The 137,650-nt window shown below is 52.4% G+C and overlaps 3 protein-coding genes across 6 annotated transcripts; all 3 read left to right on the top strand.

Annotated features, from left to right (window-relative positions):
- The first annotated feature begins 20,698 nt into the window (after window positions 1-20,698).
- On the top strand, window positions 20,699-44,650 carry MTMR11 (myotubularin related protein 11). Of its 4 annotated transcripts, none has more exons than XM_043502184.1 (17): window positions 20,699-21,023; window positions 25,715-25,781; window positions 28,075-28,211; window positions 28,639-28,711; window positions 29,261-29,403; window positions 30,611-30,695; window positions 30,832-30,979; window positions 32,382-32,469; window positions 32,966-33,054; window positions 33,901-34,025; window positions 34,899-34,965; window positions 35,216-35,286; window positions 36,095-36,267; window positions 37,615-37,785; window positions 38,347-38,586; window positions 39,037-39,315; window positions 40,854-44,650. In XM_043502184.1, the coding sequence occupies exons 1-17, from the start codon at window positions 20,967-20,969 to the stop codon at window positions 40,926-40,928; spliced, it is 2,088 nt and encodes a 695-aa protein (XP_043358119.1). In that variant the 5' UTR covers window positions 20,699-20,966; the 3' UTR covers window positions 40,929-44,650. The 4 variants fall into 4 exon arrangements, with proteins under 4 accessions (XP_043358119.1, XP_043358118.1, XP_043358120.1 ...); XM_043502183.1 differs by having other exon boundaries at window positions 20,704-21,023; window positions 28,075-28,217; XM_043502185.1 differs by lacking the exon at window positions 20,699-21,023 and adding an exon at window positions 21,536-21,638 and having other exon boundaries at window positions 28,075-28,217.
- A 1,269-nt stretch (window positions 44,651-45,919) lies between these two features.
- SF3B4 (splicing factor 3b subunit 4) lies at window positions 45,920-58,122 on the top strand. Its single transcript, XM_038383380.2, has 6 exons — window positions 45,920-46,076; window positions 48,614-48,742; window positions 50,053-50,595; window positions 52,165-52,359; window positions 56,526-56,699; window positions 57,630-58,122. Exons 1-6 carry the CDS (start codon window positions 46,043-46,045, stop codon window positions 57,809-57,811), a joined length of 1,257 nt encoding a protein of 418 aa, XP_038239308.1. The 5' UTR covers window positions 45,920-46,042; the 3' UTR covers window positions 57,812-58,122.
- A 19,430-nt stretch (window positions 58,123-77,552) lies between these two features.
- SV2A (synaptic vesicle glycoprotein 2A) lies at window positions 77,553-133,152 on the top strand. Its single transcript, XM_038382955.2, has 13 exons — window positions 77,553-77,748; window positions 91,138-92,042; window positions 107,112-107,292; window positions 108,917-109,068; window positions 111,422-111,555; window positions 112,937-113,026; window positions 114,543-114,653; window positions 115,833-115,921; window positions 121,419-121,583; window positions 122,286-122,419; window positions 124,347-124,550; window positions 125,648-125,807; window positions 130,960-133,152. Exons 2-13 carry the CDS (start codon window positions 91,454-91,456, stop codon window positions 131,141-131,143), a joined length of 2,193 nt encoding a protein of 730 aa, XP_038238883.2. The 5' UTR covers window positions 77,553-77,748; window positions 91,138-91,453; the 3' UTR covers window positions 131,144-133,152.
- The last annotated feature ends 4,498 nt before the right edge of the window (window positions 133,153-137,650 follow it).

Below are 137,650 nucleotides of genomic sequence, written 5' to 3'. Positions count from 1 at the left end.
AGTATTCAAGGTGTGTGTACACCACAGAATTATGTAGTGGTATTATTTCCTGTCCGGTTATCTATCCCTTTCCTAATGGTTCCGAACATTCACTTTTTTGACTGTTGCTGCACATTGAGCAGATGGGTTCAGAGAACTATCCACAATGGTTCCAACCAAGATTTTTCATGCTGGAATTGTAGTGAATTCTCTTAAATAGATATTAGAATCAGAGAAATGAAGGCCAGGAAGGGACCTTGCAAGGTCGTCAAGTCCAGCCCCCCCTGCGGTGAGGCAGGAACAAGTAAACTTAGACCGTCCCTAACAGGTGTACGTCCAATTTGTTACAAATCTCCAATGATGTGGTTTTCTCAGTCTCCCTTGAAAGCCTATTTAGAGTTTAACTACCCTTAGAGTTAGAAAGTTTTTCCTAATATCTAACGTGAATCTCCCTTGCTACAGATTAAGCCCATTACTTCTTGTCCTGCCTTCAGTGGACATGAACAATTCATCACTGTCCTCTTCAAAACAGCCCTTAATGTATTTGAAGACTGTTTTTGGGTCTCCCCTTAGTTGTCTGTCTTCAAGACTAAACAGAGCCAGTTTTAAGACTTTTCTTCAGAGGTCACCTTTTCTAATCCTTTTGTCATCTTTCTTCTGCTTTAGACTCTCTCCAGTTTGTCCACATCTTTCCTAAAGTGTGGTGCCCAGAGTACAAATTTTGCCCAGGGCAATTTTCTCCCGAGTGTCCGTTCGTGGCACTAACTTCTGTGAACATGGATTTAGATGTGTATCAAGTCCTTGCACTTCCCTTTGGCACCTTTTTGAAACTTCCACCTTAACCAGTCTGTGCCACGCTGCTTTTGTACCCATTTTCTTCACTTCAGTTGTTGGCTCTTTGTAAGTATGTAATGTAGCCTCACATTTCGGACTAGCTGACAGTGCTACTATAGGATTGTGCTAAACTTCCGGTTTCCCTTTATTTGGGTAACAAATTTTGTGTTTTCTACTAAAAACAAGCCAGGGGGAAGGCTTCCAATTGCCACTCTATAAATACTTCTGTGCAGGTGTTTGAATTAAAAGGGGTTTTTGAATGTAAACTGTCCCCCGACATGTTAGAAGCTTAACCACAACAGCGCTGGCGCCAACACATAAGAAGGTGAAACGGACTTCTCCATCCAAACTGAGAGGAATGCAGAAAAATAAACCATGTAAATCTGGGAAAGGAGTCAATTTTTTTTAAAAATAGTGTCGAAGATCTAGGGATGGCTTTAATGATGAGATAAAGATTTAGGGCCCTGAGTAGTCCAAAAAAAAAAAAAAAAAAAAGCACTTAAATCTTAACTTTTAAATAATGTTTAAGTGCTGCTTTGACTTGGGCACAAAATTTAATTCCTTTGGCACTGTCCTGTGTGTTCCAAAGTCCGCTGAAATCAGTTGATTTCTGCTCAATGTAATGGGCTTTGAGCCAGGCCCGTAAGAAGTAACCAGGGGAAATGGCCTCAGGTTTACCATGAGTTTCTTTTGCAAATGCTTTCAGATGACTGTTTGGAAAATCCACACTTTATCCTATTTTAGTTTTTATTATTCTTTGTCGAGGATTGTCAACAATTGTGCTGGAATCTACCGAGTCGGAATCGTGCCCACTGTTAGCTGGGTTAAATTAGAAACAGAGCATGAATAATGGAAGGTCTTCATGGAATGCCAAGATTTCCTGCCCAAATTCTCCCACTTTTTCGGATGCTGATGTTGCCTGCATGGAGCATGCTTAGATGCATTTGCTTAGCAGCGCACCTCTTGTTATTTGCCAGTGTCTCCTAACTTCCTGTTTTGCCTCCATACCTGGTCATTGGTTTTACGTTATATGAATTAATAGTTTTAGTAAAAGAATAAAGTATGTTGGCTTTCTAGTTGGTATATCAAATGAGCCACCACTTTCCATTGTTCTCTTAAACACTCATCCTGGATTAGCACTTTGGGATTATCCCATGATGTTTATCCCTAGATTTATTTTTTTTTATGCTCACTGGTCACTTTCTCACCCATCTTTAAGACCGGAGAGGGATTGGCCTCGACCTGTTGCAGACACGAAAGCAAACTTCCTAAGCATCCCAGCGTACATCTATGCTGCAAAAAATCAAATCAAATCCTGTGGCAGCAAGTCTCAGAGCCTGGGTCAGCTGACTAAAAATAGCAGTGTAGATGTCCCACTCTTGCTGGAAACTGGGCTCTGAGACTCAGCGAGGGTGTGGAGGGGAGGGGGTCTCAGACAGTCGGTTCAAGCCCAAGTGGGAATGTCTACACTGCTTTTCAGTTGACCCAGGCTCTGAGAGACTCCGCCATGGGTCTCCCTCCCCCCGACCCCTTCAGACTCATTTATCTTAACAGAAACCTGCCATGTATCAAAGCTGCACCCTCTCGCTTTGTGGTGTCAGAGCTTCATGTTAACCGCTCTGTCCTTCTGGTTGGCTACTTCTTCCGAAGCCCTCATGCGCTCGTGTGGTAGTCACACAGGTGGCCAGAGAGGTCCTGGTTACCTGACCCAACCAGAGCACAGTGTGATGATCAAGAACTCCTTGCTATTATTGGCTTATTACTAAACTCCTAGAGGCCCACAAAGTTTTTTTTTTCCACCCAGCCCGTCTCCTTGACTGTTCTGTGCATCTCTAGCCACTCTCCCCTGTGCTGCTTAGAGTGAGTATTAATGACAGCATCATAGATGTTTCAGCTCAGTTTTACCATAACTAAACATCCTCAACTTCATGGTCTCTTCTCTCTCTGGATTCTACTTCTTCACCTCCAAAAGTGGGAAGTCCCCCAAATAGTGGATCTGGATTATTGCTGGGTGTCCTTGCTTCCCATAAAGAAAAGGAGTACTTGTGGCACCTTAGAGACTAACAAATTTATTAGAGCATAAGCTTTCGTGAGCTACAGCTCACTTCATCGAATGCATCTGATGAAGTGAGCTGTAGCTCACGAAAGCTTATGCTCTAATAAATTTGTTAGTCTCTAAGGTGCCACAAGTACTCCTTTTCTTTTTGTGAATACAGACTAACACGGCTGCTACTCTGAAACCTTGCTTCCCATAGTTACCCTCTATCTAGCTTGACTTGATGGGCAAAAGTCCCAGCACATGCTGTGTGTCATACTAAAACAGCTGTCAAACATTGGTGTGCACCCTCCCCAAACCACACTACTGATTCTCTCTGGGCAGGGGCGGAAAAGGACAGCATAGCTGCTATAGCGACTGAATGCCATGATTTTCCAAGCCTGAAATGGAGAGCTTGAAGCATACTTAGGAGTCTTGTGTGTGTGAATTCTCCCCCAGTAGGAACATGCTAAAGTGATATGGAAATCAAGTGTTTCAGCTGCTTCTAGTGGCCGCATGCAAATATTTGAGCACAGCTGAGAGGATTGCAAATGGCACAAACCATTTTTTTTAGCATCACTTCACTTCCTGTCTCCCCACCCTCCGGTGCAAAAATAATCTTCTGAAATAGTCCCTTTTTCTGAGGACTGGATGATATTAATTTTATAGAACGCAGCATGGTTTCTTTCCATAGCTGTGAACTGAGTAAGCCTAAAAAAACAACACCCCTGCACAATAATACCATTATAACTGTAGAAATTCAAGCCCTGTAAAAGAGATTCAGCATCTGTTGTTTGCTCATGTATAAATCTGTCTTGTTTGTTCATTACACTTTGCACTCTGCTGATCTGGGTTTAACACTTACTGTAAAATCCATTTGAACTTCAGCATCTGAATTTAGGATACAATAGTCCGAACAGTGACATTCCAGTTTTCTACTTAGTGCAATTCATTGGAACTGTGGAACTCCTTGCCACAAGATATCAGTGAAGCCAAGAGCTTCACCGGATTTAAAATAGGACTGGACATTTATATGGCTAACAAGAATATCCAGATTGACAACGGTAAATATACTGGTAGGGGTATATTTGGAAGGGATAATAAACCCTCATGTGTCAGAGCATATGCCAGTGGCTAACTATTGGGGGGCTAGGAAGAAGCTTTCCTTGTGGGTAAGTTATCCTATAATTGCCTTCTGCAGGTGTTTTACAGGTTCCTCTGAAGCAGCTGGTGTTGGCCACTCACACACTGGACTAGATGAGAGAGTGTGGGCTAGTGGTTAGAGCACTGGATTTGAGAAGCAGGACACTAGTTCTATTCCTGGTTCTGCCCCTCTCCAGTTGAGTGACCTTGGATGAGTCATCCCCCTTCTCTGCCTTTGTGTCCTCCCATCCTTTTCTGTATCCCACCCTTTAGCTATTTGTCTAGTTAAGTTCTTTGGGGGCAGAATCTGTGGCTCTGGGCAGCGCCTGGCACAATGGGGCCCTGATCTCAGTTGAGGCCTCTAGGTGCTACCATAATGGACTATTGCAGTGTGGCAGTGGCTTTCAACCTTTCCACACTACTGTCCCCCTTTCAGGAGTCTGATTTTCTTTTGTGTACCCCAAGTTTCACCTCACTTAAAAACAACGTGCTTACAAAATCGGACCTAAAAATACACAAGCATCACAGCACACCAGTACTGAAAAGTGCTGACCTTCTCATTTTTACCATACCATTATAAAATAAATAGATTTGCATATAAATACTGTACTTGCGTTTCAGGGGATACCCTATAGAGCAGCATAAACAAGTCTGTATGAAATTTTAGTTTGTACTGACTTTGTTCATCTTTTTTATGTAGCCTGTGTTAAAATCAGGCAAATATCTAGATGAGTTGTGTACCTGCCTCGTACCTGCAGGGTTGTGTGTCCCCAGGGCTGTGTCCACCCCTCCGTTGAGAACCATTGCAGTATGGCAATTCCATGCTCCTGTTGAAGCCAATGGGAGTCTCACCACTGACTCTAATAAGAGCAGAAACCGGCCTTTTGGTACATGCTCTTGGGTGCCCTGTACCTCTGTGCGCTCTCTGAATTGGTCCGAGAGTTATAGAATTTAAGGCCGGAATTGACCACCGGTCATCTAATCTGACCACCTGCCACTAACCCATGCTCCGTTACCCTGGCACAGAGACAGATAACTTGGCAGAGACTAAAATATTACAGCCCAATTAGTGGTGGTATGGGAATTTCTATTAGATTCCAGCCTGAAGTGCAGAATAAGCCCCCACGGTCTTCATATTGCACTTGTGGCATTGAACCCTTGTGAGAGAGAGGGCTGGGTTTCTCCAGCTTGTGTAGAAATGATTGAAAAGAATGCTTTGGTTTTATAACCCTGGAGGAAATTCCTCTTTCGCGAGGTGCCAGATTCTTAGCTAAGTTCAGACAGCATCCAAGTTCTCCCTCAACAAAAAGTGGAATGGCTGGAATTGACTGGAGATTTCATAGTTGGTATAAGTCATTAGACTGTCAATTTCCTTTTTGTTTCGTTTTTTTTTTTAAACCGGTCTTTGCTTCAGTCCCCTTCCCTGGCTTTAATGATCTCCTGCTGCTTGAATGCTTGAACAGAGTCAAAACTCATACCAAGGCACCTGGGAGCACAAGCCTAAATAAAAGGAATCTATGCAGTCGATACTGGTGGAAAAACCGTCACACCAAAAGCAAGCTAGGATAAGGGAGAAACTATCTTAAACCTTCCACCCGTTCCTTCATTGTCCTAGCTTGCATTCGGTCTTTGCCCCATCTGGCCACGGCTTCTCTACCAAAGCCAGAGATGACCAGATACAATTTCCCTTCTCTGTGTGCCTTGGCTGCCATTTTGCTACTCCAGTTTAGCACTCTGAATGCTGTTGACCGGCTTCTTCACGCTGTGATACATGCAATGACGTTTGTATGTTCTGATGGATCACCCTGGCTGTGGGTCTGGCTTGGCCAGCTGAAAAGTTGCAGTAATTTAGCATCAGATGTGTTGGTGCACTTACAAAATGTCCCTCTGCAAATCTCAGGGGTGGGGTGGTATGGGCTAGTGGCCAGAGCAGCATCTGGGACTCAAGGGAGCTGGCTCCCAGACCGCTGCTCTGTGCTCTTAAACCTACGGTTGCCTTGCTGGGCTTGAGGAGTAATTGTGCCTTGTCTGTACAATGGGGTTTGGAATCTCTCCTAATTTGACTGTCTAAATGCAAAGTGCAGCTTGCTGTTGCAAGCAAGAGGTCTTCTGTTCCAGCTGTTTGGCTCATAAAGAACAAGATCACTGAGATACTTCCATGTCCGCAGTCTACCAGCAGTAAGGTCTTGTCTAAACACTTACAGCGTCCCAGTGGTCTAGACTGGTACAGTTAAAGCAGCGCAACCACCTTCATTTGGATGCAGTCAGATAAGCATAAAGGGGTTTATACCAGTGGAGCTTTATTTCCATATGGGAAGGGAAATACTTATCTGGCTATAAGGCGCTTTTATACCAATATAACTGCATCCACACTTGAAGTTGTACCATTATAACTGTATCGGTGAAATTAATCCCCACCTAACCCACATAGTTATCCTGGGACAAAAACAGTGTCTACCAGGCCTTTCTGCTTCAATGGGCCTCAGTCTTGTGCTGGCAGACACGCTAGTGATGGTGAATAAAGCTGTTTGCGTTACCAGTCTGGGGTCCAATGCAGCCAATTTCTGCAAAGCTGTTGACCTGCTTGAGCTCTAAACTATGTTACCCGCCTTTGATTACAGGAAAGAACATTTTGTTGACTTAATGATACTAAATGCGCCTCCCTGTCCGAAGAACAAACATCTCCAGAAATTCCCCCCATGCTACTGATTTTTTTACAGGGGAAAATCTCTCCTAATTGTGCATCCCTTCTGGTAGCTGTTGGCCTAGACTTAAATCTACAGCTGGTCCATCAAACTTGAGTTCCAATTCAGGGCTGAGTTCACGCTCGATTGACTCTTTATCTATGGAAGTTTTACTGATCATGAAGTTTGAAGGATGAAGTTTAGCAGGGTCTTCGGGTAAACTTTCACAGCTAGTTTGCTGGCTGATCCCAGAGGGGCTGGTCTTCAACTTTTTGCCTTTGTTCCGATTTTTGTTGAAAACACGTAGCGGTAAAAAGCTGCACTTACTGGCCAGGGCTGGCAGAGGCTTGTGTCCAGATACATTAGAGTATTAGATGGCATTTCAGAAGTAAAGCTTGAATTTTGAACAGGGAATCCTATAGGCAGGACCCAAAACAAGTCAATAAGGCAGATTTCACAGTCGGAACTGTGGGGGGGACAGGTTTAAGTGCAAGAATCTTAACTTTTAAAAAACCTGCCCGTGATTGACCTAAAAGGGGAAGGGAAAAGAATAAACTAGGATAATTAAAACACTAATTCTAATGCTATTCTGGTAGCACCTGGCCCTCCCCATGGTGCTGGCTGATGTCCAGACGTACAGGGTACATCTTCCCCGCAGAGCTAGCCTGTGTGTGAGTAGCCGCACTGCACTACCCTGGCTGGTTCTCACTAGTGCTGCGTTTTCCCTGTGTGTCTCTTTAGTGCTTCTGGGGCACAACCCTTGGTTCGTAGCACTCAGTGCGACACTGAGTCTCTTCCAGTGAATTGTGGGAGAATTTCTCTCCTCTTGGGCCCATTGGGGAGGGATGGGACTGGCAAGGCATTGGGGGACTCACCTGTAGCCCCACCTGTGCCAGTTGGCCTGGGTTGAAAGCACAATCAAACTTAGGTGAGAGGGTTTAGTGTGTGGACAGGCATAGGGTTAGAAGTAACCCCTAGCTCTGCAGTGAAGTGAACCCCCTAGTGTGAGGCAGTCTCTGCACTGAAGAGTTCCCAATCTAAATAGACAAGCCAAAGGGGGAAGAGAAAGGAGGGGTTATACCCATATTATAGATGGGCAACTGAGGCATTGAGACTTGATGTGACCTGACCAAGGTTGTGGGAGAAAAGTGTGGTAGAGCCCACACTGAACCCAGATTTTTTTGAGAGCTAGTCCAGTGTCTTGTCATCCTTCCTGTCTGTCAGTACTTCAGTTCCCGGTTCGGGCCTGATGCCCCTCGTGTTCTGCCGGCATCCTGCAGCAGAACGTGTGTTGATGCCAAATGCAAGGTTAAAACAATTCAGTGGCATTAAACCTATCAAGTCAATGGGATTTCCCAAAAACTTTTAAAGGTGTTTTGCAAAGGAAGGATCCCCTGACGTTCCTGGAGTGGAAAGGGAGAGATTTCCCTCGTCACGGACCTAGAAGCAAATATCCTTTCTGCCCCTGCAAGTTGACAGGTACCAGCAGCCTATGGTCGCTTTTGCAGGACAGGGGGAGAGAAGAACCAGGAGCTCTGAACCTAGCAATCAGAGACCCTGAGGGAAAGGTCCTTGACTAAACCAGAATTTAGCTCTCGCTCTATGCCCCTGCAGACAGCTGGTGAAGGGGAGTATGACCAGAGCAACCCGTTTGCCTTTATCCTCCCGAGAGAGCTGCGGCCCAAGGGGTCAGCCTCTCTGCTAGCTGCTGTAGTGTCACCTCGACTCCCCAGGCCTGCTGCGTTTCGGCGCTGGGCCTTTGCTGTTGTGATCTGCGACTGCAATTCAGTGATGCTCTAAAAGGCTGCTTTGGTGGTGACTGATGCCTGATCTATGGTCCGGTGCTGGACCAGTGGGCCGTCTAGACTGTCCCTCCAGCAAGCCCCATCCGAGCAGGGCGGCAGAGAAATGCCTGCTGCATTCCTACCCTTCCCTCTGTGCTCAGGCTGCCTAGTGCCATAGGCCTGCAACTTGCATATGCCTCTAGCCCCCTTTTATTTTGCAAACTGGAAATACTTTCCTGGGAGTGCGGGCTAGTAGTTAGAGAAGTATACAGACCATCAGGACTCCTAGGTTCTCTTTCTGTCTTGGGGAGGCGAGTGGGTTGTGTAGTAGCTGGAGCAGGGCACAAGGCATCAGGAATCTGGGGTTCTATTCCTGAATTGGGGGGGAGTGTGTGGTCTAATGGTTAGAGCGGGGTGGCTTCTGGGTTCTATTCCTGATTCAGGGAAGGAAATGGGTAGACCTGGGGACGGGACTTGGGACTCCAGGGTTATGTTCCCAGGCAGTGGGACGAGTGTGTTGCTAAGTATTTTAGTCTTCAAATGGTTAATCCCTTTCGAGTTCTTTTCATCGCACAGTTGGTTTGGACGAATGTTTTCGACGCAACCTTTCTCCTTTGAACGCCCCAGCTCTTTTGATCCGCTGGCCATAATAGGCCCTGTTTTTAGCATTCAGCTCCATGGGGCACGCTGCAAAATTTTTCTAACCCTCTCTGCTTCCAGCTGAACGGTTTCCTCCTTTTATTCCATCTTCATTAGGATCCAGAGGCTGCTGTGATTCCCCAACGCCTTCCGGCAGTTGGAGGGGATGGGATCTCTCTCTCCCCTCCCCCCCCCCCCCCCCCGCAACCACACACACGCACTCCTGGGAGCAGTTCCCCATCAGCTGAGATGACTTTGCCTGCAGTCAGCTTTTTTCCACCCTGGCTATTGGCAGCCGGCTTCGCTGTGCTGGCTAGGAGCCATGCCTGAGAACTGGCTGTACCGAAGCTTCCTGCAATTTCCAACAGATGGTGTCTTGCAGAATAACCCCCTTCACTGAAGCCAGGCCTGGGATTTCCCTGGGCTAGTCTCTCTCCGAGGTGGCTGAAACGCACCTTTTTGATTCGGAAAAGAAGCTGAGGGGGAGAGGGGCAGTCCAGTACATGCGGGATCGGGGCCTGTGTTCCACTCGCCTCTCGCTTGAAGTAACCTCTTTATAGCTGTGCACACAATGGCATAGGGCTTGTCTACACTAGAGTGCAGCTGTGGCCCTATACACCCCCCCCCCCATAGTGTAGACATATCCTATAATGATGGATGGGTTTTTTGTTCCTCTAGGTACTCCCCATCACCCCCACCCCCAGGTGCCAGTAGCCAGGTTGCCGGAAGCTTTTTCCCATCAGCCTAGCTTGTTTATACTGGGTGTTATGTGGGCCGAGCCGTGGCCCAGAGCGGATTTTTATGACCTTGAGCTATGTTTTTAAGTGTAGACCAGGCTTTAGTTTTCATTGCTGCCATAACTGACCGGAGAACGCCTGAGCTGACCTCGCTTAACAGGAAAAAAAAATTTTGCTGCGTTCCAAAAACAAAATGATGGTTGAGGGCCAGCTGCTTTGAGATGATGGCGGCTCTTAGTTTGAGACCTAGTTCAGGGGATGGGAGTTCTAGTTCCCGCTCTGCCAGCGGCCTGCTGGTGACCATGGGCAAGTTTACTTCCTAGCTCCGTGCCCGTTTCCCCTCCCATCTTTTCCCTTGTCTGTTTAAACTGTAAGTCCTTCATCAATCATGTTGTCTGTACAGCCCCTAGTACCAGTCTCAGTTGGAGCCTCTAGGCGCTATGGTAATAAATTCCCCTAGGTCTTTAACTTCCAGAGTGCAGGTAGCATCTCTCTTAGCCCCCCAGCTCCCATCTCTTTCCCCTGAGCAGAACAACCACAAGAAAATTCCAGGGTCCTGTGTACTCTGAACCCTCGTGTTTGCCCATCTCCTCTGCACCTCCTTCCACGTCCCCTGTGCTTGTTTGTGGGTGCTTGAGATGTCTGATCAGCCAATAAAATGAAGCCAGGTGAAGGAAATTTGCCAGGCGTGACTCCTGCGGATGAATCTCCCTGGGTTGTTGGCGAAAGCCTCCGAGTCGCTTTGGGGAGGTTGAGGAAGCTAATACGTGTCGAACAGCTCAGGTTGCCAGCACTCATCCTACATACGACGTGGACCTGCAGTTTAAATGGTACAAGCTGTTCTTATGCTTACATCGAAGGTAACTTGCCATCGATTAGAGCAGTGCTGTAGGCAGGGGTGTTGGGATAGTGGGGCTGTTAACGATCCTTGTGCTTTGGGTAGTCATATTTATAGTGTGTGTTCCACCAGGGGCTCTTCTCCCGGTGCTTTCTCAGCATGACAGTGACTCTGTGTATCGGTGAGATACTCCAAGCCAGGCTCAATAGCCAGAAGTGGCTCTTTAATGCGGTTCTTTGTAGCGTGTGATATTAAAAATGGTGTGGTTTAATTATTAACTAATCAGGCTGTTTTTACTGTGTTAACTGCTTGTAGTTGAGAAAATACATGGTCAGTCCTCTTGCAGTGAGAATTTAGACACACACACACACCACACAGAGAGTTTCTCCTCATACTGTTTCAATATGAATGGATAGTACTATAGTAAATGAAACAATGAATTTGTACCCCTGTGGCTCTGTCATGTACTGTTGATCACTAATTTGGCTCCTGAACCACTGAGGCCGGAGTATCACTGCTGTGTATCAAAAAGATCAAGAGGTGACTTGATTAGTGTATAAGACTCATAGACTTTAAGGCCCGAAGGGACCATCGTGATAATTTAATCTGACCTCCTGCACATTGCAGGCCACAGATACTCACTCATCCACTCCTGTAATGGACCCTTAGCCTCTGGCTGCGTTACTGAAGTCCTCAAATCATGGTTTAAAGGCTTTTAAGTTTTAGAGAAGCCACCATTTACACTAGTTCAAACCTGCAAGTGCCCTGTGCCCCATGCTGCAGGGGAAAGCAGAAAAAAAAATCCCAGAGGCTCTGCCAATCTGACTTGGGGGGAAATTCCTTCCCAACCCCAAATCTGATGATCAGTTAGACCCTGAGCATGTGGGCAAGACCAATCAGCCAGACACCTGGGAAAGACTTCTCTGCAGTAACTCAGAACCCTCCCCAGCTAGCGTCCCATCACCACCCATTAGAGAGAGTTGCTGCTGGCAGTCGCAGATCGGCTACGTACCATTGTAGGCAGCCTCCTCCTACCATCCATGCCATAAACTTATCAAGCTCAGTTTTGAAACCAGTTATGTTTTTCCCCCTCCCCCCCTCCCCATGGAAGGCTGTTCCAGGACTTCATTCCTCTGATGGTTAGAAACCTTTGTCTAATTTCAAGCCTAAAATTGCTGACGGCCAGTTTTATATCCATTTGTTCCTGTGTCCACATTGGTGTTTAACTTAAATAACTCATCTCCCTCCCTGGTATTTATCCCTCTGATGTATTTATAGACAGTAATCAAATCTTCCCTCAGCCTTCTTTTGGTCAGGCTAAACAAGCCAAGCTCTTTGTCTCCTCTCATAAGGCAGGTTTTTCATTCCCCGGATCATCCTAGTTGCCCTTCTCTGCACCTGCTCCAGTAGGTTAGAATATACCAGGAACTAAAGGGCTCTTGAATCTATCAGAGAAAAGCAGAACAAGCACCACTGGCTGGAAGTTAAAGCCTGACAAATTCAAATAAGAGCCCAGGCACCTATGTCTACCAGTGAGGGCATTAACCAGTGGAACAAAGTGTCAACGGCAGATGGGGGATTCTCAAGCTCTTGATGGCTTCAGATCCAGACTGGCTCCCTCTCTGGAAGATGTTTGAGCCTTATATGAGATATTAAGTTCCATACAGGGATAATGGAGGGATTCTCTGGCCCGTGCTAGGCAGGAGGCCAGACTAGATGATCTAATGGTCCCTTGTGGGCCTAAAAATCTGTCTATACTTTGCCTTCATCATTGTTGTATCTGAGGCAAGGTCTATACTACAGAGACGCTAGTCGCAATAGCTACAGGACTACACAATGGTACTATGCCATAACCCCCTAGTGTAGATGCAGCGGCGGAAGGGGTTTCCCCAGAGTTGTGGGAATACCACCTTCTTGTGTGAGAGTAGAGAGGTTGATGGAAACATTCTGCCACCCACCCACCTGCATCTATGCCTAAAATTTAGGTCAGCCTAGGGACAGGGCTCGGGCGTGGATTTTTCACGCCCCCGTGCAGCATAGCCGGGCCGACCTCACTTTTAAGTGCAGACCAGCCCTCAGTAGCTCGGTGTCACTCATAATTGCCCTTGTCACCTCCCAAGCGCTTGGAGAGCCCCAGCTGTGCCACATTACAGAAGAGCAAAATATAATTAGAACTGGAGTTTTACTGTGACTTTTATAGCACAGCAGCACCTGCCTTTGGTACCTTGTTCATTGGGGAAACTCACCTGCTGACCACGCCCTTTGCTATTTATAGCTCTGTGTTTACTCTGTTGATATAACCTGCTACAACCCATCTAGAATGCTACATCGTCGCTGGGTTGGGCTGGCCTCTGGGGCAAGTGGCATTTGCAGCAACAGAGCAAAAATAAGGTTCCTAGCTGAGGCCTAGAAGTTCTTTCCTCTCGCTCACAGCCGGCAGCCCTGTAGACAGCACAGCTATGCTGCCAGCGTAGCTTAGGAACTCTGCCTTGAAGGATGGTCTCTTAGTTGGTGAACGTGCAGCGCCTAGCGCGGCGGGGCCCTGATCTCTGTTAGAGCCTCAAAGCACTACCATAATAAACAAGAGTGCCTGCCACTTGTGCATTAGGATATCTGGAGCTGTTTTTAACCCACAGGCTGCTCCACTGACCCTCCATGAACAGAGCTCTCATGGCCTGGAATGCATGTGGCCCAGTTGCTGAATCAACCCCTTCCTTTGTGTCTTAGGTCTTTTGTCTTATGTCCTACATCGTGTCTCTCTCCCCCTTAACCAGACTGCTCCCCCACACGCGCACACTGCGCGGCCTTTGAAGCGTAATCTCCTCTTAGCTCTCATCCATGGCACTGCAGCCATAATAATCTGTTTCAGACCATAATTGGGTAGCGTCTAAAATGTTCCCTGCTGGGGCCAGCATTGCAACAACAGGGGAACATAAAAGAACAGAAGCTCCTCGTGGGGTTTTTGTTTGGAGCTAAGTTTCTTTCAAGAGAATGCAGGCCCAGGCCTGGGGGAGTTTCTCTCTCTATAGGAACAAACCCCTCTGTGCCGTTAGAATTTACGGTCTAACGCTGATTTGCAGCAGATGTTGCATATGGCAAGCGACTGCCCAGCTTCTTCACAGGGGCTTGCCTGTCTAGAATTGGAGCAAACAATATTTGTGTAAGCTGGGAAAACAATGTGGATATTTTCCTTTCCAAAAGGCAGAGCTAAATAAACTTGAGTCTGAAACTTATTTTACCCTTTACTCTGCCCCACCCTAACCTCATCCTGAGAGACATTTTTGTGGCTGGAAATTTTCTTTAGTTTTTGTTTAAGCTTTGTATTTATTTTTTAAATATACAAGATGGAGCAAAGTGCATCTAGTAGGGAAATAATAAACAGATGGACTGGGATAGGCAGTAGCTTTGAAAGCCCTGGGAGCTCAGGTTGAGAGCCTGGCGGAGTTGGCTAAACCCTTCCTCCTGCTAACTTTAGTAGCTGCAGTTTGACATCCTCCTGCAATACTAGTGGAATGAAAGAGTGTTAGCAATATCATGTGATGTGACTGTCTTTTTTCCCCCAATACAGAACAGAAATATTTGCCTTTCCTGCATTATTACTGATAATCCTATCATTTCCATCTAGTAATGGACCGATACCATTGTCAGAATTATTTTTGTCCCTACTATACTTTTTAGAAACTACTGCTTGTTGTCCTTAACTCTGCTGGCCATAGATTTCTCCTTGTATCCCTTTGATAAAGGAAACAATCTTCTACACTTCCTAGCTTCTGATTTATATTCCGTACTATCGGCTTCCCCTTTCTTCCATTTGTTAGATATTATTTTTATAGCTGCCTTTACTTCCCCTCTAAATTGTTTATTTTTAACCAATACGGCCATTGTCCTCAATTGTGGCTTTTTGGGAATCTAAAAGTCGTCTTGAACAATTCCCAGGGATCAGTAACAGTTTTCTGATTAAATTCTTCCTCCTAGCAGATCTGGCTCATAATTCTTTTCAGCATTGTGAAATTGTCCCTTTTAAAGCACCAAGTGTATATATATTACTGCTCTGGACTTTATTCTGTTTGCACATTATAAGTGTGATCAAGTCATGACCACTTGTACTTAGGCTACCAGTAATTTTCAGCTTGGTGAGCAACTCCTTTTCATCCGTCAAGACAAGGGCTGATAAAGAATGCAGGAGGCTCTTTGGGAAGAAGAGTGAAATCCGTATAGGCACAGATGGCTGGAATTGTAACAACAGAGTGCTACATTCAAAAGAGGTCTCATCAGAGAATGGTCAGGGTCTGGGGCATGAGCTGCAGGGGTCGGTGTCAGGAACCATGGGGTCTAGTCTTGACTGTGCACTGCCTTGCTCTGTGGACATGGGCAAGTCGCTTCACCCCTCTAACTGGGTACAAATGCTCATTTCACAGAGCTTCATCGCAGTTAAGGCCAGCAGGGACCATGCAATCTCTCAGGCCAGAGAATTTCACTCATTTAGCTCTGTACTGAGCTCAATAACGTGTGATAGCTTCTGCTCTGTTCATTGCTAGCCAGGCCGTACTCCATGCATGAGTCTTAATGGAAAACAAGATCAAAATCTTTACCATTGTACTCTCTCCCCTTCTTGGCTAATGAACTAAGCTCCAGAACTTCTCTATTTACAGATATCATGGACCTAGCCTTGCGGGGGGGGGGGGGGGGGTTGAATTAGCATAGTCCACTGCTGTCCATGGGTCCGTATTGACTTACAATAGTCTTGGGAGTATCTCTCTGTGCAGTAACCAGCTAAATGATCCTGGTGGAAATGGATGCTGCATGTGCAGTGTGATAGAAAGGGCATGAGCCCAACTGGCCTAAAGACAGCCAGAAATGGGGTAACGAAATAGTCGGGGGAGCCCAGGGCAGTGCATCTACAGAGGGGCTTTGAACCACATCTGCTCCGTGGCACCAGAACCAAACACCCCAGCAGAGCTACATGCTTATTCATACCCTGGAGCCTGTGCAACTAAGCCGGGCTTATCTGTTCCCAGGGCTTTGCAGCATCACACTGCCAATGCTGCTTTGGTGCATGGTGTCTCCTCCGTTTGCAAATCTGGTGCGTAGCCTTCTAGTTTTCAGGCCAGTAGCTCCTGAAGTGAGCACAAGCAAACACTGGAAATGACCTCCATATGCGTTGGATTAGAGAATGAAATAGCTAATGTGAACATTAGAACCACTGCCAGGCTTCAAAGTCAATGTCGCATTCAGATAAAAGAGGATTGTTCACACCTGAGCTATTACTCCAAGATCTCTCCAGCTGCTGGTCTATGCATTATACTTTATCTACAGAGTTGCTGTGGGGCTGTAATGCTGTAGCCATCAGGAGTGGCGCTGGGGGCAGAGCAAGGGCAAAAGGCAGGCCCTGAGTACCTAGTGAATTGTCCAGGGGCAGTCGTGACCCGGTTTTATTGCACTTTTCCAGAGGAGCATCTGCCAGAGTTACCAGCTTAACAAGCTAGCATGCAAGCTCCTGTTTTACCCAGCCCTGGAATGCAGTCACCATGGGACCAGGCTGGGCTATCCATTATTAGTCATGTTCATTAAGGCAGCGCCTAGGCTGCAATCAAAAACACGGCCCCCTCGTGCTAGGCGCTGCATAATCACAGAGTAGGAGATAGCTCCTGCCCCAAAGAGACCAGACCACCAGGGTAGAGGAGAGAGATGGAACAGACAAGGAATGACAGGAACATATGAGATGAGCTGATTTGACATTTGGCCAGGACACCGGGGTTTGCATCCTTACTCTCGCCATTCGTCCCAGGGGATGTTAATTATTATGGGACGTCGGGCCCTTTGGCTTTGTCTCCTTCTGCCCGGTGGCTCTGTAGTACCATGATGGGCCTTTGGGTTTGGTACTGAGACGGGGAGATGCACGTGAGGCATGGAGCCTGCCTTTTGGTTTACAATGTAATTTCACGGTATGCTCTATTTCCTCTGGGATGGCACACTGGAGCCGGCTGATCTATATTGCATGAGCATGAACGAAAACCATCACGGCGTTATCTGATACAGCGACTTTGCTCCCGTGAGCTGCCAGCCTGTATTTCATCTTACCTGCCTCTCCTGCTCTCTCGCTTCTTGCTAGGCTGATCTCCTATGCAAGCCCTGCCCAGAGGGAGCGGCCAGTCAATTTGTTGAGTTCCTAAGCATCTGCTACTCCTGTAGGTTCAACCACTGGTTCTGCTTGTTGTATGGGTAGGCCCAGCTCCACACAGGACTGAGTTCTGCAGGGGGCAGCTGCTAGCCAGCTGGAAGTGCTTAGGAGTGAGCTGGATTTAGAGTTGTGGTGGCTGTGTGACCCAATGGGTAGGGAGTCCTGGGTTCTATCTTTACTCTGCCCCTGCCCTGAAGGAAAATTCATGATGAAAATGGCCAAAATCCTTCAACCATAGTTTAAAATAAGCCCAAGTGCCAGGCCATGGGTGAGCCCAATGTCTCCCTCCCATCCCAGGAACATGTGGGCCCTAAAGCTTGCACCGTGGTTTTCTTTCTCAAGGATTTAAGCCCCTGCTGTGACTCTCTGCTCCTTTGTGGTGCTGACCAGCTGCCCGGGGGTTCTCAGGGACGTTTGCCCAGCTATGTGGTAGCGTTTCAGAAAGGAGTGAGTGATGCTTTCTTCTGGGCAGGGGGATACAGGCTAGTCACCTGCGGGCCTTGAACCACAGCACCAGGGACCAGCTGTCAGGCAATAGACCAGAGACGAGACAGTGGCTGAGTTTGATTGTAGAGCGTAAACCCCTTGGGGCAGGGCCCGGCTTTCTGTTCTATGTTGGTACAGCGCCTAATGCCTACGGGTCCTGATCCATGCCTGGAGCACCTAGGTGATACTGCAGTATGGATAATAATGATACTAGGGATGTTATGCCTGATATTGTGTATTATACTGGCGCCTACACACCCAAGCTGAGCTCAGGACTTTGTTGGGCCTGGCACTGCGGGTCGCAGCCTGACAGACCATCCCTGCCCCAAAGAACGTCCAATCTAAATAGACCAGACAGACAACAATGTAGGAGGAGCAGCAAAGGTACAGAGAGAGGACCTGACTTGTCCAACGTCCCCCAGCGGGGCCATGGCAGAGAGCTCACGTCCGTCACCAGCCTCCCATTGCACCCCGGCATAGGTGCAGTTTACAGCACCGCTCCTCGCCCTGTTTGTGTCAGCCCAGCTGTCATCAGGGGCTGAGAACCTGGGTTCGAGCCCGACTCAGCCTCCCAATCAGCGCCTCCCTCTCCCAGCCGTAGACTACATCTGTCCAGTCTATAACCCCTGACCTCTGGGCTGAGTGAAAAACTCCACCTGGCCAGACGTGACTTCAGCATATTCAGGCTCCATGAAGTTTGAAAAGCCCTGGCCGTAGAAGGCTGGGCCTCAGGAGTCCTGGGTTCGAGGCCCAGTTCTGCCACTCACAGCTTGGTATGACCCTGGGCCAGTCACTTAGCACCTGATTTGCTGCCCATTGCCTTGATCTCTAGAGGCATTGGATCAAGTCATGAATATCTCTGTGTCTCAGTCCCTGACACTGGTTTCCTGGGGCTGGTTTGTTGCTTTAGACTGCCAGGTGTTTGGGGGAAGGGACTGTCTCATGCTCTGTGGCTGGGCAGCGCCCAGCGGGTGAAGTCATCATCTCAGCCGGTGCCGCATGGTGCTACAGTTTGAAGAGCAAACTGCTGCTTTCTGGGCTATCGTCCGTGGCACTACAACTATTTGCACAACAGGCGGAAGAACCCCCCCCCCCAGGGAACACACAGCCAGGTGCAGAGGCAGCTTTGCCCCCGCTAGCCGCACCCCTTCTGCAGGAGCCGCTCACATAGGGGGTGGAGAAGGGGCCGGAGGGGGTGTGGCTGGGGTGGTCCTTTGTGCTGGCTGCTTTGAGGCTGCTAGGAGGCATGGCGACTGGGAGGCAAGTCAGGACAAGGGGCAAACCAGCCTCAGGATAGGGCAGAGGCCAGCTGCCGTCTCCCACTCCAGGCTCTGCGCTGTCACAGGGATGAATCTAGCCGTAGTCGACTTCGGTGTGGGCTCAACCCTGGTGGTCCCATAGCCAGGGCCCAGCTACCATCCTTGTCTGCCAAGAGAGCGGGTTCCAGGCACTGCCGGGGCCCAACGCAGCCTGGCTTCTGGTTTCTGTGACCTTTCCTGCCTGGTTTAGGGGGCAGGTGCTGGGTTCCAGGTCCTGCTGAGCCGGGCACCTCGTTGATGGCTCAGCTTGGTTCCATCCTGGTCCTCCGGGGACCTGCTCACCTGTGAGTTCAGAACTCCGCTCCCCCAGAGGGGAAGCGCTGGAGCCGGACGGCTTGGGAGCCATGCAGCCGAAGAGGGTTCATCTTCATTGCACCCGTGAGTGCCACGCCAGCTAGCTGCAGCCCTAGCTTAGAGCCCCACTTAACTCGAGCTAGAGATTTGTGCGTGTGGGGACAGGAGGCAGGTTAGGGCAACGTAGGCATTATACCATGAGCTTATAGCCCAGTGAAAACCAGCCCCGGGTACTTCTCCAGTCCTGGGCGCTGCAGTGTCTCAGCACCTTGCAGTCGCAAATCAATTTTCATCCTGGGGCTGATAGCGACACAATAGGGAGGAACTGAGATGCGAGAAGGGGCTTGCCCCAGGGAGTCTGCGGCTGAGCTGGGAATTCATCTCAGGTCACTTGGGCAGGGTCCTAACCACGGGACCATCCTTCCCCTCTATGAGCCATTTGTGGTTCAAGAACCAGCATTACCTCAACAGAAGCAGCACTTCTCTAGCAGCAGGGACCTACCAGCAAAGGGTTTGGTTTATTCACATTCTGCTACAGCCCTCGAGTTAGCTGGGCCCTACAATATTTCCAGGGTGCTGATCTGCAGAGCCCCCAAAGCCAGCATCTTCCTCTTCACTTCCTATCCCCCTCTTGGCTTGGTCTTTCCCCCAGCCTGCTTCCAACCTTACCCCAACAGCTGCTGTGGTTCAAAGGTGGGATACAATGTGGGGACAAAGGGTCCAAGGGGTGGGAGATGAGGAAACCAGTGTAGGGAGCTCTGAGTGATGTAGGAAGCATTTGGTATAGTTAACGCCCTCCAGATAACTGCACTTTGCCCTCCTTGAGCACTTTTCAGCTACGGTTATTAGAGAGCTTGGTAAACATTCACTGCTGCGGAGGCTGAAAAACAAAGTGTTTCCAACACTCTCTGTATTTGGTGTTTTCATTAAAGCCCTAGCTCCCGGAGTCATGTGATTATGTGAGAACCTCAGCTTTCTAGCTGTTGTGGTCTATACAGAAAAGCTTGAAACTGTGACCTGACTGTGAGCCTGAATGCTCCAAGCCCAGAAGACAAATGCAAATAATGTTATTTAAAAAACCCGCATAATTTTTAAGGCAGTCTCACAATTGTTTGAGGCCTGATAATTTTTTTAAGTGCTTTGGCCTGGCAATATGGGGAGGTTAATGACTTGCCCAAGCTCACAGAGGGAGTCAGCAGTCAAGCTGCAAATAGAACCCAGGAGTCCTGACCCCCTAGTCCCTGACTCTAACCAGTAGCCCACACTCCCTTCCAGGAGCCCTGATTCCCAGCTCTCCTATTTAATGGCTAGATCAGGCTCCCTCCCCTGAGCTGGGAATAGACTGGGGACTCCTGACCCCCTCTCCAGCTCTCACCACTAGACCATCATCCCTCCCCAGAGCTGGGGATAGAACCCAGGAGTCCTGGCTCCCAGGCCCCTGCTCCGCTCCTTGCCTCGCGGCCTGGCCCGATCCGCGGCCAATGCGATGACATTAAAACGTGGCGGGGTGGGGGGGCAGCGCCCAGAAACGGGCCCGGGCTCCTTTAAGACTGCGGCAGGTTTCAGCCTCTTCCCGGGACCCAGCGGGTCAGTTTCCCCAGGCGGGGGGGGGGAGACCCACGGTTGAGCGGTGCTGCCCCTCCCCCTCAAGGAACCGGGTCCCCCCCCCCGAAGGGGCCATGAGCGAGCCCCGCCCCGCCCCGCCCCGCCCCTGCATCCTCCCACCTGGGGCTGCCTCCGGCCGCGCCTGGGGGGCGAGTTTCTTCCATGCCGGCTCGCCAGGCAGGGCCCCCCCCCCCGCCACCGCTGGGCTGAGCAACGGCGGAGACCCTGGAACCCGGGGCTGCCCCAGCCGAGCACCTTCCCCACCATGGACTGAGCGCCCTGCCTGCTCCGCCCGGGGCTGGGACTCGCCCCTTGCTCCCCCTTCCCTGCTGGGGGGGGGTTCCTCTCCCCCCCCCCACCTCTCCTCCCCGCTGGGTTTGTGTTTATGGGGCACGAAGAGACTTGACAATGTTATCGGGCTCCAAAAACTCCTTTAAAATCCAGCCGCATGCGCAGGGCCCTGCGGTAAGTGGAAAACCGGGGGGGGTTTGAAATACTAGTGGGGGGTCCTGCAACAGTGTGCACCATGCGGGTGCTGAGCGCCACTGAACTAACCTGGAAACTCTCCAGGGTGGAAGGAAAAACCCCTTTGAGCTGAGGGGTGCTGGTGCATCCCCACTTCCAGCACCTATGGGGGGGGGAAATAAGTTTATAGGCTGAGTCTCCGGGGCTGGCTTCCTTACCCTGCCTGGGTTGTGGGGAGTGTGGATGTGTGTGTAGGGGGGGCGGTCTCCAGCCAGGGTGCTAGCTGTTGGAAGCAAAGTGATGTTGGGGGGGGGGGCATGGCATTGTTTAGTCGTCCCCCCCCCTTTTGTTGGGTAGCCTTGGTGTTAAAATTGCAGCGGGGGGCTGCAGGGTGCGCGGCTCCATCAAGCCCCCGGGGCTGCCGGGGGGGGGGGGGTCGTGCTCCTGGTCCACGGCAGCCCAGCTCCGGGTTTTGCAGCCAGCAGCCCCCGCTCCCCATGCGCCTGGCTGGCCGGGCTCGGGTGTCTCCGACGCCAAACGCCGCGTGTGGTTGCGCTTGTTGGCCAGCGAGCCCCAAGCTCGGCAGCGGTAATTTGGAGCAGGGCTGTTTGCACGGTACGTTCTGTCCTGGGCTTCGGAACCGGGGCCGCCGCCCCCCCCCCCGCCTGTTTTCTGGGACCGGTTTTTGCGCTGTCCACTGGGCTGGTAACCCGGCGACTGGAGCCTGTTGTCCAAGGGGGCTTTGTGCTTGCTCTTGCAAAGTGGGTGACAACCCCCCCCGCCCCCAAACCTGCAGCACGCCCGGAGTTTGCGCAGGGCTTCCCTGGGGCTGGAAGGGGTCAGCGGGCGGAGGGTTGCTTTGCAGGGAAAGCTGGCCTTGGCTGCGCGGCTCTCTGCATTCCTTGCAGAATGAGACGATTGTTTTCCACCGCCGAGCAGAAATATGCTACGCAGGGGCCAAGCGCGCCCTGGCAGCAGAGACAGCGAGTCTCTAAAGACTCAAACATTTCTTGTTACATGGAGCCTAGGAGGCCTGGCCCAGGACCCTCTTCCGTGCTAGGCGCTGGACATGCACAGCCCCTGCCCTGTCCTGCCCCAAAGAGGTGACAATCGAAGTAGAAGACAGGTGACCGGAGAGAGACGCATGGGGGAGCAGGGGGAAATAATGAGACCATAAGGAGGGGTGAGCATTGCTATGATTTCAAGGGCGGAGAAAATCACTTTATAAAGCGGGGCCCTGATCTTGGTTAGAACTTTTCTATGCAAACAGCTGGGTAAAATCACAGAGATTGAGAGAGGTTTCAGAGTAGCAGCCGTGTTGGTCTGTATTCGCAAAAAGAAAAGGAGGACTTGTGACACCTTAGAGACTAACAAATTTATTTGAGCATAAGCTTTTGTGAGCTACAGCTCACTTCATCGGATGCATTAGATTAGAGAGGCCAGTGTGGGGTCAGAGTGGCTTAGCAGGTAATGCTCTGGACTGAGCTAGGGAGTATGAACTCTGTACTGGTACCTGTCAATTAGGACAAGACAGTTCCCTGTCTCAATAAAGCTCTAGGATCTATCATCACGGTATCTGAGCACATCATGGTCTTTAGTGGATTTATCCTCACAGCCCCCTGTAAGGCAGGGCGGTTATCCCAATGGGGAAATTGGGGCACAGAGAGGCCAAGTGACTTGCCCAAGTCTGTGGCACCATAGGAAATTGAACCCTAGGAGCTAAACTTCCTAACCACTGGGCCCTGCTTCCTCCCACCTGTTGCTCAGTGCTTTAAATAAGTCTCTTGCCACTCCTCTTTGGATACTCTTCCATTAGCCCTCATGGTTAGGAAATTTAGCAATTTGCTGCCAGCTGTTCTCCCCACCCCAGGAAAAACCTCTCATGGAATGAATAGCTTGCTGACCCCTAACATTTTGGTCTGTGCTTGGGGGATGTCTTACCTTGCTGTCATGGCATAGCTGGGGGCTGGCAGGGCACTGAGCCTCCCATATGCTTTGTGGCGTCACTAACCATCTGCTCTTGCACACAGGTTTTTGTAGCACTTTACGTAAAATCTGCCATGCTGGATCACGCCAAGGGTCCATCTAGCCCAGTGTCTTCCCTCACCATCTTGGCTAATAGCTATTGATGGACCTATCCTCCATGAACTTATCTAATTCTTAACTTTAACTAGAGCTGTTTGCAATGGCTATAATTAATGCAGTGCAACCCCTAATAAGGACGCAGTTATTCTATAAAGATGTCTCTATAAATGTAGCCAAATAAGCTATGCTGGTATAAAACACCTTTACACCAGTATTACTTTACTATTGTAGTCTACATAATAACATGCAGGCTGTAGCATTGGAGAAATGCAGCCACGTCAGGGGTGGAGGTTGGTAGTCACCACACAACAGCGAAGTGGGAGGGAGGGATCTGGTCCAAGGACACTGAAATAATGTTGTTAAAAAGTAAGATTTAAAAACAAAAAAAATAAAAGCAGGAGAAAGCTTTAACTTTTGGGATCTCGGCCTCTGGTGTCATTAAACAATTATTGCCTGACCCTCCCCCCCATTGTCTGAGCCACGTAATTTCGCACACCTGTAAAAAATTATTTTAAAAAACTGAATTCTGCAAAGAGGTTCTGGGAACAAGCTGCATGCCCCCATTCTGTGTATGGGGCTGCCGGCATTAATGGAGCGGGATGCAGCAGCTCTGTATGCCTCAGGCTGATTCCTAGCAGCCAGGTGGCCAGGCCGTGAACATGCCAGTCGGCACTTACTGGCTCCTCTTTCTGGCAGCCTCAGAAGTGAGGTCAGACTAGATGATCACAATGGGCCCGTCTGGCTTTGCAAGCTACCAATGGGCCATGGAGACTAAAGTTCCCTCTCTGCCGTACCGGGGATCTCTCCAGGATAGGGCTGAGTTGGGTGGGAGCGTGTCCATGTGCCCACCAAACTTCATCTGAGATTGCCAAGGTCCCAGGGGCCGTCTGTCTTGTCCCTTTCACCAGCTCTAAGATCCCCAGGATTGAGAGTGGTAAACGTTTCTGGTTTATACATTTGCGGTGGCTTTGACTTGCACTGTTCTGGGCTCTTAAGGTTGTTTACAGCTGCAAGGAGATTTCCGGCTTGCTATCTGATCAGGCAGAGGAAGGTATGCTGCGGCAAATTCCACTCCACTTCGTTTGCTCTCTCTCTGCTTAACAAAAATGCCAGATAACCTTTGGTTGTGGTTTAGGTTTCAGGCAGTTATGTTCCGGCTAATCTTTCCTCTATGTAACTGTTCCCTGGTAGCGTGGCACTCAGATCTTACCCTGCGCCGTCAGCTGGCATTAGCCCCCTCCCCTTAGTTGACCCAAATAGTCAGGAGACTTTGGCTTGCCCAGGAGTTGGGGAGTAGCCAAGCCAGCATAGCAATGTGGCAAGCTGAGAATCATAGATTTCAGAAGGGACGGATCACTGTAACCATCTAGTCTGGCCTCCTGTAACACCGGCCAGAGAACTTGCCCAGAATAATTCCTCATCCAGATATTTTAGGGGAACCCCCCCCCCCCCGATTTTAAAATGGTCAGTGATGGTGCCAGGGCTCCTGGGTTCTATTCCCAGCTCTGGGAGAGAAGTGTGGTTTAATAGGGTCTGTGGATCTATTCCCAACTCTGCCACTAAATTGTTGTGTGACTTTGGGCAAAATCGTTTAAAACTCATTGTGTTTCCCCATTGGTAAACTGAACTGGAAAGGCAAAGTGATGTACCCAAGGCCCCAGAAGGGAGTCAGGGTTGGAGATGGGATTAGAACCCAGGAACACTGGGTCCTAGTCCTGTGCTCATGCCACCCCCCACCCAAAAGCATCAGATTTTCAAAATATTATTGCCTGGCCCCATCTAAACAACCACCACCATTAAACAGCCACTCATGGTCTGGGGCACAGGGAGGGGAAGTGACTTGCCCAAGGTCACCCAGCAGGCTAGTGGCCAAGTGGGAAATAGACCCCCAGTTCTCCTGGGCCCCAGTCCACTGCACTATCCACTAGACCACACTGTCTGTCATGCATGCCATCACCATCCTGCCGTATTATTGTAAATGGAAGGGGGCTGAGTTTCCAGGCAAGAGCCATTGCTGTAGACCCCAGTGTGGCTAATCCCAAGCATTCCCCAAAAAAAAAAACCCAAAACCCCCCCACAAGCTCTGTCCCAAAATAATCATGAGATTGGCTTAAAAATCAGAAGATTTTAAATGTTTGGTTCCTTGTTCTTTTCAAACTCTTTAGAGGTTGTGTTTTGTAGCTTTTTTTCCCTGCAACCACAAGGCCAGAAAATTTCCTTTAATTCAAGAAATAAAAGCTGAGATGCTCAAGACTCCAGGAGTTAGAGCTTTAAGAAATGTATCCCATAGAATCCCAGAGGCTGGCCACTCAGATCCTTGTGACTGGCTGAGCCTCCTGCGGTCGGAGGGGATGGGGTCAGAAGTCAGGACTGCAAACGGGAAGAAATAATTAACTGGGTTAATTATTAATTAGCGGATCGGGTTAAATATTACTTGCCTTGCAGCGCCCTAGTTAGGGCCCCATTATATGGACATAGGCTAAAGAGACAGCCCCTGACCTAGAGACCGTGAAAGTTGCCGTCTGGTTCTCCAATGTCTGTGCATTAGCCCACAGTGAGGAAAGGGTTAAATCCAGCTAACAGCGACTTGTTATCTTTCTTTACAGCTGAGAGGTGCCAAGTCCTCTGACATGAACGACCAGAGAAACTGCCAGGCTTTCCCGTGTATCCCAGGTATCCCCGCTGGCTATGGGGGAGTGGGTGGCTTGTGTTTTGACCCCCCCGGTTGGGTTTCCTTGGGGTTTTGCTATGGTTATAATAATAATCCTTAGCTCTAATCTAGCACTTTCCAGCTGCAGATCTTAAAGTGCATCACAAAAGAGCTCAGTATCACAATCCCCATTTGACAGGTGGGGAAACTGAGGCACAGAGCAGGGCAGCGACTTGCACCAGGTCACACAGCAGAGGTGGGTATAGAACCCAAGTGTCCTGAGTCGTATCTCAATGCAGTAGCCATTAGACCACACTGCCGCCGAGCACTGGACGGGACCGGCAGCACTGGTGTCTCTTCCCTGTTCCTTAGCTGCACGGAGGAGGACACAGCTGGGCTCCCCACTCGCCTGTGCATGTGACACGCTGGTGACCTGTGAGCGCCTGGGGTGCAGGGGGGACTGTGATGAGGTCTCTTCCCCCCCCCCCCCAAAGGCTCAGAATCTGTCCCTGGATGTCGTAGAATCACAGACAAGCCCCCTGCACTGTGGCAGGACCAAGTGAACCTAGACCAGAGTAGACGAGACCTGGAGTCCAGGCCCCCAGACTCTAGCCACACGCAGCTCACCTGTGCCTGGCAGGTGGAGGAGCCCTTCCTTTCCTGGCCACAGCCACTTCACATCTGCTGTCGGCCCAGGCTCCCCTGGGGGGGGAGGGGTGCCAGGACACTTGGGTTCCCTCCCTGGGTCTGAGAGGGAGGCAGGACTCCTGGAGTATAATGATTGGAGAGTTGAGAAGAAGGATGGTCCAGGGGCTTGGACCCAGACCGAGAACTGGGTTAAAATCACTTCTGTGCCACAGATGCCCTTTGTGACTTAGGGCAAGGCCTTTGGCCTCCCTGTGCCTCAGTTTCCCACCTGGACAATCGGGATAACAGCCCTGCCCTGCCTCCTGGGGGGTGTGCATGAGGGCTAATATATTGAAGGATGAGCGCTCGAATACTATGGAGCTTTGATACTTTTATAAAAATCATTAAGCTGGGCCCAATCCTGATCCCCTTCCTCCTTAAGAGCCTTTCACTTTTGCTCCGTATTAGAGGCATAAAGGGTTAAATCGGGGCTCTGGGCAGCAGCTGTCTGAAGGCATTTTCTGGCTAGGATAACACGCCGCAGGCAGTGGCCGGAGCAGATGCTTTGCTGAATTCGTGACTAGCAAAGAACAACAGCTCCAAAGGCACCTGTTACCCAGGCAATTCCCTTTCACGCCCAGCGTGAGCGGCAGGGCCCCCGTTCCGCGGGCCACGCTGCCTGGGCTGAGGGAACTCGAGCTGGAGCAGCTCCATTGTTTGGCTTTTCTTGCAAGGCTCTTTAGCAGGGGCTGGCTGCCCAGCTGCTCTGTGATGCTCGCACTTGTTGACATTGAGGGGGAGACGGTGCGGTCTGGTGGGTATAGCAGGGGACCGGGTGCTGGGACGCCCGAGTTCTGCTCTCAGCTCTGGGATGGGAGTGAGGTCTAGTGGTTAAAGCGGTTAAAATGGGAGTCAGGACTCCTGGGTTCTGTTTGTACTAGAGGGTCACACAGGTCACAGCTTCTGCAGGCGGAGCTCACTGTGCACCCCAGGGGCTGCTTGTGTCCCTTCGTTTCCCCTCTTTCCCGCCACGCTCCCGGTGTGGACCGTCCCATCCCCCTGCTATTTCAGGGACTCGCTGCAACCTCCTGCCAGGGGTTCTGTGCACCCTCCCCATTCCCTGCCCCATGCCAGGGGCTCTGTGTGCCCCCCATCCCCACATGCCAGGGGCTGTTGGACTATTCAAAAGGATCCTTGGTCAAGAGAAAACAGCCTCCCCTCCGTTGTGAAACCCCCTAGCCGAGGGCCTGCTGTTCTGAGCACGGCCTCCATTGTTCCCCGTGCAGGCGTTCTGTGGGGTAAACCCCCTTCCCCGCAGCTCTGCATGTCGTCGCCTGCGGGTACAATTTACTGCCTGATCGGGAGCCCCAGCCATTCCAGCTGCAGCCCCCTGAGGATCAGGCCTTCGGATCTAGATCCTGTTGGGGTAAATCCACCTGGTTCCATTGCAGTCCAGAGAGCTCCATCAGTTTACGCCAGGGAAGGATCTGGCCCCTCGGTGTGCTTTTCCCTCCTGTGGCATTGCACGCCCCTAGCCCAGTCTCTTGCCTGGCTCAGCGTCATTCCCCAGCCAGCCCTGGGCTCCTGTCTTTGCCCCCTCCTTTCCGACACCCTGGGGAGCCGGTTTCACGGGTCATTCCAAACCACAGCGTTCTCCCAGCTCGCCCTGACCCCTTCTCCACCCTGCAGGGGAACACGTCCTGGAAGAGGCAGCTCGCGTGAGGAAGATCGTCTGCTCCAGGGATGGCCAAGAATCCATTGTGGGCACGCTGTACTGCACCAACCTGAGAGTCGCCTTTGTGCCAGAGCCGGCCCCGGGTGACACGGTGGGGGTGAATTGGAGGAGGCCCGGGCGGGAGCCGGGACGGTGCTGGTGTTGGCCCGGGGCAATGGGGAGGCCCGGGCGGGAGCCGGGACGGTGCTGGTGGTGGCCCGGGGCAATGGGGAGGCCCGGGCGGGAGCCGGGACGGTGCTGGTGGTGGCCCGGGGCAATGGGGAGGCCCGGGCGGGAGCCAGGACGGTGCTGGTGGCGGCCCGGAGCGATGGGGGGGCTGGCGGGAGCCTTGTAGCCCTCAGCCACCTGAATTGCAGCCCTGATGCTCTCTGGTGGACACCATCCTCCTGGCCCGCGGAGCCCCCTGGCCGTGGTATCAGGGTGGGTCCCCTGTGCCAACCGTGGAGCCAGGTTCTGCGAGTGGGGTCAGGGAGTGGGGATGGGCCTGATCACTAAGGGCTGCTTCTTTTCCACCGTAGGCCCCTCGCTGTTCCACTTGCCTGCACAGTGAGCACGACGTGGCCCTGCCCTGCATCGGGAGGCTGGTGGCAGGTAAAGGGGGGCAGGAGGGGCCACCATTACATTGCACCCCATCAAGCTGCATCCCCTCCACCCGCTGTGATGAGTTTGGCGTGTCTCAGTCCTTGCGGCTCACTGCCTCCGTCCCAGCATCCATCCCTGTGGCTGCCGCTGTGATCCCCTCATGGTCTGTCCCAGTGGCAGAGAGGCCAAGGCCAGGGCCAGGCCATGGCGACCCAACTGCCCCCTTACCCACAGGCAGGGCTGGGGCCATGGCACCTTGGCGGGGGGGTGGCGCTGGAAGACTTGCCCTTGCCATAGTTGTCAGGGCCACACTCGGAGCGAGCCGTGGACCCTCCATGTGCTCTCCCCCTGGGCTTCCCGGTCACCAGGGCAATCCTGATCGGCCGCTGCCAGCTACCCCCCACACCAGGAATGATCTCCATGAAGCTGGCTTGGGGGCCGATCCTGCCCCAGTCACCCCCAAGCTGGAGGTTGAGCCTTCCTAGCTGCCTCAAGACTCTGGTTGCTGCCTGGCCTCCTGGGTCCAAGCCCCCCTCCTCTGCCTGGTTTCCTCTGCAGTGAACAGCTTCACCAAGGCCAAGGTGCTGACGGCCAGCTCCACCCTCAAGTTCATCCCGGAGGAGCTGGTGCTCTACTGCCGGGACTTCCGGGTGCTGCGTTTTGGCTTCCGCGACAGCGGCTTGGAGTACCAGGCCTTTCAGGTGAGCATCTGCCATTGCAGACGGGCACCCGCCTCTCCGGCCGGTGATTCCCAGGGCCCAGCGGCTCAGGGCTTCGGGACCCTTGGATACTGATGGGCACTTCCAGTGGACTGGCTCTGAGCTGGACCCACTTGGGATTCAGGGGCTTGTCACACTAGGGGTGGCTGCTCTGTGTGTCACCTGGGTGGGAGGATGGGACCCCCAAGGGGGTTGTTTTATCCCTCAGTGTGGGGTCTAGTGGATTAACACAGGGGACTAGGAGCCAGGAATCCTGGGTTCAATTCCTAGCTCCAGGAGGGGAGTGGGATGATGTGGTTTAGGGGGAGGCGAGGTCCTATTCCGGGCTCTGCTGCTGACTCCGGGTACGGATGTCCACGCTGCTCAGGGCAGGTAGGCCAGACTCATGCCAGCCCCGTTTGAGCTCGCATGTTAAAGGCAGCAGCGAGGGCGTTTGCGGCCGGAGGGCAGCTCAGAGCCGGGGGCTGAGCGGGCTTGGACTCGGGCGACTAGCCTGGGCCACAGCGTCCGCACTGCAGTTTTCAGCACGTTTACGAGTCAGTCTCCCCGGGCCGGGAGCAGCTCCGCCCAGCTGCAGGGCAGATCCAGCCTATGTGACCTGGAGCAAGATGGTTCAGTTTCTTCCCTCTTTCCCGAGGTCCCTTTCCTCAGGAATCTACCTCCCTCAGGGCTCAGAGCCGCAGAACCCTGGGCAAGGCAAACCCCACCCTTCCCTTCCCGACCCCTGTCTAGCGATCCTCTGATGCCCTGAAACACCCAGCGTCCTCACCTCTTGTCTCTGCCTTAGCTGGGACCCTCCAGCAGCGAAGAGCCTGCTCTTCAGAGGGGCTGAGCGCTTCCAGCTCCCATTGACTTCACTGAGGGTTGTCAGCTCGGCAGCTTCGTCGCGCCCTGCCCAGGAGAGAAGCCCCGAGCGGCACAGCTTGGGGGTGGGGGGGGGTTTCTGCTCCAGCGGGGTTGGCTGGGGTCCTGTCACGACCCTTCTGTTCAGCTGTCTGGCTCAGCGATGGGCCTGCAGCCGCAGGGACTTGCGCTGGCTATTTGTCCTGGCCTACAAATCTCCATGGTCAATGCTGCAAGCGCTGCCCTGCTGGGGGGCCTTCCTGGATCCCCAGCCTGGCAGCATACCCTCTGCCCTCCCATTGGCCCCCAAACCCTGCCCACAGCCCCAGATGCCACTGTTTTCCAGGTGACGCTGGCCATTGTGCAGGCTCAGGAGAGCTGCAACGGCAGTGCGGGGACGTGGTACGACAGCACCGCTATCAGAAACCTGGGTAAGTGGCATCTCTGCTTGGCGTGTAGCCCTACCCCCAGGCCCTGGCAGCTTGAGGGGCCCGTCCCTGGGGTGGCTGGACCCACGAGACGCTGCCCCGCTCGTCCCTGACAGCCATCCCTCCTGTGTGGCTTCAGAGAACGCCTGGCTGAGCACAGAGGAGTTGTCATCCCCCCCAACGCTGCTCTTCGAGAGTCCCTGCGACTGGGAGAAGGAGCTGAGGCGGCTTGGGGCTGCTGGCTGGCGGGTCAGCCCGGTCAATGAGCGCTTCGACATGGCCACCAGGTAAAGCGTGGCCCCGCTGCCGGTCCCCCCGCTCCGGCGTGGGGGGGGTTGGGGGATGAGTTAGATCCTCGCCCTAACCTCAGCCCACGGCATGGGAGCATGTTACAGCCAGGAGCGGCGGAAGGGTCCTAAAAGTGTGTGGGGGGGGGCCATGGGTGCCTTAAGTGTGCCCCCCACCCACGCTGTCCTGCCCATTTCCCACAAAGTCCCATCCTTATCCCGCCCCCTCCCTCAAGACCCCGCCCCACGCTCGCTCCTCTCCACCCCTCCCCTGTCACTCGCCCTTACAGCCAGTTAAAAAGTGGGAGGGCCCTGGCCCCTGGCCCCCGTTCTGGCTCCCCTCATCATAGCCCCTCCGGGTACCCTCCAGTAATTGGGACTCCCTAAGCTATGGGAATGCCATCTGCCGCAAATCTACCTCAGACCCCCTTTCTACAGTGAGTTCGGTACTCAGCCCTCCTCTATAGTCCCAGGTCCGTATCGATGGCCCCCTACCGGATTGAGCGTAACCTCCATGGGCATGTGGCTTCCTCGAGTGGTTAGGGAAGCACCGTGAAAATGTTCACTCTTTCGAACCACGTTTCGGTCCCGAAGTGGGTGGTGGTTGGGGGCAAGAAGTCAAAATCTCAAACGTTTCCTTGAACTGGAAAAACTTGCAGTTTCCTTCCAATTTCGACCCTTTTTACATTTTTGTTTTACTTTCATTTGCTCAAGTTTCTAAACCAAAAGGGGCTTTGACCCGGAAAACGGGAATTCCTCATCTCGCAAATATCAAAACGAAATGTTTTGATAGCTTTGGGATTTTTCCCTGAATGATTTTGATTCACAAAATGAGCCAAAACTAATCACCTTTTGCATAGAAACCTCCGAGTTTCGACAAACTGGTGCTTTCTGGGGAAAAATCCTTTGGCTGTCAAATTCCCGAGAGTTGTAGGTGGAAGGCCTGTCTGGGGAGAGCTGGCGGGAGCTCTCTTCTAGCACACGTGGGAGGGATGCTGTGGGCCAGCAGACCCTGAGTTCTCTTCTCTGTCTATGCATGTTAATGTGGGATGGATCTGGAGGAGTCTTGTGAGTTCTGGGGGTGGCAGGATTTGGGAATGGCCTTGTAACAGGGAGATCTGCCTCCTTTAAGAGCCAGGGGCCATCCAGCCCTGTCTGATTATCAGACCTGGTGCGGAATGGGCAGGTGTTTCCTATCAAGGTCTGAGAGTGCTCAAAGGGGGAGCTGTGGGAAGGAGGCAGGTGCCGGAGTAATGGAGCGGGAGAGGCCTCGAGGGTCCCCCATCCCACTTTGGTTGTAGGGTTTGTGTGCAGTGCCTGAACAGGCTTGGGGCGAGGCGGGCTGGCAGCCCTCTGCGCTTGCTCTGAGCTGGTTCCCCTCAGACTCCGCTTCCTCCCGCAGCCTCCCCAAGTACCTCTGGGTCCCCAGCAGGCTCCTGGACAATGAGCTCAAGAGGGCCTTTGGCCACTTCAACGCGAGGCGCATCCCGGTGAGTGTCTCCTGCCCCGGGAGCAGGCTGCAAGCTGCCGCCTTGGGGAGGGGAGGGCAGTTCCTAACGACCTCCTCTGCCTCACCAGGTTCTGGGGATGGGGCAACCACCGGGGGGGGGGTGCCGTGGGAGGGTGGGGTTCTTATTGAGGCAGGGGTGCATTGGGTCAACAGGGTGGAATAAGGTGTGAGGACCCCCCCCCCACCACACAGCAAGCTGTTTCCCCCTGCGGCCGGTGCCCTATGAAGCTGGCCTGCCATCAAATGGGGACTACACTGCTCCTAAACCAGCAGGGGAGGGAAGGCTGAGGAGGGAGGGTCTCCACTAGCTGGTGGGTTGTATCCCAGAGCCAGTTAGGGGGAGGCAGGTCCCTGGAGCTGGGGGGAGAGGAGGAAGGCGGGAGACAAGGCCCCAGAGCTCAGGGCCCCGGCGTGTGCAGTGGAGAGCCTGCAGCCAGTGGAGTTTCATTTCGTTCTGTTCCCCTGTGTCTCCCCAGAGGCTGTGCTGGCATCACCCAGGAGGCAGCGACCTGCTGAGAGCCGCTGGCTTTCACGCCGACTCAGACCCTGAGAAGGAAGACGTGAGGTACGAGCCTTGAGGACGTGGGAATAGGGCTGCGCTGCCCCAGCCTGGGAGCTTGGGGGAGCTAAATAGGGCCAGGCTGAGGTGGAAGACTCCCCAGGAAAACCCAGCTGCTCTAGGGAGTGGGGGGTGGGGTGTGGCTTATTAGGGGGCACTTTCCCCTTACAGTCAGTACTGGTCCCAGTGCAGCACTATGGGGCGCTGTCCTGCAGGAGCTGGGTGGGTGCTGTCCCCCCATAGCTGGTGCTGACCCCAATGCCCCAGTGTGGCACTAGGGGGCACAGTCCCTGCATAGCCCGTGCTGACCCCAATGCCGCAGTGCAGCACTAGGGGGTGCTGTCCTGCAGGGAGCTGGGTGGGTGCTGGCCCCTCATAGCTGGTGCCAACCCCAATGCCCCAGTGTGGCACTAGGGGGCACAGTCCCCGCATAGCCCATGCTGACCCCAATGCTGCAGTGCAGCACTAGGGGGTGCTGTCCTGCAGGGAGCTGGGTGGGTGCTGGCCCCTCATAGCTGGTGCCAACCCCAATGCCCCAGTGTGGCACTAGGGGGCACAGTCCCCGCATAGCCCATGCTGACCCCAATGCTGCAGTGCAGCACTAGGGGGTGCTGTCCTGCAGGGAGCTGGGTGGGTGCTGTCCCCTCATAGCTGGTGCCGACCCCAATGCCCCAGTGTGGCACTAGGGGGCACAGTCCCTGCATAGCCCGTGCTGACCCCAATGCCGCAGTGTAGCACTAGGGGGCGCTGTGCAATAGGGAGCTGGGTGGGTGCTGTCCCCTCATCGCTGGTGCTGACCCCAATACAGGGCCTCATAGCCCAGACCAAAGCAGGGGCTGCGTCTCTCTGCAGGTCCGTGGAAGCGCTGATGCTCGCCGGCCATGCCCAGTGCGTGATAGTGGAGACAGCCGCTGACCTGCCCAGCCCTGCAGAGATCCAGCTCTCTTACCTCAAGCTTCGGGCTCTCTGCCTTCCTGGTGAGACCCGGTCTCGGCTCCGGCGCCAAGATCACTTCCCAATGGGAGTCGCTCGCCTGAGCCGATGCCTGCGGAATCCCAGACAGTAACTAACCAGCTCTTCAGCGGGGAGAACCTGGGTTATTCTGGACTGGATCCCACTTGGGAATCAAGGGACCGTTATCACTAGTTTGTATTTGATGCACCTGTGCTGGATTTCCAGTTTCCCCTCTATTGCTCTTGGTGCTTTGTCTAGCCCCACCGTTGTCAGAGTGTCTCGATGCCATGGGTTGTATCCTCCCAATCCCCCGGCAGGTGGGGAGGTATTATCCCTGCCTGTTAGGGGAAAGTGAGGCCCAGGGAATTGCATGATTTGCCTGAGGGAGTCTGTCAGAGCCAAGATCTGAGGCCTAGGCTGATATTGTAACCCCAAGGCTGGCTCTCTCCTCCTGGAAGCAGCTGGCTGTTTGACACAAGGAAGCTAGGGCTCCATAAAACAGGCCTGGCTAAAGCCAGAGCGCAGTCCTGCACTGGCTGAGCGGCAGATGGGACTCGAGGGTCTCTTCCTTCCTTGCCTTCTCTCCGGGACAATTCCTGATCTGCCACAGAAAAGGCAGCCCAAAGGAAGGATGTTCAAGGCTCTAGGTTGGGACTGAGGAGAGTTGAATTCTGTTCCTATCTCCGCCACAGACTGTCTGATCTGGGTCAAGTCACTTTACCTCCTCTGTGCCTCATTTCCTCTGTCTGACCGGGGATAATCATTCGCTCCCTGCCAAGGGGGTGGTGAGGATTAAAACCCAGTAATGATAACATGGCGCTACGCGGCTGGAGGCTGGATAAACCTCTCCACAGCCAAAGTAGTAATTGAGGTTCTTCGGCGTGGCTTCCTTTCAGACTCCTCTGTGGCCGATGAGAAGTGGCTCTCTGCCCTGGAGGGGACACGCTGGCTGGACCACATCAGGTGAGAGCCGCCCCCCTCCCCCACATACGCTGACGCCTTAACTCCAGGTGCACAGGCCCTACAGAACATCTGGGTAACATCTGGGTAACCACCATCCCTCTGTTGGGAGCTGCCCCAGCGTGGGGAGTGGCTGGCAGGACCGTGCCTGGCTGGATGAATTTCAGATGGTGCTGGGGGGGGGCGAGGGGGTCTTTTGCTTCCCATTGGCTGCAGGGTCTTCGTTGTCAGTAATGACCCCCTCTCCTTGCAGGGCTTGCGTGAGGAAAGCGAGTGAGGTGGCCGCCCTGCTGGCGGAGAGGTCCCGCTCCATCATCCTGCAAGGTAGAGCACGTCGCTCCCTCCTCCGGCCCAAGGACAGGCTGGCTGCCCTGAGGCTGGGCCAGGTGTGGGGTGAGCCCAGCAGGGGAATAAGCCGTTGCAGTGAGCTCCTTGGTACAGGCTCTGTGACGCTTCCCTGTTTCTTTGCTCCCCAAGATATGCCAGCCCCACCCTTGGTCTGTATTCAGAAGCAGGACACCTCCCCTCCCACCACTGTTTGTTTCCTGTAGATTTCACAGTTTCTCATTTCCTCACTGGCTCAATATGTAAACAGGTCTCCGATGTGAGCCATACAATACACAATAGCCAAACTGCCAGGCAGGGAGAGAGGTGTCTTTTACCTCCTGGTGACCTGCCTTAAGTCCAAGATTTTTAAGAACATAATTTTCAGGCCCCTCATGCCCTAAATATTATCCATCCATCCATCCATCCAGTTCGCAATTACTGTAAAGACCAGTGGACTACTGCCTCTTGGTAGAGACCTCACATGTCACCCCTGGGTGAACTATTGTGCATATATCTGATCCCTGGGAAACGCTATGCAACCCCTGTGCCCTCTGCCTGTTGGCACCAAGGGGTGCGTGGGTCACAGGCTCCATGCTGGCCAATGGGCGGGCTGGCTGACTCTGGGAATCGGGGACTGATGGAGAGTCATTGAGTGGGTCCCAGGCCAGATCCTTGCGAGACATCACAAGAGCTACTGCCGATCAGCCTCTGCATTGGCAGCTGCAGCAGAGAGGTCTCTGGACAGCGGAGCTGTGACGCTCCTCTTGCCGAGGTCCCTCACTGTCTGTACCCTTCCCCCTCACAGAGTCAGATGACCGGGATCTGAACTGCCTGCTGGCCTCCCTCGTCCAGATCCTGTCAGATCCCCATGCCCGCACCCAGTCTGGGTTCCAGAGCCTGCTGCAGAAGGAGTGGGTGGTGGCAGGTCACCCCTTCCTCCAGCGTCTCAATCTCCTCCGGGACAACGACCGCGAGGAGGTGAGTCTCTGAGCACCCGCGGCTCCGGCTTGATGCCCGGCTGTATTGGCCAGAGGGGGGGCGCGCTTGAGAGCGATGGGAGTTCTACCAGTCCGGCCCCCGTGGCATCACTGTGTCGAATGTCTCCCAGCATGTGGGCTCTGCCTTTTTGCTCCGAGCACAGCTGGCCGGGAGCATGGCTTGATGGCCATGCAAAACTGAGAGGGTTCCTTGGACTGACGGTTGCTTCCCTCTCCGCCCTCTGTGGGCCGGTGGGGCGCCAGACTCAGAAAACAGCTCTGATCCAATCATTCCCAGCGTCTGCCCTGCTCCCAGCCAGGGCACTTGGCGCCCTGGGCTCTGGATTTCCCTCTGTTGCCAGTCATGTCAGCATCTGTTATGGTGGGGCTGGGATCAGGGGGCTGGGTGAGGGGAGAGGCAAGGTGGGAGCAACTGGCTGTGGGGGCCACAGCCGGGAAGGTGCGGAGATGGCTGGGTGGGGATCGGCAGTAGCTCCGGAGTCTGAACCAAACCCAAGCAACCCCTCTGGCTTTGTCCAGCTGGATGCTTGCTAGGACACGTGTCCGTGGCTCAGGTTCCACTGCTCTGGTTGGGACCTCTGCTGGGCAGGCTGTGAATGACACGGGATTACAGTGGGCGCAATTAGCCATGGGAGCGGCTGTTTGGAGCCTTTGAATCGGGATTGTTTGGCCTCTTGCCGAAAGACACGCTCTAGCTCCGCCGCAAGCTAACGGGCTCGGTGGAGGAGGCGCTGGGCGACGTTTTCTGGCCTGTGCCATGCTGAAGTCGGCTGAGATGCTGCAAAGGGGGCAGGCGAGTAATAAGTTAGAGAGGAAAGATGGTCTGGTGCTTCCGTGCTAGCCTGGATATGCTCTGGATTCCTTGGTCCAATTCCCCACTCTGCCGTCGGCTCCCTCTCTACCACAGTTCATCATCTGTCCAATGGGATAATGGCCCTCCTCTGCTTCCCGGGGAGCTGGGGGGATACATGCATTGGAGACAGGCACCAGAGAAGAAACACAGATCGTTTGCTCCTGTGAGGGGGCAGGGCCCAAGCTCCAATCCCCAGGGCAGGTTGTTCAAACTGCCCCAGTCAATCGCGGTGTTGCTGCGAGCAGTTTGATGGTATTTCCTTTCTGAGTAAATCTCCACAGCATTGCTGCACGGATGGTCAACAGCTGCCATTTTCCACCCCAGAGTCAGCTGCTTTTCAGTGGTTGGGAGAACGATCACTGTGCAGCGTTGCTGCAGGTTGTTTCGGGAGCTGCTCTGTTGTGCCCCAGAGTTGGCTGCATTTTTGCTGTTTCCCCAGGGAGGTTTTTATTTCCCCCCCCCCCCCCCCTATAGTCTCCAGTGTTTCTGCTTTTCCTGGACTGCGTGTGGCAGCTGCTCCAGCAGTTCCCAGCATCCTTTGAGTTCACAGAGACATACCTGGTGGCCCTCCATGACAGCAGTTACATACCCTTCTTCAGCACCTTCCTGTTTAACTGCCAGTGGGAGAGAGATCGCAGAAATCAGGTGGGTCCAGCATGGAACCTCCCAGCTACAATGAAACACTCGGCCGCTCTGCGGTCACTGCCCCAAGCGCTATCCTACCATGGGCGGAGAAGAGGGAAATCCGGTGCCGGGGTTAATGCAAGGCCTGGGAGTGAAGACTCCTGGGTTCTATTCCCAGCTGGGAGAGTGAGGCATGGCCTAGAACAGGCAGCTGGAGAACGGGACTCCTGGGTTCCCAGCTCTGGGAGGGAGCACAGCCTAACAGAGCAGGAGACTGGGAGACCAGACTCCTGCGTTCTTCTGTTCCTGGCTCACTGCCTGACCTCAGGCGAGTCAACTCGCTTCTTTGTGCCTTAGTTTCCCCATCCATAGAACAGGGTGGGCTCATGATTCTCTTCCACCTCTGTGACGCTCTTTGAGATCCTCAATGCATAATGTTCCCCTTTAAAGGGCCCACTCCTGGCTCAGCCTCAGTGGGGTACGGAGTGCAGCCTCTCTCAGGGCCAGGGGGGCAAAGGGATAGGGATGTGCATTCGCTGTTCCTTGCGGAGACACCTCTCACACTCTCTCTCCATCCCCCAGCACCGTGCCTCTAACCAGATCTACGCGCCCGTCAATGGCTGGCGGGAACCCCTTCCCCTGGAGATCCTGCAGAAGGGTGACCGCCTGGCGAAGGAGACAGGGGGCCCCTACTTGCCCACCATCTGGGACTGGGCGCTGCGCTACACCACCCAGCAGAGGGCACAGTTCAGAAATCCCGCCTATGCCAGGGGCAGCAGCAGCGTTCCAAATGGCAACTTGGTCCCACTAGGGGGCGACAAGGTGAGCACGCTGGGCTCCAAACACGGGGTGGGGTAGGAGGAGTGATTTGGGGGCAGGGAGCGTGTTGTCTGGCAGTCATGCCATGGGGCTGTAGGAGTCAGGGCAGCTGCGTTTTCTTGATGGCTGCAAGGCCTTTCTGAGCCTCAGTTTACTTTTTCTGTGTCACTAGTGGAGCTGGCAATAGAACCCAGGAGTCCTGATGCCAGCATGCCTGCTCTAACCACTAGACCCTACTCTCCTCCCAGAGCTGGCAATAGAACCCAGGAGTCCTGAAGCTCAGTCCTCCCCTTTAACACCTAGTCCACACACACGCTCCTAGGCAGGGTTCAGTAAAGTATCCTGCTGTGGCCGAAGCACCAAAACCGGGGGGGGGGGGGAGAAAACATGCTGAGTGTTACTGTCCTGGATTTCTGCCCCCCCACCCCCCTCTCTCTCTCTCTCTCTCTCCAGCTGGAAGCTGCCTTGTCTGGGAACGGGGCTGTGTACCTGTTTGCCAAGGGGGGCCTCTCAATGCAGACCCACCTCTTCCCCTGGAAGAACGGCTCGCTTTCCAGAAAGGGCTGGCGGTGGGCTCAGTCCTCGGAGAGCCTCAGCGAACAGGACCGGTCCTTGAGGAGCAAACCCACCAGCTGCCCCCTGCAGCCTGAGGGGCTGCTACTTCCTGCCTCTGTGGGCCCCCTGATCCGGCTCTGGAGAAGGTGTTACCTGCGGGGGAGCCAGGAAGTTCAGGTAACACCAGCACCGGGGACATTAGCAGACAGAGTGGCTGTGGGATTAAGGCTCTGAGCTGGGACCTAGGAGCCACTTCCCTGCTCTACCACAGATGCCTGGTGCTTCCTGTTGCTATTGGATGGAGCAGCGTAGCCTAGCAGATAGAGCACTGGCCTGGGAGTCAGGAGACCTGGGTTCTGTTCCTGGCTCCGCTACTGACTCTATAGGTCACCTTGGGCAAGTCATCTAGTTTCTTTGTGCCTCAATTCCTCTGTATAAAATGGGAATAATCCTGCCCTGCTTCCCAGGGGGTTGTGAGGATAAATCCATTAGTGGTTCCATGGGGTCAGATACTATAGTGATGGGTGCCAGATGAAACCTTTAGATTAGTAGCAAATTACTTCTCTGTCGAATCCGGGTGTGGAGACAGGCTGAGGATGGTAATGAAGATACTCTGTGTATCCCCTGTAGGTAGTCCAGCATTAATACCCTCTTGTGCAGGGGGTAAATGAGGCAAAGTGAAGGTGGCATGACGAGTCAGTTGCAAGAGAACCCAGGAGTCCTGATTCCCATATTCATTTTTGTTACAGTAGCGCCTAGAGAGCGGAGCCCCATTGTGTTAGACGCCGTACAAACAGATAATAGAGAGGATCCCTGCTGAACAGAGCTGGGCCTAGGCTTTTAAATCCAGGGAGGCTGCAGCTGACCTGGCTGCAGTTTCCCTGCAAAGAGCCCTGTATGGGAAACCTCTGGAAAGAGGGACCCATACATATGATGCCCTGTCACTTTCGGTTTCCTTAAAAGGATTGTGATTGGAAACAGACTTCCCTGGTTGAGCCTTCAGAGGCCCTGCCTCATGCTGGCCATCAGCTGACTGCTGAGGTGCTCCCTTTCCCTGCCCGGCCTGCCTGAGGGCATCCAAACGTTTCCTGGACATCGGAGTTAGAGGAAGAACGTAGCATGGCTCTCTGGGGGACAGAGGAACATGGCTCTGGTTTGGCCACTGGCATGGCTTAGATCTCGCTAATGATCTCAATCCACCTGAGACAGAGGCCTCAAAATCCCCGGCAGCTGCCAGGCCTGGCTGCTCTGGTGATTTGTGTTTTTAAAAAAATATATATATTTTTAGTCTGTATGGGAAAGGCCCAGGACTGGAACAGCTGGAGGGGCATCGGCTGAGCTGAGTGTATGGGGGGGACCACAGGCCTGGGATGGCAGGGTCTGTTGCAGGTCAGGATAGGAGTGTATTGGTGGATCTGCACCGGGCACCCAGACTGCGACAGGATGGAGGGCCATGAGCAGAGCTGCGTTACCTGCCGAGGTTGTTCTAGCCGGGGCTGACTCAGGTTAGGACGCAGAGCTGTGGGGGGGAGGCAGTCGTGTCCCCCAAGCCCTTGCGCTATACCTGAGTTTAGCTGGGGTGCTGAGTCTCTTGCTCGCCTGGTCGCTAGCCCCAGGGAGTGCAGCTTGGGAGTACCCATAGCAGCTAAGCACAGTGTAGACTCAGCCATCCCTGAACCGCCCTTACTGTCTGTGTCTCTGACTCTCCCCATCAGCGCGGCCTCTTTGCCTCCACGCTCGCTGAACTCGCTGAGGAGCTGGACCTGCTTCGAGAGCGGCTGGGGGCCTGATAGGCAAGGGGACCCACTTGCGTGACTCGCCATGGCAGCAGAGAGCCCCAGCCGGGGGCACCACGGGGCACACGGAGCCCCTTCTTGCCATCCCCCTGAAGGCGAAACGCCCTGAAGACTGGAGGCATTGCGTCCCTGCTGCCATGTTGGAGATGGGAGAGTGTCCTGGGCAGAATCGGATCTGTCTGCTGGGCCAGCGGACAAAGGGGGGGACTTGGGGTTGTAGGAACGGCTTCAACAGAATTTGGGTCCTGCTGTCCCTCCTGATGCTGGGAGCTGCCCGTCCTTCTGTGGATGCTGGAAAGGGAACCGGGCAACTCTGTTCATCTAAAGGGCTTGCTCCCACCCACACAGCGCAGGGTGGTAGGTGCCCAGATAACCCTGGCTCCTCCCAAGTGCTACCTCCTCAAAATAGGGCGTGATCCCAGAGCCCCCACCTGGCCCTGAGTCTGGCTAAACCCCACCCAGTCACGCTGGGCATTTTCCTGGGATTCGGATGGTGGGATCTGGGCAGGAACCAAACAACTCTAGTGTTCTCCAGCGCCACTTGGCAAAACCTACATCATCGGCTTCTATTACTGCAGGGTTCAGGGCAGGCATTCCAGTGTACTGGGTCCAACAGCTTTTGCTGCTGCTCGAGCTGAGTTGCGTCTCTCTCCGTTGTCTGATATTTCATGCCCCTTTGCTTTCCTCGCTCCCGCAGGGTGACTTGCTCAGCTGGGACTGGCTCATTCACGCTCCTCCAACTGAGTATTGATGCTGTAGCGTACCTCCCCCAGAGGGGTGGCACGGTAGGAGAGGGTTAACCTGCTGCTGCCCATGCTGTACCCATCCTCTGGATTATCGCTGGCCTCCGGTTTCCAGCACTGCCAGTCTGGTACGCAGCCCTGAGTTGCAATTCGACAAAGCTCTTAACCCCCTGCCTGGATTTCCAAGCGAACCTTTCAAACGAGGCTTTTGAAGTGGATGGGGAGGGGAAAAGGGATTGAATCTTTCAGAAGGGGGGGGTGGGGAAAAGCGTGAGCAGGAGAACCCCATCCTCAGTAGATCACAGGGAGCCCACACGAGCTCCCATCTACGGGCAGGGCTACGCTCCAAACTTGCATTGGCGGCCCCGTTGTAGAGCTTCTGGTGAAGATGTTCTAAGCCGACAGAGAGCTGTCCCGTCAGCCGCGTGGCGGGTTAAGGTCGGTCTCACGATGTTGCTCAGGGGTGTAAAAAATCCACCCACCTGAGCGACGTTGTTAAGAGCAGCGTGTGTAATGTAGACCCGGCCTCTGGTCCGAAAGGGACTGTGGCTTCCAAAGCTGCCGTGCGGAGCCTGTGAGTCGGATGCACTTGGAGCTGTCGCACTAGCAATGTGCTGGGGCGGGTCTTTGAGGTGGCGGGCATGTCCCAGCGACAGGTACTTCCTGTGCTACCTCCCGAACTTGCATTCTAAGCCTCGGAGTTCAGGTCTCGACTGGAGAGTCCCCGGGGGTGGGGAGGGAATGTTGAGATCTGGAGCATTGGGACTCAGTTGGCTGAACAATGTACCCAGCTGTGCCTCTGCCAATCATCTGGGCAGCATGTAAGCTGCAGTTGCACTGGCAGGCAGCTGGTAACTGCCCTCTCTTGGGGGTGTGTGTGTGTGTGTGTGTGTGTCCCAAGTGTGGTCCCGGGAGCCTCTGTCCTCCGTTACCACCCTTGAACAATGGAATTCTGTGCTCGGTAGTTTCTCCTACAGCACGTTTCCAGCACAAGCTTAGGGGAGGATGGCGCAGGGGTGGGAGCCTTTCCTAGAGGCCATCATGGGAGACCTAGGTCAGGTTACCACCTGATGTCTCTGGGGAGGGGATTGGTGGGTCACAGCCAAGTCCCCATCAAACGAGCATCTGTGTCCCCCCAACTTCCACCATCTTTCCTGCTCTATGGCTCCTACCTTGATACATGCAGTGGAGCATGAATGGGCCTTGTTCTCATCTTTCCCAGTGCTCCTTATAACCCAGGGCTGAGGCTCCATGTATGGGGGTGGGCGGGGGCAATTTGACTGCACTGTACCTGGCCTGGAGGCCTTCAGTTTCCAGGGCGATCCCACTGGAATCTCTCTTGAGCTTGGCAGGGAAGCAACCATCCATCCCAGTCATGGGCGGCTTCTGGCCTTAAGCCAGAGATGTCGTTGCTTATGTATATTAAATCCTGGTTGAAAAGTGAACACTCCGGATTGTGGGCCATGCATTTCAGGGAACCGCACTTGCTATCTGAGCTCCAGCTTTTCAGAGGCCTGAATCGCAACCCTGTCACCAATCACTCCTTCCACTTTATAGCCAGCCTTCTTGGGCTGAGACTTTCATCTCCGAGGGGGGAGCAGGATGTGGAACCCAATCTTCTCCCTCCTCACCCTGCAGAAGTTGCATCCAATTAGTCCATTTCACCAGCCATGCTTGGGCATTAGAATCAACAGGCGTCTTTCCATTGGCCCCAATGGACATTTGATTCAGGCCCTTGTGAGGGAGATGGAGGAAACCCTTTGATGGGAGACTTGCTGCATCTTTCAGGTACCTACAGATGCATGACTGCCGTACCCAGATGGCAACATGCTGCTTATTGTCAGTGTTTATGGACACTGGGATTTGCACAGTTCCTGTATCTACTTTTTTGCCCTGAGACTTGAGTGCCTACTTTGTATATCTGTCTAACACCAATGAGGAATAACAAAGATTATTTTTATTGGCATTTGTAATATAATCTCTCAGGATGATATTAGATATGATGTTTTTGTTACAAAATTTATATTTTATATTAAAAAAAAAAAAAGCTCTGGTTATAACATTAGTAACCCGCAGGAAATGGGTTATTGTGTAAGCTAAAGTGTTAGACAAAACTGGATGATACATTGTTACGTGTGTGTGTGTTTCTTTCACACCCACACTCAGCGGGATTGGAAGCCACCAAATTCCAGGGTGGATTAGAACAGTGGGGTAGGGCTACCCTGCAATCCAAGGAAGCATTGCAGTGTGGGTAGACATGCTGGCATGGCTAAGAATAGCAGTGTAGATGTGGTGGCACAGGTGTCAGTGGGGGCTTTACGGGGACCCTGGGTAAGTATATGTGGTGGCGCAGTCTAGCAATGCATCTACTTAGCAATTTTGAGCCATGCTAGTGCAGATAAAGCTAGCTTGGGTAGACATACCTGCACGGTAATCACACCTAGGATTGCAGGTGTTACAGCGGAGGGTCTAGTCCAGCTGTGATCTTAGCTTAAGAAATTGATACTGTTCTCTGCGAAACTGTGGAATTGTTGGTGTAAGAGTCCTAGAACTTTAGGGCTGGGAAAAGAACCTGGACTGTCATCTGATGAGTATAAACAAAGTACTTCCTCCAGAACAGCCTCATTTCTTTTTACGTGCAAGGTTTCAAGACCGCAAGGGCCTGGACTTTCCTTGGAAGACTCCTTTGTGATTCCTTTTCCTGCTGGTTAACCCTTTATAAGAACTTGGGGGCGGGAGGGGGTAGTGGTGCGGGGTTTTTTTTTTTTTTTAAATCTTAGTGCTAATAGCACATACATAAAGTATTTTGGAGACCAGAACATTAGGGTAACTCTGTGCAGCTCACACATTCCCCGTGACATGAGGCATGAGTTAAGTGGAAATCCAAATAAGGGCATTTTTTTTTCCTATTCTGTATATTTTTGTAGTGACATTTCTATTTAAGAACTCATTAAAGTGCAAAGTATTTTTAAATGCAGAGTGGCTGACTGAGTTGAATGGTATGCTCTAGTTAAACTAACAGTTTGCGGGAGGCTAGATGCTGGACTCATGGGGTGACATTCTCTAGCCTGGGTTCTGCAGGAGGCCAGACTAGATTATCCTAATGGGTCCTTGTGCTTTTAAAATGTATGAACCTAGAAGCTGTCTTCTCATATAAAAGCTAGTGCTTATATGATGTTTCGTAGCAGTGGATCTCAAAGCATTTTACAAAGGAGGTTGGTACCACTATCCCTATTTTACAGATGGGGAAAACTGAGGCCCAGTAGGGCAGTGACTTGCCTAAGGTCACATAACAAGCTTGTGGGAGAACCAGGAATAGAACCCAGATTTTGTGAGTCCGTGTTCAGGGCTCTCTCTCTCACTTGGCTGTAAACTAGGAAGCAGCTTCGTTTAGGACGCCAGCGTGCTAGGACGCTGACCTGGGGGGCAGGAGAGCTGAGGCCTATTTGTACCTCTGCCAATGACTTTGCGCAAGATACTTCAGTTCCCCCATATGTAAGATAGGAATAATAAGAAGGTCACTATGCAAAGCACTAATGGGAAACCGTTACCTCCCAAATAGCACTAAGATCTTTCCCCTACCAGGCTGGACACCCTGGAGGACTAAGGACTCACTCCATAACGAAGGTGCAGAAAGGGCAGTGAGGGCCCCCGTTAGGCTCAGCAGGACAATAAAGCATCATGGAGTAGCAGACTCTGCCCACTGCTCGTCCCCGTAATATCAGAGCTGCTGGCAGCGATTGTGGGGGCCAGGGTGTCTTTCTCCCTGACCCCAGTCAGAGGGGGATGAAACCCCCTGTGGCTGGGTTTTTAATTTTTCTCTCGTCTCCCCGGTTGGGGAACAGGGGCCCTTAGAAGCCCAAACAACTGCCCCCCGCTACCACTGACCATAGGCCGAGCAACCTTGTGCCTCCAGGGGGAACAGGGACCCCCATCAAGCAGCTGCTCCTTGTCCCCTCTCCCCCAGCAATAGGGATGCCCTGCAGGGAGGGGGCATCCACTGCACTGGGTACAGGGGGCTGTGGATTTGCTAGGGGGAGCTTATGTCATGACCTGTCACCACAAAGGTGTGAGCTCAAAGGGGAACAAGCTCTGAACCCCTGGGGGCCAAGAGAAGGGATGCATTACACATAGGGGGAAATAGGGCCCAAGATAGTCACTTCCGCCCTTAGCCGCCATGGCCACGGGTGCGTCCACGTCGACTTCCGCCCTTAGCCGCCATGGCTCCCTCCATGCACGGCCACTTCCGGCCTCACCCAAGATGGCCGCTGCCTGCACCGCCCCGGTGGCCGGAAGTGAGGGGTGTGAAAGGGCGGAAGTCGGAGGCCGCCCGCTTGGCCGAGGGGAGGCGGGAGCGCGTTCGAGATGGCGGCGGGGCCCATCTCCGAGAGGAACCAGGGTAAATGGTGGCGGCTTCGACCCCCCTTGTCCCTGCTCACGAGCGGCTGGGACCTGATCCCCCTGTAGCCGGGGGGGGCGGGGCTGGGTCCTAGCTTGGGGGGGTCCCGAGCCTCCCCCCAAAAACCGGAGGGGCGGGGCTGGGTTCCAGCTTGGGGGGTCCTGAGCCTCCCCCTAAAAGCTGGGGGGGGTTGTGGCAGGGTCCTAGATTGGGGGGCTCGAGCCTCCCCCAAAGTTGGGGAGGGTTGTGGCAGGGTCCCAGCTTTGGGGTCCTGAGCCTCCCACCAAAAGCTGGGGGGGTTGTGGCAGGGTCCCAGCTTGTGGGTCCTGAGCCTTCCCCCAGAAGCTGGGTCCCAGCTTGGGGGTCCTAAGCCTCCCCCCAAAAGCTGGGGGGGTTGTGGCAGGGTCCTAGATTGGGGGGCCCAAGCCTCCCCCAAAAGTTGGGGGAGGTTGTGGCAGGATCCCAGCTTGGGAGTCCTGAGCCTCCCTCCAAAAGCTGGCGGGGGGGTTGTGGCAGGGTCCTAGATTGGGGGGCCCAAGCCTCCCCCAAAAGTTGGGGGGGGTTGTGGCAGGGTCCTAGATTGGGGGGCCCGAGCCTCCCCCCAGAAGCTGGCGGGGGGGTTGTGGCAGGGTCCCAGCTTTGGGGTCTTGAACCTCCCCCCAAAAGCTGGGTCCCAGCTTTGGGGTCCTGAGCCTCCCCCCAAAAGCTGGCGGGGGGGTTCTGGCAGGGTCCTAGATTGGGGGGCCCAAGCCTCCCCCAAAAGTTGGGGGGGTTGTGGCAGTGTCCTAGATTGGGGGGCCCGAGCCTCCCCCCAAAAGTTGGGGGAGGTTGTGGCAGGATCCCAGCTTGGGGGTCCTGAGCCTCCCCCCAAAAGCTGGCGGGGGGTTGTGGCAGGGTCCTAGATTGGGGGGCCTGAGCCGCCCCCAAAAGTTGGGGGGGTTGTGGCAGGGTCCTAGATTGGGGGCCCGAGCCTCCCCCAAAAGCTGGGGGGGTTGTGGCAGGGTCCTAGATTGGGGGTCCCGAGCCTCCCCCAAAATCTGGGGGGTTGTGGCAGGATCCCAGCTTGGGGGTCCTGAGCCTCCCCCCAAAAGCTGGCGGGGGGGTTGTGGCAGGGTCCTAGATTGGGGGGCCTGAGCCGCCCCCAAAAGTTGGGGGGGTTGTGGCAGGGTCCTAGATTGGGGGGCCCGAGCCGCCCCCAAAAGCTGGGGGGGGTTGTGGCAGGGTCCTAGATTGGGGGTCCTGAGCCTCCCCCAAAAGCTGGGGGGTTGTGGCAGGATCCCAGCTTGGGGGTCCTGAGCCTCCCCCCAAAAGCTGGGGGGGTTGTGGCAGGGTTCTAGATTGGTGGGCCCGAGCCTCCCCCAAAAGCTGAGGGGGTTGTGGCAGGGTCCTAGATTGGGGGGCCCGAGCCTTCCCCCAAAAGCTGGAGCGGGGGGGCTAGATTCAGTCTCCCTGCTGTGCATCTGATTTCAATCAATTCATTTTGGGGCGTTTGGCGGGAGCTGTGGGACCCATAAAGGGAAGGCTCTCAGGGTCAGGGTGCAGGACTGGCACTCAGGACTCCTGGGTTCTATTCCTGGCTCTGTTACTGGCGCACACTGCAGTCCTGGGCAAATCGTTTCCCCTCTTTCTGCCTCAGGTTCCTCCATACCATAGGCGTCATAACCGCGCTTCTCTATCGGGGGCTCGTGAGGGTTAATCTAAGAAGAGGTGTGCAGTGCCTTTGTGCTGCCGCAGGGCTTTCCACCCGAGGCCTCATATCGCCAGGGACTGCTCTGGTGTTTGGTATAGACAGCGGCTGACTTGGTTGGAAATGCCATAAAATAACAGATTTCCTAGTTCAAAATAGGAACCAGCATTCAGCGGGGTAACTGATGTTCATGCTTCAGGGCTTGGGCTGCGGACGGCAGTGGTCAGCCAGGGTTTCTACACCAGTTTGATTGAAGTATCAACTTTGTGTTGCCTTGGCAGTGAGTGGGGGATAATTGACAGCGACATCATCAGATATGGTGTGAGGGTGACACGATACAAACGTGTGGTTTAAGGGGAGTCACTTCCTTGTAGTACAAGGGGAGGCAGCGCGGCCTGGTGGCTAGAGCACTGGACTGGCCCTCGGAACACCTGCGGTTCTATTCTTGGCTCTGTTGGTTGACCTTGGGCTTGCCTTCTCAGTGCCTCAGTTTCCCCATATGTATAATGTAAAGCACTGTGAGAGCTACTGAAGGAAAGTGCTAGGTAAGAGTTAAGGATTATCACCTCTTTGGAGCATGTCTTCACTTTAAACAATGTTCTTAATCATTTAACATTGGTTTATTAGATGTCAATATACTTACTCCAGAGACGTGGGTTTCATTAAGGGTCCAATCTTGAGCTGTTTAAGTCGAGGAATGTTTTGCTTTTGACTTCATGGACTCAAGCTTAAACCCATGGGGATCCAGAGCTGATCTGTCTGTGGGAGAGTTCTTAATTCATCTGAAATGTTCAAGAGATTGCTCTTCAGATCGACGTAACCAATCACTATCTCCTCTCCCCCCCTCAAGATGCTACGGTTTATGTCGGTGGCCTGGATGAGAAGGTCAGCGAGCCGCTGTTATGGGAGCTCTTTCTGCAGGCAGGACCAGTGGTCAATACCCACATGCCCAAAGATCGAGTCACTGGTCAACATCAAGGTGAGATATTGACCAGTCCCTTCAAAGACACGTCTCTGCAAAATAACGTACCCACAGGGCACTCGTTCAGGCAGACATATGTACCCTCTGCCAGTATGGAAAGGGTTAAAAATCCCATTTCTAGTCATTTTACATGTCACTTGTAACAATAGTCAATGTAAAATGTTCAGACAGCACTGAGACAATTAGCTGTGTTGTGGCGGCGCGGAGGAGCCCCAGTTGCGGATCAGAACACCATGGTGCCAGGACTGTACAAACACTGGCCAGACAGGCCCTTCCCCATAGATTTTATAATCCAAGTAATTCTCCGGGTTTCAGTTTACTTTGTGTGTATGTTGCCATTTGTTCTAAGATGAAGTACCTACCACATCTCATTCTGTACATTGTCTCACTCCACTTGTTACTTTAAAGAGTAAAAACTTGTCTCTGCACCAAGATGCACCGTTACTTTTAAAACCAATTGAGACTTGGGCCTTGTCCACACTAGAAAGGGGCCAGGCCCGGGCAGCTATACTGGCAAACGTTCCCAATGGGGAGACAGTGTACACCAGTAAAAGAGTTCTTCTATAGCTTATACTGGTTCTCTGAATGGAATAAGCTGTAGCAACAAAAGGACTGACTTGTTGGTATAACTGCGTTTACACGCGGGCCTCTGTTGACACAGCTATGCCATTTAGGGGTGTGATTATTTCACACTCCTAACCAACATAGCAATGCTGGAAAATTTCTGAAGTGTAGATCAGATCTTAGTGAAACTGGTACAGATTCCTCTTTGGATACTCATAGCTGTTTAAATTTAGGTTAGCTTGCAGCTGTGAATTATAAGTGCAAGCTAAATTGATAAGCCAGGTTCAACTTGATGAGTGTGTCCACACACAAAGCTGCACCAGTTTAAATAAATCAGGTTTGAAATCGCACCTTTAGACTGGTCTAACTTTGTGTCTAGACCAGGCTTTAGAAGCAGAGTGGGAGAGAAATCAATAGCTGCAGATGAGGGAGGAAGACCGTTTGAAATGAGATGGAGTGGAGAAGGTGGAGACATAGAATGAGGTGTTTCTGGATGCTAGGTGGTGCAGTGAGAGTCCCCCTGTCTGTAGGGGGGCAGTTAGTCTCCTCAGTTGTTCCATCCAGTTGTGGATAAGCAAGGAGGAGAGAGATTATTTCAGGAGAGCTGCAGAGGAGAAGATTCTTGCATCAACAGTGGAGAAATGATGGAGGCCTGAGATCAAGCAGGGGGATGGTGTGGGTGGCATAGAGAGATTGTGGAGTGTATCTGGCTATAAAGGGCTCTGTTGGGGTATGTGTTGCAGGTTATGGGTTCGTGGAATTCCTCAGCGAGGAAGATGCTGACTACGCCATTAAAATCATGAACATGATCAAACTGTATGGGAAGCCGATCCGTGTGAACAAGGCCTCGGCCCACAACAAGAACCTGGATGTGGGCGCCAACATCTTCATTGGCAACCTGGACCCGGAGATCGACGAGAAACTGCTGTACGACACCTTCAGCGCCTTCGGAGTCATCCTGCAGACCCCCAAGATCATGCGGGACCCCGACACGGGGAACTCCAAGGGCTACGCCTTCATCAACTTCGCCAGCTTCGACGCCTCCGACGCCGCCATTGAGGCCATGAACGGACAGTACCTATGCAACCGTCCCATCACTGTCTCTTACGCCTTCAAGAAAGATTCCAAAGGCGAGCGGCACGGCTCTGCCGCGGAGCGGTTGCTGGCGGCCCAGAACCCCCTCTCTCAGGCAGACCGGCCCCATCAGCTGTTTGCAGACGCCCCTCCTCCTCCATCGGTGCCGACTCCTGTTGTCACATCCTTGGGGCCAGGCGTCAACCCTCCAGGTGAGCACATGCTGTGTGGTGCTTTTTGTGCTTGCGGGGAACTCTGGCTGCAGGTTTCCATAGGCTAGAGGGACCCTTCAGCTATGACATGGCTGCGGAGCATTGCTGGGGGTGCTGTGCTGCAGAGACTCACTAAGGAGCACTCTTCCCTGTAGTTCACGGGTGGGCAAACAGTGGCCCCTGGGCCACATCTGACCCTCCAGATGTTTTAATCTGGCTCTCGAGCTCCTGCCGGGGAGTGGGGTCCCAGGCTTGCCCCGCTCCATGCGGCTCCTGGAAGCAGCAGTATGTCCCCCCTCCGGCTTCTATGTGTAGGGGCAGCCAGGGGGCTCTGTACACTGCCCCTGCTCCAAGCGCTGCCCCCACATCTCCCATTGGCCAGGTATCGCGGCCAATGGGAGCTGTGGGGCGGCGCCTGTGGACAGGGCAGTGCGCAGAGCCACCCTGGTCGTGTCTCCACATAGGAGCCAGAGGGGGGACATGCCGCTGCTTCTGGGAGTTGCTTGAGGTAAGTGCTGCCCAGGTAAGTGCTGCTGTACCCCTGATTCCCTCCCGCACCCCAGCCCCATACCCCAGTCATGGTCCCCCTCCGGCCCTCCAAACCCCTTAGTCCCAGCCCAGAGTACCCGCTTGCACTCCCAACCCCTCATCCAGAGCCCGCATCCCCAGCCAGAGCCCTCACCTCCTCCCACACCCCAGCTCCCAGTTTTGTGAGCATTCATGGCCTGCCATACAGTTTCTATTTCCAGATATGGCCCTTGGGCTAAGAAGTTTGCCCACCCCTGCTCTAGTTGGTGCTTGAACCAGTGCCGTAGTGCATTGCTAGGGGGTGCTGGGCTGCCGAGAGCTGTGTGGTGACTCACTAGAGGGCGCTCTGATCTGGATCATGGCTGAAGCCTGGATTCAGAGCTGAACTGCGTGGCTGCAAACTCTGCTGCTCCATCGTGAACCCTGGTTCCTTAGTGTGCTTGCAAACTGCTTGCAGTTTTCCCCACCACGCTCAGGGGTAAAGTTGGCCATTAGTCCCCAGTGCAGTCAGCCATGTGTTCTGCTCTCAGACCTACCCAAGAGGTCTGCAGGTAGCTGGCGTGATCTCAGTCACCTAAAACCTGGGGAAGGGAGTTTGGACTCCCTGGTCCTGTTCCTGTCTGCCACTGACTGGCTGTGTGAGTTCAGGCAAGTTGCTTAATCTCTGTGCTGCACTTTTGTCTCTGTAAAGTGGGAATATGACCCTCAACTCAGGGCACTACGGGGTTATATTGAGACCGTTGGGTGAGATGCTCTGTAGAAGATTACTGGCTTTGTGTGCTGGCTGAAATCATTGAAGCCTTCGGGCCATCTGTGGCGCTCCTGGTTTGGCAGAGACCACATGGGCTCTAACGACGCAGGCGAGATGCTACGGGTGATGCAGGCTCTCCAGCAGCAGGCAGAGCTCGCTGGCACTTGCTCGCACTAGCAAGTGGACATGTGGCTGCTGCTGAGGCCAGTTCATCCTGACTCTTCTCTGTGGTTTGTTGATGCTGACCCAGGTGATCAAGTTTTTTCTCACTGACTCATCTTTCTTTTCAGGCATTCCACCCCCAGGATCGTTTCCCCCGCCAGTGCCGCCACCTGGAGCAATGCCCCCAGGAATGCCTCCTGCCATGCCACCTCCACCCATGCCACCAGGTGCAGGTGCCCCGGGTCCTCCTTCAGGGGGCACTCCCAGTGGAGGGCACCCTCCTCACCCACATCCTTTCCCACCTGGGGGGATGCATCATCCAGGTAGGTATCAGAGAGTCGGTGTGGCCTAGTGCACAGAGAACTGGACTGGACTTGGGAAACACGGGGGTTCTGTTCCTGGCCTGGTGGGTGATGTTGGGCAAGTCATGGCCCCTCTCTGTGCCTCAGTTTCCCTACCTGTTAAATTGACTGATCTCTGTAAAGTTCTTTGAAATTTACTGATTAAATACGAGGAAATAGCTGGGGATTTTCAGGCTTTCTCTTCGATCTGCTCTTCTGAATGCCTTGTTCTAGAGTGCGGACCAAACGGACGTCTAAACCAGGGTGAAGTGATTTAAACCAAGGTGATTTATCATGGATCATTATTTTTAAATCACTAGAGAGAGAGAGATTTAAATTATTGACTTAAATCAAGTTGAGGTTTTGTAAATTTAATTTGAAAATGTATGCAATTGCAACTTTACATTAAAATCTGTGGCCTGAATTATAAATGCTATTTTTTATGCCGTTCCTATTAAGGGTGAATCTTACAAAACACCCTCTCCCCAAACGTTGTTAATTAAGGCTCCAGTCCTGCAAGCGCTTAAGCAGGTGTGTACCTTTCCTCCCTGGAATAGTTTTAAAGTTCTGCACATGCTCAAGTGTTTGCAGGATTGGGGCTAAAATGGTATTTTTAGTTTTTTAAAAAAACCTGGAGTGGCATAAAATCTTTGTCACTTCAGAACAAAACTGCTTCGGTGTTCGGACTGAAAAGTGAGTGTGACTGTTTCTGCGCTGCAGAGTCTATGCTGGCATAGCCGCTAATGTAGACGGCAGCATACACCGACAGAAGTTTTTCTGGCGGGAGGTGGTGCTCCAACCCCTGCATGAGGTTAGTTAAGCCAACCAGACTCCTCTCCTAGGGACACAGCTGCATCTACACTAGGGCTGTGTCTGCATAGCTGTGCCACTAGGGGACGTGGCTTTTCCCCACTATGACCAACATAGCTATGGTGGTGTGAGATTTTTAAGGGTATGTCTGCACTAGAAAGGCTGCAGTGGCACAATTGCTTACTACAGTGGCGGATGGCGTTCTCCTGCCGCTGTAGTAAATCCACATCCCCGAGAGGCGGTAGCTTGGTTGGCAGAAGAATTCTTCTGTCTACCTAGCATTGTCTACACCGGCTTAGCTACGTCTCTCAGGGTGTGAATCCCTTCCATCACTTAGTGTCTACACTGCAGCAGCCCACCTGTAGCCTATCTAGTGTTGACATATCCAAAGTGACTGTAACTTTTTTTATTTGCCCATTCCAAAATATTCAGAAACAGCTTGACATTAGGCTCTGTAAGCCCGTATTTAAGCACCTATGGGTGAGAGTTTTGTAAAGCACCTACAAGATTTAGGAGCATAAGCCCCAGATGGGGGAGTGCAGCCTGGTCAAAGCCTTTCAGCTTTTTTCGATTTGGGGAAGTTCAGTGTATGGGAAGGTGGCAGGGATTGCAGACCCAGCGTGGGCTATTTGTTTGTCAATCTTGCATGAGAGTTTGTGGCATTCTTGCAATAAGGGCATGAATGAGGCTCTGGACTTGTCTTTTGCAGCATAGATGAGGACTGAAGTGGTGAAGCTTCTTAGTAGGCAAACAAATCTCCATGTGAAATCTGAAATTCTGGTAAAGGAACAAATACAGAACTTTCCTTTTACCAATATAAGACTATAAAATGGGAGGGAATCAAAGAACTAGCAACATGCAAGCTAAAAAAAAAAAAAAAAAATCTGATTTTTAAACAGAAATCTTTTTAAAATACATGAATTTTTTTAATCCACCCTGCTCTAAACCAGAGGTGGGCAAACTACGGCCCACAGACCACGTCTGGCCCACGGGACCGTCTTGCCCAGCCCCTGAGCTCCCGCCCCCCCCACCCGCTGACCCTCGCCCTGCAGCCTGAGCACACTGCGCCGCCACTCTTGCTGGGCAGCACAGCTGGCTCCAGGATGGTAAAGGGGCGTGGAGCGGGGGGTCCCGGGGCGGCAGTTGGGGGACAGGTAGCATGGGATGGTTGGATGGGTCGGGAGTTCTGTGGGGGGCAGTCAAGGGATGGGGAAAGGGGGTTGTATAGGCATGGGAGTCCCAGGGGGCCTGTCAGGGGTTGGGGCTGTGGATAGAGGTTGGGGGCAGACAGGGAGAAGGGGGGGGGTTGGTTAGGGGGTGGAGTCCCAGGGGACAGTTATGGGCGGGGGCGGTCAGTGGACAAGGAGCAGTGGGAGGGGGGTTGGAAGGGTCAGGGATTCTGAGGGGGGCGGGAAGTGGGAGGGGGAAGATAGGGGGCGGGGGCCAGGCTGTTTCGGGAGGCACAGCCTTCCCTACCTGGTCCTCCATATAATTTTGCAACCCTGATGTGGCCCTTGGGCCAAAAAGTTTGCCCACCCCCGCTCTAAACTGTGAACCCAGCTCTGTCTGTTAGGAAGTCATCTCTTCCCCTTATGTCTGATTAGGAGGCTTTGTATAATTGCAGATTTGGCTGTGTTAGTGACAGATGGCTGTGGTCTCCTATTACACACTGGTTTAAAGGGCTTTAAAGTAGACGGTTACATACAGCAGTGAAAGACCCATCATGTTCATGGTGCCTGGCCTGCGGAGGTGTGTTCAGGCACCTGGATTTCTGTTAAAAGGGAAAAGAGAAGAATCTGTGTGTTTTAAAAAGAATCTTTTTCCCCTCTTCCTTTCTCTTTACTCCAGTGCCTGGTGTCTGTCCCCACCTTTCCCCCTTTTAAGTTGTCAGTGGCTTAACTGGGTCATGCCACTACCGCTTGCTAAGTGAAAATTTCAAATCCATTGGCCGTGTGCTGGCTCTTCTTAAAAGTGAGCCTGGGAAATGCAGTTGGTAGCTGTTTCTCTCTTTTCTGTCTGTGCCAAGCTGAAGGCTGCGGATGGCACCTTAGATAACGTGCATTATTGACAACACCAAGTTTCTTGTTTGTGTCATGGCGTCCCCAGGCGATGCTCTGGAACTGCTCCCTACGAAGCCAGTCAGGACCCTGGGGAAGACTCCTCTCTGGGAGCAGACTGTCTGCAGGGCAAACAGCTCACATGGCTTCCACCTTCCTGGGTCTGACCTTGGAGCATTCAGCATCCTCTGACCCTCCGTGTGCTTCTCACAGCGAGTCCACCCAGGCAGGGTCCTGGGGAAGTCAGAGGGCCTTGCCCCCCAACTGCACAGTCAGACGTGACTCTCAGCCAGCCAGTAAAACAGAGGTTTATTAGATGACAGGAACATGGTCTAAAACAGAGCTTGTAGGTACAGAGAACAGGACCTGTCAGCCGGGTCCATTTTGGGGGGCAGTGAGCCAAACAACCACATCTGCACTTCATGCCTCGTCCCCAGCCAGCCCAAACTGACTCACCCTCTGCAGCCCCTCCTCCTCTTGGCTTTGTCCCTTTCCTGGGCCAGGAGGGCACCTGATTCCTTTGTTCTCCAGCCCTTTAACTCTCACCTTGCAGTGGGGAAGGGCCCAGGCCATCAGTTGCCAGGAGACATAGTGTTGGCCATTTATGTACACTGGCCCTGTGCTCTACAACAATTACACCCCCTCATCCCACCACTTAGAGCCTTATGAAATGCCTAGGGGAAACTCAGGCATCCCTACAGTATTCAGAGGAAACATTAAGAACGGTTCCACTTCGTCACAGGTTGGCTGAAGGGCTCTTTAAATTAGCAGAGAAAGGCAGACGGGGAACCAATGGCTGGCAGCTAGAGCCTGATGCGTTCAGATTGGAAATAAGATGTTACCAGGGAGTTAAACTGCTGGAGCAAACTCCCAAGGGAAGTGGTGGATTTTCCATCTGTCAAAGTCTCTAAATCCAGAGTGGAGGCCTCTCTGGAGATATTTTAGCCAAACACAAGGCTCTGGGTTCACTACAGGGCTAGCTGTGAAATTCTCTGGCCTGGGCTCTGCAGAAGATCAATCTAGGTGATCTAATGGGCCTTTCTGGCCTTGAATTCTCTGGTACAATCCTCCTACCTGCTGGAATTCGAGTTGCTCTCGTGGCCAGTAAAAATGCTATTGGGACCAGTCACATCCCCCAAGCCCTGGTTGCCTTGAAGTCGCTGGGATCCTGGAGTCCTGTCCAGCAGCTCATGTGGTCAGTGGGCTCAGCAGAACTTAGTTTTTAATCAGCTGCTTTGAATGTCTGAGGGGATCTAAAGAATGTCTTGTGCTTTTCCCTAGGGATGCCGCCCATGCAGGTGCATCACGGACCACCCGGGATGGGACAGCATCATCATCCAGGGCCACCGGGGTCAGGAGGCCAGCCCCCGCCCCGCCCACCCCATGGCATGCCCCACCCCGGACCACCCCCGATGGGCATGCCGCCCAGAGGGCCCCATTTCGGGTCACCCATGGGTAAGTGGGAACCTGCAAGATGGGGTGTTTATATGCCAGAGTGAGAGTGGGCACCATCAGGAGTGAAGGGCCTAATACCAGCCCAGGCCTGTGGCATCCATTTGCTAGTTCAGATGGGAGGTGGGAAGAGGAAGACCGAGGCCTGACATGGTGGCTGGTTACGTCACAGTCTTGGAGGTCAGCCCTATGCTCGGAGCGAGATCTCTGGCTGGGAGCTGTTGAGAAGGGGGAACCGCGAGCAGTTTCTTCTGCCTCGTGATGCTGCGTGGCTCTGTGGGTGGATCAGGGGCCTGGGAGTGAGGACTCCTGAGTTCAATTCCTGGCTCTGCCGCTGCCTCGCTGTGTGACCTTGTTTGCGTCCCATGTCATCTGCCTGCCTTTCCCAGCTGTCGAGGGGGATGTTCCCTTTGAGATCCTTGGCTGAAAGGTGCCTGAGGCGGGTGACTAAGGGCTTCCCCGCCTGTTTCCCAGCTAGGAAGGGATTGAGTGATAAAGTGCCTCTTCTCCGATCCTGCTGGCGGAGCAGAAGGGTGGGGGCTCATGTCCCTTCTGCCTCGAGCCCTGCTGCAGGGAATCAGGCCGGGAGGCAGGGCCTCAGGTAACTGGCATCCTGGTACAGCAGTTACTTTGCCCAGAGCTGCGTCATTTCAGTGACCAGTTCGCTTTGCTGAGACCAGACTCCTGCTTGAGGTGTGGGGAGGGCCCCGCGGACGAGAGACTCCTGTAGGGCTGTGCCCAGCTCGACATTCCTCCAGGGCCCCAGGCCAAGAGTTCCAGCTCTGAACAGCCTCTTGGCTTCGAAATCAATTTGTGGCTTGTGGTGCCTGAAAAATTTTGTGCAATAGACTCATGCAGCTGGGCCCTGGATTGGAGCTGCCACCTTTACTTCCTTCAGCTAGGGTTTAATGTCGCTACGCTCTGTCCTTGCAGGTCACCCGGGCCCCATGCCCCACCATGGCATGCGTGGGCCGCCTCCATTGATGCCTCCCCATGGTTACAGTGGCCCCCCCCGCCCGCCGCCCTATGGCTACCAGCGGGTCCCTCTGCCACCTCGTCCTGCCCAGAGGCCCCCCGTGCCACCTCGTGGGCCTTTGAGGGGACCCCTACCATAAACGCAGGCGCATCAGGACCTGGCCAGCAGAAGAACCTTCCTGCTGCGAATTCTTCTCTCTCCTACCTTGGATTTTTGTTTCTTTTTGGACTAACGTGCCTGAGAACAGGAAGCGTGATCGGAGCCGTCAGTGTCTCGTTGCCCCTGTGAAAACCCTGCTATTCCCTTTAACAGTGTTACTTTTAGTTTTCCTCTCCCTGCTCTTGTCTCCATCATTTCGAGAAGATAACTTGATTTTAATGAAATTTTTTTCTATGTGAACTGACTGAGGTTGGCCGTTTTCAAATAAACACCTTGGGCGTTGCCCTCTGAGACTGGTATGATTTTTATCTTTGCATTCCACAGCCTGCCAGCCCCTGCACCACATCTCGAGGAGTCCATAGGGTCTGGTGTTTTTTGGATCCCGGCAGCGTGTATCATTGGATCCTTATGCACGTTTGTTTACATGCTAGAATCATGTTTCTGCATCGTTGTTCCTTCGGGGGGCTGTTGATAGTGAAGGTAAAGGGCTGGCAGCACTGGCATAATGCAGCCATGCCTGCAGGCATCCTCTGTGCTTCTTGGCCAAGATGTCTCAAAGCTATGCCAGTATTAGGCTACCACGTACAGCTCTACGAACATACCTCCTAACCAGCCAGCCCACTGCCTCTTCCTTAAGAACATAAGAACGGCCACGCTGGCTGACAACAATGGTCTATCTAACCCAGTATCCTGTCTTTGGACAGTGGCTAGTGCCAGATGCTTCAGAGGGAGTGAACAGAACAGGGCAATTTATCGACTGATCCATCCCCTGTCCTCCAGTCCCAGCCTCTGGCAGTTGGAGGTTTAGGGACACCCAGAGCGTGGGGTTGCATTTCTTCTCACTTAAATGAGTCCAGCTTGGTTAAGCGAAGGCAAAGAAGGAGAGGAATTATTTAGGGTGATAGAAAGGGTGGTAACAAGAGCTGGTTGGGAACTGGAATTTCCATTCCATGAGGAGTTCTGACATTTTGAAACAAAAAATCATTCCAATTGGGAACGAAAAGCCAAAATTTCTCATGAAATGAAAATTTCAAGAAATTTTGATTCGGTCCCATCAAATGTCTTGCTAGGGTGGAAATGTTGTTTTCTTACTTTTATATTAAAATATTTCAGTATAATGTTAAATGAGACAGATCTAGATAAAGTTAATACAGTAGAAAACTCTAACCAAAATTAATCGAAACACTGTCCAAAAAAACCCACTCAGTTTTTCCCATCAAAAAACTTTGTTGAAATCAGTATGTTCTCCTGAAACATTGGAAAAACACCAGAGTTTTGTCTTAAAGGAAAGCTGTTCCTTCTACATTTTTTGATCAACTCTCGTTGTAACCAGCCATGGAACCTTAGGCTGAAGGTTAAGATTCTGACCGTGCTCCAATCTAGAGTGAACAGAGTACCTGAGCCTATATGCTTCAGGGAACGATTCTCCATCAGTTCATGGGGTGGACACTTTGTACCCTAGGTAATGCACTCGGCTAGCTGGAATGTGTTATGTGAATTTGTGGTGTTAGGGGGTCTGAGAGCTCCATTTAGCAGAGCACTTTGGCATTCTCAGCTACTGAGACCCCAGCACTGCTGCTACTTCATTGGCTTCCAGTCTCTAATCTCAAAGCCCAGCTAAGCATGTGCTTCAATCCAGAACATACCCAGGGACACGCTTCGCACTCCTCCCTGCACAGTGCATGTCTTGTGTCCTAGCAGCCAGCATCTCACTAAGATAAGAGCTCTTGCCTGATGATAATGGCCTCACTGGCATAAAAGCAAGTGGGTTTATTGATTGGTCTTCTAAATTTTCTCTGATTTGCTTCACTCAGCTGGGTCTGTCATCTAGGACATTAGAACTCTAATTTACTTTGTGCTGTTGTCATTTTGTACTTCACTCAGCTTGCGCAGTGGAAATAGACTAATCAGCTTCCCTCTTGTTTATGGTCTTGTGTCCGATCGATTTCACTTTCCAGATCCCCTGCCTGATGTCTGCTTTGCAAACGTGGCAGGTGCTGTTCCTATCTTTTCTTTTTAACCCTGTTTCCATTAGACTTTGTAAACCAGGGATCAGAGGGACATTTATCTTGGATGGATTTATTATTGCTTGTATGATTGGGGAGGCCCCAAACCAAGATCAAGGCTGCATGTGCTGGGCCCTGCACTGACGCATAGTGAGAGACATAGTGAGGCCCTGCCTCAAAGAGCTTACAATGTAAGTGGACTAGCTAGAGGGTGAGAAGGATCAAGAGGTCCTAGTGGAGAAGAAACTTACCAGGAGCTCTCAGTGCCAGGCTATGGCATAATGGGCTAATGCAATCCTTGGGTGTATACATGGGAATTGGGGTAGGGAGGTGATTTCACCCCGTATATGGCAGTGGTGAGATGGATACTGGAATACTGCCTCCCGTTCTGGTGTCCAAATTTTAAAAAAAGATGTTGGAGAAGGGGGGCAGAAAAGGCTCCAAAAATAATTCCAGGGCTGCAGAAAACACCGTACAGTGAGAAACCTAGAGCTGGCATGGTTTAGCTGATTTAAAAGAAGAATGAATGGTGCCTTGATTTCAGTGTATCAGTACCTGCTGGAGACTAAAAGACTCCCCCAGCTACTGGAGAAAGTCAGAATGAGAACCAAGGGCTGCAACCGGACAAATTCCAAGTAGGAACAAGGCACCAGGGAGGGCAATTTACCAATAGAACGATCTGCCAAGGGAAGATGTGGCTTCCTTGTCTCTTGACATCTTCAGCTCCAGCCTGGAGGCCTTTCTGGAAGTGATGCCTGGGCTTGATAAAGGGGTGAAATTTAACAGCCTTATTCTGTAGGAGGTCAAACTAAATGATCTAATGGTCCATTCTGGCCTTAAGATCTACGAAACTATGAAGTGATTTCCCTGAGGTCCCAATCAGTCAGGGGCAGAGCGAGGAATATAATCTGGCTCTCACAATCCCAGAGCTGTGTCGCCATCTGACCCTAAATCTCATCTCCTTTGAGAGATCTTTTTGGCAATGATCCCCTCTCCCCAGTCTCCAGCTAGGAATTAGAAGGTCTGTCCTGAAGATGCGGGTGGGGTCTGTGCCCTGTTTGGAGTCATAGATATTAAGGTCAGAAGGGACCATTATGATCATCTAGTCTGACCTCCTGCACAATGCAGGCCACAGAATCTCACCCACACACTCCTGCGGAAAAACCTCTCACCTATGTCTGAGCTATTGAAGTCCTCAAATCGTGGTTTAAACACTTCAAGGAGCAGAGAATCCTCCAGCAAGTGACCCGTGCCCCATGCTACAGAGGAAGGCGAAAAACCTCCAGGGCCTTTTCCAATCTGCCCAGGAGGAAAATTCCTTCCCGATTCCAAATATGGATGACTGCCTGGTTAGACAAACCTGGCATAGCTGTATCTTTAGAATCTTTCCAGCTCCTCTAACAAATTCAATGTGATCGCACAAGTGAAGCTGTTAATTGGGAAGGGTATAAAAGCAGAGGTGCTGTGTGGAAAGTTTCACACCTCCCTTGACAGCTAGAAAGGCGTGAGGGTGGAGACTGACTGAAGAAAGGCTTAAGTCTCCATTTGAAGACGGGGAAGAGATATGGCCCTTGATTCACCAGATACTTTGAAGGGCCGCTGTCATCTTGAAACCCCAGACTCGGAGAAGGGCTCTGTAGGAGCTTGAAAGTGTCTCTCTTTCCAACAGAAATTGATCCAATAAAAGATAGCACCTCTTAGCTTGAAATCTAGTTAGTTCCAAAAAAAAGAAGTCTCCAAGTACTTCCAGGTTCTCCTGCCAGTTTTTGTGGGTTTATAATCATATTTCCCTGTAGATAAAAATAATTCTCTCCTGCCTGTTGTGGGGGAGACCTGCATGAAGTACAGATGCTGGTTGTAGTGTTGACAGTGCAAGATAAAATTCTCTGGTTTCTTGATTGTTTATTTTTAAGCTGGTTTGTTTATAGGAGTTTATAGCTCTTAGGAGTTAATTAGTACACAAATAACACTGTAAAAAATCCAGATGGAAGCATTAGTTTTATTAAAAAGTTGACCTCCCCTTTAGGATCCAATTAGAGCCAGAAAAGTGAGCTGGAGTTTACAGCAGGGTGGATTCTCTCCGAATCCCCGTTGCTCCCTTTCAGACATGAAAAATTTTCCTAATTGCTAACACCGCAGCCTGCTCCTCTGGAAAGCCACCCGCTGGTTCTGCGCCTCACCTCTCCTGAGGTGTGAATATTCTGCAGTTGGAAGCTGATGGCTTTGCTGATGCGCAAAGCAGAAGACAGTCCAGCTGGCTTCCCCATAACAGCGTCTGCCCTTGCAAGGAGTTATTTATTATCTGTGCTGCAGTGGCTCAGGCCCCCTGGTACTAGGCGCTGCATAAATGCATTCAGGATAGTCCCTGCCCCAGAGAGCTTACAAGGTATAAGAGAAGAGACAACAGCTGGTTACAGACAGTTGGGGAAGTACAAGAAAAGGAGGAGATTATATTGACCAAGATGCCAGGCAGGGGGGTCAGCACACCAGCTGCCTGGTTGCTGTGCAGTTTTTTGTAGGCACAGGGGAAGTTGTAAGGTGGGATTTGAAGGAGGCTAATGAGGTAGCTTTGTGGGTGTTTAAAGGCAGTGGGAGAAAGTCTGGAGGTGCTCGTTTGGAAGCGTAACAAGGAGGTGGTGGAGGCTGCCTCTCGGTCTGCTCACAGGCAGGACTTGACCTTTCCATAGTGAATGAGAGACGATTAGGGGAGTGGCTGTGAAGGGCCTTGCAGAGGAAGACCAGAAGTTTGTGTCTGATGCAGTGCAGCAGGGGTAGCCAGTGGAAGGATGCAGAGGGGTAGGGATACAGCCAAAGGGACAAGCTGGGAAATTCTCTTAGACGTTGTGGGGGCTGACAGACTCCACACTAACCTGAGCAAGACATAGGGCACTCCTGGGCTAGGGAGGCCCCACCCCTCAGCAGCTGCAGGACGTACTCCAGGTGGAGGGACCTTTTGAAAGGGCACTAGGAGCTGTGGGAAGAGCAGGTCAAAAGCGGCAATCCATATCCCCCCCCCCCACCTGCACACACCTTTGTGAGACCCCCAAGAGGACCTGAAGAATGGGATGTCTCCCTCTCCCCCCAGTAGTCTAAGCATGCCCCCAACTGGAGGAACCACAACCCGGTAGGAAGCAACCCAGGAGGCTGTTTAAACTAGGGTGGACCAAGGAAGGGGACCAGACACTGCAACATCCCTTTAGAGCCCTGGGTTGGGACCCCATGGAGTGGGAGGGCCTGGGTCCCTTTTCCCCTGCTCCCGTTCCCCTCTGTCATGCCAGACCCCTGGGGAGAAGAAGGGACGCCCAGGAGGGACTGAGGTGGGACCATCTTCAGAATGAGCAGATGGATGAGAACTGCCTGACCACTAGGCCAGCTGGCTAGTGCACTGACCCGCTAGAGCAGCTGGGGAGCTGTGACTCAGGGATTGGTGGTGGCAGCCCTGGGAATGTTTCGGGTTAGGAGGAATGGGGCCGTCCTGACAGAATCACTGTTGCGGCCCTAATAGTTTGGAAGCAAAAACAAATGCTATAAAACCCTTCCTGTCGGAGCCCAGCATGCGAGGCCCAGGGCAGGGCAAGTTTATCCAGGGTTGCAGCAGCGCGGGTGTAACTGTAGCTGCGGGCCTGGCTCTGAGGTCTCTCCGGGCCACAGCCTGCTGTGCTCCTGTGGGGTGGGGGGGCGTCAGTTCGTTTGCCTCGCTGGATACTGAACTCAACCTCAACAGAAATCACTAAAACCCTGCCCCTCTGACCACTAGGTGTCACTGCCCAAAATAAAAATCCACAGGTGGGAAACAAGGGCCTGGCTCCTCATAGACATTTGGGTGCCCAACTCCTAAAACTCAATGGGAGTTAGGCACCTAAATGCCTTGTAGGAGCGAGGCCAAGGCGTCAGCCCAACACTGCTACCTTCCTGCTGGCTCCTCTCGCAGGAGCGATGGTTGGAGCAGCCTTGATCGAGTGCACCTGGGGCTAAACATCTGGCTGCACCCACTTGTGGCAGGGGAGAAGGATCAGACCCTGCATATGATGAGCCCCTCTGCTCCTGTGGGAGCCCTTGGCCCCGTCCTTAGCAGGACTGTGGGTGTACTTTGCAATGGTGTGGTTCACTCAGTGGGGCCTAGTGGCTAGAATGCTGGCCTGGGCTCAGGAGACCTGGGTTCTATTCTGGGCTCTGCCACTGGTCTGCTGGGTAACCTTGGGCAAGCCACTGCCATGCTGCCTGCCTCAGTTTCTCCAGCTGGAAAATGGGGGTGATGTTACCGACCTCCTTTGTACAGGTCTTTGAGAGCCGCTGATGAAAAGAACTAGAGACTATTGTTAAGGGAATTAGGCACTCAACTCCCAGTGAATGCCAATGGGAGTTGGGCACCTTGATACTTAGGATCCATTGAAAAGTCTAGCCTTGGATACGCTGTACCTTAGAAATACTTCTTATAACATATCCCCAGCTCTTATCTAGCACTGCACATCCATAGATCTCAAAGCACTTTACAAAGGAGGTCAGTATCATTATCCCCAGTGTGCAGATGGGGAAACTGAGACACAAAGCAGTGAAGTGACTTGCCCAAGGTCAGCCAGCAGGCCTGTGGCACAGCCAGGAATAGAACCCAACTCTCCTGAGTCCCCCTCTTGTGCACTACCCTCTCACCCACACTGCCTACTGAGTGGCTGGGCTGACCTGACACCATGAAGTTCTTGACCGCAAGAGTGTGGTGTTTGTGTTGCTGTGGGTTGTGATGCCATCGCGGGCTGTTCCACAAACCCAGCGCAGTCAGCCTTTTGGCTATAATCGCATGTCATGTCACCTTAATATCTGCTCTGCCCTCTCTCTGGGGACCACGTTCTGCAATTGCTGCTGACCAGACTTCAGCCTGGTTATTTTTCATCCCTCACTGGTAGGATTGTAAGATGCCCTTTGCAGCTGCCTTGCTAGACCTATAGGAAAACAGCTGCTTAAAAGGTTAGAGGAGGGGACTGGGAGTCAGGACTCTTGACTGCCTCTATTTCTGGCCTTGCCACTGACTCACTGTGTGACAGGGCTAAACCGCCACCTCTCTCTGCCTCAGTTTCCCCCCTGCAATACAGGGACGACAACAGGAACCTATTCACAGTCATACACCCTTTAAGGAACAGAGCAGAGCTATGGGGGGGGGGAAGTAATTATACACCTGCATCCAGCACCAGATGTGTCCATTGAAGAGCTAGCTATCAAATTACACCTGAGCTAGCTCACGGTCTAATGGCCCGGCCTCCAGAGCCACTGGTTTATAGGCACTGAGCTGAGATGGAGCAGAGATACTTGGTGAGTGTGACTCTATCTATGCGTGGGTTTTGAAAGAGAGTATCTACCACTGATCATTGGGACTGTGATTATACGGCTTGCCTTTTCTCCTCTGTGCTTTGGTTGTGTGTCATTAACGGCTGTGTGTACACAAACACGTTGTATTATTTTAACTGGACTGGTATAGTTAACGCAGTACGATTCCCTACCCAGCCTGGGGATGCAGATACAGCGGTAGGTGCTTATGCCTGTAAAGCTCATTGCTGTCGGGAAAGGGGAATAAGCTATACTGGTGTAACCATGTCCACCCCAGGGGTTGCACCGATTATAATTAACTATCCTCCAGGGAGAATATACTAGGGACCAAAGGGCTCCCTAATATAATCTATCAGAAAAAGGCAGAATAAGAACCAAGGGCTGAAAGTTAAAGCCAGACAAATTCAAATTAGGAATAAGGCACAAATCTTTAACCATTGGATCAAACTGCCAAAGGAGGCGGTAGATTCTCCATCTCTCGAGAGCTTCAGATCCAGTCTGGCTGCCTTTCTGGAAGTGACGCTTGAGTCAAAAAATGAGTGATTGGGTTCCATGCAGGGGTAGCTGGGTGAAATTCTCTGGCCTGCGGAGGTCAGACTAGATGATCCCATCTAGCTTTAGAATCCATGACTCGATGGTACATTTCCCTGTATCAGTTCTCAGCTGGCCACCCTTTAATTCAATCTGCAGCACATCTCTGCCGGCGTGATGGTCTTTTCTTCCAAAGGCAGCGCTCTCTGACGATGCATCTTTCCTGATTTATATCTGCTCCAGAGCCCGGAAGAGAGGGATCTCCTCATACGCTAGCTTGATCCCAGCAACTGACTGCCCATCAGCCAGGAACCAGAGATAAACTTCAGTCACAATAAACATGGGCTAGATCTGCAGCCTAGAAAGTCTCCATGTCCCATTAGAGATGGTCCCTGCCCCAATGAGCAAGCACTCTAAGGAGATCTGGGTTCAATTCCTGGCTCTGCCACAGACCTGCTGCGTGGCCCGGAGAAAGTCACTTAGCCCAGGAATGGATCCTCTCCCATTTCCCCCCCCCCCGGCATCTTTGATAATTCACTGTATCAGGTCTGTGCGGCCCTAATCTTTACTATCTCTTATATCTAATATCCCTTTGCAATGCAGGTGCTTTACCAGTCCTGCAGTCCCCCGTAACAGCCGTGTTCCTCCTAGCCGTGGCTGCTGAATGGAGGCCCATCAATGCATCTGCTTCCTCTGTTTGTATTCTTCAGTTCTGAGAAGCCGAAATGCCATACAATGAAAGCTCTGAAGGCCCAGGCAGTAGGACAATTATAGCCTGTAATTTGGTGCCATTTACTGTACAGTTGGATTTAATTTCACAGCCTGCCACTCAGGGAGGTGGTTGTTAAGGCTAGCAACAGACTTGGCAAAATGGGTGGAAAATGATTCTTTTCAAACGTATCCTGGCTGAAATGGTTTTTTCCTCTCCTGCCTCCACCCCCCAACTCTTCTCTGCAATGGAAATAAATTCCTGTGTGAGATGAGTTTGTGCATGTGTGTGTCTGTCTCAATTTGGTCCCCGGTGGCCACTGAACAATTGGTAACTAATGGAGAGGCTCTCTGCTGAGGCTTCCCACAAAGGTGTCAGCCAAGGATTGAAATCCCCTCCCATCCCCGCAAGGGCAGGGTTGAGGCAGGCTGACCCAGTGAGCCTGTGTAGGGAGCCAGCCCCCTTGCTGCTCTGCCTGGTCCTGATCTCAGAATCCCCAGAGACCTTCAGGGCTGTCTGTCCCTCCTCCCCCTTAATCCCACTTTCATTACTATGTATATTCTGGTAGCCCCAAGAGAGATCAAGGCCTCACTGTGCTGCCTAGAGACAGTCCCTGCCCCAGAGCTTAACACTATTTAGACGCCTCCTAACTCCCATTGATTTCCACTGGCACCTTTGGAAAAAGCCGGCCCTTGAAATCTAAGTAGCAGATTTATTATCCCTGTTTTACAGATGGGGAGCCCAGGAGAGGCCAAGATGTTCCAGAGTGATCTCCTGGGTGCCCCGTGTGAGGTGCCTTCAAAGGGTCTGATGCTCAGGAAGTGGTGAGGACCCAGCATCTGGACCTCAGGGCTCCTTTAAAGCATCTGGTATTAGATTCTCCCAAATGGCCAGTCACTTATTGAAACCTTGGACTAAGTGACTTTCCCCAGGCCACATTGCAGGTCTGTGGCAGAGCCAGGAATTAAACCCGGATCTCCTTAGAGTGCTTGCTCATTGGGGCAGGGACCATTTCTTTGTACAGCACCTAGCACCATGGGATCTTGAGCCAAGACAGACTTGTAGGTGCTACTGTAATGCTCCTAATAGTCATAAAAATGTACAGCACCCGGCATAATTGGCACCTGATCCTTGACTGAGGCTCCTAGGTTACACAACCTTTAATAAACCTCTTGAGTCCCATTCCAACATCTGCACATCCATGAATGGACACAGATATATACGGATGGTCTGAGATCCTTGTTTAATCTCCAGCAAGACCGCTGAATGCGGCGGCGTGGTATTTACACAGCCATAAATAATAATGGATAGAAGAGCAATACAATGCTGCTTCAGTTTCTGATGATAAAAGCTTCTTAGGGGAATCCCAGGATGGGTAATAAACGACATCTGGTGCGAGCTGGGGCAATGATTCCATATTTAATAGCCTTCTCCGCTGCTTAACTGCATCTTAAAAGTGGGCTGCGGGAGTGCCGACTTGCTGTGTCTTCGCTTGATTTGTGAACGTGGAGCTCAGGAGCGGGGAAGCTGTAGGCGTGACTAGCTGGCTCTGGTCAGAGTGTTCCTTCCCCCCTCACTTAGAGCCCATTTCACCAGCGTAACTGGTGGCAAAGCGGATTGTTTTGTTGTCTGGCACCACTGGGCGTGGGCCGCCTCTCCGTGAATGGGCGCAGGGAGCAGGTAAGGAGGTGGCTGCGTGGGAAGGAGGGTTTCTGACAGTGCTAGCAATAGAACCCAGGCATCCTGAATTCCCCATCGTGGATCAAACCACTCGACCACATGCCCTTTCGGTCAGGAACAGAACCCAGCATTCCTGGCTCCCCATCCGTGGGTCGGACCACTCGACCTGTCAGGGATAGAATGGAACTGACTTGAAGGGAGAGAATCTCTTTATACCAACATCCGTTTCCTGGGTGTGGGCCTTTCCTCACGGCCTCTTCCCTGCTGCTGCTATTTCAGATACCGATGGCAGAACAAACACTAGTGGCGCTCAGTGTTCTCTGGGTTGGGAAGCCACCAGAAACCACTCAGGGCTGCAGTATAGGGGTGTAGATCAGCCTCTTCCTACCTGCCGCGGTCTGGCTCTCCCCTCACTTAAACCAGCTTCCCCCCGATTCAATGGACAGTTGTGGAGATGTCCCTTTATCCCGCCCTGCGTAAGTGAGGTCAGATTCAGAGCCCTGTGAACCGAATGGACTTGTCACCATTTGGTTTAATGCTCTGCGCGGTGTTTGACCTGGGCAGAGACTCTGTCTATCAATCGCTGTGACACATGTGAGGCGGGAAAGGTGCCTGCTCTGAGGTGCTGGCAGGACAGATGTACGGACAAAGGCATGGGGCGTAACAGCAAAGGGCAGTGGAGCCTAGTGTGAAAGTTCATCTGGTGGCTTGACTGATAGACGTAATATAGGGATAGATTTTTAAGACCAGCCCTGACACAGGTCACAGAATTTCCCCTGGTTACCCCTCTATTAGTATTCAGCCTAATAACCTGTGTCTGGCTAAAGTGTCGTCCAGAGAAGAATGCAGTCTGGATCTGAAGACTTCAAGAGATGGAAAATCCACCACTTCCCTTGGCGGTTTGTTCCACTGATTAGTCACCTTCCCTGTTAAAAATTGACACCTTTTTCCTAATTTCCATTGGTCTGGCTTCAGCTTCCAGCCATTGCTTCTTGTTCTGCCTTTCCCCGCTAGATTAAGGGGCCCTGTAGTACCTGGTATATTCTCCCCATGAAGGCACTTGCCCAAGGTACCAAAGAGCTCCACAGGTTTTGTTTGGGTATTTTACTTTGGCCCAGTAGCTAGTGCACAGGACTGGGGTGCAGGAAAGCTGGGTTCTATCCTTGGCTCTGTCACTGGCCTGCTGGGTGACAATGGGCAAGTCACAGCCCCAATCTGTGCCTCAGTTTCCCCATCTGTAAAATGGGGATAATGAAGCCAACCTCTTTTGTAAAAGTGCTTTGATATCTACGGCTGAAAAGAGCTATGGAGTCCTGCCTCAGCACGGGGGGGATAAACGAGGTGAGGTCCCTTCCAACCTTCCCTTTCTAGGAGTCTGTTATTGATTAATCCCTAAAGTGGGATTTACAGCATCGCTCAGCGCTGGCCAGACTCTGCTCTCAGTGAGTCTGATGGGAGTTTTACTGTTTGCATTAACAGACCAGTGTGGAGTGATTTCTTTTTATTTCTCCCATACATTTCACCCTTGTGCCTAATCCTCCTTTAAGGAGAGTTGAGTGTTTCTGGCACCCAGGAGGAAAAGTTAATTAAGAAGAAACCAGCTCCCCTGTTTTTCATTCCATGAGGTTTAAATTGAATGGAAATCTTTCTGCGCCCGTTAGGCGTTGTAGAACTTTGTTTTTATGTAAGTTCCTACACTTCAGGGCTAAATGACTTGACAGTTCTAACCTTTCCCCCAGACTGATTCTGCTGTAGCTCCTTGATCATGACCCATAGATGCCCCCCCACGCTATCCCTGGGCCCCTACACAGCGCTGCCATTTCCCTCTAATCCTGACTCACAATTCTTCTCCGCCGATGCCTCAGTACCAATCCACAGCTCCCCTGCTATTCAAGTCCAGGGGTTCTTCCCCCCACCGCTCCCTCCACATGCTGATGCCCTTGAAATCCAACCTGCAGCACCCCCTGCTATTCTAGTCCTGGGCCATGAGCCAGCTCTGATGACTCACCTCAATTGTGACTCCCTTGCCTCTGTTTCCTCATCTGTAAGATGGTGATAATACTCCTCTACCGGCTGGGAAGCTTTCTGAATGTTTACCCAGTGTCTGGAGATCCTTGGGTGGAAGTGAAGTTGTTCTAGAAGGGCTCTAGAGGTGATCCTGGCAATTACAGACAAGTAAGTCTACCGTCAGTACTGGGCAAATTAGTTGAAACAGTAGTAAAGAATAAAATTGTCAGACACATAGAAGAACATAAATTGTTGCGCAAAAGTCAGCATGGTTTTTGTAAAGGGAGATGGTGTCGTACTAATCTATTAGAGTTCTTTGAGGGGGTCAACAAACATGTGGACAAGGGGGATCCAATGGACATAGTGTACTTAGATTTCCAGAAAGCCTTTGATAAGGTCCCTCACCAAAGGCTCTTATGTAAATTAAGTTGTCATGGGATAAGAGGGAAGATCCTTTCATGGATTGAGAACGGGTTAAAAGACAGGGAACAAAGGGTAGGAATAAATGGTAAATTTTCAGAATGAAGAGGGGTAACTAGTGATGTTCCCCAAGGGTCAGTCCTAGGACCGTTCCTATTCAACTTGTTCATAAATGATCTGGAGAAAGGGGCAAACAGTGAGGTGGCAAAGTTTGCAGATGATACTAAACTGCTCAAGATAGTCAAGACCAAAGCAGACTGTGAAGAACTTCAGAAAGGTCTCACAAAACTAAGTGATTGGGCAACAAAATGGCAAATGAAATTTAATGTGGATAAATGTAAAGTAATGCATTGGAAAAAATAACCCCAACTATACATACAATATGATGGGGGCTAATTTAGCTACAACTAATCAGGAGAAAGATCTTGGAGTCATTGTGGATAGTTCTCTGAAGATGTCCACGCAGTGTGCAGCGGAAGTCAAAAAAGCAACCGGGATGTTAGGAATCATTAAAAAAGGGATAGAGAATAAGACAGAGAATATCTTATTGCCCTTATATAAATCCATGGTATGCCCACATCTTGAATACTGCATACAGATGTGGTCCCCTCATCTCAAAAAAGATAGACTGGCATTAGAAAAGGTTCAGAAAAGGGCAACTAAAATGATTAGGGGTTTGGAACAGGTCCCATATGAGGAGAGATTAAATAGACTAGGACTTTTCAGCTTGGAAAAGAGGAGACTAAGGAGGGATATGATAGAGGTATATAAAATCGTGAGTGGTGTGGAGAAAGTGAATAAGGAGAAGTTATTTACTTGTTCCCATAATATAAGAACTAGGGGCCACCAAATGAAATTAATGGGTAGCAGGTTTAAAACAATAAAAGGAAGTTCTTCTTCACTCAGCGCACATTCAACCTGTGGAACTCCTTGCCTGAGGAGGTTGTGAAGGCTAGGACTATAACAGGGTTTAAAAGAGAACTGGATAAATTCATGGAGGCTAAGTCCATTAATGGCTATTAGCCGGGATGGGCAAGGAATGGTGTCCCTAGCTTCTGTTTGTCAGAGGGTGGGTATGGATGGCAGATCCATCTTGATCACTTGATCATTACCTGTTAGGTTCACTTCCTCTGGGGCACCTGGCATTGGCCACTGTCAGTAGACAGGATGCTGGGCTGGATGGACCTTTGGTTTGACCCGCTATGGCCATTCTTATGTTCTTATGCACTGTGGTTTCCTGCAGCCTGAGAATTTGGCCTTTTCCTCACGTTGCTGTGAACCTCTCTGGTGGAAGAGGAGGAGAAAAGATACTGGTCCCTTTGCCTTACCTCTTCAGTCTAAGGTCTTGTCTGCACAGGAAGGCTTTTTCAGTATCCCCTAAAATGGGAGTTTGTGGGTGCCACATGTGTTTGTCCCTGCCCGCTCCATGATTTGGGAGCGGCTGGTCTTATAGAGCTGGAAGAAAGAAAGATACAGATAGTATGAATGGCAGGCAAGCAGAAGGTAAACAGAGCCCATGGCAGAAATTCAAGGGAAGATGAACTTGGGGCTGGAGAGCACAGGTTTGAGATAGACTGGATGTGTGATGAGAACGGCCAGCAAAGAAAACACGGGAGGAAGAGGACAGAGAGAAAGGACATGAAAGACCGAGGATCTGATGGAAAGAATCTGTCAGTAGAAGTCTGAAAAGGACTGGAACTCCATGGCCTATGAACCTGTGCCATGGACTGGAAGGAGTGGCAAAGAATTGTGGGCACCTTTGACCCTGTATAACCAGAAAAAGGCATGAAGAAACGAAGTGATTGTGACACCAGTATAACCCCCGTGTGGACACTCTTATTGTGGTATAAAGCTTTGCCCATGCATGGAAGTTGTAATGCTTAGCTACACCAGTATAGTTGAAGCAGCAAAATCCCTTAATGTGGAATTCAGTTATATTGGTATAGGTTATCCCCCATATGGAAGGGGAATAAGGTACACTGGTATAAGGCACCTTTGTATCAGTGTAACTGCATCCACACTAGAGGCTGCACTGCTAAAAATTATATCCCTACATTTACATCGGTGCAAAATCTGTGTGTGGGCCAGTAAGAGTGGCTTTTTTCGGTTTAGTTTATATTTGGGGAGGGGTTTAAGTTAAACTGAAGACAGTGTTTCTGTCAAGGTTACACCAGTATAACTATCCTCTATAACTAGCTTCGTGTAATTTGGAAAACTTTCTAATATAAGTATCATCATCATCGAGACAAATTGCAAAGGGAAGTAGCCTTCTTGCAGATCAAACACCATCCGGATCGATCTCCAGCTAGGTCCTTCAGGTGATCTGACTGGATGTTCAATATATGTCCATCACTGGCAATCTTATCATGCTTCCAAAGCTTTTAGTGTCCCTGTGATCTCCATCTGCGTAGCAGCATTCCTGGGCGCACATGCTTTGTAACGTGTTTGGTCTTCCATCCTGATAATACTGAGAAAGCTGCCGAAACTGAACTACAGCGGCGGCTGCTGAGTTCAGCTTTGGATGTTCTTGTTGCAGATCTTGTCCTGCCACTGAATGTGGAGCAGCTGACGAAGTCGGTAAGAATCGAAAACAGCCACCTGGTGTTCTTCAGCCTTGCTCTGAACCCACGTTTCAGTGCCGTGCAATCGAGTGGCTATAACTGTGGTTCTGTAGATCCACAGCTTCCTAGCAAACCTGATGTCACGGCGTCCCCACAAAGGCTGATGAATAGCCCAGAACGGGGCAGCAACTGGTGCTATATGAACATCCGCATCCTTTGTGCATCCTCTCCCACTCTATGACATTGCCCAGGTATTTGACTGTTGTCACCCGCTCCATGTCCCATCTGGACAGGTTAATGCTGAGCTATTTATACTCTAGAGCTGGAGGTTGTCCCATGGTAAAGGTCAGGGACTTATTTTTACCTGATTAATAACCAGACTGATGCATGCTGTTTCTTGCCTGACCAGGTCTGCCATTGGCTGCAGCGACCCACCAAAGTGAGCCAACAAGACCATGTCATCGGCGTGTTCGAGATCTCGCTGCAGCTTTCCATTCCGTTATCGAGCTCTTCTATCAACAAGTTATCTGCCAAGTTGCTGCCTTAAATCTGGCAGGCTTGCTTGATGCCCTGAATCAATGGTCTGACAGAAGCCTATAGAAAGTGCTCATGAAAGTCAACCATCTTCTGCAAAAATAAGCCCCAAGCTGTATAGCACGAATGGTGTCTAGGTACTGAGGCACAGTGCTAAGTCATATGGACATTTTTGTGCTGTGGGTGAATCTCTCCTAAGGACAAGGGCTGATCTATGTTACCTAGTTATACCGATAGACAGATTATACAGCCCTTCCCTGGTGACATCCGCTGGACCTCTGGTACTGGATTAAGTGTGCCCACATGGGCAAGTGGGTTAATACCAGTGTAACAATGTCCGTTTAAATTCAAACCATAGGTTATACCAGAGAAAAGGTTCCGATCTTGATGCGGCCTTAAGCTGAGACATCTCAAACCCATTTCACTTGTGGTCAAAGTTGGGATTTGAACCCAGGGCTGGGGAAGCCATTGCACCAGCCATCTACCCTATCTCTTCCCACCTGCTTGCACAATTATGCTTCATCAGAGGCCATGTCACCTGCACGGCTGTCACACTGACGGGCAGCAGAGTCTCTGCAAAGGCAGTTGTCGGACTGTCAATCATTCGCCAGGCGCTGCAGAGCTGACCTGCTGAGACTGCAGCCATGTGTTCAGGAGTCCTCCAAACTGGCCTTGATGCTGCAGTCTGAGCAGGATGGATGTGAGTGGCCGGGCAGAGGCGCTGGGATATTTACCTGCTGTGGTGAACTGACCTTGCTGGGCAGTTTCACCTGCCCCATTTCCCTGGGCTCCCAGGAAGATCGTTCAGTGCAACAGGAAGTCAGTCTCTGGCTTCAGCCCTGCATGAGAACCAAGGCCCTTTTTTTTCGGGGTGGATTTCGCAGCCTGCTTAGATCCTGGATGATGTCACACTCCTCCTCTGTGGGGGCTGATGGGCCTGCCTTTCCCTGCAGCTTATGCCTAGCTGCACTGCAGCTTCCTCTTGCACTGCCCCATGTGTGCCTTCTCACCCCCCCCCACCCCGCCCCGAACTGCAGGCACCAGAGGGGAGTCTGGTCGCTGTGTGGCTGATTCTCCTTGGCCTCTCTACTGAGGGCACTAGCTGAGCTGGCATTTGCAGCAGGAACAGACGCAATGTCTCTCCTGGCTTTGTATCCTGTGAAGGGGCCCTGACTCAGGAAAGCACTTAAGTGTATGCTGAACTTTAAGCATATGCTTAAGTCCCCCTGGCTTCAACGGGACTCGCACATGCTTTAGTGCTGTCCAGAATAGAGATGTTTTTGTGAGTCGGGTCTCCGCTGGCCAAAGTACATAAGCCATCAGCCCTGGAGTGATAGTGGCAAGGTGTCCTCCGCTCTGGAATGGCCCAAGTCACAGGGTCAGATTCTTCATTGTCCTGGGTTTTTGAGAGGTAAGTTAGGGCGCTAGCCTGGACCGAGGAGAGCTAGGTTCAATTCTCTGCTCTGCCACAGACTCCCTGTATGACCTTGGGCAACTCACTTAGTCGCTCTGTGCCTTAGTTTCCCCCATCTTTACAATGGGGCTAATAGCACAGCTGTAACTCACAGGGGGGTGGCAAAGATAAATTCATCAAAGATTGTGAGGTGCTCAGATACCATGATAATGGGGGACAGATAAGGACTTTAAATAAATAAACAAACACCTCTTGGAAAGTCTATATGATACATCCCCATTCTGATGCAGTTGCACTTTGCACAGAGGTGAATAACTGTGTCAGGCCAGGGCAATGCAAAATTGGGCCCGATGCGTATGGCTATTCAAAGGCCCCACTCCGTGCTCAGCCCTTTGGATGAGGTTGGTTGGAGTTTGGTTGGCAAAGGTTTGTACTGAGGCCGGCAGAAGTGTCCTTTGTCTGCCATTGGCTCGGGGTTTTCATTGTTAACTGTTGCTTGTTGTTTGATGATCTTGGTGGAAAAGGCATGTGACCCACTGAGTAGGACACCGCCCAGTGGCTCAGCAGACCTGGGTGCTAGTCCCAGCTCTGGCACTGATCAGCTGGGTGACCTTGGGCAAGTCCCCTTCCCCTCTTCTCTATGTCAATGAGACCCCGATCTTGGGGAGTGGGTGGGTGGGAGGGGCATGCTTTGGGTGATACCATAATACAAACAATATATGTATTTGAAGAAAACTTGATGACTGTTTTATAAATCTACCTAAACAAGGTGTGACTGCTTAGAAAGATCCTCTGAGTTCATGGCTCTTGGATTTTGAGTAAAGATTGTTTCTTTTAAGCCTGTACAAAGGAGTCAGCCTGGACAGAGGGCTGGGGAAGTTCGAGGCAGGAGCGGAGCAGGAGATACGCGGGAGCTTCAGGGATGATACCGTTTTACTTATTAAAGTTCCTTGTTCAGTGTTGGAAGAAAGTGTATCTCCCTCTGATGCTTTGTTAGCAGAGGCTTGGGATCCAAATAAGATAATTTAAGGAGCTGGCTACTGCCTGCACCACTGCCCTCCCCTGTACATAATTGGAACTGCTTAGCTGCGTGTCATAGGCCCTATACTGCATACAATAATGGTGATTCTCCTTTAGCTCAAGTGGCAAGGCCCTATGCATTTGGCACAGGAGGATTTGAATTCTATCCTTGCTGTTTCTGTGAAGTCCTGAACAGTATCATGGAAGTAACAGTGAAGTCCTCTGTAACCACAGGTCTGTTACAATATTATTTCACTTGACTCTCTGCTGTAAACTTTCCCCCACTTAACAAACCAACCAACCAAAAAAAAACCCCAAACCCAACCCACTTCCTCCTCTCCAAGGGAAATGAAACACCCATAACGAAGAAACTTTGGTGGCTGATTGAAAGGTAAGCCCTACTAATGCACTGGAAGTTGGAAGGTTGTCGCACTGTTGCAAACAGCAGTTGATCTTCCAAGCCCACTGTGCACCCTGCATTACTCAGGGTTTGTCTATGCAGTGAGAACTCCAGCAGCAGAGATGTGGTGCCGTGATCCCCATAGTGTCAACTATCCTGCAGCAGCTGAAGGGGTTTTTTCCATCTCTGTAGGAACTGCCCCTCACCCAGTGGTGGCACCAAGGTCAACGGAAGGATTATTCCATGACTCGGCCACATCTAGCCCAGAGGTTAGGTTGGCATAGCTACAGCGCTCAGATGTACTTTTTTTGCACCGTAGAGTGATGTAGCTATGTCAATCTAAAATGTTTAATGTGGGCCAGGCCTTATGCTGTGGCTGTGTGCAGCTCATGCATAGAGGAAGGATAATCCTGCGGTTAAGATTCAACCTAGGATCTACAAGACTTGGCTTCAATTCCCTGCTCCACTACAGACTCTCTGAGTGACCTTGGGCAAGTCAATTAGTCTTTTCGTGCCTTACTTCCCCATCCTACCTGACTGGAGTGTGGTGAGGATAAATAACTCCAAGACTGAGCCGCTCGAATACCCCAGTAATGGGGGCCAGAGAATCTAGATAGTTTAACTTTGCTGTATTGAGATGTGAAATTCAAATGGCTAACATCAAGGATTTGGGTTTGTTTGGGTTTCCCCCCCCCAAAACCATTGATTCCTGTTTGAAAACTCACACTTAAATGCAGCGAGCTGTGTCTCTGCGGTTATGATGGGGCGGGGGGGAGGGGGGGGATTGTGATAGATGACTGCGAGCATCTCCAAGCAAAAACAAAAACAACAAAAAAGTATCTTTCTGCTGCTGCCAATCCTCCCAGCAAAGCTGTCCAGTAGCAGCTATCAGCTGAAACTGACTAATAATACACCATTAGTCAGTCTCACCTCCTTCAGTGCATTTCAGTGAAGCAGGTTAAACTGAAATCTCGTCCCTGACGGAGGCAACCTGATCTTGCAGAAGATTCCCACATGGATGGGTAACCAGCTGGGGGAGGCATTCTTTTTTTTTTTCCCCTGGTTCTTTAAAAAAAAAAATCCCTTCTCCTTCTCTGTTTTGTTTTGTATAGCAGCTGGTCCTGCCACCACCCTTCCCTGGGCTGTTACAATGGACTCTCCCAATGTTCAGTGTGTGTGTAGAAGGCTGCGATGCTAATGCTCATTCTGGTACCCATGAGCTATTTCCTTCCTGTATCCCTGCCAGAGCATCCTTCATAATATCACGCGAGACAGATACTTAAAGGAGGGCTGTGGCAGATCGGAGTATAGACCAGGTAAGGAGGAAAACAAATGTCTTTGTAAAAATAAGATGCTTTAATTAGTGTAATTGGATACATAGTTGTTGATGTAGAAAGGTTTTTTGGGTTTTTTTCCCCCCTCCCCCTTTGGTGTGGCCATTTTGTCCTGAAAAACCTTGCCTCTAGTTTTTGTCTGTCTTTTTATTTGTGTATGAGTGTTAATAGCGTCCGGTCATCTCACTTGCCCTGATTATTCCAGCTATCCTGCAGCTTGGAATCTATGCAGATAGATCTTTTATAGGTTGGGTGATGGGCATCTCATTGGAGGGATGGTTATTTATATCGATGAAACCCACGCGTCTTGAACAGGGGAAGAAATCTGTACCGGATTTGGGAGCGGATGTATGTGTTGGAAAATGACCTTGGGGGCTATAGATTTAAAAACTCTCATTATCTATTGTTGCCATGGTTTTTGTTGGTCTATGAGGAGGTCTCTAAAAGAACGGGGGTTTCAAATGAAGTGAAATCACTTGTTAACTCAAGTCCCAACCCTTTCCAATCCAACCAAACAAATCGTCTCTGGCACATTTGGGATTTATAAGTGTGTGTTTAACTAAACCACTCTTTTAAACCCAGGAGTAAGTATTGTATTGATCAACAGCTCTGATCAAAGAAATGGCAAAAGGAAATGGGTTCAAAAATAAATAACCTTGTCTGGAAACTGCTGATAGTGTTTATTTGCTGAGATGCTCAGCTTAAATCTTGGTACAGATTTGAAATAGCAGCAATGCATTTATATGCGTAGGAGGGTATTTTGGGGGATTCCAACTTTGACGATGAAATGTCTGCTTGTAGCTGCTCTTAAAATCAAAACTAGCTCTGGGTTTAAGCAGCTTCAATCCTTCATAAAGTGCCTTGACACAGCTGCTAAGATTCTGGCTTTAGAAACCATTGTTTCTACCAGGGAGGAGAAGAGCCTATGACCTTGTTCCGATAGATCTAATTACATCTAGATTTCCCCTTCTCCCTTGTTGAGTCCCTAAGTGTATAGCTGCGTCCCAGTAAATATAACTGCCTTGATATGGCTTTAGTGAATATCGAAAGGCAAAAAAGGACTGGTGAGGAGACCGGAGATGGTGTTGGCTGGGTGAGAATGACCTTGTCATAAAGAAGCCGGTCACATTGTTTTCTTCAAGGATGCTAATTTGTTTATTTAAAACTTAGCACCTTTCGTCCCTTCTCGTGTTATTTGATCCTGCATAAAGGAACTTGGATGGGGTTGTTCAGAGAGGGGGAATGGGCGTAGGAGGTAATTTGTGTTCGTTAAAAGTACATTGTGTCGTTCATTCAGAAATCAGCTGTCACCAGCTCTTAGAATTAAAGAATATCAGGGTTGGAAGCAGGGCTGGCTCCAGGCACCAGCTTTCCAAGCAGGTGCTTGGAGTGGCATTCAAAATGGGGCGGCAATTCGGCACAGCCCTGCTGCTCTTCCCGCCATGGCGGCTTTTGGGCAATTCAGCGGCGACTGCTTGGGGCGGCAAAATTGGTAGAGCCTGGTTGGAAGGAGCCTCAGGAGGTCATCTAGTCCAACCCCCTGCTCAAAGCAGGACCAACACCAACTAAATCATCCCAGCCAGGGCTTTGTCAAGCCAGGCCTTAAAAACCTCTAAGGATGGAGATTCCACCACCTCCCTAGGCGACCCATTCCAGTGCTTCACCACCCTCCTAGTGAAATAGTGTTTCCTAATATCCAACCTAGACCTCCCGCACTGCAACTTGAGACCATTGCTCCTTGTTCTGTCATCTGCCACCACTGGGTACAGCCGAGCTCCATCCTCTTTGGAACCCCCCTTCAGGTAGTTGAAGGCTGTTATCAAAACCCTCCTCATTCTTCTCTTCTGCAGATTTACATTTTTAATAGCTTTTTCGAGTCGGTGTGTGTGAACATGATCTACCTGGGGTGTGCAGGGATACATATGATGTGTATGGATGTGACTGTGGCTCACACACAGAGAATGCAGAGTCAGCACTATTTATTTTTGACTCCCCAGTTTGCATTTAAATCATGCCTTCTCTCTCACACTCACACTCACGCACACACAATCTTCAGAAGATGCATTATCCCAGCTGTCTGCTTCATAAGTGCCTGATCCACACACACACTGGTCCCGCTCTGCAAAATCCCACTGGCCTAAGGCAAGTAACAATTCCTCCCCTGCTCTTTAGGTGAGTGAATTACCCTTGGTTTCTCCGTCCTCCTTGGAAGGGTGGGCAAATAGATTGCATGGCTGGATGTGTAGGTGATGTTGCCAGGTCGTGCTGCTTGCTCCCACATCCAGGGGTGATGGGAGGTGCAACCATTATTATTTTAGAAGGGCTAATTTTAACTTGAAATCATGCCCCCCCCCCCGGCACACAGTACATAAATGGCCAGGTCTGTTTCATCCTGCTTGATTTACACTTTTATTCATGCATTTTTTTCTCTCCCCTTTCCTCCCACCCCATCTCTCTCTCTCTCTCACATAGGTTTCAGAGTAGCAGCCGTGTTAGTCTGTATTCGCAAAAAGAAAAGGAGTACTTGTGGCACCTTAGAGACTAACAAATTTATTAGAGCCTAAGCTTTCGTGAGCTACAGCTCACTTCATCGGATGCATCCGATGAAGTGAGCTGTAGCTCACGAAAGCTTATGCTCTAATAAATTTGTTAGTCTCTAAGGTGCCACAAGTACTCCTTTTCTTTTTTCTCTCTCACATACACACACACACTGTTCTCAGGTGTGTTTGTGTTGCCGAAGATAAAAATAGTCTTTCTGGGGGAAGTGGCTGGCTGGCTGAGAGACGTGGCTGGCTGGCTGAGGGATGCGTTCCTTAATGTATCTTCCTAACTCCCTCCTGAGATCTCACCTTCAAACACATCCTGCGTCAGTGGAGCTGTACCCGTTCATGCCAAGTGGCCCAAGCTGGTTTTTTCATCCCGGCTTGGCTCCCATTGGCATCAGCAAGAGGTAGACATGTGTATTGGGCTGAAGCATTTGACCACTGCTGTGGCAGTGGTTTGGTCAGGCCCTGAAGCAAAAGGAGAGTGGAGCAGTGGTTAGAACAGAGTCCTGGGAGTCTCTCTAGCTTTGCCATGATGCTGGGCAAGTCATACCCTTCTGTACCTCGGTTTCTTCTTCTGTAAAATGTGGACAGTGACCCCACCCTCACAAGGGGCATTGCGGCCTCAATTCGTTGGTGATTTAAAGTGTTGTGAGCCCCTCAGAGGGTAGGGGCTGGACTGGGCAAAGAACTGCTGTGGCCATTTCCGTAGCATGTCTCCTCCCACTGCCACCGGGTCCCTGCAATCACTCTGGTCCCAGCTTTGTCACTGGGGGTGATCTAAGCGTTTCCTTAGCTGCAGGGGGGATCCTCGGTGAAATCTGTTTGTACGTGTCTCCCTGTCAGATGCATCCCTGCCTAGTGACCCTCTGTAGGGGGCATTCTGCACCCCTCATTTTCCAGTAGCCTCTGCCAGCAGGCCCTGCAGATCCAGTTACCGGCCTGCTCAACTGTAGGAAACAAGCAGGCCTGCCTGTGAGACCTGCGGGAGAGCCCGGCTTAGCTCTGTTCTCTGCCGTACCTCGCGAGCCTGACCTGCCAGCACTGCCCCAAGGGGAACCACATTTGCAATGAATGAGCTGAAGCTTGTGAAGATCTGGGCATTTGCTCATCTTCCAACCTGCCCTGCACCCACCACCCAGCAATTCGAGGCACAAACGCTCTGCTCTCTCTAGCTGCCGGCCTGGATTCTGCCGATATTCATTGCTCCTTCAAACCTTTCTGGAAAGATCTCCCTGAAATTGGCCACGAATTAGTACCCCGCCACACACTGGCACATCTGTCATCTCCGCAGGGGTCTTAGCATAGCTGGATCCGGTTTTCCCGTCCTGCAAACATTTTTGGAGAGGTCGAAAAAAATGTCCCCTGCCAAATCAGGATGAAAAGTCCATCTTGAAAACTTGTGCAAACTGACAGCTTCCCAAAAAAAAAAAAAATCTGGCTTGGGTCAACTGCAACATTTTCATTTTCATTTTGACCATTTTTAACCCTCTATACTTTAGCATTCATTTCAAAATGAAAAGGTTGTTTGTCCAGAAAACTGGAATTTTTCATTTAGAAAAGGTTGAAACTCCCCCTCCCCTCCCCCCCGCACACACACACACTGACCCTTTCCAAACCAAAACATTTCTGCAGGAAAAACTGGCATTTTGCTGACAACAACAACAACAAAAAATTAACTGAAAAATTCCCAACTTGCTCTGGTTTTTTTGGGACTGGCAATGCAGTGGGTGCCCAGCTGCATTTCAGAGCCCAGGTCAGGGTCGAGGCTGGGTCACCAGGCAGGGTGCTCTGCTAGAAGAACGAGATGGCTCTGCTACCCCTCTAGGAAAGGCTTTTTGCCAGCACAGCTCCCCCACTGCCTGTCTTACCCACCTGGTAAATGGCCTGTATTTTTGCTTGGCTAGGGACAATTTTTATTGCCAACCAGAGCGAAAGGCAGGAGGGCCAATAGCTGGGCTGGGATGCTTTTGGCTGCCTAAGCAGAGCCCTGTGTAGATACAAAATTGTGGATTGGATGTGGATGCCAAACATGGTTTGTGGATAAAAGAAAAGGAGTACTTGTGGCACCTTAGAGACTAACAAATTTATTAGAATTATTATTTAATTATTATTATTAAATTTATTATTATTTATTTATTATTTACTTTCTCACGAAAGCTTATGCTCTAATAAATTTGTTAGTCTCTAAGGTGCCACAAGTACTCCTTTTCTTTTTGCGAATACAGACTAACACGGCTGCTACTCTGAAACCTGTCATTATGGTTTGTGGATATCCACAGATTTGCAGGGCTCTATGCATAAGAGCCCGCCTGCCCCCCGCGTTAGGTGGAGTGTGCAGTGCCTGTGATTTAAAGACCCATCCTCTTATGCAGTTTGGTCTTCTGCTCTGAAGCCGCTGAGATCCCCGATCTGGGAGCCGCTCTCGACCCATCTCTGATGGTAACTGCCCCTCACCGGGAGGGTTGGGATAAAACACTTGGAATGGCCACATCCTTTTCCCTGTGTTAGTCAGCATGGGTGCAGCTTAGGCAGAACTGATCCGATCTAGGTTCATATCCCATGCCCATCACCATGGTCTCTGGGTGCCACACATCCAGGTCTCCCAAGGAGGAGTCGGTGCAGATGCTGAGAGCTGGGGAATAAGGTTGCCAGCCCTCCAGGATTATGTCCTGTGATGAAACCTCCAGGAATACATCCAATCAAAATTGGCAACCTTAGTGGACGGTGAGCCCTCAGCAGCCCAGCTGCTGTGTCCGGACCAGTCAGTTTCATCCCTGAGCAGCGAAGGGAGCAGGGTATCGTGGGGACCTTTATTTAATTGTTTCCTCCATTGCCCTGCACCTCAGGCACCAGTGGAAGCTGGATGCGGGAACACGGCCGCTCTGACGTGGCGATGGCAAACACCCACTCGGCACTGGTGTAAACGGATGCAGGGCAGCAGCCCAGTGTGGCTCCATAAACTTACTCACACCTGGCCCGCAGTGGAAGCAGGGTTGAACCCGGATCCTCTGGATTTATTGGCATGGGCTTCTCCAGACTGAGCTCAAAGGCCCCTCTCTGGTGTCTCCAGGCTGTAGCAGGCTCTTTGGGCCCAGGCACCCACCAGAAGGGGACAGGTGGGTGAACCACACAGTGGCCACAAAATAGTGCCAGGCCAGGCTGTGTGATATGGGACAACTGGGCTCAGTTGCTACGCGTGTGGGTCACTGCTGGCAGGAAGTGTGTCCTAAGAGCTTGTTCATTTTGTCATGTTCCTGACAGAAAACCCCTCGCCCTCCTGCCAGCCCTCCTGTTATTGCGCCTTGTGGGGCAGTCCCTTCCCCAGGCTGGTGGGGCTGGTGTGATCAGACCACAGGCCGGGGGATGGACGAGGTGGGGGGACAGGACAGGGCAGGGGCAGGGAGCTGTGCCTGTGGATCCAGGGCTCCCAGGGCCATCTTCACAGATGCCCCATGGCTCAGGGGCTTGGGTAGCCCAGGCAGGGCTCTCTCTAGGTTTGACACAACATGAGGGACAACTCACTGGCTGTCCCACCGAATCCATGGTGCCGGGGAAGCTGGGTGCTGGGCAACCCGAGAGATGCTGCAAGCTGGCTGCATCACTCAGGGGGACACGGACCCCCTCAGCCCCATAAGGCCACAGACTCACTGGCCAGTAGGACTAGGCAAGTCCCCTAAAGCAGCTACTGGCCGCGCAATGTGGAAAACCCCAGTATGTGAAGGGTTAATGCAGCCGCAGGGTTCGGATTAGCTCTGTGACAAGCAGCCCTTCTTGTAAGCCCAGGGCCTCAAGGGCTCCAAGGTGGCAAAAGCACCATTAAGTCGTGAGCCGGGTTAGGGTCCGGTGAGTCCGTGATCTGTGTTTGCCCCAGGGGCTAGACGGCGATGGCAAAATGCCAGGCTTCCTCTGCTCTGGCTGGTCTCCTGCTCTGGCCCCCTTCTCCCAGAGACTTGGGTTTGTAACTGGGGATCGGCTTATGGGTTTGTTGACCTTCGCGCCCCTCCTCGTGGATGTCTCTGTTTCCTATAGCATGATTGGCAGCTTCCTTTAGGAAAAGTGGTGGAATGGCTGGGAGCGGGGCCCTGCAGGGCAGGATTGGGGTGCACTGGCACAGCTGTGTGGGTGGGTGGATGGGCCTGCAGGTTGGGATTGAGGGGCAGCAGCGAGCTGGGGAGCAGGAGGGGGCCCAGAGCTGGCCTAGCTGAGGGCTTGTGGGTTGGGATTGAGGTGGGGAGCCCAGGTGTGCCTCTCGAAGATGATTGCCACCAACCATGTGTGGGTCTGGCGGGGCTGTTCTCCCCCTGCGGAGTCCAGATCTGCCCCGCCCCCACGGAGTAATGGACCAGAACTGAGCCGAGGGCAATGCCAGCTGGCCCTGGGGGAAGCTCCCTGCTAGGGAGAGCTGCTTGGCTGTGAATTCGTGCTGTCAGGCAGGTGGCAGGGCCTCCTGGGTAGCAGTGCATGAGCCCTTGGGGAACACAAGCACTGCCAGACTGGCTCCGACCCCAGGTCCGCCTAGCCCAGTGGCCGACAAAGGAAGGGGTAAGAACCCCACAGTAGCAGAGGTGGGATAATCTACCCTCCCAGCCCATGGGTCTCACCCTCATCTGGAATAGGTGGCAGTGGGCTCCAGCCCTGAAGCGCGCGCCTCTCGACAGGTCTAGGCAGCACCCAACAGGGCCCTGGTCTCAGGTGGTGGGGACCTCCAGGTGCTGCTGGAATGCCCCGATAATCCTCCTCTCTCCCAACAGTATCTAGGGCACTTGCAGCTTGGATGAGAGATGTTCCTCCAGGAGTGCTGCTTCTGCCCCCAGGGGAGTTTGGGGGCAGGGGCTGGTTCTGGCTGGCCTGGCGCTCCAACTGGCCCTGTCTCAGAGACAGAGGCCCTCTCTGTGTTACTGGCTTTTTGGCGAGCTGGTATAGATGTGTGGGGCGGGCTGCGGGCTGGCCAGGGCTTGGGGAGATGATCCCCTGGGCAGGGAGCTTTCATAGTACCAGAGGGTTAGTAGGGACTGCAAGGATTTGAAGACCGCTACCACGCCCCCCTCCTTCATCTCCTCTTTTCCAAACTAAACATACCCCGTCCCTTCAGCCTTTGCTCCTATGGCGCTGGCATTCCAGCCCTTGGACCACCTCGGTCGCTCGCCTCTGGATCCTTCCCAGTTTCTCTACATCCTGTCTACCCAGCGATGACCAGAATTGGATGCAGCCCTCCAGGACTTTCTCTGGTGCCTGCTGGGGCTGAACTGGCCACCCCCCCTCTTCCTCACACCTCTCCTGGTGAGGACAGAGGGGGCTGCGCACCCTTTAGGGCGCTGCAGGTGTCCCCTGGCAAACAGGCTGGGATCAAGGAGCCGCTGCTCCCTCGCCCGCCATGGTCTGGTGCCAGCGACAAGCGGTGTAAATAGACACAGGGTGGGGCGGAAAATGGCCCCCTGGAGAAGGGACGTGGCTTGGCCAAGGTCAAACAGCAGGGCCCTGATGAGTCTCAGGCCAGCGTGCTGCCTGCTAGGGAATCCTTCCTCCCCATTAGCCATCCCTGCTGTCCGTAGCCGGGTCCTTCCCCCACGCGCTGTCCCCCTCCTCTCGCTGGGGTGCTCCGTTGATGCTGCATGTGGCACAGCTTTCCCCCTCCTGTAGACATCCTGCTCTGAGGTGACGGCTCGCCAGACTGGCCTGCACAGCACCAAGCCCCACTCTGCTAGACCCCTGGGCCAGCGTGAGGCTGCGGGGGCCGGGAAACGGGAGCTCTTGCCCAGAAGTCACTGACAGCCTTGTTATCTGTGTGTTATCTGGTGCTCTCCGGGCTGTCACCAGTGCTCATCTCCCCGCCCTGGCCAGGTTCCCGATCCCAATCGCACGTTGGCCTCCCTTGTCGCCGTTTTCCCTCCAATGTAGGACAGCAGGGAGTGAGGCCGGCCTGGCGGCAAACCCGCGGGCTTGAGAGGAGGGAAATCTGGGTTCAAGAAAAGGTTCTGCCCCCCGACTGCCTGTGTGATGCTGGGCATGTCTCTTCATCTCGGTTCCCCCTCTGTACGGTTCCTCTTCTGCCCTGTGCGTGTGAGGCAGAAGAATAGAACCCAGGAGTCCGGAGTCCCTGGACCCCGCTATCTCAGTCGTGGGCAACGTACAGCGACTGGGTCATTTTTCCCTGCAGGCGTTTCAGAATGCTCCAGAGTCAGCTTGCCAGGGCTTCCCTGCAGGGGCTGAGCTGGGGGGCGTGTGTTGCAAATCGATTCTCATATACCCCTTGGCCATTCATGAACTATCCCAACCCCCTTCCCCTATGGCTATTGGGAAAGGAGGGTCTTCAGGTCAGCCTAGAATGATTAAGCTTTGCTCTCTCTGGTCTGCCTGCCGTATCATTTATAATCGGCATATTAAAGTATACAGTGGCGGGTTTATTTCCCACTAGCTTCGGCTGGCACAGAGTTTTGGCCTCTCTATTACAGTCAATTGGTCTGTGATTTGTGTGTAATAGGGTCTTTGTGCCTTGCTGGGATGTTACCGTCCTTTTGCTTACGCAAAATCCACTTCTTATTACAATGCAGGGGATCTTCTCCAAAAGGCTTGTCTCAGGAGAATGTCCCGAAGCATCTCCAAAATGTATTGGCCAAGACTCTCACAAGTAGGTAGGGTGAGCTTGAGAGGATCACAGGTCTCTGACTAAGTCACATCTTCAAAGGAAATCAATGGGAACGAGGCATCTAAATCCCTTTGGGGATCCAGGCTGGCTGATATTGTAAATCCCATCCTTAAATCCTTATTGAAGCTGCTAAATAAGTCCCCTGATTTTTCAAGTATGGAGTCACCCCGCAGCTCCTATCTGAGGCCAAATGGGGCCTCTTGGGTCCTCAGCACTTCTTAAAATCAGGCCCCTTATTTAGAGACTTAACTGGAGATCTGAGAGCCCAACTTTCGCCACCGCTCTTTGAAAAGTTTGCTCCCCCTTAATTAGAAGGCTCAGCCCTGTTAAGCTCTGTCTTTTGATCCCTGGAATGGCTGCTTAAGGAAAATTTCACTGTAAAATATTGATATGAGCCAGGGATATTGTTTGGGGGGAACCTTGTTTATTTACAAAAAAAAAAAAAGAATGTCCTCAGAGTCCTGGTTGCCTGAACCCGGGAGCAACAAACAGCAGGCAATTTTCTTGCTCAGAAATTCCCATGTCTGCCACTCTAGCAAGCACTGTGCCCAAGCATCTCTCTCTCTCTCTGCTTCCTCCCAGGATCATGCTCACAACTGATTCTCCTGCCTCTCTGCCTCCAACACACAAGGTCTTCAAAACTGGTAACTTAGCCCTTGCATTTGCAGCTAGGGAATGCCCCCCCACCCCCCTTGCTCCCAAGCCCATCAAGCTCAGCTCTGACCTGCCTTGGGCAGTCCCTCCATTGTTTCTAGCTGTCTCGACTACATAAAGGGGCTTAATTGCTCATTCCATTGATTCTGAAAGGGAGTGCTTGGAACAGCCATTGACTATGTCTGTGATTGTCAGCTGATGGCACCTTTGAGAATAATTGTATATAAATACTGAGATCTCTCATCCAAATATCAACCTATCTGAACCGTACTTGGCTTGGGAGAGTTGCTGGATAGCTTGGGGATGACCAGAGCTAGATATGGGGATTCTTATATAGACAATATTAATAATCAATTTCCATGCTGCCACAGGTCATCCCCAGCTATGACTCGGCTTTCCAAGCTAAGCATGGTTGGGCTATATTGATCTTTGGATGGTAGATCTCCAAGCAGGACCCTGGTGGCATAGGAAGTGATACTGGTGATGCAGTAGGGGCGCTTTTCCCTTTGGTACGGAGTCTGTGGCTCCGCATGGTGCTAGGGGGCTGTGCAGTTGGAGGTGCCACCTGTTTGATGCAGTGGGAGACCAAGATCCTGAGCTCTTGTGGATGGCTAAAGCCTTGGTGATACATTAGTGTTTATGAAGCTAACTTTTGGGGCCGGGACGCCAGGGCCTTTTACATTCTGCTGTCCTACATCTCCACTCGCAGTTGTGGTCACATAGCATTCTTCAATTCCTGTCTCAAACATGTGCTATGCGGCTGTTAAACAGCCCCTGTGTCCCACCCCAGGGATGTCTGCATTTCCACAGCAGATGGTTTAGAGGCCAAGGCCATTTCATAGCGAAGCAATAGGGCTGAGTTAGCATTGGCCGAGCTCCTTCTGTTTCATGGACAGAAGGTGCTGGTTAAAGGCAAACTACCAGCCAGGCTTTTCAAAAGGAGCACCCAAACACACTGGCAAGACTTGACACCTAAGAGGGGCCTTGTTTTCAGAGGACGGGGCTCAGCACTGTCTGAAAATCCATCTCTTCCATGGTGTCATAAATTGGACCTCCAAAATTACTAATGACTTGGAATCCTGGCTTGGAGAACATGGGGATCTTTTAAAAGTTATTTATCTGTAATACAGTAACACCTAGGAGTCCCAGCCATGGGCCAGGGCCCCATGGTGCTAGGCGCTGTACATGTTCATTGCTATTAGGTGTATTATGGTAGCATCTAAAGCCCCAGTCCTGAATCAGGTCCCTGTTATGTTTAGGCATACGCACAGGAAAGTTAGATAAAAACCATGAATACTCTTGGTGGAAGGTTACCCTGGAACATGACTTTATTACTTAAACTCCAGAATGGTAACACCCAGGGACCCAAAACCAGTGAGAGACAAAGCAGGCTGCTCCCTAAAGTGGAGCAGCACAACTCACCGCACCTTATTCTAAGCTGGCTCTCTGCAGAGCTGACTCTTATTGAACACTTCCCGGCTGAGCCCTCTAGCTTGCAAATTCAAGTGATAGCTTGTGATTTTAACACAAATTCAATCTACCACAGAGCCCATGGTGTTAGGCTCTGTAAGGTGGGAAACTGAGGCATGTGTCCACTTAATTTAGGCTTAATCAATTTTCATCTTTATTTATACATTTTCAGACAATTGTCACTTATAGTTTCTGATCATATGTTTATGCCAGACAATAGAGAGAGAAGATGGAACAGGTGTGGACCCAAATTCTGGGATGCTTTCCTATCCATCATGATGGCTGTCTCACGCTCTGGCCTCCGGGCTTTCCCTTCAGTCTCATTCCTTCCGTTTCCGGTCTGGTATTTTTCTGACTTGGGCCCTCGTTCACTTGGTTCTTCTACATTTCCACGTTAGAGTCGTTAGCTTTCCTGCAGCCACCATTATTTAATATCACACATATCCAGTTCTCCATCGACCCACGTTTTCATGATTTGTTTTTCCATCCTCCTGTCTATGCTCTCTGTAGCAGTGTGGCTGTTTATTGTGCCTGGGGAGTGTTTGAAAGGGTTTTACCCTTGTTAGCCGCCTCTGGCAGACCCCAGAAGTACTCCACATAGCCTTGTCAACTGCTGGAAATGGTCCACCTTGATTGTTACTACAAAAGGTGTTTTTTTTTTCTCTCCTGCTGGTAATAGCTCACCTTACCTGATAACTCTCATTACAGTGTGTATGGTAGCACCCATTGTTTCATGTTCTGTGTGTATATAGGTTTCAGAGTAGCAGCCGTGTTAGTCTGTATTCGCAAAAAGAAAAGGAGTACTTGTGGCACCTTAGAGACTAACAAATTTATTAGAGCATAAGCTTTTGAGAGCTACAGCTCACTTCATCGGATGCATTTGGTGGAAAAAACTTTTTTTTTTCCACCAAATGCATCCGATGAAGTGAGCTGTAGCTCATGAAAGCTTATGCTCTAATAAATTTGTTAGTCTCTAAGGTGCCACAAGTACTCCTTTTCTTTTTGTGTGTATATAAAATCACCCTACTGTATTTTCCACTGCATGCATCCGATGAAGTGAGCTGTAGCTCACGAAAGTTTATGCTCAAATAAAGTTGTTAGTCTCTAAGCCACAAGTACTCCTTTTCTTTTTGCGGATACAGACTAACACGGCTGCTACTCTGAAATCTATAGCCTATGTTGTGACTCACAGCACTCCTGACTCAGGCTGGCTTAATGGCAAATAAAATTCATGCAAACCTCAGAGTCCTTAACTGCAAAATAATCCAAAACAGTCATCAAGGAAGCCCCCAGTCATGAGCTCCACCTGCTTCTGCCAGCTCTCTCTGGCTGGAGCTTTCCTTTTGGCCCTGCTTCCAAGTTAGCGTTTGTGCGCTCGTTTGTTCGTTCCTTCCTTGCTCTCTCTCTCTCTCAACCAGAAACACCTCTGCCCCCTTCCTCCTGCCTTTAATATTGGACCACCTGGGCCCCATCTTGTAATCAGAGTTGGTTTAGCCCCAAGCTCTCCAGCCTATGGGCAAGGCACCCTGTTAGTTATTCTAAAGTAAACCACTGACATTCCATCAATATCAAACAAACGCATCATCCTCCTTCTTTACCATCCAGCAATTGGCCTCATGTTTTGGTATCATCGTCCGCTCTGCCTGGGTCATCCTCAATTATTCATTGTCACCTTGATTTTTAGCTACTGCTTCTCACTGTGGTGCCAACATGAGAGCTCTCGCCCCTCGGCTTAGAGCGTCTTCCTCAAAGTGCTTCAGTGATGCAGCTGCCCTGTCAGCGTATTTTAATCTTTTTCCAAACGTGGGTTTTCAGGGGACCTCTGCCAACGTCTCGCATCCTGCTTGGCAAACCACTGAAAAGCCTTGTCTGTAATTTTGCCTGTTGCATTTTTGAGTTCCTTCATTCGGCGTTAGGGCCTAGGTATTGAATTGTTTCCCAGCCACGCGGTACAGCCAGCAGCCTCCTCCACTGGGAAGTGGCTCTTGAGAGAGGGAGCACGTATGCCCTTTCCTGCCTGATAATGCCCCCCTCTGTGTTTGCTCCCCCTCCCAGGACCATCTCCATCTACTGCCACCCAAGGGAGAATCGCCCAATCAATCCACTTGGCCGCTCCGGCGTCTCAAGCCTGGCTTAAGCGAATGGGTCGCGGTTCAGTGACCTCGATCGGCCGCCGTTGGAAAGCCGTGTCCTCCTTGCCCGCCGAAGATTCCCACCGCTGCCCCTTGGCCTGAGGAGACGGGGAGGGGCCCTGCGCGCTCATCCAGGAAGACCCGCCCTCCACCCCCCGCCGCTCGTCAAAGGTGGTTCCCATCCTCTTCTTCCTCACGCCAGTGAGATCTGAAGGCGGGACGTCGGCCAGGGCAGAGCCATGGATGAGGGGTTCAGGGACCGCACGGCCTTCATCCGAGGGGCAAAGGATATTGCCAAGGAGGTGAAGAAGCATGCCACCAAGAAGATGGGCAAGGGCGTGGATCGCATGCAGGACGAATACACCAAGCGCTCCTACACCCGCTTCGAGGAGGATGAGGAGGAGGAAGATTACCAGCCCCAGGACGGCTACTACCGTGGCGAGTCGGCAAATGATGAGGAAGGGGCCTCCAGCGATGCCACCGAAGGGCACGACGAAGACGACGAGATCTACGAGGGCGAGTACCAGGGCATCCCCCGAAATGAGTCCCTGAAGGCCGGGGACCACCTGGCCGACAACCAGCAGGTGGTGAGCGAGTTCAGAGACTTCGAGGACCTGGAAGGGGACAAGAAGAAGGACAAGGAGGAGCTGGCCCAGCAGTACGAGCTCATCCTGCAGGAGTGCGGCCACGGGCGCTTCCAGTGGACGCTCTACTTTGTGCTGGGGCTGGCCCTCATGGCCGATGGTGTGGAGGTCTTCGTGGTGGGCTTTGTCCTCCCTAGTGCCGAGAAGGACATGTGCTTGTCAGACTCCAACAAAGGCATGCTGGGTAAGTCCTTGGGATGCCAGGAGGGAGGGGGGATGCTGGCCCTCGAAGGGGAAAGAGGCATTCTGGGGGATCGTGTTCCTGGAGGCAGCCTAGCCACCATAAGCCCAAAGCAGTGCATGCTGGGAAGGGAGGCAGGGAGATATAGGCACTCCCTTTGGCTTGGTGTGGAGTGGGGTCCTCGTGAGCTGAAAGTTAGTTTGGCATCCTGGCCCCAGGCAGACCCCTTGTTGGTTTAATAGCACAGGCTGAACCCACCGTGCACACAGGGCATGGCCAGAATGGGATCCGGGCCCCAATCAGCCAGGCATGTCTGCAATCTGTGTTTTTCTTTTGGCCCACGGCTGCAAGCCACCTTGGAAAGCTGGGAGAGGCTCAAGCAGCTTTCGCTGCCTCTCCCCTAGCACTTGGAAACTGGGGTTTCTGCCTTGGCTGTGCTGTGTGAACCTAGGGTAGTCTTGCTCCACAAGAGTCCTGCAAATTGCTTTCCCAGTGGGTGCATTGTACCCTCCTCCCGCCCCTCCAATGGGGCTTTTCGTTTTTGGCTCATGTTATTTCTGCAGCAGTTAATGAGCTGCTGTGTGTGTGTGTGTCTGAGGCATGCCACTGCTCTCCGGCAGATGGAATCGGATCTCCCAAGCTCTGTGTGATAGCCCCTGTACTGCTAACAGCTGACGGGGATTCTAAAGAGGCAGGGACCTGGTTTTTGGGGTGGGAGGTTGAGTTCTATCTGCCCTGTGCCGTATTGAAATCCACCAAGTCCTTGGTAGTCCTGGATTTGGTTTGTCACGGCTCCTCACCTCTTTGCAGGAGAATCTCAAAGTGTCTTGCCGGTCAGGCCCCGTGATCCGTCCCCTAAGGCTGGTCAATATCCTTCCCCTGGGAAGCAGAGAAGTGAAATGACTTGGGTCTCGCACACAGTTAGTTAGAGAGCTGGGAATAGGACCTAGGGGTCCTGACTCCCACAGGCTGCTGCTCTAACCACTAGACCTCACACTCCTCCCAGAACTGGGATTGGAACCCAGGAGTCCTGACTCTCAGCCCCTCCCTCGGTTTTGAGACGTGCCCGCTCTGTCCTGAGTCCGTTGCGTGTCCATGACTGTCTGTCCCAGTGGCTAAAGGCCAGCAGCTCTCCTCCCAACCCCTGCATGGCCATGAAGATGGGCTCTCGGGAACTAGCTGTCTGGCACCTGGCTCTCTCCCGAGTGGGTCCCTGCGGCTTTGATTCCCGCTGAGTTAGTGCTGGTGCCCGCGTGATGGGAGCCCGGTGGGAAAGGCCGGTGCAGCTGGGAGACGCAGGCCCAAGGAAGCTGTGAGGGGCGGTGGGGGAGGGAGAGGACAGACCAATATCGATAACTTGTAGATTTGGTCCAGCTTGGGAGGAACTGGAACCCCCCCCCCCCCGCCAGCTAGCGTGTCTGCTGCCTGAGGTGGGAAAGCCTCCTCCGTGGCCCACAGGCCTTCCTCACCACGCAGCCTGAGGAGTGAACGTCCCAGACAGAGCCAACAGCCCACCCCGGCCCCCTGACACTGGCAGTGCAGCTGGGGAGCCCTGAGGGGTGGGGGCTACCTGTGCCCTGCTGCCGCATCTCTGTCTAACTAGAGCATTTGAGTCTGGAGGGGCTTTCGGTCCAGAGCTGAATCCGCTGCAAGATTCTTGGCTAGCAGCCCCTGGCTCCAAGACCAGAGTGCACGGGCCAGGGAGGATGCTCTGGCTTCCCCTTGAAGGTAGTGTCCCTTAGCGGGTAGAGATGGCATGCCCCAGCTGTGTGGGGGAAGGGAGTGCAGTTCCTGAGCCTCCCCTGGGAGGCTGTTTCAGGGGACGCTCGCTCCCCCCCCCGAGCTGGGTATGACACCATCCCCGCCAGGACCAGGCCTTTGCGTTTGGGTTGTACGGAGGTGGCTAGTGGCTCTTTTGGGTCGTTGATTTTCTCTTCAGCCCAGACTGAGATCCCAGATCTCCCTCCATGTCCGTGCTTTCAGAGGGGGTGAGAGGGCTCCGACCCTGGTTAGCGCAGCCACCCTTGCTGCTGTCAGAGCTGCACCCTGGTCGCCACCTCCTCTGTGGGATGGGGTGTTGCCTTCCCAGAGCAGGCAGGCAGGGATACACGGCAGGCAGTGCTGCCGTAACCTAGGAGCCAGGAGAGGAAGCCCCTTGCCCCCTAGGGAAGGTTTCTGGGTAGGTCCCTGGGGGACTAAGGTTGCATGTGCCAGTGGATGCGCTGTCCCTCCAGAATAAGCCTCCCTGGGAGATGGGTCTGTATCGTTATCCTTGCTTTACACATGGGGAAACTGAGGCAGATATTGGGCAGCGATTTGCCCTAGGTCACCTAGCAAATTGGTGAAGGAGCTGGGAGTAGAAGCCAGGAATCCTGACACCCTGTCCTCTGCGGAAACCACTTGCCCCTACTCCCCTTCTAGAGCTTGGACCAGAACTCCAGGGCCAATCGCAGCACAGAAGTTGAAGGAGCAGTGGGAACTGTGCGGGCAGGACTCTGCCTGACCCTCACCACCATAGTATATCAGTACCTCAGTCATGAAAGGACTGGTCCTCCCAACCCCCTGTGAGCCATGGTTACAGGTGGGGAAACCGAGGCACAGAGCAGCAAGTGACTTGCCCAAGGTCATGCAGCAAGTTGCTGGCAGAGCCGGGACTTGAATGCGGGTCTCTTGAGGGTTAGGGCTGGTGCCCTAACCAGTAGGCCGGCCTTCCTCTCGAGCAGTGGTGCTGCCTGATATGCTGTCCTTTGCTGCCTCCCAAATTCCTTTATGCTGGCCCCGGCTATAAGGATGGCTCCTGGCTTGGGAGGGAGGGGGCAGCCTGGGATGAGGGATCCTGTTCCATACAGGCCTGGTCGGTAGCTGCCTCTCCCTAGTGAGTGGCAGAGCGCTGGCTGAAGGATCAGGCACTGTTGGGTTGGCGTGATGGCCGGAGACAGCAGAGCTTTAAATGAAGTGCTGCTTCCCCCCCCCCCCCAGAGTGTTACAGCTGGCGACGCAGAGCATGGGCTGGATCCCAGGGAGCCCTGGGCGAGGGAGTTCTCGTTTCTTTAAGTCTAGGTTCAATAACTGAGGAAGGGTTCATCCCCCTCGTTTCCTTCGAGGGCGGGCTGCGAGAGGGAGAGTGGTCTAGTGGGGAGAGCAGGAAGGGACCAGGAACCCCAGGACTCCTGGATTCTAGTCTCCGCTCTGGGAGGGCAGTGGGGTCTAGTGGTTAGAGTCAGGGGCCTGGGTGCTCCTCAATCCCAACCTGCAGCCCCTTGCTATTCCAGCCCCGGGCTTCCCCCAGACTCCCCAGCTCAGCCCATGTCTTTCCATCCCAACCCCATGTAGGATAAATCCCCAGTGGACTGTGAGGTGCGCCCAGATCAATACCCTGATGCCCTAGCCTTGTCCTGCGAGGGATGAGAGTGGACTTCAGTCTTTATGGCCCTTTTTTTGTTTTTCTTTTCTGGTGCCGGTAACTAGGAATTGTAGCCAGGTCTGTGGAGGCTGCGGCCCTAACCCATGGCACCTGTCAGCTGCTGCCCCCAGTTTCATTTTTGTTTTTTAAGTTTTGTTTGCCTCCAGTAGTTGAGCAAGGCCAATGACCAGGCAAGTAGTTGGTGAGATGAGGTGCTGCTCCGTGGAGTGTCAGGAGGATTCTTGAAAGTCAAACTGTGGTTAGAGCCTGGGTCTGGAAGTTAGGACTGCAGGGTTATAGTCTGAGAGGGGAATGGGATCTAGTGGGGAGAGCAGGGTTATTTGGGGAGTCAGGACTCCTGGGTTCTGTTCCTGGCTGTGCTACTGTTTCTCCTAAAAGATCTGCTCTCGGAATTATTTTGGACCCGCTCCCTGGCCTGTGATATACAGGAAATCAGACTAGAGGGGAAAACTGAGGCGCAAAGAGGCCATGTAGGAGGCTGATGCCCTGTAGGATTTGCTCAGCAGTTGGGATGTAGACCAGATCTCTTGCGTCACCCAACAGGCCTGTCACCCAGGTAGGATTCGCACCTGGATTGCTGGTGAATGATTTCTCCACTAGGCCACACTGCTTTCCTAACCTGACTCTGTCTCCCGGATGGATAATTGTGAGGCTAATGACAGCGAAGGGCTCAGGCAAGCGCAACGCTTGGTAGAACCGAGCTGGAAATGGGGGGTGGGGAGCTGGATTTGTAGCTAGGGGTGGCTCATGCTCTGAAATCCCTTTGGATGCTGCGGCGGGCAAGAGCTCCCGGCCGGCAGTGACAGTCGGTGACTCCCCCCTGCGTCGCCATCCTCCTTCCCCTGCCGTCCTCGAACACCAGCATAATTTAGCCAATGTGAACGGGCCCCCAGCTTATCTCCCTGCACCACTGACAGCCCCTCCAGGCCTCGGCACTGCCGCAAAGAGCTTAGTGGGAATTAAATCCAAATGACAGCAAGCAGGAGAAAATCTTGCCTGAATGGCTGCGGAGAAGAGAAGGGAAGGGATGGGGCTTCTATAATTGGGGAGAGAGGGGAGGGCAGGAGTCTGGGGACCCGGGGAAGGCCCAGAGCAGCCTGGATTTCAAGCGAGTTTTGTGCTAGAGGCAGGCACCGGATCGACACCCCTGGCATGTGGCAATTTGAGCAAGTGCAGGCTGCACTGCGGCAAAGCTCCCTCCCCCTCCCACCTCGAGCATGGCCCGTCACAGCCCCAAGCAGGAGCTACCCCCCCCCCTTGAAAGAGCCGTGGAGACTGGGGAGGGAGCCCCTCACCATCTCCCACTTGCGGGGCGCACAGTCTCCATGGCCCTTTCAATCCTCGGCCTGTCTGCATAGTCCGTCCGCCCAAGGGCTGTGAGTGGGGGACCTCCCTGTCCTGCTAGGAACTAGAATGAGTCCCAGCAAACTCATCGCATGCAGGCGTCGCCATACGACAGCAGGGCTGACTCTTGGCCATGCCCGTCCCAGGCCTGAGTGTGGAACGCGTCTTCGCCCCATTCCCCCGGCCCAGACTCCAGGAGCTGTTGGTCTCTGCTTGGTGTGGCCCTCTGCAGCTTCCCCTCTGGAGATCCCCAGCTGGGAGAGCTGTTGCTGGGCCCATGCATGCGTGGGGCAGGGCAGGAATGCGCGTACATGGGGGTGTGTGCAAGACGAGCACATGGGCAGGGTGTGTAGGATGAGCACACGTGGAGGGATAAGTGGGGGGAGGCATGTGTGTGCCCGTGCCAGGGGCCGGGGGAACATGCGTGTGTCTGTGTGGAACCAGGAGGCCGTGCCCAGCTGTGCGGGAGGCTGATTCCCATTAGGGTTTGGCCGGCCCAGCCCCTCGCGTTGCCCCTCCCAGGGCGTTATGGGGACAGTCACTTGCACTGACAGGATCTGGGCTGCAGAGTGGTTTGTCGGGGAAGCTCCTTGCTCTGCCCTGCTCTCCCCATCCCCAGAGGACTCACTGAACTCACACTGGCGGTGCCCAGCATGAACTCTGGAAGGACCCTGCTTGGCAGCAGTTGCCAGGAATGTCTAGCTGCTAATTCAGTGCGATTTGCTTGGGCTTCTCTCCTTGGCCCCACTCCCCTCCCAGAGCTGGGAATAGAACCCAGGAGTCCAGTCTCTGGCTCACCCCAGGACTAATAACTGCAGTTCCCTCGCCGCCGATGCTTCCCAGGACACGTGTTCTGATAACACCCCCAGTCCTGGCCCAGGCCTGGCTGTCTGCGCATCCTGAGCACTAATTTCTTAGGCTTCAGGGTCTCCCCCTTTGATAAGCCATCCGCCCGTAACCGTGAGGCTGCCAGTCACTTGCAATTTCTCTCATTGGCTCCTCTCTTTCCCCCAGCACCCTTAGCAGCAGCCTGAGCATTTCCTTCCTGAGCTTTGCACTGGGTCTGCACATCTCATTACAGGGGAGTCTGGCTTTATTCTCTGCCTCCCTCGCTGATCCTTCAGGCTTCCCGGAAAAGGCCCATCTCTCATGCCCCCCGTCCAGCCACCTCTCCAATGAAAAGGCCTGTGTCAGGGGCGCAGTCAGGACACTGTCTGTCTTCTGAGCATCGGGGGGCAGAGGCGGGAGGCTGGGAGATGTTTCTGCAAAGGGTCAGATCAACTCCACTTCCACCATCGCTCTCGGAGCCTGTGCACTGGGAGATCTTGGAGCTCTGGCTGAATGTGCTCAGGGGCGGGGAGCCGCAGACACACTGCTTGGAAACCGTTCTGCTTCTAACTCACGTTTCCCCTGCGTGTCTCCCTCCTCTCCTCGCTTTACTTGCTGTACCCCAGTATGCTGCAGGAACGGTTACCCCGTAGCCCCAAGCGCAGCTGAGGTGGCTGGGGGCTGTTACTGGCGACCGGCGGAGTGTTTCTCTTTAGGGAGGCTGTGCATAAAAAAAAGAGTGGTTTGTTCCCCTCCCCCATTGCTGAGCCCCCAACTCTGGAGGGATTTGGGGGGCACCTCTGTCAGTGTCGAAGAACTCCTCCGTGCCAGCTGCAGGGCAGAGTGGTGTTGGGATGCCACCCTGCGGCACTTGCCAATGTTGAATTCAAACATAAGCATGACCGATAACGCCAGTGGGTTTGTTACCACTCCGAGCTCACGGGACGCGGAGGACCGGCCACCTGCAGACTGGCGATCTCTCTTGTGAGCCCCGCAGAGCTGGCTGGTTCTGCACCTGGGTCCCACCTGGGGCCGTGCCCTTGGCAGCTGTTGTGAGCTCAGCAGGCTTAAGTGGCATCGGAATCTGGTTGGGAGACTTCCAACGGGGCCACTTGACCATGGGGCCCTTCCCTTCGAAGTCATGGCTTGGGCAAGGCGGTGCCAGGGGCACTATCGTCACACGTGGCTTTGCCCCAGTGTAAGTAGGGGAACCAGGACCCAGAACAGCTGCTTTGCACTTAAAGGCTCCAAGCGCTTGAATGGAAGGGTCAGAGGAAATGGAGCTGGAGAGAGGGGAGCCCCTGCACTTCTCAGCAGTAAACCAGGATGTGTGGGAGTTTGGAGCTGGATTGGTGGAGGAGCCAGGGGGCGAGAAGGAAGAATCTGCCTATTCAGCCCTTGGCTGCTCCTGGTTTGGATCCTCCAGGACTCCCATCGTGGCAGAGGCGCCAGGCAGCGGTTGGAAACCAGAGTGGGGGTTTCTTGCCTCCCGTGCCAGTGCTCAGTGCAGCATGCAGGGCCATGGGGATCCCGTGGTAGGTCAAACTACTGAGCACAGGGGCTGCTACGGACTAAGCCCCGGGGGAACCTGTGAAGCAAGGGGGCAGTCAGTGGAGCCTTGCACACTGGGCAGGGCATGTGGCCTGTGCAAGCTTCTTGGAGGATATGGTAGAGGATCAGCACAGGTCATGTTAACTTTGAAACCTATGCAGGGCAATGCAGCTGGGTTTCCCTGGCGTGAAGGGAGAGATGGGCATCATGAGCCCTGCTCTGGCTGGCATGTGTATTCTGCAGTAGGAGCTGGGCCCCATCAGTCTGGAGACTTCCAGGTGGATCTGGCAGCTGGGAGCGATATGCTGCTTCCAAGCAGCAAGTGGGGTGAGGGGAGGACAGACCCCAGGGCCAGTGGTGGAGGAACCAGATGGGACATGAGTGGGATGCAGCAACGGGGAGCGGAGAGAAGCCCCCCCGCTGCGCCATCTCTGGATCCTGCTGCTGGAGGAAAACAGTGGCTGAGAGGGGACAGTCCCCATGTCCCATTCCCATCCCCTGTGCCAGCCTGTCATGGAGTCCCCGGGCGATGCTCTGGAACTGCTCCCTACAAAGCCAGTCAGGACTCTGGGGAAGTCTCCTTTCTGGCAGCAGACTGTCTGCAGGACACACAGCTCACACAACTTCCACCTTCCTGGGTCTGACATTGGAGCATTCAGCATCCTCTGCCCCTCTGTGTGCTTCCCACAGCGAGTCCGCCCAGGCGGGGTCCTGGGGAAGCCAGAGGGCCCTGCCCCCCAACTTCGCAGTCAGATGTGACTCTTAGCCAGCCAGTAGAACAGAAGGTTTATTAGACGACAGAAACATGGTCTAACACAGAGTTTGTAGGTGCAGAGAACAGGACCCCTCAGATGGGTCCATTTTGGGGGGCAGTGAGCCAGACAACCACGTCTGCACTTCACTCCATGTCCCCAGCCAGCCCCAAATTGAAACTGTCTCCAGCCCCTCCTCCTCTTGGCTTTGTCCCTTTCCTGGGCCAGAAGGTCACCTGATTCCTTTGTTCTCCAACCCTTTAACTCTCACTTTGCAGGGGGGGAAGAGTCCAGGCCACCAGTTGCCAGAAAACAGGGTGTCGGCCATTCTCTGTGTCCAGACCCCTGCACACACCTGCCCTGCAACGGCTCTGCAACGATCATACTCCCTTATCCCACCACCTAGATACTTAAGAACTGCACAGGGGAAACTGAGGCACCCCCACAATATTCAGAGGAAACATTAAGAACAGTCCCGCTTCATCACACAGCCGTTTGATTATTTACTATTTATATTGTGGTAGCATCTAGAAGCCACAATCATGGATCCCTATTGTGTGGGGTGCTGTATGGGCTGTGGCCTGGGACACGCCACGCCCCCATGTGGGGCACTATACAGGCACATAACAAAGAGCTGGGCCCTACTGCAAAGAGCTAACAATCTAAGATGGGAGATTTGATCCTGGGGCACAGAGCCCACATCCCTGCAGCATGGGCACCAAAGGCTGCTCCCGAAGGAAACAAACCAAGGCCGGGCAGACAAGCATAACCTCTTCCTTTAGGGTTGAATGGAAGGGCAATCTCTGCTCTCCTTATGTGACCCCCCAGCCTTCAGTTCAATGGGATGGCACCTGGATGGAGGAAAGTTTCTGGCTGGAATAAGTGGGAGGGTGGGAGCAGACTGGACAATCTGCTGGAAAATGCCCCTATGGAACAATCCTGCACCAGCCTCGAGGTTCTGCCAGGTCGTTCCATCTCTAATGTCTCTGGCCCTGATTCGCAGGGTACTGTACGTCTGTGCTGCAATCATGGGGTGTGGTCTGAGCTAGCTTCCGTCTAGCCAGCCTGAGTACCAATAGCTGTGCAACCACAGCAACGTGACCTTTGGTTCAAGCCCACTCCGGTACCCTGGCTCCTTGCTCGGATGGCTAGCCTAGACTGTACCCTGTGGTGCCGCAGCTTCACTGCTATTGGTACCCGAGCCAGCTAGATCAAAGCTCACGCTTCTGCTGTGTAGACATACCCCTAGTCACACTCTGGCAGCACAAAGGGGGTGGAAACAGCCCTCTGAGAATCCCACCGCCTTGCAGAGGCCTCCCCAGCTGGTGCAGAGCTGGCATACGCGACTTGCACCTGCCCTGTTTCCAGCCCCTGGCATGGGGGTGGATTAGTGGTGTGGCTAGAGAGCACAGCATTATGGGTATCCTTTTGATTCCTATGGGAAACAGAATGTGAGTTAGAGCAGCCCCAAGGCTGCTTTCATTTACACCAGGGGTTGGACAGAAGCTTGCATGACCCAGAATATGGGGGCGGGGAACATAAGGGGGCTTAGGAGCTCTCTTACCCCCCTGCCCCAAGTGTGGGAAGGGTGTGACTATTAATCAGGCTCCCTGGTCCCAAAGCTGCATGGCTCCTACCAGCTGTATGCTCAATTGCTGGAGGAATACGGTTCTTCCTGGCTCCATTTGGAAATGCAGATGCCCCCTTTCCCCATATGCCCCCTGCCCCGAATCCCCCCAGTCTGTCCAGAAGAAAATCGTTGTGGCTCTTTGCTCTTCCATGGGGCCTGTCACCTTGTATCATGCTGAGGCATGGCCCTGTAACTGCAGCTCAAATCGAAATGAAAGGCAGGATAAAAATAGCTGCTTCTCCTCTGCGTGCGCTCTGCCTCCCGGCACTCCACTACTTTGCTGTGGTGGCTAGCTTCCCACCCCGCCAATAAGCCAGTTCTTCCAGCCCAGGACCCCATCTGGACTTTGTCTCTTAGTTTTGCTAGTCAAGGCTAGTTTATGTTTTCTCGTTCGGCAATTTTCTCCGTGTTTTAAGTGGATTCAGCATTGGTTAAAGGACTGGATTGACCAGCCCGGAGACCAGCACCTCCTATGCACGCAACTAGGATAGGCATTGGGGTGAGCGTCCCCTGAATACAGCCTGTCATGGCCATGCTCTAAGCCTGCCCTGCAGGGTTCACCTTCTGGGCCGGTGCAGTCCCCTTGGAGACCCAGTCTTCCAGCTGGAGCCACCAGCTGCTGCGTGGGCTGGAGAAGGATCAAGGCATCACAGACGCTGTTTTAAGGCATGATCTTTAGGGTAAGGCATGGATGCCTGTGCTGAAGTTGGCGGGCTTTGTACAGGTTTCCCATTGATTCTCAGGAGCAGGATTAGGGTGGAGGGACGTGGGATGTGGACAGCTTGAGCTAGTACTGATCCCTCTGGTGTCTGCAGACATCGAGAGCGCCTGCTCTACGTCCTGACACCGCTTTGGTCCAAAGAGCGGCAGCCTCATTCTCCCCATAAATACACTGGTGTAAAACGGGAGTCGGGGGATTGCAGGAACCTTTCCGTCGTCGATCTATTGCAAGGGTGACTGGTCCTGCAATCCAATCCTTGAGCCCGGACAGACCCATCCTCGGACTTGCCTGCGTGGATCAATTGCCGGGTTGGGGCCATAGCTTTGGGTTTCCTTTTGAGATGAAAGCCTCTCTGGAAAGGTCAGGGAGTTCAGACTGGGTCAGTTTTGTTGAATGTGTCAATTTTCAGGCGAGAAGGGGCCATTCTGATCATCTCATCTGCCCTCCTGAATAGCACAGCTTGGAGAACCTCCCCTAGCAATTCCTGCATGGAGCCCGTAACTTCTGGCTGAGCTAGAATGTGTCTCTGAGAAAGAGATGGCCAGGCTGGAAGGATGCTGGTAGCTCAGAGAGGGTTCAGAGAAGAGCTACAAGAGTGATTTAAAGGATTAGAAAACCTGGCTTGTAGTGATAGGCTCAATGAGCTGAATCTATTTAGCTTAACAAAGAGACTGTTAAGGGGTGAGTTGATCACAGTCTATAGGCACCTAAGTGCGAAACAAATACTTGATAATGGGCTCTTCAGTCTGGCAGAGGAAGGTCTAACATGAGCCAATGGCTGGAAGCTAAAGCTAGACAAATTCACACTGGCAATAAGGTGAATATTTTTAACAGCCAGAGTAATTAACCCTTGGAACAACTCATCCAGGGTTGTGATGGAGAATTTTTAAATCCAGATGAGATGTTTTTCTACAAGATCTGCTCTAGGAATTATTTTGGAGCAATTCTCTGGCAGGTATTATCCAGGAGGTCAGACTAGATGATCACAGTGGTCCCTTCTGGCCTTGGAATCTATGAATGTAAAGACCCAAGTGATGGAGAATCTCTTACGTCCCTACATGCGATGTTCCCGGGGTTCATCCCCGTCACTGTTGAAAAATTTGCACCTTATTTCTAGTCTGCATTTATCTAGCTTCAGGCCGTGTCTACACTATGGGGACTATCCTGGCACAGCTACGGTGCCATACTCTGTTGGCATAACCCCATAGTGTAGACCCAGCCTGAAGCAATGGAAGGGGTTTTCCCATTGGTGTAGCAACACCACCTCCTTGAGCAATGGTATCTAGGTTGATGGAAGCATTCATCCGTCACCCTAGCTGTGTCTACACTGGGGATTAGGTCAGTATAGCTACAGTGTCTTGACACCCGTACTGTGAGGCAGGTTTTCCAGGACTCAGATCATTCTTGTAGCTCTCTTCCAAACCCTTTCCAATTTATCAACATCCTTGTTGAAGTGCGGACACCAGGACTGGCCCCAGTATCCAGCAGCTCTGTGCAAAGAACTGATCTGCAGTGTCTGAAACTGAAAAATTTGGGAAGGGGGAGCGACCAGTGTCAGGTTGCCCCAGAATGAAAATTTTTCAGATTATTTTTTCGAATGAAACGATCCATTCAACTTATTTTGGGTGGGTTTTGAGTTCTTTAACCTTTTTATAAAAAACTAAAATTGAAGTAAAACTTGAAATGGAAAATCATTTTGAATGGAAAAATTGAAAAGTTTTGCTTCAAAAATGTGGAAATGAAACATTTAAAAATTTGGGGGGATTTTCTGGAGGGCACGGTTGATTGGAACAATTCAATGAATTTGATAAAATTCACAAAAATGTTTTGGTTGACGAAAAAATGCAGATTTTTTTGATCCTGAAACGATTTCAGACGGAAAATTTTCCCCAGGGCTAGTATTGGCTGATGGTCTCACTAATGCCGTATACAATGGTGATAACACATCTCTGCATCTTCTGAATATTCTCCAGTTTATCCATCCAAGGATTGCATTTCCTCTCGTAACCACCATCTTGCAGCTGGTTCTCCACTATGGCCCTTAAGTCTCTTTCTGAGTCCATCTTTCCCCAATACAGTCCCCAACCCACTACATCCCAGTCCTGATGACCCCACCTGCCACCGGCCTTGGTGATGCTCTCTGGTTTTTTCATGTTTCGTGGATAGTTTTATGACTGTAGCCTGAGGAATTCCACACCAGCTTGAGTGATTTATTGCTAATAGTCACAAAGTTACCTCATTGTTTTGCCTCCATCTGGTGTCTCTTGCTTATACTTAGAGTGCAAGCTCCTTGCGGGCAGGGACTGTCTCTTTGTTCTGGGCTTGTACAGCACCTACCACCATAGGGGCCTGGCCCATGATTGGGGCTCCCAGTCGCTGCCGTGATACAAGACAATTACCGCTGACTGTCCCTTGGGGCTTGGAGAATGCATTTTGTGGCTGCAAAATTGGTTTTGCCCTTGTGCCCTTTCATGGGGGAATTGACTTGGCGAAAGTCACCCAGCAGGTCAGCAGCAGAGCCAGGAATAGGACGCAGGCCAGCCACCTCCCCAGGAGCCCATGCTGACTCCATAGGTTGCCTTCAGCCCGCCTTCTGGGTGCTGCCTGGGTGATAGGTGGCTTGTTCCACAGGAGCAGCCAGTGCTTAATTTGGGCCAGGGCTGGTGCCTCTAGGCTTGGCAGTTTATAGCCCCGGCGCCTCTGGGCCTGCTGCATCAGTTAGGAATGTAAAAAAAATTGCTTGAATTTCATTAGAAGTTAAGTCCTGGGAGCAGCTGCCTGCACCCGGTGCGGGTGTGAGTGATTCCAGGCTGGGAGAACTGAGGGGCACATCACTGGAGGGAGAATCTGGGCTCTGGCTCGCCACGGGCAGTGACCTGGCAAGCAGCAGCCGCCTGCGCTTGCCGTGTGTCCGCCTTGGGCAGTGACCGTTCAGGATTTGGCGAGATCCCCTGCTGTGGGGCAGCCACGGCATCTCCTGAAAGTGACGTGAAGGGCACGGCGGTGGGGGTCCAGGAGAGCCCGCCAGCCTCCAGGGAGGAGTGTCTCGGCTTTAGCTGCCCGATGGGTCGTGAAATCCCCGGGACGAGGGATCAGGATCGTGCTAATCACGCAGGTCGACAGTGGCTGGTCGCTGGGGTGCGAACGTGCCGCTTCAGAGTCCCCGCCTCCCCCTTCCCCCCCCCGCCACGTCAGGATCGGAGGCTGGGGGTGAAGGGATTCGTTTCCCCTCCGTACTGAAGTGATCGGCGGCTCAGAGCCGCACTGCGACACAACTGCCCCCCCATGCCCCCATCTTCTCCTGTGCTCACCTCTACCCTGCAACATTACAGGGACACCCCCTTGCACCTTTGTGCTCTTCCCCCCAACTCAACCCTGCAGCGTGACACTGTCTCCCCGCTCCCTCCAAGCTCCCCCTGAGCTCAGCCCTGCAGCCTGACATGGCCCCCCCCGACACCGTTATCTCCCCATGCTCTGCCCCCCAACTCAGCCTGGCAGCAACAGAGGAATCTCCCCGCCATCTCCATCTGCACTCAACCCCGCACCCCCCCCACACTGATCTCAGCCCTGAAGTCTGACACTGTGTCCTCTGCTCCCCCATTGCCCCCTTGTGCTCAGCCCCCCCCAGCTCAGTTCTGCAGCATGACACAGTCCCCTCTGTGCCCCCTGTTTCCCCCCGGGCTCTGCACCCCCCAGCTCAGCTGTACCCCGTAGCACATTGCTCCTCATTTCCCCCTTTCCTCCCTTCCCATCTCCTGCCCTGCCTTGGTCCCAGCTACAGCAGCCCCCTGACTGCCTGGCTCTCAGTGCCCCACGGGGGTTTGGAGGGAGCCTCGTGTGGCCCAGGGCTGCCCCTCATGCCAGTCCCGTTAGCAGGGGCAGCGAGCAGGGCTCCCCTTGTGCCCCCATCCCCCAGCAGCAGAGAAGTGCAGCAAGAAATTAGCCATGGGTTGCTGGGACAACTTGGGAGATCACAGCCCTTGCTGGCGGGGCGGGTGGGGGTGGGGGCACTGGGAACCACACAGAGCCACCATCCAGAAGAGTGATGGGCTGTCCGCTATGGGAGGGATGGATCTTCATCTCCTATGAGCTCCTAATTCGTTGGGTTTGGGGTTCAGATGCAGCATGGGTGGCAGGACTGCTGGGTTCTCTCCCCAGCTCTGGGAGAAGCATGGGGTCTAGTGGTTAGAGCAGGGAGGCTGGGCCTCCAGACTCCTGGGTTCTTTCCCCAGCTCTGGAAGGGGAGTGGGGTCTAGTGGTTAGAGCAGGGAGGCTGGGCCTCCGGACTCCTGGGTTCTCTCCCCAGCTCTGGAAGGGGAGTGGGGTCTAGTGGTTAGAGCAGGGAGGCTGGGCCTCCGGACTCCTGGGTTCTCTCCCCAGCTCTGGAAGGGGAGTGGGGTCTAGTGGTTACAGTGGGGAGGCTGGGCCTCCGGACTCCTGGGTTCTCTCCCCAGCTCTGGAAGGGGAGTGGGGTCTAGTGGTTAGAGTGGGGAGGCTGGGCCTCCGGACTCCTGGGTTCTCTCCCCAGCTCTGGGAGAAGCGTGGGGTCTAATGTTTAGAGCACGAGGTTGAGAGTGGAACCCAGGAGTCCTGACCCTTCTTCCCCTTGTTGTCACTGCCTGCCTCCTAGAAGCTGTTGTCCTACCCGCCTGCCGTGCTCCACCCCAGTACCTGCTTCTTGGCGTTGGCGGCCGCACAGCCCCTGCCCGGACGTGCTCTGCTGAACCTCGAGGGAGCACTGCAGCTGGGGTATGGGGCGGGGGGGCTCCAGGCCTGTGCGTTACTGCTGACAGGTGCCACTCTGTTTGCTGTGTCCCTCCAGGCCTCGTCGTCTACCTGGGCATGATGGTGGGAGCGTTCCTGTGGGGTGGCCTGGCGGATCGGATCGGCCGGAAGCAGTGCCTCCTCATATCCCTCTCGGTCAACAGCGTCTTCGCCTTCTTCTCCTCTTTCGTGCAAGGTTACGGCACCTTCCTCTTCTGCAGGCTGCTCTCCGGAGTGGGGTAAGGGAGGCCTGCCAGGAGCCAGCCCACTCGTCCTGGATGTTCTGCCAGGAGGGCGGCGTCTTCACACCCTCAGATGGGATCCGGTCCCCGAGGGGGCCCAGGGGAAGGTCCACCTCTGTCCGCATCATGGCTTGTGGATCAAAACTGATCCTGAGCCATTTCCAGTCTCCATGCACCATGTTTGTAGGCAGGGTGGAAAACCCCATTCCCCGGAGCTTTTAGAGCCCCTGAGGTCACCTCTGGGCCAGGTCAGAACTTGGATGGTCTAGTCTGGGGTGCTGGGTGAGTGGTGGTATCCGAAGAGAGGGAGCTAGGTAGACCTGCAGTCGGAGCTGCTACCCGAGAGGCAGTTGGGAGGCCATAGCAGATGGGCCAGAGGCTGGATATGTTATGGTAGAAGATGGGAAACTGGCAGAGATGGGCCAGTGGTCAAATGTGTGGGAGCTGGCGGGATGTCAGTAAAGTCTGATCTGAGGTGGTAGGAGGTGGGGATACTGGACCATATGGACCAGTGGTTTGAGCTGAGCTGGCAGGAGGTGGGGATACCAGACTGTATAGATGAGTGGTTTGATCTGAGATGGTAGGAGGTGGGGATACCAGACTATATGGACCAATGGTTTGATCTGGAATGGAAATGTCCCTGGAAATTCTGTAATACTTTTCCATCTGCTCCACCTTGGACATCCTGCCCAGATTTTCACTCCCTCTCCTTTGTCTGACAATCTTAGCACAGCAACTACCAGCTCAGCCAGGGGGCTCTGTCCCCTGTTAGGGTCCCACTTCGAATTCCCGCTGCTCATGGTGATGGAGGAGCCTAGCTGGGAGATCAAATGTGGCCACTGATATGGAAGGTGCAACTTGAAGTGACTTGTCCAAGGTCACCCAGCAAATCAAAAGCAGGTCCAGAAATAGGACCCAGGAAGCCTGTCTCCCTTCCCCCTCCTTTAACCCCTAAACTCTCTTCTCCAAATGGGTTTATAAACTAAGTTGCCACTTTGCTGATCAAGCTAGCTCCCACATCTGGGCAGGAAAGCAGGTGCTGTAATGAATTGAGATGCTAATGCTGCGTGCACCTCTGAATTCCCCTTCTCGGGGAGCACCGCCTGGAATCTGCCAGCAGAAATCTGCTGGTAATTAAGGTAATTAAGAGCAGGCTTCCCCGTGGCTGAGAAAACCAATGCTGTGGAATGGAACGTCCAGACCCACTGCTGGAATCTGGCCAGGCTGGTGTCTCTGAAATGGATGTGGAACAAGAGCCTGTAATGGGGAATTCCTCCAGTCTGGGATCTCTTTCCCCCCCACCGCCCCGCCCTAAACAAACACATAATTCATCTAGCCCAGGTATATGACCTGTTCCACCTGCTGCCTATCTAACTTGGTATCCTCCACTACCTGCTGCAATTTTGGATCAGGCTGATGGTAGATCAGGTCTGCTTTCCTGGCTTCAGAGGACGGTGTTAAAACCTCGGCACCTCACAGTAGGGTGCAGAAGAGTCCTTCCTGACACCCCTCTCCCATTTTGCAATGAGTTTATGCCCTGAAGCATGAGGATCGCCAGCCCTTGCAGGCTCTCTCCTACTGGAAGCTGTTCTGATCCATGTCTTCTTCCTCCCTTTCCCAGCATCGGGGGCTCAATCCCCATTGTCTTCTCCTACTTCTCAGAGTTCCTAGCTCAGGAGAAGCGAGGCGAGCACCTGAGCTGGCTCTGCATGTTCTGGATGATTGGGGGCATCTACGCATCAGCCATGGCTTGGGCCATCATCCCTCACTATGGTAAGAGAAAAGGGGCTGGCTGGTGCTCCCGTCCCCCTTGTGCTGGGAAAGCCACCATTGTTTCTCCTCTCTTGCTCCAGCAAAGACTGTGTTAAAGAATGAGTGAGTCGGGGGGTGATAGTAATAGTCAATGGATAGGAATGGCTGAAAATTTTCCATCCAAACTGGTTTCTGACAAAAAAATTGATTTTTTACTAAATGATTTTTTTTTTGCAAGAAGTGTCTGTTTCCCTCAGAAAATCCTGTAGTGCATCAAAGTGGAAACATTTTGATTTAGAAATGCACCATGGTACATCATGGGAGTTGTAGTTTGGGTGCCTCCTGTCCCCCATTTTCCTCTATGTGCTGGACTCCTGGGCTGGACTCCATCTCCCATGATGCACCATGGCTAGGGCTTCTGAAGATGCACTAGCTCCCCTTTCCAAGTCGGGGGGAGACTGTGGTGCATCATGGGACATGTAGTCCAGTCAGGCAGCCTGGCCTATAGAGAACAAGGCACCCGAACTACAGCTCCCATGAGGCAGCAGAGTGGCATTTCCAAATAGAAATCTTTTGGTATTCAAATTTCTGCTGAAAAATCAAAATTTTCCAGGGGGAAACCCCATATTTTTTGGACCAGCTTTAACTCTGTAGCCCCTACCACTCCGGTTCACACCAGTTGTCACCGTCTAGCTGTCTGCATGCGTTGTGTTTTGCCATCCCAGCCATTCACACCCCCAGGCTGGCAGCCTCAGCAGAGACATCTGGTGGGGCTGAACTCCCCTCTTGCACCTGCCCTAGGCCAGGCCACACTGGTCATACAGGAGCAGAGAGCATGTGTGTAGGGGGCACTGGCCCTGAAGCTGACTCTGAGACGTACCCTGGCTGGGATGTGGATGCTAACAACATCCAGGGCTCTTGTGCGTGGGACCAGGGGCTTTGTTATGTGTGCTAGGCTGAAATGATTGCAAGATATAGAGTTGGGAAAGAAATTCCCTCGCCAAGGGGGCGTGTTGGGGCAGCAGGTGGTCTGGGGTGGCATTTAATCCCCTAAGCGCCAGGCTCTGGACTGCTCCAGGGGTGTCAGTCACTGCCTGCCGGCCACTGGGAGCCAAGCTCCTCCCCTCCTCCCACACTCTTCCAGTTCCTGACTACGCCCACGGGATGGGAGCCGGTTTGGGTGGGGGAATCAGGGTCATGCTGGCAAGGGCACTGTGCAGGAAGGGGGGGTGCTAATGCTTAATGGGGGTAGGCAGGGAAGCCCTAAGGAGGTGGAGGAGGGAGGAAGGGGACAGGAGTGGAGATGAAGATGCAGCTGCTGCTGACGGGGTGGAAATCTCCCCCCACGCTCCTCCACTTAAGAACCTAAGAACTTAAGAATGGTCACACTGGGCCAGACCAGTGGTCCATCTAGCCCAGTATCCTGTCTCTGACGATGGCCAGTGCCAGATGCTTCTGGCAATCAGAGGTTTAGGGACACCCTGAGCATGGGGTTGGTCCCTGACCGTCGTGGCTAACAGCCATTGCTGGACTTATCCTCCGGGAACTGATCTCATTCTTGTTTGAACCTGGCTGTGGTTTTGGCCTTCACAACATGCCCTGGCAACAAGTTCCACAGGCTGACTGTGTGTTGTGTGAAGTAGCACTTCCTTATGTTGCTTTTAAACCTGTAGCCTATTCATTTCATCTGATGACCCCTAGTTCTTGTGTCAGGTGAAGGGGTAAATAACACTTCTCTAGTCACTTTCTCCCATTCATGATTTTATAAACCTCCCTCATATCCCCCCTTAGTCCTCTCTTTTCTACGCTGAACAGACCCAGGCTTTATAGTCTCTCCTCGTATGGAAATCATTCTATTCCCCTAATGGTTTTTGTTGCCTTTCTCTGCCCCTTTTCCAATTCTAATCTGTCGTTTTGAGATGGGGTGACCAGAACTGCCCGCAGTATTCAAGGTTGGGCGCACCCATGGAATTATATAGCAGCACGATGATAGTTTCTGTCTTAGTATCTATCCCTTTCCTGACGGGTCCTAATATTCTGTTCGCTTTATTGATGGCCGCTGCATATTGAGCGGAGGTTTTCAAAGAACTATCCACAATGACTCCAAGATCCCTCCCGTGAGTGGTAACGGCTAATTTGGACCCCATCATTTTGTTTGTATAGTTGGGATTAGTTTGTCCAATGTGCTTTATTTTGCATGTATCTGCACTGAATTTCATCTGCCCTTTTGTTGCTCAGTCATCCTGTTTAAGGAGACCCCTTTGTGACTCTCGGCAATCAGCTTTGGATGTAGCTATCTTGAGTTCTACCACTTCTCGCTCCTCCTCTCCTGTTTTTCGTTCCCCTTCTCTCATGCCTCCATCGTGTTCCCCAGGCTGGAGTTTCCAGATGGGCTCTGCGTACCAGTTCCACAGCTGGAGGGTCTTTGTCCTGGTCTGCGCCTTCCCCTCCGTCTTCGCCGTCGGCGCTCTCACTACCATGCCTGAGAGCCCACGCTTCTTCCTGGAGGTAAAGTCTGTGCAGCTCGATCCAGGAGGGAGTCAGAAAGGACTCATCTGTGCGTGTCCGCATTTGGGGCCCTGGGCTGCGATGCAGCAGGATGTAAGGCAGAAAGGAGGCACAGGCTGGCTCTGGAGTATGGGGACCAGGTGCTGAACTGGCCTCCAGCTCTGCTCCAACCTCCTGCAGTAGAAACTAGAGACAGGCCAGGAACAGCCGTCAGATGGGACTATCTGAGACGGGGCTTTGGGGTCACAGCCCTGGGCCTAGCAATGAATCCATCAGCCTCAGCAGTGAACAGGTGCCCCAGGACTGAATCCCCCACCTTTGCCCCGAATGGGGGCGATGCAGAAAGCTGGTGCTTCCATATGAGCTCTGGGGATGGAGAGGCGGCTCCTGTATCCAGGACCTGTCAATCTCATAGCCCCTGTTACCAAATCAGCAGCCTGGAGCAGGGATGGTGCTTAGAGCCCACTGGCAGCATGGGGTGTCCCATGGCTATACTGTTTGCTTGCGCGACTCGTGGCGATGCCCCCGTGCACAGGTGGGGTGGGGCTGGGGGGGTGCAGGGAAGGAAGGGCCATTCTGGCTGCAGTGGTGGGGCATGATACCTGGAGGGCAGCGACACCTGGCTTAGGGCCTGGTCTGAGAGGTAGGCCAGCACTGTCACGAGGTGTGGAGTGCCTAGGTCAAGGATTCTCAACCTTTTTTCTTTCTGAGGCCCCCCCCCAACATGCTATAAAAACTCCACGGCCCACCTGTGCCACAACTGCATATAAAAGCATAGATGCTGGAGTGAGGGGAGCTGGGGGTGCAGCTGCACCCCCTGCCTTGAAGTGATTTCCATCATAGACAGGGTTTACAGTTTGGTTCAATGGCTCTCAGCACCTCCACTGTACAAATTGTTCCAGCTCCCCTGTATAAAAGCCAGGGCCAGCATCAGGTGGTAGCAAGCAGGGCAATTGCCTGGGCCACACGCCACAGGGGGCCCTACGAAGCGAAGTTGTTCAGGCTTCGGCTTCAGCCCCAGGTGGCAGGGCTCGGAGCAGGGGGACTTCAGCTTTCTGACCTAGGCTGTAGTGAGTCTAATGCCAGCCCTGCTTGGCGGACCCCCTAAAATCTGCTTGGGGGCCCCCCAAGGGGCTTCAGATCCCTGGTTGAGAACAGCTGGCCTAGGTGACCCTAATTCTTAGGGGCATCTCCTGCATGGCTGACCTCCCTTCAAGCCAGGAAGCATTGGGCAGTGGGGTGCCCCTTGAAGGCTGAGTAGCAGGTACCTAGCACTGGGGGCTCTGGAAGAGCTGGCAGTGGGGGGCAACCTGCCCCATGTTGCTCCCTGCAGGGCTGCATGGCAGCTGGGTCACTAGTGGCCTTGGCTTTTGTCTTGCAGAACGGGAAGCACGACGAGGCCTGGATGGTGCTGAAGCAGGTTCACGACACCAACATGCGAGCCAAGGGCCACCCCGAGAGGGTGTTTTCGGTAAGCGCCACTCGGTCACTCCCCCTGGCTGCTCTGGTCCCCTGGGGCAGAGGAGAGACCTTTAGGCTAGAGGAGAGAGGGGCGAGCCAAGGGAAAATGCTTGTCGGTGGTGACAGAGGAGGGTGTCGTGAGTAGGCTCTGGGCTGGGAGTCAGGAGACCTGGGTTTTATTCCCAGCTCTGCTGCTGAGTTTGGACAAATTGCTCAGTCCCTGAGCCTGGGTTCCCCACCTGTAAATAATGACGATGATCCCTAGCTCTTTCCATCAGCAGAGCAGTATCATTATCCCCATTTCACAGCTGGGGAAACTGAGGCACAGAGAAGGGAATCAACTTGCCCAAAATCACCCAGCAAGTTGGGAATAGAACATGAGTCTCCTGAGTCCCAGCTCAGTGCTCTATCCGCTAGGCCATTTCCCTAACTCTTTGACGGGTTGAGAGTCTAAAACCCGTTCATGGATTATGAGGGTAGTATAGTGCCAGCTGCCTCTATTGGGCCATTGGTGGCATAGGCACCCCCTGTGCAGGGGTTGTTAACGCTACTTTGGTTTGAAATTATTTCTATCACCCCATAAATATAATAGTCCCTGCACCATGGGCCCGCAGCAGGGTTGGAACCTGGCACCTTCCACACCAAATCACAGATCCGGCCCCCAACCCCCTGAGCTAAAGGAGTAACTCTGTTAGCTGGTAGCAGTAATAGACCATTATCCTCTATATGAGCTAGTTGCTAGAGGGTGATGTGGCATGCTGGGCCAGCATCCAACATCTAGGCCGGGATTGGCTCGAATGGGGAGAATCTGAGCCCTAGGATGAGGTGTGCTTGCCACTGCTAGGAGCTGCCCGGCTGCGGTAGGTGGGGCAAAGCAAGGCATGGCAGCTCAGGTAGGGGGGGTGCTGAGCTGTGAAGAGTCTGCGGCATCAAGGCAGAACGGGGTGGTCAGAGGGAACCGAGAAAGGATGTGAGAGGGGGAGATTTATTCTCAATGCGAGGCACAAAGTTGTGCGGGGTCGGGGGAAAGAGTAGGGCTGTGGGGGAGAAGACCCGAGGTGCCGCTTGGATTTGGTGTGATTAGTGTTTCCAGTGAGCCAGCAAAAGGTGGGTGGGGGGCCATGGGGACTGTCAGGGCAGCAGGAGAGGGGGTGGGGGGTTGAGACGGGGTGTTTAGGGGCAGGAGAAGTACTGCAGGGACAGTCCAGTTTCCAAGCTGGGAGAGGTCACCTCCCTGCAGGGGTGAGGCCCTGGCTCTCCAGTCTGCATTGCTGTGGTGGCAGGGGCAGAGATTGGGGTGCAACCTGGCACCAGTTCCCCTGGCACGGGGCGATGGGTCTTCGGCTGGTCTGAGGCCCCATGCTGGAGGGGCCGGACCGGCTGACATCTCTGCCCTCTGAGCTTCCTACTGCCTGTGCTTTATCCCCATCCTGCCATGCCTGGCATCGGGCCCCACCCTGTGCCAAAGGCATGTCCCCATTCTGCCCCACACCACCGATAACCTCGTCTTCCCTCCCGCCTCGCAGGTCACCCACATCAAAACCATCAAGCAGGAGGATGAGCTGATTGAGATCCAGCTGGACACTGGAACCTGGTACCGGCGCTGGATGGTTCGGATCCTGAACCTCTTGCAGCAGGTAGGGCCGGCCCCTGGGCGACCGGGACCTTGTCATAAACCCAGGATCGCAGGGGCCAATTCCACCCCTGGTCTGAGCTACACTGGCGCTGGATTCAGGCCAGAGGACGGCTCCACCCAGCCAGAATACTCCCCCAGCATGGCCAAGAGCCATGTGAGGCACTTGGCCCTATGTGCTGGGCCCTGGGGGGAAGCGGGGTCCTCCCTCCCCTCAGATGACCAGCTTTATCAGGACGTGCCAGGTAACCTCATAGCTTGGCAGGGCTTGTAGGGCAACTCTTCGGGGGTCAGAGGTCAAAACTGAGTGACACCTTGCAAAGTGAAGGGGATTTACCTATCCAGCAATTCCAGCCTCCTTCGCCTCTGGCTGGCCTGTCGCTTGGCCGGGGCACTGCGCCCAGCATGGGGCGGGGTGTGTTTCACGACCCCGCTGCCCCTCGGCTCCTCTGCCCAGAGATCCGAGAGCACTGGTCCCACGGAGACCTGCATGTGGTCCCCGTCCCCTCAGGGGGTGATTCGGGCTGGATTTGAACCCGCAGCCGAGCGTTCTCCAAGCCCGAAGAGGGGGGTCATCCCTGCCCCGTGTGACAGGCATTGGCTTCCTGAGCGAGGGGGGGTATTGGGGGGAGCGTCCTTGGTGGCACTGCAGCTGGGGCTCCTGTAACACACAGACCAGCATGGCAATATCCGGGATCTCCCCCCACTCCCTGCCTGTGGCCTTCCCCGGCACCCACCCCGAGCTGGAACAATCCGCTCCAATGGCCGGGCAGCTTTGCCGTGCCCGAGCAGGGAGGGGGACGCGGACGTGCCCAGCCGGGTCTCCAGGGCTGGGCACCTGGCTCGTGCGGTAGGAAGTCCCTCACCAGCGTCCTGTGTGTCCTAGTGCGCCCCCACATCCGCCGGGCCCTGCTCTGCCAAAATCAATGGGGATTCCTGGGGGGTGGGGTCTGCACCCCAGCCCTCTCTGTGCCCATCCCAACCCTCCTGTTGGCCCCTGTCAATGCACATGCATCAGCTCGCCCATCTGCTGCTGTATTTCTCTCCATCTCTGTCTTCTTCCTCCATTGTACCCCCCATCCCCAGCTGACCCTGCTGGGAGCTGCGCATGTCCCTGTCTGTGCCCATCCCCCAGCAGAGCGGTGAGTGGTACCTTCACGCGCCCCGTCTCTCCCTCCTTCAGGTCTGGAGCAACTTCCTGCAGTGCTTTGCTCCTGAGTACCGGCGCGTCACTCTCATGATGATGGCTGTGTGGTTCACCATGTCCTTCAGGTGCAATGGGCACAGGGACCCCAGGGGGAGGGGTGGGAGAGGGGCCGGAGAGATGATTTCGGCCCCAGTGTTGTTTGCTCTGTGTGACTTGCTGGGTCTGTTTCTTCCTGGCTCTGCTCCCAGTGGGAGAGGGGATTGGCCAGGGTCTCCTCTGAGCCACAAATTATCCCAGGCTCAGTGATGCTTCCCCTTTGCATGGCACGAAGGCCACAAAGTGCTTTGCAAAAGGTGGAGGAATCCCGTTATGCCCATGCTACGGCCAGGGAAACTGAGGCATGGAAGTGAGGGGGAAGTGACTCATCAAAGGTCAGGCAGGGTGTCAGTGGTAGAGACAAGAGCGCAACCCAGGAGTCCTGCCTCTCAGCCCCAACCCTGCTCTAACCTCTTGGTCCCACTCCACACACAGAGCTGGGAACAAAACCCTGGAGTCCCGAGTCCCTGTCCCCTGCTCTAACCACTACATGTACTAACGTACTGTCTCTGTTAGGGAGAGATGGTCACGACCTGGTGTAGATCTTGTGAGGGATGCGAGTATAATCCATGCAGCCTGAAGGAGGGGGATGTAAGATGTCACCGCTGGGAAGGGGAATGGGGCGTGCCCAGGGAAGGAATTAATACAATGTGGTTGATGGGGATTTTCCAGCAGCTGGGTATTGATGTTCCCCTGAGCCACTTTGGTGCCTTATGAGACCCCTGCCCCACCCGTTGTAGGGTTGGTGCCCAGGGTCAGAGGACAGCTCTGCAATCCAGAGGGGGCACGCGCCCCCTGCTCATGCTGCCTGGCTTTCCATGAGGTCCTCCGTGTGCTTCCCTTCTCCCGAGCTCCTTCTGCAGCAGCCAGTCGGCGCCGTGCGGTGGTCGGCAGCGGGTCATACCCAATGGGCTGGCATCAGCCGCGGCTCTGGTTAGGGCCAGCAGGAGAACGGCTTTTTGTGTTGGCGGGGCAGGGGGGAGGGGAACTGTTTGGGGTAGAACCGAAAATGAAACTTTTCAGCAAATCAAAAACTTGGGGAAAAAACCCCAACAGAACATTTCAATCTGGGTTGGATCCTGCGTTGAATGCGGGGAGGTGGAGGAGTATGAGCGTCGGGGCAGGGACAGCTGGGCTGGGGGGTGGGGGTTGAGATGGGGGCAGCAGCATTCTGTCCTTGCTGGGGTCTGGAGAACTGGGGCGGGGGCTGAGAAAGGAGCTGCGATAGTCAAGGGGAGGAAGGGGCTGAAGAAGATTCCAGCACCGCTCAGGCTGAGGCAACATTTTCATGGCCTAAACTCCTCGGGCCAGATCCTCAGCTGGTGTACATTGGTGCGGACACAGCGGAATGAGGCCGATATACCCTGGCTGGGGTTCTGGCCCAGCAACTCCTGTGGAGCTGTGGCCAATTTACACCAGCTGGAGATCTGAGTCCAGATCCTTAAAAGTATTTAGGCACCTAGCTCCCCTTGATTTCAGTCTTGTCATCGCTGTGATTAAATATTTCATTGACTTTAATGTAAATGGAACAATTACCAGCATCATAAGGAGAATCAAAGGCCACCAATTTGCACAGCAGCCCTGCGAGGACAAATCTGCCTCCTTGGCTTTTTGGGACAAATGAGCTCAGCTGCTGATATCGGCCGAGGTCGCGGGGAGCCGGTGAGGGCTCCAATCAGGAACCGTGTCTCTGCAATTGATCTTTGCAAAGTCCTGTCAGTTGGAGCTGGCAGAGAGGTGATTGTCGTGGCGTTCCTCTTGTGCAATCAGGGTCTTGCTTGCAGGCGCAAAGGCTTGAGTGTCTTGCTCCTGTTCTAATTCAAGTTAACTGATTGCCAATTAACTTTAGCAAACTGATCTCTGGACTAGTCTGCTAAAGCGTGTTACAGGACAAGTGTGGGTCCGTTATTGCGATGGTTGGATAATTGCTGAGGCTGTGTTCGCGGTGAGCAACACGCCAAGGAATTGGGTGCTGAGTGCTTGCAGCTCCCATGAAATCCACCCGCTGGGCATCTCTGCAAACGGGGCCATAGGCTGTCCTATTCCTGCTGGCGGGATGTCCCCATGCGTTCGCTGCGGGGGCCATGTCGCTTTGATGCAACTGGTCAGTTGGATCACATGGTATCACGTCTTTTCTTCGATTGGATGAGCGAGCATAAAGATTCCCAATGCAGACAGGGGGGTAATCGATTATTTTTTGTCAAGGTCCACATTTCTTGGTCAAGGTCCAGACTCCAGAGGAAATAATACAAAACTATTAACAATAATGGTGGTAATGAGTAAATAAAAAGATTCTGGTTCCTGTTCAAAAGCATCTGGCAGTCCGGCTTTGGCTCGTCTGCCTATTGCCTACCCTTAGGCAAGCGGGGTGAAGAGAGAGGATGGGAGTCAGAGACTTTCCCCACCACGACCCTCCAGTCTCCTCTCAGTCAGAGAGTTCAGATCTGCCTCCAGAATGCCACGTGCTGACCCAAACCAAGACATTTCCCCGCCCTATTGCTGCCAACAAAGGGTGATGGTGGCTCAGCTGGCCTCGATTCTCCTTGGCGATGTACAGTGGCTTTGCGTGACAGTAGCTCCCCCATCCCCTGGCCCATATCAAGCTCTGGCTCCAAACATTCCTCATTCTGGTTGGCTTCAAACAAACAAACCGACCCCCCTCCCAATGAGCCAGGATCCCCCTGGTGCCGTGCCACTCTTGCTGTGCTCCCCAGCCCCCAGCTAACAAGTCCAGACTCCAACGATGTTCCAGCCCGTCGGCCCCACTCCCAGGGCACTGCTGAGCCTTCCCCTGGCTCGGAGCTAATTAATGCTATGCTTCCTTGCCAGACACTATTAGCTCAGTGTGGGATCCATCTCGCTCACAGAATCCGCCCTCCTCCTCCCTTGCTGGCTGCTATTCCCAGAACAGGATTTCACGCTAGGTTTAGCTGCTGTCAGAGAGGCTGGGGGGTGGGGAGCGGGGATGTTTCAGAATGGGGGAGGAGGTGGCAGGGCTATTTGCTGCACTCCTTGACTTTCCCGGCACAGGCCTGGTGCAGCCCGAGCCCTGCCAAAGCTCTTACGCTCCACCTACACCGGACGGGTCTCCGCCGGGAAGGAGCTATGCACAGGGAAAACTGGAAAGCCGTGCTAACAATGAAGACCCTTTTCTGCAGCAGCGAGACTTGCTAGGCTGTGGAATAGTCTCTGGTGGAGAGGCAGTGGCTTCCCCATTGCTTGGGGAATTGCCATTCACGCCCAAGAAGCCCCACTGAGTTTAGTGGCCAGAATTTGGCTCTGTGGCTGCTGTAGTTAACCGGCTTCTCTGTTTTCAGCCACCTCAGCAACAGGGCCATGCAACTGGGGTAGGGTGTCTTGTATCAGAGGGGGCTTGTATCCCAGCACAAAGCGTACAGGGCTGGGTCACATCACGTAAAGCCCCACAGAAGTCAGTCGGGTAGTCCAGGGTGTGTGTGTGTATCTATCTAATCTGATCTAATCTAATCTATCTATCTATCTATCTATCTATCTATCTATCCCTATACACCCCATCTATCTATCTATCTATCTATCTATCTATCTATCTATCTATCTATCTATCTAACTCCATACACCCCCTCTATCTATCTATCTATCTATCTATCTATCTATCTATCTATCTAACTCCATACACCCCCTCTATCTATCTATCTATCTATCTATCTATCTATCTATCTATCTATCTATCTATCTATCTATCTATCTATCTATCCTCTTTTTGAAAATTAAGACGAAAGCCTATAAACTCCGCATATGTTGGCAGAAGGCGGGAGCGTGATCCAGTGGCTGGAGTTGGAGCCTGGGGATGGATCAGGACTCCTGGCTTCTGTGTCTGGGAGGGAATCTGCTCCCGTGACTATAGTATAGGGCTAGGAGTCAGGACTCCTGGGTTCTATTCCTGGCAGTGTTGTTGACCACACCTTGGGAAGGACTTCAGGAAGACTCAGGACTCTAGTAGCTGTCCTTGGTGCTGAAGCATGGAGCTCAGCGCAGAGAATCTGCCATGAGAATCGCTGCAGGAAAGGCCATTTCTTTCTCCCCTTCCCTCCCCCCTTTTTCTCTGAACACCCCAAGGGCCCCCAGCTATGCAGGGGTCAGTACATTTTCCAGCTGTCTTTAAGCCAACATTACAATCAGTGGGGGACTCATGTGACTGGTTCAGGGGGCGGTGGGTGGACGGGGCGGGGGGGGGCCAAGCATGCCTGGCTGGTGCCTGTGCTCTGGATACACAAAAGATCCCAATCTACATGGCTGCACTCTTGATGAGCCTGCCCGCCCCTCTGCCCCCACAACCCAACACCTATTTATTTATGCACACCCCACCGAGTCCAGAGACCTCCTCCCAGCACTGGCCATCCCCCCGTGCAGGGAGAGCCAGGTGCACCCCATTCTATGGGGCAACTATGGGGCCTTCAGGTGGCTGGTTCAAATCCAGCATTGGATGGCAGAGAGCAACAAGTGTTTGGGGAAAAGGCTTGGTAGGTTTGAGCCCAGATTTAGGGGTGGGGCTCCCCAGTCACAGCCAGCCCCTTGTGGGCAGCCTCGGGACAGTGGCCAAAGACAGAATGGTCCATGGAGAATGGGTGCCCGCAGAGGCATGCTGTCAGGGCAGCATGCTGAGATAGGTTGCCCTGTTATTAGCTGAGATTTAAGAACCAGATCCAGCACACATTGGAGATAGAGCCCAGGACTGGGACTTGAGACACCTGGGTCCCTTGTCTGATACTTAGATTTTAAGTCAAGCTGGTTGGGGATTTTTCTGAGACATGTTTTTATGCAAAAAATAAAATAAAATTGCAGATTCGTGGAAACCGAATCGTTCTGCAGGAAAGGGGTGAACTGACGAATTGCCCAGCTGGAAAGAAACCCTCAGAAGGATCAAAATGGGATGTTTCGACCTTTTTGAAACCAAAAGTTTAGTTTCCAGTTGGAAACGACTTTTTGTTTGGAAATTTAACTTAATTTATACTTTTAAAAAAATGTTTAAAAAAGAAAAACAAACAGGTCAAAATGTAAATGAAGCATTTTAAAAGGATCAAAATGAAGCAGTTTGAGTGACCTGAACTGCAGGTTTTTTGGGTTTTTTTTTTCAGTTTGTGAAAAAAAATTGAGATTTCATCTTTTCATCCTGAGTTGATACCGGAACATTTTTCAGAATCTCCCGGGAAATCACTTCCCGCCCAGTGCTAACTGTGAGCACCTTGGAGCAGAGCCTGAGATTTGTTCCTTCTTTGTATGGCTCCTAGCACCCTGGGCTCCTGCCCCATGACTGAGGGTCCTCATGCTACCATAATGCACCTAATAGCAGTGTACAGCACAAAGCACATTGGGTGCCTGCTCCATGACTTAGGGTGCTAGTGCTACCATAATGCACCTAATAGCAATAACAATGTTCAGCTCCTAGCACAATGGGGTCCTAGTACATGACTCAGGCTCCTAGCCACTAAATACAAACAGTTCTGATCTCTCTCTCTCTCTCTCTCTCTCTCTCTCGCTCTCTGATAGTTACTACGGCTTGACTGTCTGGTTCCCAGACATGATCAAGCATTTACAGAACATCGAATATGCCTCTCGCACCAAGCTCTTCACCCGCGAGAAGGTGGAACACTTCACCTTCAACTTCACCCTGGAGAACCAGATCCACCGCAACGGTGAATACTTCAATGACAAGTGAGTAGTGGGTCGACCCTTCTCACCCCCAGGGCACTTAGCCAGAGCCCTTTTTGACCCTTGTGAGATGGGCTGAGGTGCTGGGGTGGGGAGGAGCAGGGCGTGCTCACGGAAAACAACCAGGTGTCCCTATACTGGGCAGAGCCTGCAAAGACACTGGGAGGTTAGTGGGGTCTAACATGGCCCCATGGTTGCAGAGAATGGGCTGCAGGTACCTGCGCTGGGGGATAGCTAGCCTGGCCAGTGCTGGGAGGAGGTCTCTGGGCTCAAGAGGAGGGGGGTGCATAAATAAATAGGTGCTGAGGGAAATGCAGCCAGAATCTCACCAGGAGTGCAGCCCTAGAGGTTGGGATCCCTTGTGTATCCAGAACATGGGCATCAACAGGGCAAGCTTGAACCCCCACTCTACCACACACCAACTCCTACCTTTACGGACCCCCAGAGTCCATGCAAGCCTTGAGTTATCTGCTGTGCCAATTGCAAATACTTAATTAACTCCCAATTGTGGCTACTCATCCAATAGGGACTGAACTGAGACCCCACCAAACTCATTGCACAGAAGGGTCGCCGAACATCCAGTGTCTGGCTTAGCAGGTCCAGAAACCATTTTTGTTTCCCCATGATGGAGGGAGACCCACACGTCCCACACCCCTTATCCCAGTCGCTCTTGGGTCGCTCAGTCCCTGGGTTCGTCCCTGGTAGGTTCATCGGCCTCAAGCTGAAATCCGTCTCCTTTGAGGACTCCCTGTTTGAGGAGTGCTACTTCGAAGACATCACCTCCAGCAACACCTTCTTCAAGAACTGCTCCTTCATCTCCACTGTCTTCTACAACACAGGTAACTTCCTGCTGCCCTGTAACAAGTCGATGGGCCATCTAGATCAGTGGTTCTCAACCTGGCCCAATCAGCACAGAGGTGCAGCCCATGTGACATCCTCAGGGCCATACAGATAGTATAGGATGCGGCCCACAATGATAAATAGGTTGAGACCCACTGAGACAGTACCAGACCCACTGGGCCACATTGACTCTCTGGCTTTTAGGTTATGTCTTCACTGCAAAGGTCTGTTCTGAACTTGGATTCACTGACTCAGGTTAACATAGCAGTACAGACCTGGCAGTTTGGGTCAGCAGCTCAAATTCAAGTTTACAGGGCAACCAGGGATTGAACTTGAGACACTAAACGCAGTTAAAAGCCAAGTTGCCGTGTCTTAACTTCTATTTGAACCTGAGTTAGCTAATGTGGGTTAGTTAACCCATATTAAGGACACACAGTATTTTGCAGTGTAGACATGCCCTTAGAGACAGGCTGAAATCTCCAACACTGGACCTTGCTGGCTAATAGTATACCTCATAGGGGAGGTTCCTTCCTGACGGCCAGCTGGTGGTCAGCTTGTTCCATGGAGCATGAGGATTAATAGCCCTTGTGTTCACTAGCTGACTAGCACAGATGCTGCATTTGGGATCCCTTGAAGGGGAGGGCAAGTGACATGAACATGATGGGGGAACAAACAGGGGGCCTGATTCTCCACTGCCCTGCCCCCATCTGCAGCCATTTACACACACTGATGCAAAGGGGGTGTAAAATGCTACCAGGCAGCATCTGGGAACCACTTTGCACTGTTGGAAATGGCTGGGCAAGGTGCAGGGCGGAGGAGGATTGGGCCAGGGCGGTCTTGTTTTAGGGCCTTAATTCTCCACCCGGCCCTCTGTGGGGCTAGAAATTGCTGCACTTGCTATGAGGCTGCTGCTCAATATCCTCTGGGCCATGCTAATTAGCTGTTTCACGGTGACTCAGCACTGAATAGACTCTGATGGGCTTTGGGAGGGGAGCCCTAGACAACGAGAGATCAGGCAGCTGGAGCTGCTAACCCACATATTTTCTGAAAGGCATCAACAAACACTGTTGAAGGGGGAGCAAACAGCTGGTAAATTTATCCCCGCGCCCCAAAAAAGCCATCTTCACCTGGGACAGACGCCACTCCAAGGCTGGCCCTGTGTGTGCGCGAACAAATGACCACTCGGGACTTCTGTGTCCAACCCTCCCTATATTGCAATGTCGCACTGAGTGATGCTGCCCTCTGGTGGGTTGGACCTAGCCATTAAAACCCAGGCGCCCGGCTGTTCACCTTGATTAAGAATCCCTGGGCCGGTCTGCAAAACACAAAAGTGTTAGTCCCGGTCAAGTTCCCCTTGATTAATGACATCCTGGTGGCTTACAGTTCCCCTGCATTTCTATCTCCACTTCCAGCATTGCTGCATGCTGTTGAACAGCCTCTGAGTTCCACTTCAGAGGTGGCTGCATTTCAGTGGGGGGGTGAGCAATCCCTGTGAAGCATTGCTGTGTAGTCCCTAAACAGCAGCCATGTTCTGTCCCAGAGGTGGCTGTTTTTCAGTGGTGGGTGAGTGACAGTGTGCAGCATTGCGGTGAGGGCGCTAAACAGCAGCCATGTTGCATATCAGAAGTGGTTTGCTTTTCGGTGCTGGGTGAGCAAACCCTGTGCAGTGTTGCTGTCCATCCATTACGCAGCAGCTGTGGTCCAACCCTGAGGTGGCGTGGCTGCATTGCAGAGCTGGGAGAGCATCCCTGCGCAATGCTGATGTGTAGTCGTTAAATAGCAGCTGCGCTCCACCTCAGAGGCAGCTGCATCTCAGCCCATCTTCCTCCTATCCCCCAGTGCTTGGTGGGAGGGGCAAACAGCCTGCTAATTGCTCTGTAGCTCAGTGCAAGGCCATGCCCGGTGTCGTCTTCTCCCTCTCCACAGACCTGTTTGAGTACAAATTCATCAACACCAAAATCATCAACAGCACCTTCCTGCACAACAAAGAAGGCTGCCAGCTGGACTTCAGCGACGACAACAACGCCTACATGATCTACTTCGTCAGCTTCCTGGGCACCCTGGCCGTGCTGCCGGGGAACATTGTCTCGGCCCTGCTCATGGACAAGATCGGGCGCCTCCGGATGCTGGGTGAGGGGCGGGGATGCTGCCAGGGGACTGGCAGGGGGAGTGGTGGTGGTAGCATGGGGGTATGGATAGTCTGTTCCTTCTGCACTGATCCCCCTCTAGACCCTGGCTGCAGGAGCAAAAATTGACTCCCGCCCCTTTAATCCAGCTTCCCTGTGGCTTGAAGTTGCAGCTGCCCCCTTCTGGCTAGAGAGGGTCTCACCCCTTAGCAGAGTCCCCAGGCTGGCTGCATGCCTCCTTGGGAGAGCTGGGAAGGAAAGGTTTCCCCAGCCCGTGAGAATTTTTGAGATTTCAAAGTTTTCCCCCATCCAGATTCGGGACGAAAATTTGAAATCTTAAAAATTGTCCCGCACTGAAAATCAGAATATATGCTTTCCGAAGACAGTCAGTGACACATTATGTTTCAAAATGTTTGGTTTTTATTTCTACCTCTTCTCTTTTGAAAATATGGGTGTTTAGTATCAACGAACAATGTTTCAAAATGAAAAGTCCTTTTAAGCTGAAAGACAGAGCTCCACAAACTGTTTGAAATGGGAAATTCATCAGATCTGATCCTTTCCCAAGAACAGGTTCAATGAATCCATTTTCCTACCAAAAAAAAAAAAAAGTTGAGTTGAAAATTTCCCAACTGGCTCTATTCCTTGGTTGATGCTTGAACTGGACCCTCTTGGTCCATAGGCATCAGCCGTTCCCACTGAAACTTTCCCAGGGGAAACTTCTCCATGCAGAGCAGGGGCACAGCTAGGATTTGCAACCCTGCACCATTCAGGCCAGCTGCCCCAGCTGCCTCTTGTAGCTGGAGGGCCTGGCAGAATTGCAGAGTCAGTGGTTTTTGCACCGGCAGAACGAAGGAGCAAAGAGGAAGCTGGTGAGAGATGGTGGGTAGTGCAGGGAGGCTGCAGAAGAGAAGGGCCTTGCACTGGGTTTTGCAGAGGGGATGGTCAGGAGGCCTTGCAGGACCTATGGAGGCTGATGCATAGGAGAAGGCTCTTGCACCAGACGGGTGATGCTGGCTCTGACAGGTACAATTCCAGCAAGGCCTGTACCCACGGATACACCCTCCTCCCCAGCCTAACATGCCTCTCCTCGTCCTGCTGCAGCCGGCTCGAGCGTGATGTCGTGCATCAGCTGCTTCTTCCTGTCGTTCGGGAACAGCGAGTCAGCCATGATTGCGCTGCTCTGCCTTTTCGGGGGGGTCAGCATTGCCTCCTGGAACGCCTTGGACGTGCTGACGGTGGAGCTTTACCCCTCAGACAAAAGGTACAAGTCCCCGCCTCCGTTATCCACCCAAGGCAGAGCAAGTCCTGATCCCAGGATGCCCAGTCCAGACATGGGCTGGTCCCATGAAGCCACCTCAGGGTAGCTGAGAAGGAGCAATCTGGTAGCTTTGGGGACACAATGCAGTAACGATAAATACTTGCTAGGGCTTGAAGGCCCCTGCATGTGGGGAGGAGGGACGGTGGCCCAAAGGCTAAAGCAGAATGACTGGGAGTCAAGACTCCTGGGTTCTATTCTCAGCCCCAGGAGGAGTGTTTAGTGGTTAGAGCAGAAGCAACTAAACTTAATTTTTCTGGAAAATGCCAATTTGGCAGAGTGAAATCTTGAGCCAAATCAGGCACAGATTTGACCATACCTTTGTTGAATGCCAGCTCTAGGGGATAGAGAGACAAAGACCAGGGCTCCCCTGGCTCCCCCCCGCCCCGGCTCTGTGGGATGAGCAGCACTGCTCCAGCGCTAGGGTGACCAGATGTCCCGATTTTATAGGGGCAGTCCTGATATTCGAGGCTTTGTCTTCTATAGGCACCTATTACCCCCACCCCCTCTCCTGATTTTTCACACTTGCTGTCTGGTCACCCTCTCGGCTGCCTAGAGCTGGGGGCGGTTCACAGGGAGGCAGTGTGGCAGGGCTCTGCCTCTCCAGCAGTGGGGTGGGAACGCACTTGTCAATTTCACACAAAATTAACTAGAGCCTTCCCTGAGTGCAGCTGGAAGGCCAAAAAGTTCCATTTCAGTTTTTACCAAATGGAATTTTTCCTTAAGCCTGTTTCCATGAAAATTTCCACAATTTTGACATTTGGGATCTGAGTTACCCAGGAAAGAATTTTCTGTAGTATCTGGCTGGTGTTCTGTAGTATCTGGCTGGTGAATCTTGCCCATATGCTCAAGGTTTAGCTGATCGCTATATTTGGGGTCGGGAAGGAATTTTCCTCCAGGGCAGATTGGAGAGGCCCTGGAGGTTTTTCGCCTTCCTCTGTAGCATGGGGCATGGTTGACTTGAGGGAGACTTCTCTGCTCCTTGAAGTCCTTAAACCATGATTTGAGGACTTCAATAGCTCAGACATAGGTGAGGTTTTACATAGGAGTGGGTGGGTGAGATTTTGTGGCCTGTGCTGTGCAGGAGGTCGGACTAGATGATCAGAATGGTCCCTTCTGACCTTAGTATCTATTCACCCTGCTTTGGGAGCGCACATTTTGATTAATAAGATTCAGACTTTTCAGCTTGGAAAAGAGACGACTAAGGGGGGGGGATATGACTGAGGTCTATAAAATCATGATGGGTGTGGAGAAAGTGAATCAGGAAGTGTTATTTACTCCTTCTCGTAACACAAGAACTGGGAATCACCCAATGAAATTAATAGGCAGCAGGTTTAAAACAAACAAAAGGAAGTATTTCTTCACACAACACACAGTCAACCTTTGGAGCTCTTTGCCAGAGGATATTGTGAAGGCCAAGACTATAACAGGGTTCAAAAAAGAACTAGATAAATTCATGGAGGACAGGTCCATCAAGGGCTATTAGCCAGGATGGAGAGGGATGGTGTCCCTAGCCTCTGTTTGCCAGAAGCTGGGAATGGGCGACAGGGGATGGATCACTTGGTGGTTCCCTGTTCTGTTCATTCCCTTTGGGGCCCCTGGCACTGGCCACTGTTGGTAGACAGGATACTGGGCTAGATGGACCTTTGGTCTGACCCAGTATGGCTGTCCTTATGTTCTTAAAACTGGACAAATTTTCACAGAAAGGAAGCCCCCTTCCCCTCTTTTTCAGCCAGTTCTAGTCCCAGCTCTGGGTGGGGAGTGGTGTCTACTGGGCAGAGTAGAGCACTGGGTCACAGGACTCCTGGGGAATCCTCTTCCCACTCTGCCTCTGCCTGGCTGCACAGATTTGTCACTTCCTCTTGCTGCACCCCAGTTTTCTCCTCTGTGAATTGGGCACTGACTGTAGATAGCATGGGTGCATTTGACTCTGAGAGTGGGACCACTGAGGAGATTTTATGCCACATCACGATAAGCCTGCTGGCTGGCATCCCCTCCATTTGCAGTCGGCTCCCAACCCCTCTCCCTGGTCTGCCAATTTGTCCTGCCCCGCCCCTCCGAGATGCTAGGGGTTCCCCATAAACCTTTGTGCTTAGGAAAGGCCCACAAAGGATTCTGGGAGCACATCAATATTTGCATGCGGTGGGAGGAGGGAGGCTGCTGGTTTGAGACTGAACATGGACAAGGTATTGTCAAGTTTCAGATTAGCAGCCGTGTTAGTCTGTATTCGCAAAAAAGAAAAGGAGGACTTGTGGTACCTTAGAGACTAACACATTTATTTGAGCATAAGCTTTCGTGAGCTACAGCTCACTTCATCGGTATTGTCAATGCAGTCCATTAGAGGGGCTCAAGGGCGCCACCTCCAGGCCAACCCATGATTCACATCTTTCACCTGGGGCTGTGAGTCACTGCAGCTGCCCCCTGCTGACACCGCTGATTGCAGGGGAGAAATCACGCAGGCACAACTGATGCCCAGAGCTGCCAGGTTGGGCCTTGGCTGCCTGGCGGGCCTGTCACTGAGAGCGAAGGGCATTGATTCATGGGCGCCAGGTAGTGGTCTGGGCTGCCCTTGTGCCTGATGCATTTGTGCTCGGCTCTTTGCAGACCTGTAGGAAAAGGGGATCTTTGACTGCAGCTTGCCGAAGGCTGGAAATAGACAGTAGGAAGGGAGAGGAGGGCAGGTGGCTGAGTATAGAGACTGGGGAGCTGCTCCAGGTATTAAGACATTAAATGGACCAGACTTTGCTTTAGCAGGGGGCTTCGGGGCTCCTGGAAGGAGGAGCCCCCACACCCAGCAGGTCGGGGGAATGGCAGCTGGGCCCTTGTGCTGACTAGAGGTGGGCTGCAGAGTTTGCAGCTAAAGTTAGAAAGTAGGGACTGTCGTTGAAGAGTTTTACAGTAGCTTAGACCAGACACCAGAGCTTTGTCATAATCGGTGTTAAATACACTGGGGCGACTGATTTCCTGATAGAAAGACACATGCGAACAGCAGAGCTTTAAACAGTGTGTGTCTAAAAGAAAAAAGAAAAGGAGTACTTGTGGCACCTTAGAGACTAACAAATTTATTAGAGCATAAGCTTTCGTGAGCTACAGCTCACTTCATCGGATGCATTTGGTGGAAAAAACAGAGGGGAGATTGATATACACACACAGAGAACATGAAACAATGGGTTTATCATACACACTGTAAGGAGAGTGATCACTTAAGATAAGCCATCACCAGCAGCAGGGGGGGGAAAGGAGGAAAACCTTTCATGGTGACAAGCAAGGTAGGCTAATTCCAGCAGTTAACAAGAATATCAGAGGAACAGTGGGGGGTGGGGTGGGAGGGAGAAATACCATGGGGAAATAGTTTTACTTTGTGTAATGACTCATCCATTCCCAGTCTCTATTCAAGCCTAAGTTAATTGTATCCAGTTTGCAAATTAATTCCAATTCAGCAGTCTCTCGTTGGAGTCTGTTTTTGAAGCTTTTTTGTTGAAGGATAGCCACTCTTAGGTCTGTGATCGAGTGACCAGAGAGATTGAAGTGTTCTCCAACTGGTTTTTGAATGTTATAATTCTTGACGTCTGATTTTTGTCCATTCATTCTTTTACGTAGAGACAGTCCAGTTTGGCCAATGTACATGGCAGAGGGGCATTGCTGGCACATGATGGCATATATCACATTGGTAGATGCGCAGGTGAACGAGCCTCTGATAGTGTGGCTGATGTGATTAGGCCCTATGATGGTATCCCCTGAATAGATATGTGGACAGAGTTGGCAACGGGCTTTGTTGCAAGGATAGGTTCCTGGGTTAGTGGTTCTGTTGTGTGGTGTGTGGTTGCTGGTGAGTATTTGCTTCAGATTGGGGGCCTGTCTCCAAGCAAGGACTGGCCTGTCTCCCAAGATCTGTGAGAGTGATGGGTCGTCCTTCAGGATAGGTTGTAGATCCTTGATGATGCGTTGGAGGGGTTTTAGTTGGGGGCTGAAGGTGATGGCTAGTGGCGTTCTGTTATTTTCTTTGTTGGGCCTGTCCTGTAGTAGGTGACTTCTGGGTACTCTTCTGGCTCTGTCAATCTGTTTCTTCACTTCAGCAGGTGGGTATTGTAGTTGTAGGAATGCATGATAGAGATCTTGTAGGTGTTTGTCTCTGTCTGAGGGGTTGGAGCAAATGCGGTTATATCGTAGCGCTTGGCTGTAGACAATGGATCGAGTGGTATGATCTGGATGAAAGCTAGAGGCATGTAGGTAGGAATAGCGGTCAGTAGGTTTCCGATATAGGGTGGTGTTTATGTGACCATCGCTTATTAGCACCGTAGTGTCCAGGAAGTTTCCCCATGGTATTTCTCCCTCCCACCCCACCCCCCCACTGTTCCTCTGATATTCTTGTTAACTGCTGGAATTAGCCTACCTTGCTTGTCACCATGAAAGGTTTTCCTCCTTTCCCCCCCCTGCTGCTGGTGATGGCTTATCTTAAGTGATCACTCTACTTACAGTGTGTATGATAAACCCATTGTTTCATGTTCTCTGTGTGTGTATATAAATCTCTCCTCTTTTTTTTCCACCAAATGCATCCGATGAAGTGAGCTGTAGCTCACAAAAGCTTATGCTCTAATAAATTTGTTAGTCTCTAAGGTGCCACAAGTACTCCTTTTCTTTTTGCGAATACAGACTAACACGGCTGCTACTCTGAAACCTGTCTAAAAGAAAACTCCTTTCCCCTCTCCATCATTGGCTGTTATGGGTAGCATCTGCGCCCCAGCTGAGTTCAGGGCCCCATCGTGCTGGGTGCTGTACATATATCGAGAGAGAGGCAGGCCTTGCCACAAAGCGCTCACAGTTGAAATGGCGAAAGGGTGCGAGGGGAAGGAACTTGGCTGAGGTCCTGCAGTAGATCAGTGGCACAACCAGGAATAGAACACAGGGGTCCAAGTTCCCAGGCCACGAGGCTGAAACGCAGTTAGATTACGCTGGACTGCTGCTGCTATGACCTTGCTTGTTCTCCACCTTTTAGGGAGAAAGGGGCCATTAATCCCCCGCGAACACACCAGCCTTCTCCTCCCGCCCAAACCTTTTAGCTCGCCCGTAACCTCAGCCTCTCTCCCTGCTTCTCCAGGACGACAGCCTTCGGCTTCCTCAATGCCCTCTGCAAGCTGGCGGCCGTCCTTGGCATCAGCAGCTTCACCTCCTTCGTCGGCATCACGAAAGCCGTGCCCATCTTGCTGGCCTCGACCGCGCTGGCCGTGGGCAGCTCGCTAGCGTTGAGGCTGCCGGAGACACGCGGGCAGGTGTTGCAGTGAGTGGGGCGTGCCCTGCCCCCCCACCCCGATTCTCCCCTGCTCCAGGGAGATTAGAGTTGTTAGACACTGTGAAATGTCTGATTTTCTGATTTTGATTATTTTATTTTTTTGCCCCCCCCCGGCTCCTCTCCCCTCTTTTTTCGGTATCATTATGTGTGTGAGAATCGGCTCATTCGTTGTGGAAGTTGGGGGGGGGGATAAAACTTGACTGAGAAGGAGAAGGGGGGAAATAACCTCTTTGCACTAAATTCAGGCTGGAAACGGCTCAGCCCTGGCAGTGTGAACTGATTAACTGGGCAGGTGCCAATTGACTTAGCTCCTGATCAAAGCTGGATGCTAGGGGCTAGTGACAGCTCCTCAAGGGGACATCTAATGTCTAGGCACTCTGCCACGGGGCAGTAACCCGGAACCCCTCTGTGGAGCTGGCTCTAGGGTGTGTGCTGGTGAACACGTGATCCATTTAACTTTACACACGTGGGTGTAAACTAGTAGTATGTGCAATGTGTGCTCACGGATCTTGGCTGTGTAATATTCTCCGAATCCTCATTTATTTTTTTCATTGGGTACCTGTGGTGTATGGAGAGCAACACAATCCCTCCCCCTGCACTTCTCTCCCCCCTGCTTTTTTGGGGCCCTTTGAGTCATATGTAAAGTAGCGTCGATTTCAGGTGTTAACAAAGCATCCATTTCAGGCTTCTAAGCCAGGTTTGCAGGAGCAAATCAGCAGAGCTAAGTCGTTCCTCTGTGTCACATGAACCGAATTTGCAATCCTGATCGGCACGTGTCTTTGCATCATGTCTCGCTGGTGTCACAAATGTCTGGTGAATCCATGCCAGGTGCTGCAGGTATACACCCTTGTAGGCTCTAGTGGTATTAGGCATTCATACATTTTTCAGGCAGCAGATCTAGGCTCTCATCGGCATGGCAGAGGCTGTGTCAGAGCAGTGGTTCCATCCTTGGCTCTGGTAGGTGGATTGTCCCAGTGTGCTGTGCCTCAGTTTCCCCAGCTGTAAAACAGGGATCATGATACTTGCATCCTTCTGTTGAGTGCTATAGAGGAAAGGTGCTGTATGTGAGAGCAAAGTAGCATTCTTTTTTCTCCTTTGGACCCACATCAGCTCAGACATCCCTCTGTAACTGGACCGAATTTAATGCGCTAATCCAGGAAGATTCCCCTCTTCCAGTTATCCATTTCAGATGCACAAGACAGCGATGCTCGGTTTCTTTTAATATTGTTTATTCAGGGATTTTAAATGTTTTTTCTGTGTGGAGGGAGAAAATTTGACTTTGAAGCTTAGGGATTGTGGTTGTGGTTGTTGTTGTTTTTAATTCTCCCCAAGCCCCTCCCCACAGCGACCATCCAGAAACACAGCTGGGGCCGGGGGGGAGGGGGTGATAGTGGCACCTGTGATTCCCCAAAATGAGATCAGGGCTCCATCATGCTAGGCCAGCAGCCCAGCTGGCCTGAGAGTGACGCTAACCTCTGTCTTGTCTGTGGGTTGCTGGTCATTCGGATTAGGTGTTCTGTGTATTTAATTCTGTAGCCGTCTGTCTCTCTGCCCTCCTCCAGTTCCTTGGTCAACACCAAGGTCTGGTCTACACTTAAAAAAAATTAGATTGACCCAGCTACGTCGCTTAGGGCCGAGAAAAATCTCGTACCCTGTGTGCCTTACTTAGGCTGACCTAACCCTAGAAGTAGCTGCTGCTAGGAAGAATTCTTCCGTCAACCTAGCCCCGGCCTCCCAGGGAGGTGGATTGATCCCACTGATGGAACATAATGGAACGCCCTGGTGCAGATGTAGCCTGTTAGCACCAGAAGGGGTTTTCCCATCCGTGTAAGAACGCCACCTCCTCGCACGCCGGTAGCGACGTTGATGGAAGCAGTCTTCCCACACAGTCTTCCACACGGCATGCAGGGCTGCCGATTTTTCATGTCCTCGACACATGCAGCTGGCCTGGGGAGAGGGTGCATTTAGTGTCACCCAGCAGGGGGGTTGGGTTGTAGATGTGGGAAAAGAGAGGAAAGACCATGAGTGCCTAGGGCTCTGTCCCATGTCTCAGCAGGCCCGTGATTGTGTTTTGCTATTCCCCCCTCTTCCACCTCCCATCCTTTTCAGGAACGCTTGCCTATGTAGTCACCCTCCGCCTCCAGATTTAATTAACTTGCACCCAGGCCTGCCCAGAGAAGGGGCCCTGAGACGTCAGGTTCACTGGGGCCCTCCTGCCTCCTCTGATTTCACCCCAGCTATCGACATTTTGGGAGCCCACTGTGCTCGGGTCCCCAGGACAATTGTCCCTCTTCTCATGCCTATTCAGGAACAGCTTTGCAAGAGTGCAAACCAGGCGTCCAGCTTGGAGCAGAGGTTTTTTTTGCGGGGGGAGGGCTGCTCATTGAAGGGGGGGCAGTTCCACCCCTTCAGACAGGTCTACCAGGGAAAATGGAGCAATGGCATCTCTTAACCATCACAGGGCGAGTAAGATCCTTGAAAATCTATTGCCTGGGACGGTTGCCAGAGGGAACCCCCCCCCCCCGAGTCTGAGGGCAGCTAAAGCCAGGGGAGGATCAAAACTTAGCACTTAAGGCACCATCGCTCCACGCAAATGGGCTCTACTTTTGCAAAACCCAAAGCACCGCGCCTTGCTCATTAAAGACGGGACAAACCCGAGCCCCAAAGGCGCCCAGAGCCCTTGCCCCAGCTCCGGCTGGCTTTTCTCGCTTTCCTCTTTCCAGCTGCAGATGAAGGCAGAGCTAGGGCGGGAGGGGCAGTGCTGCTGCCCGGGGCTTGGCGTAAGATGCCTCGAAGATTTTTGCTCAGCGCGTGTGTCCAGGACTAACTGGGCGAAGGTATTGCTCGGCTGAAGGAGCAGTGGGGTCAGAGGTAGTTAGGGGCAGCAGGGGGCTATTTTAAAGACACCCAATTGTGGGTTGCCCAACCCTGATCAGCAGCAGTGGGCGCTGGGTGGAGAACAGCAACCTCGTTGGAGCGGCCATCTATGGCCACAGAGTGGAAGCACACCCTGGCCTCGTTCTCCCCATAGGGCCGATGCACCGTTTTCATTCCAAGGCCATTGAGTCAGCTGGGTGTCACATGCTGGCCCTTTAATTCTCTGCGCTATAAAGCCAGCACTGTCTAGGAACCAGGAGGATAAGAAGTTTTCTTGGGGGCTCTCCTTTAGCGCACGCGCTGGTTATAGCTGAGAATTTAAGTGTTCTTTAAACCGCAGCTAACCTGAGGCAGATGTCTCAGCATCTGCCCCATCCTGTGGCTTGGAAACAATGAGGGAAGGATCCCTGCCGTGTCCTTTCTGCTGTCAGCAAGGGGGTGGAGGCACTTGAGTCTGTTCTGACCTTGCGCTGGAAGAGACCCAAGCCCGTTGCCTTGCCCAAGAGGGAGGCTTGAGCCCAGATGGCAGGAGAGCGTTTTATGCACATTCACCCACTGAGGTCAATAAGATTTAAGCGCGTGCTGGAGTGCGGGCCTAAAATCTGGATGGTGAGTGAGTTCCAACCCAGATCTTCAATTAACCTAACCCCCCACCGCCCTGCCACTGAAGTCTAACAAGCAGCAGGAACCCCAATGGTGGTGTGGAAGGAAATAAGCTTTTTAAAACCAGATCTCTACCTTGCAGGGCGACAGTGCAATTCTTAATTTCAAAACATCATAATAATGCCCTGGGCTAAGTCTTTATGCTGCTCTCTGTTACCCTGGGGTAAATCTGGGAGTAAATCCCCATCATACCAGTCTAACGGAGCAGAATCTGGACTTCAGGGCAACTTTGATTGGAGGAAAGGGGGGGGGAAACGTCCTGGTTCTCTGGTTGTATTTTATAATCCATTTGCATAGCAAAGCCCACTAATTGTCACATTGTAGGTTAATCGCTCAATGGGCCCATGCAGGTTCCATGCTTTAATAGCTAGATGTGTCTCTTTGTGTCATCATCTGAAGATCTGAACGGCATGTGGTCCCTGGTGCCCATTAATCTAATGATAGCAGTTAAACGCACACACAGCCAAAATTTTTATTTTAAACAAGGGATAAAATTTTTATTTTAAACCAGCACCTGTGTCAGTTTTGCTGGGGGTCTTTGGTGTAATGCGCGCCAGCCGAGCTCTAAAATGGGGAATTAAACATCTTGCCTTCGCTGCAGAGCTAAACAGGGAAACACACTGTATGTGGGGAGGGACATCTCGGTCTGCATTAGACACTAGAGCCAGGTCGCCAATTCTATTCGGATGCTTAGAGAAGCGTGGTGTACACCAAGGGGGGAAACGTCCTGCTGTATCATTTTAAGTGAGAGTTGTATTTTTTTACATTTTAGGAGATATTTCAGAGTAGTATATTTTTCATTATTTATAATTTTACACCAGATCTCAGTTTCCCCTCCTTGCGCAAGCTTGGGACCAAGCATACCTGAAAGGGAAGAGTTTTTTGGGTCTCTCTTAGCTACCTAGCTCCCCTGCTGGGCTATTTGAGCACATCACAATGTCTAATGCTCACAGCCCTACTGTGTGGCAAGTTACAGGTAGGGAAACTGAGACACAGAGAGACAAAGAGTCTGTCTATCCTGTGATCAGAGGAGTGAGTGCAGCATGTGTCGACATAGCCAACCTAGCTGTGAGCTCGCTCGTTGAATAACAATAGCAATAAAGCTGCAGCACCTGGGGCTGTACAAACCCACTCAGCTCCCGGACTGTGCTCTAGCCTTCACTGCTATCAGTGCTCCAGTTAGCAGAAGTGGGCCTGTCTATCCACGCTGCAGTCATACCGCCACAGGGAATGTAGACATCCACTAAGTGACTTGCCCATGGTCACATAGGGAATCTGTGGCAGAGGTAGGAATTTAACCTAGTTCAGGATCCCTAGCCCACCTAGTACTCTAACCACTGAGCTATCCTTCCTTTACTTCTCTGGCAGCATGAAAGGGCATGTTTCTTCCATTAACAAAGCTTAATTAAACAAAAGTGTCATCATTTATTACAAGCTAAGGATTTGCCCTGGAGAATCAGGGCCGCTGGCCAGGTGGAGGGTGGCATCAGTTTGAGAGTGATTTTTCATCTCGTGCAAAATGCTACGTGGACACACTTCAGTTTAAACTATGCTTATTTGGGTTTAGCTTAGGATAATTGAGAACAGGGTTAACGTAAACTGAACTAGCAGTATCCACACAAGGGTTTGTAGCACTTTAAGAACCAACTTACTTTAAACCCGTGCAGCTGCTATGTAAGAGCTAGGTATTGTTATTATCCTGGGTGTAGACAAGGCCAGGAGCCTCTGGGCCATTCGTCAGTGCCTCGTGCCTTGCATCATCATATACAGCTGGGTAAAAGGAATGCATAGTGCCACTGTTCTGATGTGGTGGCACCGCACACCCATTTCGTCACTTGCACAGTGGGTGCGCACCATTCCCTAGTGAGAAAAGTGGTGATTTGCACTAAGTGGCTGCACAAGGTGAAAGGCAATGAGTGAATCAGCCCCTGGGCCTCCCATGGTGGCTGATAGCTGGGGGGATCAGAGAAAGGACATGCATCAAGCACCTGCATGTAATGGGACAGAGAATTTCCTTCCTGACCCATGCAGCAATCATAGCTCCAGTTCTGAAGCATGACAGTTGATAGATGTTATTTTAGCAGCTAACCACAAGGTGACAAGATCTTGCTGGGTAGCCAGTCCCTTTAATAAAGGTACCAAAAGGCCAAGCACTATAGTAGGACAAAGGCCCCACCTACGAGGAGGCTCAGATCAATCTACTGGTCCCAACTACGTTGATTTTTCCACCCCACTGTGAATGGGGCTAGACTGGATTATGACCACATTGTAACCTGACCCAGAAGGGAGCATGAGTGTTGCCCACACAAGCTCATTTTAAAGGGCTGGTGTAGATGGGAGATTAGAAAACTTGTCAGCTAGGCTGCAGCATCAGGACCACCAATGCAACCTGCTCCAGTGAGGAAGGGCTGCATGGCCCAGTTGATCATCAATGTCTCCCTATCCTAACCAGGCTGTGTTTGCCTCCCTCCTATCGGATCAGCAGGCGTGCTCGACTCATGGCTGCCTTAGTAACGAAGGGGACTGATTTTTAGAAAGGGAGGGGATAAATGTCACAAACATTTTGAAAATGGTCACTTCCCCTCTTGCCCTCCGCCCCAAAAAAACTAGACCAAACTTAAGTCCTTCCCCAGCTCTTCTGCAGGGTCAGCCTGCTGGCTTTGGGCTCCCTATAAGTCACCAGCACCCCAGTCTTCTGAGGTCAGCAGAAACTCCCTGTCTTCCCCACAAACCCTGCTGCGATGGCTCATGCACAACCCTGCCTGCTGGGCGCCTCGCCGGCATTTGGGAGCAGGAGTGGCGGCACCCCCGGGTGAGCACAGCCCAAGCCACACATGATGTAGGAAAAAGCACAACTCCGAACACAGTCTCCCCTGCTGCCACTCAGAGCTGCCGCTTCCACCTCTCACCCTCCAACGATGCCCCTCGACCCCGACCCCCGGTTCCTCATTCCCAGCTA

Source organism: Dermochelys coriacea, chromosome 24 (genome assembly GCF_009764565.3).
Source record: "Dermochelys coriacea isolate rDerCor1 chromosome 24, rDerCor1.pri.v4, whole genome shotgun sequence".
Taxonomy (NCBI): domain Eukaryota; kingdom Metazoa; phylum Chordata; order Testudines; family Dermochelyidae; genus Dermochelys; species Dermochelys coriacea.
This window is presented reverse-complemented; position numbering and strand designations above follow the sequence as displayed.

Bases quoted from the DNA above. Each gene is read 5' to 3' on its own strand.
- SF3B4 (XM_038383380.2), top strand. From the start codon at position 46,043: ATGGCGGCGGGGCCCATCTCCGAGAGGAACCAGG. The intron at 50,596-52,164 runs GTGAGCACATGC...CTTTCTTTTCAG, and splicing joins GCCAGGCGTCAACCCTCCAG to GCATTCCACCCCCAGGATCG. The intron at 52,360-56,525 runs GTAGGTATCAGA...GCTTTTCCCTAG, and splicing joins TGGGGGGATGCATCATCCAG to GGATGCCGCCCATGCAGGTG.
- MTMR11 (XM_043502183.1), top strand. From the start codon at position 20,967: ATGTTATCGGGCTCCAAAAACTCCTTTAAAATCCAGCCGCATGCGCAG. The intron at 35,287-36,094 runs GTAGAGCACGTC...TCCCCCTCACAG, and splicing joins CCGCTCCATCATCCTGCAAG to AGTCAGATGACCGGGATCTG. The intron at 39,316-40,853 runs GTAACACCAGCA...TCTCCCCATCAG, and splicing joins GGGGGAGCCAGGAAGTTCAG to CGCGGCCTCTTTGCCTCCAC.
- SV2A (XM_038382955.2), top strand. From the start codon at position 91,454: ATGGATGAGGGGTTCAGGGACCGCACGGCCTTCATCCGAGGGGCAAAG. The intron at 92,043-107,111 runs GTAAGTCCTTGG...GTGTCCCTCCAG, and splicing joins CTCCAACAAAGGCATGCTGG to GCCTCGTCGTCTACCTGGGC. The intron at 122,420-124,346 runs GTAACTTCCTGC...CCCTCTCCACAG, and splicing joins CACTGTCTTCTACAACACAG to ACCTGTTTGAGTACAAATTC.